The sequence below is a fragment of the Musca vetustissima genome, unplaced genomic scaffold (genome assembly GCF_032173495.1).
Source record: "Musca vetustissima isolate MV318-11 ecotype Yass unplaced genomic scaffold, APGP_CSIRO_Mvet_v1 utg26045, whole genome shotgun sequence".
In the NCBI taxonomy this organism is placed as follows: Eukaryota; Metazoa; Arthropoda; class Insecta; order Diptera; family Muscidae; genus Musca; species Musca vetustissima.
The window spans coordinates 1-125259 of record NW_026889319.1 but is presented as its reverse complement, the minus strand read 5'-3'; the positions used below and the strand labels follow the sequence as shown (position 1 = coordinate 125259).

Here is a 125259-nt window from a genome sequence, read left to right as displayed (position 1 = left end):
GCCCGGCTATGACTATGGTGCCGAATGTGCCCCATCAAATGCCGAAGCTACCCCGGGTTGGGGCACATTCGGCGAATTTGCCTTTTTTTACAAAACTGTAAAGTTTTTTAACTAATACTATTTATTTATATATTTTTGGTACTATTTTTTATAATTAAGTGTCAGAGGACAATAATCAGCCATAAAGTTGTTATATATGTTGAATAAGTACTGAGATATAGAGCTCTAAAAAAAGTGCCGAAGGTGCCCCAGTCTCCCCTATATCTCGTTTCCTTTTGCCTGTTGCAAACATATGGCCAAAGACATAATACCCTGTACCACAGTGTGGTGAAGGGTATAAAACATTGGCTATTTTGAAGATCTTGCACGTTTGGATTACAATTTCTTGGGGATTGCAAACTGTAACCCATTTACAAGATTAACTAGTTATTAAATACATATTTCCAACTATTGGGTACAACTGGCGTTCAACCTATACAATACTTGATAAAAACCACTAATATACATGTGTTCTCCAATTTAAAAGATTGCCTAACATGTATTTTATTTGCGAATTTAAGTTTCTGATATTTCGAAATGAATATCTTTTTAGAATAAGTAACAGCGAAGATTTGCAAATTGCTGGCGAACATTTGCCACAGATTTAACTACAAACTACTATACAAATGCGTACATTGGAAAATGAAAAGCTATCCTCCCACACACACACACAAACACATTTCTGGTTTACAACTGTGGTGGGGTTAGTGTAGTGGTTACGTGTTCTGGGACGGGAGGTGGTAAACCCAAAAAGTCGTCATGTTACTGGAAATGGTTAGGCATCATGTGGTTCACACTAACGGATATTGTTGTGGTAAAGTTCTCAGCCAAATGTCTTCCATCAAACTATGTACAGCTGTGTTTGTTTGTATGTGTGTGTTTTGCAAAAGTATTCTTATTGTTGTTGTATGATATATTTGAATAAACCCATTGATGAATATTTTTGGGGTTTTTGTGTATTCTCTAATAATTTATTGAAATATTGCATAAATTAAATGTACTCAAGTGGAATTAACATCGTGTTTCAATTAGCCAAATTACAAACACTTGAATGTCATTTTTGGTTACTATCATTCAATAATTGTTATTTGTAAATTGATATTGTGAAAATGTAACAGTTGAGGTTTTAGTGGGTCTAATGTGAAAACATATCAATATTCTGTTCAATCTGTACAATTTCAGGATTGGGTAAAAATGAGGCACCCCAAAAAGACGTATTTTTAATATAGTCTACTAGATTAAATTGAATTATTGTTATATTTTTGACCATCATAGTATATATTACTGTCGGATACTTAAAGGACATTTAGCATGGATTTTAATTTATAAGATTTTCCGATAAAACAAATTCCCCCTTTTAGTAAAAAATCGGATTAGACTTATTGAATTTATTGTCCAATGTTCCTCGAAATTTTAACGATTTTTTTTTTTCAAAAATCACCTTAACCTCTGTACGAAATAACCAAATCCATTTCAAGATGAATTCATCTGTGAATAACATCAGGAGCAGCAGGAAAAAAAAACTCAAAATCAATTTCATGTTGTGTTTATTGTTGTTGCAACAACAATAGAATTCCAGCTGTTCCCTTTTTGTTCGATGTTTCCTTTTCAATAACCAGCAAGTTTACTTTCACATTTCTGCTTGGTAAGGTTTCTTTTTCGTCTTCTACGAGCTCTTTGTACATTTAAATAAACAATGTCAATGTTGAATTTTTTGTGCTAGCAAATTGTTTCCGTTTTGTATTGCGTTTTGCCACGGTAAATTGTTTATGACATAAAAAATAAAAAAAAAAGGTATTGCTGCATATTTGTGGGATTCTATTTGTTAAAATTGTTATGACATTCTCATTGAGTGTTTGAGGTTTTTTACTTATTCAAAATACCTCTAAGCATGGACGTAATAAAATTTATAACCAACCATTAAAATCGATATTTCACATGATGCATATTTTGGTCCAATTAATATGTGTATATCATTCCTTAGGTGTTACTTAACAAACATCCGCACACAAATTGGTTAATTTACACACATTAGTTTACCACAGTTTGAATTTAACAAATATAGATGGAAGAGGTAATTAATGCAACAATAATTGGATGTGCGAATACAAAATAATGTTATTTTGCAGGGAGATTTGATGAGAACCCAAAATTAGTTATTATACCCTACACAACTATGTTGTCAGGGTATTATAGCTTTGTGTAGCCCCAAAATTTTGTAACGCCGCGAAATATTGGTCCTAGACCCACCTTTAAGTATACCGATCGTCATATCTCGACTAGCTGAGTCGATCTAGACATGTGTGTACGTCCGTCCGTCCGTCTATCCGTCTGTCCATTATAATTTGTAAACACGATACAGGCCACAGTTATGGACCAATCTTCACGAAATTTTGCATGTAGGATGGGTTCTGGCCAATGAAGACCCCTATTGTTTTTGGGAAAGATTGGTTAATATTTAGGGGATGAAATGGACCAAATACTAAATTTTTGTCGGTTTTTCTGGTCGCTCCAGAGGCCGCAATAATGGCCCGAACAACGTGAAATTTTGCATGGAGAAGGGGATCGGGCCAGAGAATAAGCATGCCTGTTTTGATAAAGATTGGTCAATATTTAGCGGGTCAAATGGACCCTGACTTTTGTGTGAAAAATGACAAAATTTGTATTCTATAGCATATATATTTACCGCTGAATGACATAGACCCGAGAAGTTTATATTATATCCAAGAGGAGTGGTTGACCTTTAAATTAATACCAATTATATTGTTGTATGTGCTCGGATGTGGGAGATACACCTAAATATTTACAGGTATCTCCATATCCGTATATTATTTAGTAACCCAGTATCATTCTAGAGCGCGGAACTATAGCGCTGATCGCTTTGAAATGTTCCATAAGGTTCCAGTTATGGTCAAGGACAACACCTATAATTTTCGGTGATGATCAGATAATAATTTTGGAATGAGGTGGACCGAAATCTTAATTTTTTGTGTTATTTTCTAGTCGATATATAGACCACAAATGAAAGCCGAACATCACAACACAACCCACGGTGAAGTGAATCTGGACAATAGCTGTACTGAATACTCGTAATATTCGGAAAATATGTCAGTGTGAGGAAGAGGTGCTGTTTACCTCTAATCGGGCAAGAGGATGCCAATATCACGAAATATTGCCCAGGCTCGGAATAAACATACGCAGAAAATTTGAGTTCCGTGGTAGTTGTGTAGGGTATCGTATGGTCGGGCCCGTCCGACTATACTGCTCCGCTCACTGGTTTATTATTTATATAGCTGTTTATTTGTAAGTTCTACTTGGAATACAATGATTGCTAATATTATTTATTAGTCTTGAAGGTTTTAGCATTATTTAATGTGATGAGCCGACTCCTGTGCTCATCACGAAGTGTGACGGAAGAAAACTATCGCCCATGTCCTGCATTTCGAGTTTGCTCGAATGTGAAACATTTTCCCAAATTTGGTGTGCTCCATTCCGAATTCCCAAAAATATTTATTTAGAAAATAAAGTATTTACATTAGTTTTTATAGTAAAATTAAAGAGAACAAAAAAGGGCTCATTTTATCAAAAACAGCGCGTTACATTTTTGAGATCAATCTGGCAACTTAACCACAATATGACCAAATAAAAATGGAATATATAAAAAATCTACATTTAAGATTTCCAATAATACTTTTAATAAAGTTTCTTGCAGATGTGTGCCCTTTATTATATCGATGTTGACAAGATCCATGCTCCACTTGTTTATAGGGCGTCATCAAAAATGTTTCTAAAGCGTAACCACTGTCTCTTAGAAGCTCTTTGCTGCTAACTGCAGGCTTTCGGGAATGGTACCCTTGTGTATGAAAGGACCAACTTCTCTCAAAATATCCATAAATGCTTATTTTAACACGTTCCAGTATCATTAGACTTTTTCTGGTAGAAACCAGGGCAATTAATAAGCCAGCAGGCATATTTTTTCTTAATTTTGTTGTTAAACAAATTGCAAATTCCAATGAAACATATGTTTTTTTTATTGAACACATTTCGTAACATATTGAACACAGCTATGCTTTCGAGCCGCACTTTCGCTCGAAATTGAGCACACCATTTTGCACAACATGGGAATTTAAAAAAGTATGGGAATTCAAAAACTCTCGGAACATGTCAATTATCAACTCGTCGTGTCATTGCTAATTCGTTTTTTATGTATGTAAGTAGTCCACAATTTCATAGAAATACCACTTAGACATTTTTACCGGATACCTCAGGAATTATTGTTAAGAAGTTTCTACATCCTCAATGGGTGACTCTGCAAGTTACGAATAATAGATTAGGATGATATTGATCGGGATAAAGTTAACTTTCAATTTTTTGCCTTATTTCGAAAAAAATACATCAAGGTGTTGATAAACCTCTGTCGCTTACACAATAAATCGATTATATCTTTGATAGTATTTGAAATTTCCAACACAACCAAAAAAAGGACCTTGTCGGAACGCAAGGTGCTTCACAACTTTACAATCATTCATTTCTCCAATAGTATATACATATATTCTTCATAAGTATACGCATACCTATTTTGAATTTTACTATAGATCTATCATAACTTCCTTTCCCCTAATCACCATAACATTAGAAAAATTAATCCTCAGACAGACTATAGCTCTTTTTTTACCGATTTTCCGTTAGGATGTGATACAGTCTAAATTTAGGTGTCTTTCAAAGGAAGAACTTATAAAATAACATATTTTCAATGATTAGATAGATTTGAAAGAGTCTCTCTTTATATTATATTTGATATTTGTTGATGGCCACTTGCATCTGAAAATAATGACTGATTTCTTGAATACTAAACATGTTTAAGTATTTCAAGACCATTTTTCCTAACATCAGACTTGTTATAAATATTAAATGAAAAAGCCCACACAAATCCACAAACATTTTCTTTTAAATGGGATATAATTGTAGCAACAACAAAACTACTATGCAATGCAAAAACAAGCTTGAATAAGACTTAAGTGTGCCATTTAAAGCCCACATTCCAATGACAAAGGCCTTCTTAGAAAAAACTGAGAAAAGTAGAACTTCAAATGCTCGTTATACTTTTCTCAGCTTTTCAAAGATGGATATAAAATAGCTACTCATGATGACTGAGTGAAGCAGCATTGACATCATCACCATCTAAAAAATAATTTCAAATGAAAAAGGTAAAAGTTTTTCAAATGCCAATGAAATTTTTTTAATTATTAAAAATAATTATTTTTCATAAAACTTTTCTCCATATTTTATTTTTTCTTTGATTAAGCAAATTGCTGAAAGAGTTATGAAGGTCCCAAACATTTTCAAAGCCAAAAGTAAAGGGAAAAATCTTCTCCCTTAATTTCATAATCTTACCATTGTAGCCTTGAAAAGAAATCATTTTGAAATATTACAAAGACACGAAGACGTTTTCACTTTTAAAGCGTTACTAATAAAAAATAATTTTCCCTTTTATTGCAGATTCCTGAAAATATCCTCCCTCGGGCGATGTTGATGTTTTTACTTGCAAATGTATAACCATTTGGAGATGAAACAAAGTTGCTCATGATGAAACAAACACGAAACAATATAGTCCAAGTTAACGCTAACCATTTACGGTTCTTAACAAAGCAAAACAATTTTGTAGATGCCTACAACCAAAAAAAAAAAGAACAGCGTTTTTATTTGCAGGAAATATGCATTAAACCACGCACAAATATCGAAGCTAACCAAACATGAAACTTAGAGGCCGGAAAAGTTAGAAACAAAACATACATACGCATTCGCACACAGTACAGCCATGGACTACAAGCACATCAATCTCCAACTGCGTCAACAACATCAGCCGCAGCATCAGCAACAACAACATCATACATTACCCCACAGGAACAAACATTATCCTCATCGATAGCCATCGCCCGTGCCGAACGGCTAAATGCCACCGAATGTAGCAATTTCGCATTTGCCATTTACAAAAGCCGCGACATAGCCACGGTTGCCGCTGTTGTATCCATGATTGTGTCTGTCTTCTTTGGTACTATTGGATTTGCCGGACTACTGGAAAATGCTTTGGTCATACTAGGTAAGTGCAAGCACTCTCCCCCACGTCTCCTATTGTGATTCTAAATGATTCACTCACTGTTGTGCCGTGAAAGTGTTCCATTTCGCAAATGGAACTGCAAATAACAATTTGATGAACAAAATTTTGTTAACACATTTTTTGATGGATAGAAGGCAAAATGTTGGTGGTTAATAGTCCATATGTTGTTGTAACAAGTAGGTGCATGTGTAAGTGAGACTTACACGTGTAGGTACGTTATGCACACATATTTCCAAATTGACGATTTACTCAAGTGAGTGGATCTTCAACGAACCAATTGAGTAAGGAAATTAAGGAAAGTAGTAAAGTTGGACTGGGACGACTATATGATACCCTTCACCACTTTGGGTACATCCTACATATGCATCCTAAGAGACGTCGCTTTTCGAAGGAACATTAGTATGAAATTGAACGAACTTAAATATGTGATCTTTATCTACATGTATATATCTTAATCTGAATCGATTTCCATGAAACTTGCCTGAGATTCATTTATATTACCATCAGTACGTCGTGCCAATCGGCCTAGCTATGAGTCAGATATATGTGAATATGAACTTGACACATGTAGCACTAATTTGTACAAAAGTGTGTGCCAAACCGCCGAACTTTGAATATTTAGTGCACAATTTACATTACTTTATGTAAATCTTAACCGATTTTCACGAAACTTAGCAAACATCATTCTAGACTTAATTCAGTACGCTATGCCACATTTCGTGCAAATCGAAAGATATATAGAGACTCTCGTGCACCATATGCATTAAATCGACGAAAATATTTATGGGAGCTATATCTAAATCTAAGTCGATTTTCACGAAACTTATCACACATCATTCTACCCATATATAGGGTGTTTGGTGCACCGTTTACCTTAAATCGGACGAAAATATATATGGGACCTATATCTAAATATTAATCCGTTTTCACGAAACTTACCTCATGTCATTCTATTCTTAATTTAGTACGATAGACTTTGGTGCATCATTTACATAAAATCGGATGAAAATATCTATGGGAGATATATCTAAATCGGAACCGATTTTCACGAAACGTGGCATACGTCATTTTAGACTCTATTCAAAGAAATATAAGTGCTTTAGTGCACCATTTACATAAAATCGGACGAAAATATATATGGGAGCTATATCTAAATCTGAACCGATCTTTCCCAATTTCAATAGTGTTCGTGCTTGGGCCAATAAATGAACTGTGTAAATGCGACCTGTACTTTGTTTACAATTTTACATCAGCAATCGACTCAGAAATTGATGCTATACATATTCTCAAAAGGAACCATGGGTCTTCCTTGGTTCCTTTTGCATGTTAAAAACATATGCGCAGAGACATAATACTCTGTACCACAGTGTGGCGAAGGGTATAATTATTTGCTCTTTTTTTGTTTGGTGCATACAGTGAACAAAGAGAAAATTCGGCATATTTTTCAAACAAAATTTCTCTAATATAATATTTTGCGATCTCTTTGGATAGAAAAATTCTCTCCACTTTTAGATATATCCCTCGTATACCGCCTTCTCATTGGGTAACAAATTTTCCGACCACAATTTATCTTGTTCCAATTCTTAAGATATTTTACCTCTCGTAGTCCACTTTCAACAGTGCTTTACTTCTCATAAACAAAACATTGGCCCATTTTCTAATTGTATCCCTAAAGAATATTCCACTTCCCCATAAATCGTATACAAATATCCTCACGCTTGACATTATCTCCTTCCCGGTATTCAAACATGACTTCATTTCTTCATACTGACAAACATTTTTCCACTATAACATCATAAGTGAGGGAATTCCTTTCAGAAAAGAATTCTATTTCAACACACTAAGCTGAAAAAAAATTTAAAATGAAATCTCATTTTCAAATGCTTTGGGTTATTATGACAAAATGGGAGGTTATTTGCCATTACTGTTTGACCCGATGTTCATGTTTGATGTACCTTAGCAGCATCATTGACATAATAGCAAACATGGACACACATTCATTCACACACACACACACACACACCTATCCACATTACTATGAATGACATAGTTGCACACATAAAAACGTAACCACTAACTGCAAATGTAATGCGACTTATTGTACGTCAGATTATGACTACTTGTTAAATCACTAGTAGGTCGGTTGGTAGGTAGTATGCAACAAATATTTACTTGGATACATGACAGCAAAAGAACAAGAACAATTTTACAACAAGGATCTGCACTCCTACACACTACATACGGATGCACCTTCAAACCTAGAAAATTACTTCAAGGACATGAATGGCATGAAATCTTTCATTGCTAACTAGGAAGGGAAAACCAGAACAGTGGTGTGTGTGTGTTGCAAGCTTAGGACGCGTGTTGTGCAGCTGTCCTTCCATGTAAGGATGTTGGTCGTTGTGTTCCTGTGTGTGTGCTCTCTGTTATGGTCACCCTATTTTCACAATGTAAATGAAAGTTATGAAAAATAAAAATCAATGCTATGACAAATGTTGGCATTCTCAAATGTTGTTGGTAATTTGTGGTCGGTCGGTTAGAAGCAAATGACTGGAAAATTTTCTTCGAACATTTAGGCTGCAGTATTGAAAGATTTCCAATTATGTTATTTATCAATGATTGTTACTGTGGTTGTGGTAGTTAAGAAGAAAATTTATTAGCTATCAACAATGTAAGTGTTGTTTCAAAATTAATACAGATACAATATTGAGTTTCGAGATAGGAATCATTTTTAATTCTCGGTTTCAAAAAATTTTAATTTATAATTTGATTTAATTCGAATCTACACTAATTGATAAATGTCCCTCAACAACTCTTGAAGATATAGCCGGTTTATTGTGCTAGCATAAAATGAGGACAAGAGAGCTTCTCAAACTTTAAACGCATTTTTCTCCAAACAGCGTTTTTGCGAATGACGGACACGAACACGAACACTCAAAAAGAAATAGTTCGATCGATTCCAAAATTTGGGACGTTTCTCTGTGAGTGTATAGCTATCAACATCTTCCTTATGTTTTCACATAGTTTGTTATAAAAAATAGGTGATTTTCCAAAAATATTTTTCAAAGGTCAGCCATTTTGTTGATTTAAGACCCATGCGCAAGCCTTTTTTGAATATATTTTAAAACAAGTGAAAAAGCGTTAAGTTCGGCCGGGCTGATCTTTGGATACCCTTCACCATAGATATATTGACAGGTACTTGAATTAAAAATATAGGGAACATACCAAAATGTAACCCCATGTTTCTTTGGACCTAATTTGTTTCAAAAAATATTTATTTCATCCAAACTTTGTCTATCTTATTATTTCTTCCAAAATTAGTTCAAGTTCGAATATGGGGAATATCGGTCCACTCCTTCTGGTACCTCCCTCACAGGGGCTAGGCCTAAATGCGAGTTATAGTTCATATATATTAATATATATAAGGTTAATTACCGAACCTTATGTTCTAGCTTTTTTGTATTTTCCGCAGATGAAATTATTTCATCAGAGTCTTAGAACCAAACCCAAACACGGAACAAATCTTATAACTATTTTACAAATTGTTGGTAGGGAGATTTGTTACCATATACGAGTACAAAAAACGTGAACCGATATATCCCAACTTGATCTGCCAGCAGACAAAAGAAAAACCTATGCAAAATGTCAGCCCCCTATCTCAATTCCTTCAGAAGATAGCGTGATTACAACAGACGGACGGACATGTCTGACAAAGAATATATATATATATATATGTTATAGGGTCGGAAATGAATATTTCGATGAGTTACAAACAGAATGACAAAATTAACAATAGATTGCAGAAGGCGGTCATTTTGACCGTTTTTCAATTTGAAGTACAAAAACATACTATGGTGGAGGGTATAAAAAAATAATACAAATATTGATCTCTGTTCAAAATAGAGACGACACCTTCAAGGTTAATGCCGTCGACTGGCATGACATGAAGAACAACCAGCTTGCCACCATTCCAGTGCAGGTGTGTAGGTAGTTTGGAGGACGACGAGTAGACATTCTATTCAGGTCACATATGTATGTCTGGAAAATTTGTTTGTGTTGCTCTACTGTTATTCATTCGTATTCATCTGCTGCTGTTTTACATTTAAATATGTCAGTTTATAAGCAGAACCTAAACACTTAACAAATTAAGAAATACATTTCTCAACATCGATGTGATATGATTACATTTTTTTCTAATATTACTTCAAGGCGTGGAGTTTTTTAATTTCTTTAATTTTTTTTATTAATATTTTATATATTAAGCAAAGTATTTTTGTATTAATTAAGGGCAACAAGTCAAGAACTGCAGTATATTGATTTTCCGATTGTCATTAATCCTCTTCATAACAGTTTTTCAGTGTTTATATCTTCCGATTGATTGCTCACATTCAATACATCATAAAAAACGATGTCACACCAAAAAGTGTCTGTACTTGTATGAAGAACACATTTTGAGCTAAGAGTTTGTTCTCCCGTTCCTTCTTTTTATCGGGCTATAAAATCCTCTGATTGAAATATCGTTAAAGGTTGTGGTGAAAAAAAAACAGCAAAAACCTACCATCAGAGGCAATCACTGTCATTGATGTCACTACCGTTACCACTTAGTTTCAAGATAACGACATTTTTGTTTGAATGTGTAGTTCATTCGATGGTTGGTTTTTTGGTATGGCATCAACTGTTGCACATCTCGCACATCTTTGAAAACACATCATTGTTTATTAACCTGGGCGGCACTTCGACATCGATGTGGAAAAAAGTTTGTAAACTTTTGCAAATTTGCACAGTTGAAAAAAAAGACATGGAAAGACTAACTTGGTGAAATGGAATTATCAATTTACTTCGGAATAAAAATATTGTTTGGTTATTTATTTGTATGTGTTAGTCATTCTACATACGTAGAAATATATTTGTTTTACAGAAAAGTGATCGACTGGAACATTTTCAATAATTTCCGTGCGAGTTCATTTGGAAAGGAAAATAAATTGAAATTGCCAGCAATAAATGACAACGTTTATCGAATGGATAATTGTGGCCAACTTTTGCAGTCGGACGAGGCCGACTATATGATACCATTCACCACTTTGGATACACACAAGAGATGCTAATATAAACAATATCCCTTAGATAGAACAGACATATAATCTTCAGAGGATCATTGAAATGGAATGGGGTGAAACTAAATGTGTGATCTACATAGATATTTGAATCAGTTTAAAAACCCATGCACATACCATTCGGAAATCTATGAAACATTGTATGTCAATCGGATTATTTTGTGTACCATTTGGTATGCTGCAGCACAAAGCACTGTTCACAATTTTATCTCGTGTGTATGGAACAGACGTAGGCTCCTCGGTGCACCATTTAAGAAAAATCGGACGAAACTATATAGGAGCTCTATCTAAATCTGAACCGATTTTCACAAAACGTCGTATATATTAATATGGACCTACCTCAATACGCTGTGCAACATTGTGTCTCAATTGGACAATTGGACAATTCTGGACAATTCTTGGGAGTTTAGTGCATCATTCACAAAAAAAAAAATCAGTATAGAGGAGCTATATCCAAATCTGAACCGATTTTCACAAAACTTTCTAAACATCAATGTGGACCTATTATCAACGCTCTACAAAATTTTGTCTCAATCGAAATAAATATGGAAAGTTTGGTGCACCATTTACCAAAAATGTGAACCGATTTCAACAAAACTTCATAAATATCAAACAGGTCCTAATTCAGTAGGCTGTGCAATCGGACAAATATTGGGAGTTTGGTGCACCACTAACATATAATTGTATAAACTATATATGGGAGAAATATATCTAAAACTGAAACGATTTCATCAAAACTTCACGTATATCAAACTGGGAAAAATATTGGAAGTTTGGTTCACCATTTACCTAAAATAGGACGAAACTATATATGGGAGCTATATCTAAATCTCAACCGATTTTCTTCAATTTCAATAGGGTTAAATAAGTGACCTGTTCCAAATTTTATCCAAATCGGATCATAAATGCGACTTGTACTTGGCTCACATAAATACATGGACTCACGGACAGACGGACATGCATAAATCGACTCAGAAAGTGATTCTATGCATATTCTCAAAAGGCACCACGGGTCTATCTCGATACCTTTAGCCTGTTACAAACACCTTCCCATCGAGTAACCTATTGAACTGAATGGACTTCCTTTGTATCCAACGTTGCCGTAGGGTTAATGCACCAAATCAAATGTGAAAAATACACCAAAAAAATTTTGTTGATGAACATTCAGTCATTCAGCTATCCCTATACCTTTCTTCGTATACAATTTTCTATCTGTCATTGAACATTTTTTTGGTAATAAATAAATGGTGCGAACATTTTTGAAGAATATTTTAAAAGCTCCGGCAATTTCTGTGAAACTCGTCTGTATCGCAAATGGCAAATAAAATATTTATGGTTTTTCGTTGCTTTTTTCGGACATTAAATGGTTTTTTGACACAACAACGACGACGAAATATAGGCGTTGATGTGCATTTGACAGAGGACATAACAAAAATGACAATAATGGGCTATTCATTATTTTATTACCCAAATAAATTCATCGCTTTAAATAAATTCATCACACAAATGTTGGAGAAGGTTATCTAACAAGGTTTGTTTTATTTTCGAGGGATTATCCTAATTTTGGATATTAAAGGCATCAGAGTTTATTAATATTTAAAATACACACTTGAAGACAAAATCGATAAAAACATAACATTTTTTGAAAATATTTTAAAATGTACAACTTTAAAATATATTTATACTCCACGAGTACTGTTAACTGATCTAAGCTCACAAAAACATAACGATGTGCAAAATTTTGACCAAATGGATAACTCTATCCTTGATGGATATCCAGCACACCAGTCAGAAAAAGACACAAGTGAATATTTTTTAATCATCTCATAATTGTACACAGATATGTTCCAGAGACTCACAAAAAATGGCGTTTTATTTCGATGACCGACTCGAGACACAAAAATATATACGTTAAACGGTATTAATATATGTTACTGATAGGACCTATCAAATATTAGATTAGAATCGTAATATATTTAATGTGGACCTATTATCTTCAAATTACCATTACTTTGGTTGGAATATGTGCATTCGTAATCAATTGTTTTTAAAATTAAAACCTAAAAAGGTATAACTTAAACAATACACTAAGAGATTATAGGAAAAAAAAACCATTTTCAACTCCTTGTCCTTGTACGAATAATCCTTCTTCTTATAAAGGTTTCTATCCTCAGAACTTCTTACCCACAATTTTAAAAATCTATTGTTTTGATTTGCACCGCCTTGTAAATTAGACATTAATGGAACCAAAAAATAGCCCAAGGATGCGGCAAAGTGCCAAAATAAAATCTTCAAGATAAACATCAAACATGGGAGGCAAACAAATTAAGATATTAAAGTACATGAAGATGAGCATGTTTCTATCTTAAGCAGCCATTGTATTTGGTTTTGCTGTTTTTATACACCGTATGTAGCAATTATTATCATGTTTTTCACTACTCACACCCACAAAACGACTATATCCTGGCTTATAAAATAATGCATTACCTTCCTTTATAGGCTGTCGTTTCACGCTGTCATTTGGTACGGTTGTCTTTACAAGCAATTACATTGCCTAAGGATGGTTTTGCTTTCATTGTTTCGAATATCCCACCCATTGTTATTCATGGAGGAGATGTTATTGTTGCAGGTCTATTGTTGTTGCTGTTGTCTAGTCCCAGTTTGTGTAAGCTTTTGTTGTGATTTCATTTGTTTTGCAGTTTTTTTTGGGTCTTTTCTGTTGTATTCAGTGATTTTTTCGTTTTTTTTGGTTTCTCTTTCCGACCCAAAGAACAAAAGCTCACCTACTAAAGTCAACGTCTTCGTCGGAAATACCTTGGCAGATGCATTTAATTGTTTGCACAGTGGGATGTATTGCAAACATATTTTTTATTCATATTTATTTTGGGAAAATGCCACTATATACAGGATAATGTAGCTAGAATGAAAAATATGTATATTAACCAAATTTTAAGGCTATAAAAACAACACTATACTAACCATTCATAACATAGCGTTTAACAATTAGCTCCTGTGTGTGTTTCCCCCCCCTCTATCCCACCATATATCTGTTCTTGGAACCTTTAGCCACTTATTTGTGAAAAGACAACACCTTTAGTCAAATAAGAGACAAACGTTTTTCATTATTTGTTTTCTGTTGAATACGGCATTGTGTGACATCAAAAGACATTGTCCTCAGTTGGCCAGTAGGACAAGTACATTCATCTCATCTCATGTTATACGCCCAAGAGCAAAATTTCTTTTTTAATATTCATTGCTAGTAACTGAAATTTTGAAACGGTACAGTAGATTTAAAGCCAAAGGTAAAATAATGTGAAATAAAAAAATCTTTAAGAAAAGTGTAATAAAAATTGTCCTTGGGTATTCTGTTGGCATTGTTTTTATATGAAGTCTGCCAAAAACATAATGTGTGCGGGTAAAAGTCATACAGCATCGGCAGATATACCAAATTAAATATGGTACTTTGGGACATAGTATACCTGACAAAATTAAATATTAATAAATATTAAAAGAAGAAAATAAAAAAAACAGTTAGAAAAGTAGTAAAGTCGGAGGGGCTGACTATATCCTTTACAACAGATGCATTCTAACAGACGTCGAATTTTCGAAGGATCATGAAATTGGATGAACTAAAATATGTGATCTATATCTAAATGTGAATGTGTAACCTATATTAAATTCTTCCTTTGGATAGATAAAGAATGAGACAAAATTATACAAATCAATTTCGACCATTTTTCGAGTGGTATGAATAAAGAAATATCCAATGGACGAAGATCTTGCCAATTTTATATCCTTAGCCTTATGGTTAATACAATTTGCTACAACAAAATTGTGGCTCATCGAAATATCGGAATTCTTTAGACAAGATACATTTCAGATAATCTCCTCACGAGAACCCTCGAAGAAAGTCACTGACCTCAATGAAAGTAATATTTTTATCAAGTCTGTGTAATATCTTAGGCTAATCGGTCCACCCTTGCTAGTTCCTCCCGGAATTCTGTTTTTTTGAATTTGCAAATCGAATATGAAAACTTAGATCAATTCTGAAAATGCGATCCATTATTCCACTCCTTTCGGTAGGTGTTTGAAAAATGTTAAATCCTATATCAATCGAATGGAGTAAATTATTGGACATCGTAATATTTTTACCAAATCTAAATCAATTCCGACGATGGGACGGGTCTACTCCTTCTGGAAACTCCTCCACGAAGGATCAATATTTAAAAAAGTGTAAATTTCATAGGAGAGAATGAACTGAACAGGCCTATAATCTTTGATACCTTCTCCACTGTCACAGTTTTGAAAACAATAAAAACATTCTCCATCACTTCAATCCATTCAAATTGATGTCCATATAGCCTTAGTGAATATTAAAAGGCATGGAAAAAACAAGGGTCCCGGCAAGAAAAATCTTTTGTGTTAAGTAATTTTAGAAATTTTAGTTGAAATTTTAATCTTTGGTGAACTACTTATACTAAACCGTGCATTCAAATCAGAGTTCGATTGAATATATTAATTAAAAGTGGGTACTCGTTTACTGTCATAATAAGATGAGTGTCTAATAATTTTGTCCAAAATTCTGAAAACATAACAATTATCATGGTTATTTAATAAAAAGTTAATAACAAGTAATATCTTTAAAAAATATCCACATTATCCTAATCATTTATAAATAGATAATAATTATTAAAAAATCGGCAATTATAAGGGAAGGGAATTGAATGAAAAAATACCTTATTTCTATGAAACAATGGAAAACGCCTGTTACTTTGTTAATAAGAATAAAAATGGTTATTAAGAATTTATTGCTAAAACACACAACAAGAAACATCTAAATTTAGAAATGAAATAAATATAATTATCTTTTTTACAGCATAGCTCAAAAAGTGAAGGTCCTTTCTCCACCCACAAACACAAGCATTTAATTATATTAATTCTCTATAATAATTACATTTCATGTTATATATATTTCTTCCATATTAAAGGATCTTCTTTTTATAACCTTCAAAAACTCTTTTACGGAAATAATATTGCACAATATGTATATGTAACAGGCAAAAGAAATGCCGAATGTACACCGAATGTACTTTTTATAGTTTTTTTCACTTTTTTCGAGTCAGATTTATGTAAAAAGATTATATTTTTAAATATTTGTATAATAATACACATCGTAGTTAACCACTATTTAATAAATATTGTCTTAAAAATTTTAAAAGTTTTATACACGAAATACTTACGAAATGGAATTGAAATATTACAGAAACATCTATATATATATATATATATATTTAACCTATGTATCTAAATAAGCTTATTATCTAAAAATTTCAAACTTTGTGTCAGTTATTTATTTAGGTCGATATTCTACCAAGTTTCGAAACTAGTGATGTACGGTGATAACTTCATATATAGAAAACGCGATTTCATGTAAGGTGCCCCAAAGTCCCTATATATCTTTTGGAATTTTTCTGCAAGGTGTGGTATTAACACTAACAGAAGTCAGCAACGAAAAATAGTACTGAGAAATGTCATTGAAAAAAATGCAAGAACATTTTGAATTTGTGGTTCAAAATGTATGTCTATATATTCGGTATATACATTATATATTTAGATTTCACTTGTCCAGTGGCTTATGCTAAAAATTGATGGAGAATATTGTTGTGCCTTATACCGTTCTTCTAAAACGACGTCTTGTGGGAAAAATGGGTAAGAACTAGTAATAAGTACGGTATTAACCTTAAAATAAGTTATTGTTTTTTTAAGATTTTTGATTTTTGTTCTATTCCGAGACTTATAGTAAATCTTCATGGCGAACATTTCTGTTGAGTATTCTGAGCCGCTTTAATCTCGTTTTGAATGAGTTTTCAAAAGGGGACTGAAAATCATGTAAATGGTGCACCACATATATCTATTTTATCAGTAATATTGCCGAAGACACTTTATACCTAAAATGCAAAGATTTAAAGAAATCATATTCTTGAAAAGGGGGAATATTGACTGCTCCCTTTTTAAGGTTACCTCCCGACGTAAACTTCCAAAACGCCGATACACGTATCTTCTTTTTTTAGCCCCTCTTTCATAATCTGTTGGAATATCCCGGTAATAGTCAAAAAACTTGAAATTTGTCGCACAGTGTAATAATCGTCGTCAAAATAAATAGCTCTTAGATTTTTTTTCTAAAACTCTGAAAACATATCAATTATCATGGGGCTTTAAAAAACTGTTAACAAAATTAATAATAAGTTATATTTAAACCAGTGAGCGGAGCAGTATAGTCGGACGGGGCCGACCATATGATACCCTACACAACTTCCACGAAAATCTGACTTTGTGTGGTTATATATTCTGAACTTGGGCAATATTTCGCGGTATTTTTAACCTCTTGACCGACTAGAGGTCAACAAATATTAGTACTATTCAGTACAGAACTTCTAATTACTTGTCCAGATTCCTTTGAGCGTGGGTTGTGTTGTGATGTTCGGCTTTCAATGTGGCCTAAAGATCGACTCGAAAAAACACAAAAAAATACGTTTTCGGTCCACTTCATCCCAAAATTATTGTCTGATCATCGCCGAAAATTATAGGCGTTGTACTTGACCATAACTGAAACATCATGGAACATTTCAAAGCGATCCGCCGTCTAGTGCAGTAATGGGTTAATAAGTAATATATTAATACGTAAGCACCTGTAAATATTTAAGTGTAACTCCCACATCCGAGTACATACGACAATATAATTAGTATCAATTTAAAGGCCAACCACTCCTCTTGGACATATTATTAACTTCTCGGCTCTATGTCCTTCAGGAGTAAATATATACGCTATAGAGTAAATTTTTTTAAAATTTTCACATAAAAGTCAAGGCCCATTTAAATTTAAAAATGAAATAAATATAATTATATTTTTTTACAGCATCCCTTAAAAAGTGAAGGTCCTTTCTCCACCCACAAACACAACCATTTAATTATATTAATTCTCTAGATAATAATTACATTTCATGTTTTTGTATTTCTTCCTTTCTCGTATCTTCTTTTTTCAATTTCATTTACAGCTGTCGTGGTCAATCAACAAATGCGATCCTAACCCACCAATATATTCATCACCAATTTAGCCGTGTCGGATATTCTATGTCCTGTCCCAATGACTTTTTGGGAACTTGTGGTTTAAATTCGTACAGTACATGATTTAGATGACGTGTCACTGCAGAGTGTACAAGAGTGAGCTGATATCATTCTTTTTTCGCTGGGGTACATGCGGTACTGCGTACGGAAAGAAATGCAATATTGTAAGTGTGTGTTTTTAAAACCTTATTGAGGGGAAGGGAGGGAGAGGAGATTGTAAACATTGTTCGGTTTGTGGAGAATGTCATTTTGTAGTTTTGTTTTGTTTCGAATTTTTCATTGGGAAAATGTATTAAAATCGTTGCAAAGGATATTGAGTTCTTTAAGGTAAAAAAATATCAATGTATTTTTGGTCAACGGTTTGTATAGGGAGTGAAAGCGAGCGAATTCTGTTGTATCTGAATTCATTCTGCTGCAGTCTCATATGAGTAATAATAAAAAAAATCATGAGAGTAAATAAGATGGCTAGGACCTAAAATACCTATATATGGGAGCTATATCTAAATCTGAACCGATTCCAACAAAACTTCGCATACATAAGTATGAACCTGATTCAGTGCGCTGAGCAAAATTTTGTCCCAATCGGACAAATATTGGGAGTTTCGTTTATCATTCACATAAAATCCGACGAAACTATATATGGGAGCTATATCTAAATCTGAACCGATTTTCTCCAATTTCAATAGGGATCGTCCTTGGTTCAAATAGGTGAACTGTGCCAAATTTCATCCAAATCGGATCATAAATGGAATGGAACCATGGGTTTATCTCGATTCCTTTTGCCTTTTACAAACATATGCACAAAGACACAACACCTTGTACCACAGTGTGGGGAAGGTAAGTTTCTGTAAAGCGATTTCAATAATACAACAAGCATAAATACAAATACATATCGGGTAAAAAACAACAAGAATAAATACCCTAGGATTTTCTATTAAATTCCACCTATGTACATACAAATATATTCTCAAATTCTCCAAATATATTCTCAATTTCAGAGCGATTATAATGGCTTGGATACTATTCCTAACAACAGCGATACCCGTGTTCTTGGCATATTCGGTACGAATTTATCAATTGAATCGCCACAATTATACGGCGTGTGTCTTTTCATCCAACAATGAAGTGTAGAGCTTACAGGGATTTCTGGTATGTTTAAAAATAAATCTTTAAAATTTAAAGCATTTTGGGTATGGATACATCGGAAAATGTATATAGTACATGTAATGATGTTTGTGTAAATTGTTCATTAAAACCATATATGAAAAGAATGCGAAATTAAACCTCGAACAAAAACCTCTGAGTCCTTTAGAATCAATGCTGTAAAAAAGTACCCATTAATGAGTGATGTAGTTGTTCATCACTCGATTACTAGCACACTATCCGTACACGTGTTAAGCATACAGAAAAGGATTGTACAGCAAAAAAACGAAGCAAACTGATTCAATGAATCAATGGTTTGTTGGTTGTGCAAAAAACCTCAAAATTGAAGAAACAAAACCCGAAAAAAAACTAATGATAAATAGTAATGTTGGCAATCAATCAGAGCAATACAAGGAATCATAACCAAAAGGATACTGGATAATAATTGGAAAATTGTTCATCATATTCATAGTTGGACAGAATACAGATTAAACAAGTAACAAAATGATTTGCGGAGGCCAGACGGACGGAAATTTTTAAAATCGACTCTAAATTGGAATTGAATTTTGTCAAAGGAAACAAGTATATAGCAAAGTTTATATACCCTAATTAGCTATAAAGTAGAGGGTATAAAATAACTAAAACATATATATTTTCAACTCATTTTGTATTTAAAAAATTTGATCTTAGAAAAAATATGTTTAAAAATCTCAACTTCTATCAGTAGTGTAATTCTGTATCTATTTTTTGTATTACCGACAAATATTGCTGGAGGTATTCGATATAGAAGAACTGCCAGAAGTATTTTTTCATAGAAGAATTGCTGGAGTCTTCTTCATAATCATAAAATAACTGCTGAAAGTCTTCTTCAAAAAAGAACTGCTGGAGGCCTACTTCATAGAAGAACTGCTCTAGGTCTCCTTCATAGAAGAGCAGGAAGTCTTCTGTATAGAAGAGCTGGAGTTCTTTTGTATAAATGAGCTGAAGATGTTCTTCATAGAAGAACTGCTCGAGGTCTCCCTCATAGAAGAGCTTGAAGTCTTCTTTATAGAAAAGCTAGATGTCTTCTTTATAGAATGGTTGAGAGCCTTCTAAAAGTAGTCGAGAGGGTCTTTTTACAGAACAGCAGAATATCTTCTTAACATGATAGCAAAAAGTTAGTCTTCAGAGAAGAGCAGAAGGTTATATTTTAGTAAGTTTATAAGATATTCTTTTAGAAAGGTCAAAATGCGTTCTTATTGTTTTCTGTGGAAAAAGTAAGTCTGCGTTTTTATTATATATGCTACTTATCTCTAGGGAACTATAAATTTCCGACGTCCTTCATTTGGCCTACTACAACCCACACTACATCGAAATATTATACCATTCACCACGCTGTGGTACAAGGTATTATGTCTTTGTGCATATGTTTGTAACAGGCAAAAGGGAACAAGATAGACCTATAGTTCCTTTTGAGAATATGCATAGAATTACTTCCTGAGTCGATTTATGCATGTCCGTCCGTCTGTTGGTGTTAAATTGTAAACAAAGTACAGGTCGCATTTATAATCCGATTTGGATGAAATTTGACACAGCTCATTTGTTTTGCCCAAGGACGAACCCTATTGAAATTGGGAAAAATCGGTTCAGATTTAAATGGGTAAATGGTGTATCAAAGACCCTATATATCTGTAGATTTGCTCGAAATTTAGTTAAACGTAACTGAGCCTAGAATGATGTCTGCCATTTTTCGTGAAAATCGGTCCAGATTTAGATATAGCTCCCATATATAGTTTCGTCCGATTTCATATAAATGGTGCATCAAAGTCCCTATATATCCTTCGATTTTCGGTAGAGATTTTGATGTAGCTCCCTTATATTATAGATTGATTTTATGTAGTTGACGCACCAAGGAACAAATAAGCTGATAGGAATGTACTGAAATTAGTATAACCTAACCTGTGACAAGTTTCGTTGAAATCGCTTCATATTTTTTCGCCCGATTTTAAGTAAATTGGGCATCAAACTCCTCATGTTAGTCAGATTGACATCAAATTTTGAACAACGTACGAAATTGAGCATAGCATTGCGTAGTTGCGTTTTCTAGAAGTACAGACATAGCCCAACGGATGACCTATTTATATTTGTTTGAAGTCGATTTACATACTTTTGTCCCATTGTAACAAACGAATGACATGTTTATGGATAGATTCACATTTAGATAAATATCACATATTTTATTTCATCCAAATTCATGTTAATAGTCCTGTTTAATATACCCATAGTGCTGAAGGGTATCATATAGTCGGCCCCGTCCGACTTTACTACTTTCCTTACTGGTTTTTTAATACTTTAATGAAAGCCTAAACAAATTTCCATTTTTATATTGCCACATGTTGCAACAATATGTTCTGCTTATAGGATGCATTGATAAATATTAACCCTAAATAAAATGCTACTTACTTAGCTATTTATTTTTCTTATCACAATGATTATTTCAACTCTCTCTCTCTCCATTCGTTATGCCGCCTGCCATCCCAATGAACATTATTATCATTATTGTTATTATTAGCAGGCCATTTCATTTTAACTCAGTGGCAAGTTGCAAACTTTACGAATGGCAACGATGACGACAAAGTCTAAAATGGAAACTAGACTTCTTCTCCGGTTCTTTAAGTTATAGGAAAAAAAAGCAAAAGTAAGTTGACACTGAATATATTTTTCTGTTTCCTGGTTGCCACCTTCATAAAAACTGACAATTTTTTCAAAAAAAAAAAAAAAAGGAAATATTTACTGTTGTTGCGTTCCATTCGTTTTAAATTTTTTCCCGTCTGTGTGTGTCTGTGTGCGGATACGTCATTATGACAATTTATGCAAGCTTTAACTTTGCCTGTAATGACCACGCCAACACTTTAGCCTTGTCTTCGTAACAGAGCAGAGCAGTAATGGTTGAAGACAACCAACATGTTTTGTTGTTGTCATGTTTCTCTTGTTTATTGGACGGCAAGAAATATATAGTGGAACTTCCGTCATCGTTTTCTGTGTCTGTAACATTTTCCTCTATATTCAGCTGCATTTGTATTCGTCGTTGGGGTAATATAAATATTCATATTTAAATGCTCTCTCCTACACCACTTTATCCATGACAGCTACACATACAAATATATAAATGTACATTTATTTAATTTATTTATTTAAAAATAAGGTTGAAGTAAAGACATGTATATGTCAGCATTGCGTGATGGTATTATTTTCTGACGATACAAGTTTCGAGAATTGTAGAGATAAAGAGGTTATAACTTGTTTTCTACATCAAGTTTTTTATTTTTTTTTTTGCTCCTTATTTCTGATTATATTTGCCCAGTATACGTTTCAACATCATATTTCGTTTCAATTGTTATAAAAGTTTGTACTTTTTGTTTGGCTTGTTGCTTTACATCTTCTTCTGGTTCCAGACGTCATATGTCAGTTCATACAGTGTGTTCTTATCTTTTTTACTGGATTTAGTATTTACAGGAATTTTCGACACATCTTGAGTGGCAAATCTGCACTGAATTACTTTCTTCATAAAGACGTAAAATTGTTTATTTATAGCAGGCCCGAAAGTCTTCTTCAAAGAAGTCATAAACGTCTTATTCACATATCTCCCAAAGGTATTCAAGATCTTCTTTATAGTAGGCCAGAAGATTTTCTTCACAGAACGCTAGAAAGTCTTCTTCATAAAAGGCCAGATGGTTTTCTTTATTGAAGGCCAGAAGATCTTCTACATAGAAGAGCTGCTGCGTTTTCTTTCATAGAATACCTAAAGTCATTTTTTTCATAGAATAACTGAAGGTCGTCTTCCATAGAAGAGCTGGGGATCATCTTTAATAGAATAACTATAGGTCTTCTTTCAAAGAAGAGCTGGGGATCTTCTTGAATAGAAGAGCTGGAGCCATCCGGCTCAAATGGCTTTGCACAACCTTTTTTGACTATGGCAAGGAAAAACCAGTAAGGAAAGTAGTAAAGTCGGACGGGGCCGACTATATGATACCCTTCACCACTATGGGTATATTAAACAGGACAATTAACATAAAATTGGATGAAATAAAATATGTGATATTTATCTAAATGTGAATCTACCTAGATCTATCCATTAACACGTCATTCGTATGGGACAAAAGTATGTAAATCGACTTCAAACAAATATAAATAGGTCATCCGTTGGGGAATGTCTGTACTTCTATAAAACGCAACTACGTAATTCTAGGCTCAATTTTGTACGTTGTGCAGAATTTGATGTCAATCTGACTAACATGAGGAGTTTGATGCCCAATTTACTTGAAATCGGGCGAAAATATATATGGAAGTTCTATCCAAATATTAAGCGATTTCACACAAACTTGTCACAGGTTAGGTTATACTAATTTCAGAACGTTTTGTTCCTATCACCCTATTGGTTCCTTGTCGCGTCAATTACTTAAACTCAATCTATAATAAAAGGGAGCTATATCTAAATCATTATCGTTATGCCAAATTTCGTGCAAATCGAAGGATATATGGGGACTTTGGTGCACCCTTTACATGAAATCGGACGAAACTATACATGGGAGCTATATCTAAATCTGGACCGATTTTCTCGAAACTTGGCAGACATCATTCTAGGCTCAATTCAGTACGTTATGTCAAATTTTGTGCAAATCGAAAGATATATAGGGACTTTGGGGCACCATTTACATGAAATCGGACGAAACTATATATGGGAGCTATATCTAAATCTGGACCGATTTTCTCGAAACTTGGCAGATATCATTCTAGGCTCAATTCAGTACGTTATACCTAATTTAGTGCGAAGGATATATAGAGGCTTTGGTGCACTATTTACATGAAATCGGACGAAACTATATATGGGAGCTATATCTAAATCTGGACCGATTTTCTCGAAACTTGGCAGACATCATTCTAGGCTCAATTCAGTACGTTATACCTAATTTAGTGCAAATCGACGGATATATAGAGACTTTGGTGCACCATTTACATGAAATCGGACGAAACTATAAATGGGAGCTATATCTACATCTGGACCGATTTTCATGAAACTTGGCAGACATCATTCTAGGCCCAATTCAGTACGTTATGCCAAATTTCGTGCAAATCGAAAGATATATAGGGACTCTGGGGCACCATTTACATGAAATCGGACGAAACTATATATGGGAGCTATATCTAAATCTGGACCGATTTCTTGAAACATGGCACACATCATTCTAGGATCAATTCAGTACGTTATGCCAAATTTCGTGCCAATCGAATGATATATAGGGACTTTGGGGCACCATTTACATGAAATCGGACGAAACTATATATGGGAGCTATATCTAAATCTGGACCGATTTTCTCGAAACTTGGCAGACATCATTCTAGGCTCAAATTAAGTACGTTATACCTAATTTAGTGCAAATCGAAGGATATATAGAGACTTTGGTGCACCATTTACATGAAATCGGACGAAACTATATATGGGAGCTATATCTAAATCTGGACCGATTTTCATGAAACTTGGCAGACATCATTCTAGACCTAAATGATTAGGCTGTACCAAATTTCGTGCAAATCGAAAGATATATAGGGACCGTTTACATTAAATCGGTTAAATATATATATGGGAGCTATATCTAAATCTGAACCGATTTTTCCCACTTTCAATAGGGTTCGTCCTTGGGCCGAATAAGTGACTTGTGCCAAATTTCATCCAAATCGGATCGTAAATGCGACCTGTACTTTGTTTACAATTTAACATCTACAGACGGACGGACGGACGGACGGACGGACAGACGGACGGACGGACGGACGGACATGCATAAATCGACTCAGAAAGTGATTCTATGCATATTCTCAAAAGGAACCATGGGTCTATCTCGATTCCTTTTGCCTGTTACAAACATATGCACAAAGACATAATACCCTGTACCACAGAGTGGTGAAGGGTATAATAAGGAAATGCGCGTGCTGAACTAAAGTGGACCGATTTCTGGTGGCGTAGTACACCAACAAGTGCACGCATAAGGTATTCAACACATATACACATGTATTTCGTTATTGTTTCCAGAGAAATTCACCCAACCTGTAGCCCTTTTGCAGTTGTTGCTCTTGCCGTGGCCTTTGTTGTGACCACAAACAATTTATTTTCATGCCCTCGGTATGTGGGAAGGACTCTGAGGGAAACGGTTTGCTTTTGATGGATGTTGCCAAAAAGTAAACCACTTGGATAATAGTTTTCAAGGTTAATGGGCAAAACAATAGGGAGGAGGGTGGGAAAAAACAAAATATATTTATCGATACACCATCTAAGCTAGACGTGACTTTTGAAATACTTAGTGGTTTATTGATCACGTGTGTCATAATAAAGGGGTTTTATATTTGCTATGAGAAAGTCATTAGTTTGGTAATTGGTAACGCTGTAAAGGAGGGAAATTATAAAGACATCAATAAACAAGTTTGGAATAAATATTTTGGAAATATGTTTTCGCATATGTTCTTCTTAGATTCATGCTGGGGAAAAGTTAACCAAAAGGGTAGTTGCAGATTATGTTTTTGTATGTTGTAGACTTGGTATATTACCGTTAATATTATACAGCAGCAAAGTATTTGGAACCAGTTTAAAGTCTTGAAAATACAAATACTAATAAATATCTTATAAACTGTAGATTATGAAGGGCTGAATTCATCTGAAATTATTTTTTATTATTTTTATTATTTATTTTTTTATAAGTGTAGACTTCTTAAAAGTTAATACTTTTAAAGTCTTGAAAATACAAATACTAATAAATATCTTATAAACTGTAGATTATGAAGGGCTGAATTCATCTGAAATTATTAACAAAACTAGATCAAATTATGTCAAACACGTTAATAACTCCTTCCCATCGCATATAAAGTGCTATCCAGTGTGCTGTGTGAACGATTGAAGCCAATGGTCAATGACATCATCAGACCATACCATGCGGCTTCAGACCTGGAAAATCCACCATTGACCAGATTTTCACTCTGCGCCAAATCCTGGAAAAGACATCGATACATACCACCTATTTGTCGACAATAAAGCCGCATTCGACAGCCCTATCCTTTCAGAGGTGTTTAAAGCCATGTCTACGTTCGGCATTCCTGCAAAATTAATACGGCTATGCAGGATAACTTTAAGTGGCACAAGGTCAGCAGTTAAAGTAGGAAAGGGCCTATCGGAGCCCTTCAATACCGAACGAGGATTCAGACAAGTTGACAATTTGTCGTGTGATCTTTTTAACGGCCTGCTGGAAAAGGTCATACGAGACGCAAAGGTGAACAGAAATGGCACTCTATACACCAAACAACACTCGCCTATGCCGATGACATCGATATAATGGGTCGAACATTGCGAGCGGTAACTGCCACCTTTGAACAAATTGAAAAGGAGTCTGCCGAAGTGGGTCTGGTAGTAAACGGCCAGAAGACCATGCTAATGGTATCAACGCTCAAGACGGCCAGTAGACTCGGACCAACTGTGGAACTTGAGAACTACAGCTTCGAGGTAGTTAAAGACTTTTTATACCTTGGTACCGCCATAAATAAAACGAATGACATCAGTTTTGAAATTTGGAGAAGGATTGTGATGGCCAACAGATGCTACTATGGTCTAAGTAAGCAGTTTAGAAACAAGGCCACCTCCCGCCAGACCAAAGTCACACTTTACAAGACGCTGATACTACCCGTGCTATTATATGGATCATAAGCATAGGTACTTACGCAAACAGATGAGGCAGCTCTTGGGGTGTTTGAAAGAAAAATTCTCCGAAAGATCTACGGGCCGATCTGCGTCGACGGTAATTATCGGCGTCGAATGAACCACGAGCTTTACCATTTATACGCGGACATCGTCATAGTCAGTCGTATTGAGCTGCAGCGACTACGGTGGCTAGGCCATGTTGTGCGGATGAATGAGAATGTCCCAGCTCAAAAGGCATATAAAAACGAGGCTACTTCCCGTAGAAGGGGAAGGCCACGAATTAGATGGAAAGACCAAGTGGAAAACAACACCTTGGAACGTGGTCTTCCAAATTGGTGGATTTGCGCACAGGACCTACGAGCTTAGAAATTTTTTTTAAGCTCGGCTTATGGAACAACCGTTCTGTAACAAGCCAGCTGAGTAAGTAAGCTGCTGCTGGACACCATTGATTTCCTCTCTCTCTCTCTTTCTCAATTACTCGTGTTGTCCGGATCTGTTAAAGTTGTAATTGTGGGTGTTGTTGTGAAATTTGATTTGTTTGTTGTGTTTTCTTCGAAATTCAAGATATCGTGTATTTTGATAACTATTTTTGGTTTATTATTTATTGTGTGTATGAGTGTGTTTTTTTATTTCTTTCTAAAGGATTATTTACATCCTGTACAACTTCCGGTCCTCCCACAAAAATTTTACTGTTGTTTCTTTTGAATCTACTTTTACCAAGAGAATGTTATTCTTCCAGACCATTGAATTTTTCTAGATATTGATGACTGTTTCTTTCAATGGCAGTGAGAAGTCATTTGGCTAACATAGGCCATTGCTAACTTTTGCTCAACTGTTTCCGAATCATTGTCATTCAAAAAAATATTTGACTTTTTCTTTGTAATTTTAAAGCTGGTTTAACGGCACTTCGTCCACGAGTTTTTGTTTTTTGTCAAAGTCTTTGCATATTTTTATTTATTTATTTTTTTTTAATTTCGGCTGTCTGATGTCTTTCAATAAAAACCAAGATTATTTTGCTCTTTTTCGTTTTATTATGGCCCGTTTACTTCTTCGCCATCAACAGCCAATAATTTTTTGTTTTCAATGTCAGCTCCAAAGTTCGGCCCCATTGCTGGTTCATGATTTCATTCATTTGTTTAAATTAAAGTCTTAAGGCAACAAGACAAACCGCTTTTCACAAACAAATTTATTTGTTCCATGTCTCGTGGTATTCATTAATTGTAGTTACCTTCCTTGCGTCCTCTGATTCTCATTGGTACTGCATCCGGCGTAATTTTATTACTTTTTATTGACTTTTATCGCCGTTTTATCGCAGAAAGCAAACAAAAATATGACCAACTATTCGTCAATGATATGCTGTGGTGGCTTCTGGCCGCCGCAGACTCCGCCATGTTATCTGCATGTGTCACCGACCTACGCCCTCACCAACTCATTTGCACGTTGACAACTGGATGTATGAAACAATGTATATTAATTTGAATATTTATTCCTGTCACAAGGTCTTGCAGGTCACACATAAGAAAAAACCACCGTCACTTTCCTCGCCCTTGTCATGGCAGTCTTCTTGTGAAGGAGTAACATTTTTCATTTTGAGGAAATACAGGAAATTTGTTTTAAAACAATGCCACCACAATGAGGAAGTTGCCGCAGCTGCCAGACACCATGTGGTCATAAGTTATAACTTTTTGTTGAATAATAAATAATTTTTACTTGGAATATTCAGATGTATCCGATGAGTTCTGAAAGAATGGAAAGTAAACGAAAATTAAATTAAAGCAGAATCTGGACTATTGGCTAAAATGTTTTCAATAGTTCTTAATGGACCTTTAATTTAAATGTGTGGATATTAAAAAAATATATATATTTTTTTGTAGTGTAGACTTCTTAAAAATTAATACTTTTTAATGGATTTTTATGGTCGCATAGGCGGATTTTTTACAAATTATTTTTTAATGTGTCTTTGAAGTCACGGATGTGATACTTTTAACGGATAAGTATTTAAGGCTCAAATCGTGGATATATTAAAAGTTATTTTTAAACCATATTTAAGGATCTAAGCGTGGATATATTAAACAAAAATTAAAAAAATAGATATATGAAATAAATATTTTTTATTAAACAAAAATTAAAAAATTGATATATTAAATAAATATTTTTTAAGCCACATTTATTCGTGGCTTCAAAATGTTGATTTGTTTTTTATTTAAACCGAACCCACACTTATTTAAGAATTCGTCTTTATACGCATCCTCAATACGAGGATGTTTTAAAAATTATTTTTATTACAAATATGATGTTCAAGGCGAGGATTTATTAAAAATTAATTTTAATTTTATTTCGTCAATTTTTTCATCCTTTAAATATTATGTTGACTTGAAATGCACGTAAAATGATTACAAAGTGATTATAATGGCATACATGACATGGATCTAAGAAGGTAAAGTGTAGAGCCGCACTCAGCCATACCATCAAACAGAGGTACAATTTTACAAAATCAATATAGCCTGCGCTGTGCTCAATTGATGGTCTACTTGTTTTACATAATCAACGTTGTCGGTCTTCTTGTTACCTCTTCTTCATCCTCTTCCACTTTTCCTTCCTTGGGGCAATGAGACGACAGTGACAAGTGTACAATTATAAGGCACTGTGCAACGTGAATAGTTGGCATTCAATTGAATGGCATTAAGGGATTTCAAATTAAATTACACTTGAAAACCAAATACTGACACTGAAGAAAGGAGAGAAGAGAGAAGGAGAACAAGTGTGACAGAAAAGGTAATTATGAAAGAATTAAAGGACATTTTTTCTAATACTCCTTCATGATATAGGTGTCGTGACGTGTAATTTCTGTACAACGTATTATATTATATGCTATCGAAACAATAATATAACTGACATTGCTAACTTTAGAAATTACCATCACCAGATTACACCAGATCATTAAATTCTTTTTTATGTAGCCATGTCACCTTAAGACTAAATTTACAGAAGAGCTACTTGAATAGTTGTATTTTTTGTATAAAGTGAAATGAACTACACATGCACCAGCACACAACAACCTACACATTGTACGACAAAGAGTATTCATTCTACTATTATTATTATATTATAATTATTATTGTTTGTCACCCACAAAACAATCAAACAATGTCTTGATAAGTTGCATTTTTTGCATTATTTTTTATACCCTTCACCACATTCTTATACAGGGTATTATGTCTTTGCGCATATGTTTGTAACAGGCAAAAGGAAACGAGATAGACACATGATTCCTTTTGAGAATATGCATGGAATCACTTTCTGAGTCGATTTATGCATGTCCGTTTGTGCATGATAAAAGTACCGATTTTCTGTAAATGATGCACCAAAACCCCACCTATCGATTTGGCACAGTGTACGGAACTGGGTATAGAATAATATGACCTAAATTTCGTGAAAATCGGTACAGATTTAGATATAGCTCACATATATATTTTTCTCCGATTTTATGTAAATTGTGCATTAAAGACCCAAAGTTTGTACGGTTGACACACAATTTTCTACAATATACTAAAGTTAAAATAAATTAATCTCTGGCAAGTTGCGTTCAAAACGATTCAGATTTAGATTTAGCTCCCATATATATTTTGGTTGGATTTTAAGTAAATGTTGCATCGAATGACACGACATTATGCACAATGTATCGAATTGCGACAGATGCAGACACAACTTTCATATATATTTCAAACGGGTGTTTGATTGAAATTAAATTTTGAAGAATTCAGTTTATCGAATAGCGTGTATCAAGTTTGCTCTAATCTAAAACGATTCACACAAATTTGTCCCATTGTACGAAAACGTCTCTAAATTTGCCCATATGAAACGAAATTTAGCATAGGTTCCAGAAAGGCATAAAGATCACATATTCAAGTTCGTTTAAATCCATGTCAATGTTCTTTCGAAATGGCGACGTCTGTTAGGACCATATGTAGAATATACCCTAAGCGGTGAAGGGTATCATATAGTCGGGCCAGTCCGACTTTACTACTTTCCATACTGGTTTACATTCTAGCATGAAAAACATGCTCTGTGGGTGCACAAATTCACAAGGTTTTCTGAGCAAGAACCCCATTTAAAATCGCTTGAAAGACATGTTTCTATAATAGTTGGAGGTCAAAAAAACTCATGTTGTGGTTTTTAGATTACGATATATTAAGAGGATTCGGTTTACTAAAATATTCCTCATTTGATTTGACTGATGACATGTGATCTCAACAATAAACTGCATTAACAGCAAACAGAGAAAACAACTATTTCTTCAAGAGTAAGCAGCACTAAACTCATCGCGATAAAACTCAAAAAGCTGACCTATGGCGAATTTCTTCTGTATTCTTAATATACCCGCCAAGGTCTTTCATACTCACAAAACTTTGAAAATAAGGGGTTATCATCACACCTCTTATATTACTGTAGGTCACAATAAGTGATTTAGGCACGCTAGGCTTTTATCCTCTCCTTACTGGTTATGTATTTCCTACTACCTTTGATCGGACCTCAAAAAATGATATTTCTTAGAACAATAGAGCGATCACCCAATTAAATACTTACACAAGTGTTTTTGCTACATAAGTATACATTTTCTATTGCGTATTCATTCCTCCCTCCTCCATTCCAATACCTTACGTACACGAAATTCTGTATAATGTAAAATCAGCAGCCAATCTGACTAATGAAAGGTGAAATTAGATTTTACAGGCGACTGTCAGTCAGAGCATCCCAAACCAATTCCATCAACGTCGGTTGTGCCGCAGAACTTCTCCACACAATGTGTACGGGCTAATAGAACACAAAGCTATGGTGGGTGACATGTCATTGTAGTTGTGAATGGAAATTTACTCATCTCGATACACTAATTCGTAGTACCCATTGCGCACAGCTTTAAACAGCCATTGTTTTAGATGCAACATTATGGTGTACAAAGGATGATTTCACGTTGTACAGAGAGATATGCACTTGGTGATGTTGCAAGTTGCTGTACGATAACTTAGCATTTGGCTTATGGGTGAATTTTCCATCCACCATAAATGTGTTGGTATGTGTTGGTTGGGTGAGAATGAGCTTGCCAGTATTGTTTTGTAGTTGCAAAAGCAAATAAATGGACTTCCACCCCTGTCAAGGAAATGTATCGAGGTTTTGATGCTTTTGTCGGAGTTGCAGTTTATGCTTTGAAAATTATGAATTTCCTGGAAATGAAACAAAAACTAACCAAACACTTAGACTCACACACGCAAACATTCTTGAATTTGTACATATGTACATTGTAATTGCATAAATGTATGTATATATGTGTGTGTGTCTTACACTTATGCAGAAGATTAGCTTAATTGGAAATTGATGTGAAATAGTGCAACTCTGACGTTAAAGATATATGAAAGAAATTTGTTATTTGTATAGTTGCAGGGCGTTGAGTGAAATGTCAAGGTGGAGGTCTGGCTAGTGAAGTGTAATTTATTAACTTCACGAGTGTAAAATTTTATTGAATATACAACACATTCATCTCCACAAACTTTGTAAATTGTCATATTTTGTGTAAATTTAAATTCCACCACACTTTATGTCATTTCCATCTTAAACAAAACTTAAAAAAAAAATCAATCACTCGATATTGAACGAAATGGTTTTTTCTTCATGTGTTGTTTTCACGGGATAGACCCATGGCTCCTTTTGAGAATATGCATAGAATAACTTTCTGAGTCGACTTGTGCTTGTCTATCCGTCCGTCTGTCCATGTAAAATTGTAAGCAAAGAACTTATCGCAAATATGATCCGAATAAGATGAAATTTAGTACAGTTCATTTTTATACCCTTCACCACACTGTGGTACAGGGTATAATGTCTTTGTGCATATGTTTGTAACAAGCAAAATGAAACGAGATAGACCCATAGTTCCTTTTGAGAATATGCATAGAATCACTTTCTGAGTCGATTTATGCATGTCCGTCCGTCCGTCTGTTGGTGTTAAATTGTAAACAAAGTACAGATCGCATTTATAATCCGATTTGGATGAAAATTGGCACAGTTCATTTGTTTGGCCCAAGGACGTACCCTATTGAAATTGGGAATATATTTTCGTCCGAGTTAATGTAAATGGTGTATCAAAGACCCTATATATCTGTCGATTTGCTCGAAATTTGGTATAACGTATCGAATTGAGCCTAGAGTGATGTCTGCCATGTTTCGTGAAAATCGATCCAGATTTAGATATAGCTTCCATATATAATTTCGTCCGATTTTATGCAAATAGTGCACCAAAGTCCCTATATTTCTTTCGATTTGCACCAAATTTTGTATAACGTACTGAATCGAGCCTAGAGTTATATATGCCAAGTTTCGAGAAAATCGGTCCAGATTTAGATATAGATCCCACATATAGTTTAGTCCGATTACATGTAAGTGGTGCACCAAAGTCCCTATATATCCCTCGATTTGCACGAAATTTGGCATAACATACTGAATTGAACCTACAATGATGTCTGACGAGTTTCGTGAAAATCGGTTCAGATTTAGATATAGCTCACATATAAAGTTTCGTCCGATTTCATGTAAATGGTGTATCAAAGACCCTATATATCTTTCGATGTGCACGAAATTTGGCATAGAGTACTGAATTAGGTCCAGAATGATGTGTGCCAAGTTTCGAGAAAATCGGTTGAAATTGATTTTAAGTAATTGATGCATCAAGGAACCAATATATGCCTGATAGGAACAAAACGTACTGAAATTAGTATAAGATAACCTGTGACAAGTTTCGTTGAAATCGGTTCATATTTGGATATAGTTTCCATATAAATTTTCGTCCGATATTAAGTAAATTGGGCATCAAACTCCTCTTGTTTGTCAGATTAACATGAAATTTTGCACAACGTACAATTGAGTATTGAATAACGTAGTTGCGTTTTCTAGAAGTACATACATAGCCCAACTGATGTTCTATTGATATTAGTTTGAAGTCGATTTACATACTTTTGTCCCATTGTAACAAACGAATGACATGTTTATGGATTGATCTAAGTCGATTCACATTTAGGTAATATCAAATATTTTAGTTCATCCAATTTCATGTTAATAGTCTAGTTTAATATACCCATATTGGTGAAGGGTATCATATAGTCGGCCCCGTCCGACTTTACTACTTTCCTTACTGGTTTTTGTCCATTTAAATTTACATTTCAGATTCAGGAGTAACTATGGCTCATTCTAGTTTCCTTTGCACGTTTGAAATATATTAAAAAATACATGCAGTATGTTGAAGGTTATAACAAGTCAATAACAAAACTTAACAATTTACCCTTTACTAAACAAAGCAATAATTATATATATATTATTTACAGATACCGTCGGGCAACAAAATTGTTCTGAACAACACATCAAGGAATTCGCATTTAAACTATGTAAGTTGAACAAAAATCTATTTTATAATTCATAACTAATGTCTACATTTTTTTTTTCAAATAGGAATGCTTAACGTCAGAAAATCTATGTGCACGAACAAAACCAACCCAGAACTTGCAATTGTTAGAAGGATATAAAGCAAGAATTGAGCTCATTAATACAGAATTAAAACAAATCCACATCACAGTTAAATCGGTATCGTTTAATTTTAATTTTTCTTTATTTAATTTCATTACCTTTGTAATTTAATATTAAATTTATATATCGCTCAATAATTTAACATTTTTAATAAGCAACAAGTTTTTAAAATAAATATTTTATTTTGTGAAAAAGTTATGTGACAGTATCTGTGCAACCAATAAAATTGTGCCTATGATTTATATTACTTAATAAGCATAATAATATTATTATAGTCACAATAATATTCTTATTTTACAATTATGCTACTATTCACATCTTAAGGTATTTCAATAAAATGGTTAAATAGATTTGTAAAAGGAATATCATAAGCAATGTTTTATTTTTATAGAAATAATACATCAGATATAAACAAGGTATGTACATATGAAAAAAAAAAAATAAATTGTTATCGGAACACGATGAATTGCTCGTAAGTCCCAATTTATATTAGGCTAGTTTAATTGCGGCAAGTCTTCGTTTGAAGGAGAGAGGGGCAAGGGGAATAGAAATTGGAAAAAATTGCTCGTACCAGCAATTTTTTTTTCAATTCGTTTTGTGTATTTTGTTTGTAGTGTCAGTAATTTGAAATACCAATCCAGAACAAAATGTAAAAAAAAATATTTTTGAAATCGACTTGCCTTGTATAAACGAATGAAGCAAGTTCAAAAGAGAACGATAAAAATTGCCGCAAGTAAACTCGCCTAATATAAATCAGGACTAAGATAATTATTAAAAATATATATATATATATAGTAAAGTACGGTTATAGTGAACTAGCAGGGAACAAGCAAATTAGTTCGTTATAGACGAAGTTCTTTATATCGAAGATAAGGCAAAACCAAGGATTAGCAGAAAAACATATTAAGTTCCAAAGTATCCGTTTCTCTTGTCCTTTGATGGTCTTGAGATTTTTTTGTGAAGATTGCCAGTCTTAGCTATAGATAAATTTTTCTGCATGTTTGCCATCGTTAAGTATTTTGTATATTTATAGCAAGTTCGTCTAACTTCTAGGAATTTATTTGGTTTTTTAGTTGTGAGTTTTAAGCAACATGAAAAAATTCTGTTCGTGTGATTGAGAGTGGCGATTGGTATTTAATTAGCAAGTGGCTAACTTTTTGCATAGGTTAAAGTTAGACCGTAGTTTCATAAAATTAAACAATAAAACCGCCACACTGTGGGTGAAATTCAAATCTAGCGAGAAAAAATTAATAACTTTAAGAGAAGGTATACTACATTTCAAAAAGTACTTTTTTTGATGATCTTTCTCTTAAAATTGCAATAAAATGAAAATTTAGGAAATGCTTGAAGATGCTAACGAAACTTAAAAAGTGTCAAATAATAGCGCCAAAAAAATGTATAGAAAAAAAAATTTGTTTATATTAAACAAGTGAAAAAAGCGGCCGGGACCAACGTTAGATAACCTCCCCCATATAGTAATACCAACAGTTACTTCAAATGAAAATGTGGAGAACATACCAACAAGTGGGCCTACACAATTCTATAAATCGATTGTTGTAAATCATAATGTACATACAAATGTTAGGAAAATTAATATCCTGCATGAAAAAATATAGCAGAATAACTATTTAAATGGAGGAGGAAGATGTGAGAAATATGAAAACTATTTTTCTTTCTGCTGTTCAGATTTCGATTAAGCTCAAAGACTCTACGTTGAATGTAAACATCCAACTACGACCATAACTATTACTCTCTAGAACAGAAACAAATCTCGGATTTTCCGAGAACCAGATGCGACAACTGTGTGTGTACATATGCAATATTTACGGTTATATTGTTCGAATTGCTTTAATGTGAATTATAATAACATTAATGCATTATTTATCTTAAATTTTAAACACAATTTTAAATGACAGTATATTTATACCCTTTGGCATGATGATGATTTTAATACCAGTCACACAACATTCATCGTGTCCACAACGAAGTGATTTCATTTCCCTGAAAACATACTCCACTTAAAAATGCTACAAAGACCAGCAAACACACAAAGTACAAACATATCAGGTTGACTATAGGTGGAAATTGGTGTTAGCAACAAGGATGGATATTTGAAAGAAAGTTGAGAATTGTGTGCTTAGATTTTTCTCAAAAATATTACTTTTAAATATCTAAAAAGTTTGGAATATTTTTAAATATTTTACCGTAAACCAAAATAAAGTCTCAAATTTCATGTAGCAGGCATCTGTTAGGCTTAATATAATACCACCCCCCATTTAACTACCTTCTTTAACTTTTTGTATTATAATAATATGGCTGTATTTGAAACTGTAATTAATATCCATTCAACAACATCATTTGCTTTTAATTTAGAATTTTAAATTGAGTTTCAGTAAAAGTTATCAGAATTTTTTTACAGTTAGATATTGGTGAAAATCACAAAAAAGGAGAACATCTTAGAATACCCTCATATATTTAACTTCGATTAATTGACTAATTGCTTTAGCATTATTATTGAACATTATATATTAATTCAAATCATTACATTTTATATAAATACATTTGTCAATTTTAAAATATTTTCAAAAAATTTAATTGTTCCTGCAAATGCTTATTTCAATTTCGCAATGGCCTCAAAAAAAAAAAAAAAAAAAAAAAAAACACACATACACGTTAAATTGGTCATTTGTAATGCCTTTGACAAATGGATATTGTATTGGTAATTTTCAGGTGATAATGCTTTGAGTCTTTGAGCCATGATTTCAAATGGGTGTGTGTATGTGTATGCCCTTTACAATTGCATAAAGGTAATAAATTCATGGAAATGTAGTGGAATTGAACACAGGTATTAAGTTGGCATATATTGTCTGTGCAAATTATCCAAGAGAAATAAAACGGTGGCATCGGAGTTAAAAGGTGTTTGATCAATTGGTTTGCCCGCCTGAAAGATTATATATTAATCAATACTCGGAAGAACTATATTCGCATTTTAATTTTTTTCATTTTTTCATTTCATTCTTGTATTGAGTGTTCGAATTAAATAAAATAAAAAAAAAAAAAAACAATTTATTAATCGAGGAAGCAGATCCCCTCAAGTTTCAGACCAATGGACAAGCCTTGAACCATTTTTTTTAAATTATCACATAAATCACGATGGTTGTTATCGTTAATTACACCTAACAAAAATCATTTTGGTGGTACGAACGTCCGGTTTGGAAATAACAATATTATTTTCTTTTGTAGTATTCTTTATACTTCAGAGCAGTGATGCTCATAAACTTGAATTTGTATGTTATTCTCCCGCCTATGCTTAACAAACGGCAAATCTCAATTGAGAGAGAATACGTGTGGGTTGTTGTCTTCAAAACATAAAGGGCTGAGCAAAACTTCGTCAAAACAATACAAAACATCTTATGTTCAATTGAATTGATTTCTTCTAAAAAGTTCTTTATTCATAATGATTATTATTATATCATTTAAATATTTGTTTATTTTGAAAGTACTTCATGCGATGATTTCTGTTTTTACCCACAAAATAAACAACTCACATTTTATGAACATAAAAATGACACTTAGATTCAATCAAGGAAAATAATATATTTAGATGTGTTTTTCATTTAAATTGTCTACAAAATGTTTTGTTTTTAGTTATAACGAAGGCCAATCGTAGGCACCACCGCTTCTTTGGTGATGTTTTTATTTCGAACTTCTGGTCAATTAAATAACAGAACCTCGACAGCAAATTTATGCAAATGGTTTTCCCCAGAACATTACTTTTGAAGTGGTGTTTTTTATTATTTTGTTTTTGTTGTGTTTTCAAGATTTCAAAATTAAAGCGATGTGTTTTCATTTTTTGGACGGTAATGTCATTGTTGTTTTCACTTGAAAAAATAATTTAATAACGTAAATCTTATAAAACAGAAAATCGACATGAAAAGAAAATTTTCGAGCCATATAGCATGGTGGGTTTTAAATACAACTGTTTAAGAAAACATTGTTTTTCTTTCTAAAAAATTATTTAACCATCTAATAAGAATATAACGTCAAATTACAATCGTTGAAAACATAGACTTAAAATGGCAATATATAATTGGTATCATAATTTTAGTATATCCTTTACTCAAACTTATTTCATACACTATTTTGTGAATAACAAGGCTTATCAAGCAATGAACAACAAGAAAGAAAAACATGCTGCACCATTGTTCATTTGGAATAAAACATCTGTTGAAAATTCTAGTTATGTAAATCCTTTGTACTTCATAGAAGTGCTCTCAAGGTATTCTTGGATGTTTTTGTTCCGTACCTCAACAATGGAAAATTGTGAAACACAACTATTATTTCTTTTCAACAAAAATTATGTTGAATAAATGACAAGGAGCATATATGTTATCTTCAATATCATTGTTTGGTAGAGGAAAGAAAAGCAAATGATCAAAACTAAAACTTTTAAATATCATACATGAAAGCCTCATACTTGTTGTTTGCGCTGATAGCTAATTTGTGGTGTATTTATTTAAATGTAAAAATATAATGATGGTTAAATTTGGCAATTGTATACCACAGCGAAAACCACACTTTTAGGCAAACAGTTCCTTGGAGCCCTAGGAAAACCAAAAACATAAATATGTAGCAGTCAATATTGGGCATTAATTCTATGAACACTGTTAAAATGAGTTCACTATCAACTGTCTTATCTGGAAATGCCAAATATGGATATGGTTTTGAAAGCATACTCGTTGTGGCGATTTGGCTACGGTTTTTTTTATTATATTTTAAAAATAATATTTTTTTCAGTATATTTGAATTTCTGTGTTAAATGTATCAAACAATCTACTTGGTTTTCTAAACAATTTGTTGACTACACTAAATTTTTGTGAATGGCGTGTGATAGCGTTTTCAAAACCACAACCAAATATTTGTTATATTTGTAGCATATAACTTATCCAACAAAGGATCTGAGTGTGGCAGCTGAAATTCTAGGTAATGATCGGTGGCAAAGCACGCACGGGATCCGGCCTTATAGCTCGTCGGTGGGGGGATTCCATCAACCACCATGTACCTAATGCCATCTTACTACAAGAAACATTTATTTGTAATTGCGTGCTTCTGTCTATGTGAGAGAGTAATCAATAGGAACAAAGTGATAGGGAAACGGAAAATGTTTGGAAAAAGAAAAGCTAGCAACATCATAGTATGAAAGTTGGAGAGAAAATAGAAGGAAACGGAAGCGAAGATCTACCGGAATGTTGCGAGCAACATGATGTTGTATTGCTCGACTGCCCTCCCAACCATGTTGCTACAAACAAAATGTCCATATGAATGTTCTTTGGTTGCAACACCCAAACATCACTATGACCAACTTTACTTACAACAAGGGAAAATCAAAACAGATAGATTTTAAATATCTATTCAAACATCATTATAATTTTATTTCTCAAAAATTCAAGTAAGAGTATCATTCGGGTTGACCGATGATAAAAGAGAAATTAATTGGAAAATAAACATAAAGAAAAATATATCTAATAACAGCTCTTAAATTAGGTTTAAAGAATAGGTTTGGAAATAATTAAATTATTCATAAATTAAAATTAAATCAAAAATTAAATTTAAAATAAAAAAATTAGAACTTGAGTGTTAACTTTTCTTCATCACCATATGCATAACCAAAATGAAAAAATTTTATGATATCAAAATATACCAATTTTTTAACATATCACCAAAAATTTAAATATAAATTCACACTAATAAAATTCATTTAATACCATTAGTGATCATAATAATAAACTATAATTTCAAAAAAATAAATTTTTTTTTTTTTGAAATTAATTAAAAAAAATATTTAAAAATATATAAAAATATTTAAATCTTTAAAGAGAAAACAATTTAAATCATAATTCAAAATCATAAAAACATACGTTTATCACTGAAAAAAAATTCAATAATTAAAAACATATGATCACTAATGTTATTGTTAGTCTTTTATATTTCTCTTTATCACCAAAAAAATCAAAACAAATGTAGAAAAAGTTCAACGACTTACATGTTTACATTCTCGATATTCCTCTTTGAAAGCGCTTTCTCGGAGATCATCTCAAGCCGCTATAATACTGGTTTTTATAAACTAAGAGAAAGATAAACAAATGTGAGCATTCATATTTAAATAATGTGGTGACGCACAGAGTGGAATGTTGTATGCATACACGTTGCGTTATGTTATACCTAACAAACAGGTTGAGTGGTTTGATGTGTAACATACATGTTGCATGGTTTGAAGTCAAATATACATGTTGCGTTTGATAAATGTTGGAGAATTTAACAAACAGACATACAAAGTGTGATCGTAATGATCATGTATGTAAGAATTAAATTATAAATATGTAACACTTGTGTGTATATTTTTGGTGACTTCCTTTACCACTCTCAACGGGAATATATTATGTTTCAATATTCTTTTCTTTTTAACACATTGGTTACAAAAGAATTTGTTATGTTTAGGCAATGCTGATGAAGTTATAATTAACACTCAAAATCAACAAGAATAATCTTAATAAAATAACTTATAATTTTTACTTTAACCACATCATAAATTCTCGGTTTCTTCTTCAAAAACAATAAATTTAAAGCCAGTATGCCAACAACTCATCCACTTTATAGATTTTTACCTCTTTGCCACTGATTTTTTCTCTTTTATAAAATCTTCACCTTTTTTATACATTTTAAGTTACTATTTAAAGTGTTTTGCACACACGGGAGGATTATTGAAATATAAATATACTGCAACTGGTGGCTTTCCTCCTTTAAAGATGTAGTTCGGTTTTTTTTTTCCTTGTGCTATTATTGCTCGCTTCTTCTCCCGTGTGCTGCTGGACGGACAGTTTACTTCTTCACACACTTTAAACAATAGATCGAACAACAGACTGATCGTTAAACAGGAGCAATAAGCAAACCAACAGCGGCAATTGAAAGCAAAGCATAAGAATGTGATATTTTGTCCCAATTTGTTTTACTCTGCATACCAAACGAATTCTGACAAGAAATCTAACAAACCAATTAAATGAGAGATTAGGAACGGAATGAAATTGAACGAAGCAAATAAATTATTACCTTTCGATTTATTGGATGAAGAATAATGAAATAAACATCACATCAAGATGAAATAAATTGAATATTCTTAACCACCAGGAAATGTACCAATTTCAAGATATTCCTATAGGTTAATAATATATTAAAAACTATTTGGATTTTGACCAAAAAAATATAAAAAAGTATCCTTATTGATATACTCACAGATAAATATTGATTATAATCTGCTCATAGCAATAAATAAAAATTGAAAAAAAAACTGAAAATTCACAGGCTCACAATTGAATGAGAAATATTCACTGAGTTTCAAAGGTGTTAATGGCAGGACCATCAGTTGACAAAATGGCAGAGTTTTCTTAATTTTGGTAGCATGAAGCTTCTTAAAATTTCGCAAAAATGTCTTCTTTCCAATACGCCGAAGAAGATGGCTAAATTGAACTGTAGAAAAACGTCAACTAGGTGATAGATATTTTCTACTTTTCAACAGAAAATCGCCTGCAGAGGTCGCACAACAAGGCCGTTAAATATTCACAAATATTTAAAAAAATAAAATATGTTTTGTTTCTCAATGCACAAACAACAATCTTTATATTCGTGAAAATAAGGAAAATTTGATCTGGGATGCAAGCGCCTCTACATACCCCCCAACCAAAATCAGACTTTGGGGGGGTAAACTTATAACCACCAAAGCTGATACCGCTTGCAACATTTTTATTGGCGTATATCCTTTGCGTGAAATACACCTATGAACTTACCCTGTAAATCTTCAAGTTCATAGTTACAATTTCCTACTTTTTTACGTATCCTGGCTTTAAGAAAAGTGGGAGCCAACTTGGCATTATAACCTTGAGCGAAGTTACTTTGTCTGAAGTTCCTACGAAATACTTCCTGGCCTTCCGCATATGATACCTCCCTGGATCTGAGATTATAGGTTCTTTGGTTTCTTTCAAATTGTTTCTGCATCAGTTCCTTGGCCTTACTACCTACAATAGCAAGGGAATCATCTTTATCAAAATTCACTGTCCTATCTTCCAACAGTTCTAACTGGCGTAAAAGTTTATACGTTTTGCCATTAGTAACCATATTTTGGCCAAAGGTAAGATAGTAAGGGGATGTCCCTATAGCACTATGAACCGTGGATCTCAAAGCGCAACCGATATTGCTTAGCATTCGATCCCAATCTTTTTGGTCAGGTGAGATATAAGATTTTATGGCAGCTAAAACAGAACGATTCACTCGCTCTGAGGCATTTGCCTGCGGAGAATGAACTGCTGTAGTAAGATGATTTATATTATATCGTTTTAGAAACTGTCCAAATTGTTTAGATTTAAATTGCGAACCGTTGTCTGACACAACAACTTCCGGGATGCCATACGTATGAAATAGTTCGCTCTCCAAGTAGTTAATTACGATATCAGTCGAAAACTTCTTCACTGCTTTTAGAAATGGGAACTTTGTAAAGTGGTCCAGTGCTACAAAAATTCCGATATTACCTAATTTTGATCGAGGATAAGGACCCAGAAAATCTATATAAATCTTCTGGAAAAATCTGCTGGTTTCAGAAGTCTTACCAAGTGGAGGCCTAAGGGTCTGGCTAGGGTGTTTAGTCGATTTACAAATGTCACAATTATTTATATAATTTCTGACATCAATCACCATATTTGGCCAAAAATAATATTTTCTCAACTTGAAAAGTGTTTTATTAATACCCCCATGTGAAGATAAAGAATCATCATGGGATCTTTTCAACAACTCTGGTACCATATCTTTCGGGACCCATAATTTCCAGGATAGATCATCCTTTACTTGGTCGCCTGAAGCATGTTCAGTCCGTCTGTAAATATAGCCATCAATGATTTTCAAATCAGGCATTGTATCCAATGACTTGTTAACCTTGCTTAAAAGCTCTTTATAGCTATCAGATTGAAAATGTGCAGAATCTAAATCAATAAACATTCCATTATCGGTTTCTACATCATCTGTGGATAAAGCTTCAACACCTAATGCAGACAAGTCATCACTGTTGGTCCTAGAAAGGGCATCGGGGACTACGTTTTGGCTACCTTTTCTATGCTGAATAGAGAATTTATACCCTTGAAGTTTCAAGGCCCATCGAGCTAACCGCGTGCTGAGGTCTGTTTGGGACATGAGCCACTTCAGTGATGCATGATCAGTGATCACTGTGAACTCATGTCCTTCCACATACGCTCTAAATTTTTTAATGCTTAACATTGCTGCTAAGCATTCTTGTTCGGTCACCGAATAGTTACGTTGGGCTTGATTGAGTTTCTTTGACATAAAGGCAATAGGAAACTCTTCACCCTCCGCATCCTTCTGGACCAGTACACCTCCTATACCAGTACTACTAGCGTCACAGTGTATAAAGAACGGCTGTGAGAAATCTGGGCTATGTAGAACTGGCGCGGTGCTCAAATGGGTCTTTAAAGCCTCAAAGGAATTCTGGGCTTCATCATTCCAGATAAACTTGCGTTTTGTTTTTGTTAAATCAGAAAGTGGAGTAGCAATAGTCGCGTAGTCCCGAATGAATTTCCGGTACCAACCCGTCATACCTAGAAACCGACGTACCTGTTTGACAGATTTAGGGACCGGGAAGTCCGTTATAGCAGATACTTTTTCAGGGTCCGTTCTTATGACCCCGCCACCAACCAAATGACCTAGATACCTGACCTCTGACACGCAAAAATTGCTCTTCTCCACATTGATGGTAAGGCCGGATTCTTTTATTTTCCCTGCAACCAACCTTAGAACCTCGAGATGCCTTTCGAAAGAGTCCGAAACGATCAGCAAATCATCGAGATAGACGAACACTTCTGTCCTGAGAGCTGGTGGGATAACCTTGTCCATTAATCGGGACATGGTCTGAGGCGCGTTGCAGAGCCCAAAGGGCATTACCGTATAATGGTACAACGGCCTCCCAGGAACAGTAAATGCTGTCTTTTCTCTTGATTGCGGATCCAATGGAATCTGCCAAAAGGCATCCTTCAGATCTAAGGCGGTAATAAACTCGGCTTTAGGCAACCTACTCAGTATACCATCAATGTGGGGGAGAGGATAGGCATCACCAACGGTAACAGAATTTAACTTGCGACTATCCAAGCAAAGTCTATTTTTGCCAGGTTTCCTGTGAAGGACCACTGGAGAGGACCAGGCACTGTTCGACTCCTCTATCACACCCAGTTCTAACATTCTGTCTAGTTCTGCGTATATAAGCTTTTCAATTGCCGGAGAAACAGGAAAGTGCCTCTGTTTAACCGGTTTAGCCGTACCAGTATCGATTGAATGCTGAAGAACATGGGTCCTTCCAAGTCCTTGCTTGGAAAAAGAAGGAAACATACTAATAACCTTGTTCAGATGTCGCCTTTGAAAATCGGTTAATTGTATTTGAGGAGCTATTTCAGAAACCCATGACATATTATCGGATATGTTATCTTTCGTAAGAAGTCCAGCAGGCAAGAGGTCAAACAAATTCCAAAAGTCCACACCTAGATACAAATCCCTATCAAGGCTAGGAATAATAAAAATGGATATATCTTTTTCAAGACCCTTAAACGAAATTTTGGTATCAACATATCCTACAACGTCTTGACTATTCCCATCAGCTGTTCTCACGACAGAATTCAACTTTTTATATGGCCTACCTGAATCTATATAGTCCCTCGCTACCTTCGAACCAACACAACTTAACGAAGCCCCTGTATCCATTAGACCTAGCATCTTTTCTCCAAAGAGGATCACCTCTGCGTATGGCCTGACGTCAGATGTATTATCGAGGACAGAACAGACAAACTTTTTCTTACAGTTCCTAACTTTTCTCCAATAGTTCCGAATCCTATCAGCTGACCTAGATGGTTTTGTTTTAGGTTCCTCATTGAATATTCTGTCTCTAGCTTCCTTGTACTCTTTTATGCGCACATGCAACGGTTTCAATATATATGAATTATTTTTGACACTATTTGTATTATCCACCTTTTGACTATTTAATAAATTATTGGAAATTTTCTTATCTCTGTCTCTGTTCAAAATTTTTATTCCGCATCCTTTTTTATCATCTTGACTGCACTCATTAGTGCAATCCGATCCTAGTTTTTTGGATTACACTTCTTGCAGTTTGGCTTGTACGTGTCCGGAGTGCCACAACCGTAGCAAAATACGGTTCTATTGGCCAAACATTCCTGGTAACGATGACCGGATTGGCGACAATTCCAACAAATGAATCCTATTGCCGCAATTTGATCATTTGGATCTGTCAACGACTCTACTTCATTATCCAAAACAACTTCATCTAACTCAGACACTCGCTTGGATATCATATTAGGCTTAGAGAAACCTATCCCATGTTTTCGTCGAACATCTTGCATAAAAAATTCTCTTCGTCTGCAAATATCCCTCAATTCTTGCAAGGATGAAATCTTCAGGTTGAGGATCTCATGCTGTATTTCCGGCAATAAATTACGTCTAAGTATTTCAACCAATAAACTACCGGAAAGAGGTTCCTTCAATCTATCTGTCAGCTCTACCACTGACTCGTAAAAATTATCAAAGCTTTCGCCCTGCTTCTGCTTCCTATCTCTTATTAGCTCTCTGATGTCTACATCTGACCTTGAGTCGCTATACTGTTGCCTCATAGCCTTACATAACCCATTCCAACAAACCGAATCCACTGACCGATGATACCGCCAGAACCAGTCCGCAGCTTTTCCTTCGAATAGGGAACTGGCATTTCGGCATAATAGATCGAAATCACCTTGAAGTGTTTGTGAAGTTAATGCTTCAATACGATATATAAAATTTTCCACTGATATACTATTTAAGCTACCAGAAAATTTGATTCTCCAATTGGAAATTATGTGCAACACCTTATCAGGTCTGGAGGTCAAATCGGAAGAAGAAGAGTTATTGGAAGTGTGAGGACCTGATCTACTTGCATTCAGTTGGGCAGGATTTTGGCTCTGGGAGTTATTAAGGGAAATTCCAAACATTTCTCTAAATGTTCGCTCTTCCACAGCAGGTAGGGTGTGCATTTGTCGTGGTGAAGTATTTGGTATAGATGGCTGAACTGGCGTTGGGGAAGTAGATTGACCATTTAAATTTAACCTTGAGAACCGTGACTCAATATTGGTCTGAACCAATCTCGATATCTGGTCACTCAAGTTGGCAAATAATTGTGTTTGTTGAGCCGTAACAATAGAGGATATAATGTCCTGTAACTCACTTGGTCTAACAGTTACAGGATTTTCAGGACGAATAGGGGTGGTAAGAGATGTTGAGGCAGAGGCTGTATTATCTTCCGATGCCCTGACCTGAGTTGTTGAAGTTTTAGCTTGCGCCCTGGTAGTTACTCCTGAGGTACTTGGAGTTGGTGGTTCGGTCAAGAGTCTACAGTTACATACAGGACAATATGGTCTGAGCTTTTCAGCCTTTGATAGACAGGACTTGTGAAAACTGTGACCACAGTTCGTCCTTATATATTGTGCCTTTGATGTGACCACTAAACCACAAGCTCCACATGTTGGCGGATCAGTGGATACCTCAATATCCTCACCTCCTTGTTCTAACGACATTATAAAATTTTAAATCAAAACAGGTGAAAACAATATCACTACAAAACCACCACTTATTCCTCAATGTCTAAGAATAGAAACACCGTGAAATTTTGAAATACAAAACTCCAGAAATGATGTTGTGTTGTTTATACTTGAAAAGAAAACCCTTATGGAGAAGTAGATGTAGAAATGTTTTTAAAATGTATGTAGTTCAGAAAAAATAAAGAATTTTAAATAATTGTAAAATATTACAACCTAATCGAAATTAGAAACCTCAATATTGGCAAACAGTAATTTAATAAAGATTTTTCTCAAAAACAAATTAATTCTTCGCAATTTTTCTTTTGATATTTTACGAAGAAAAATTTAAAACAAACACCTTAATTTTCTATATATTTTCTTTTTTCCGAAAAAAGGAAAAAAACTAAAAATTAATTCATATAAAAACTAATAAATATAACGAAATTCGGAGTACCAAAAATCAATGCTATTTCTATCTGTTTGATCCCTATAATAGTAAGCAAAGTCGTCATAGCAAAAACAACATTTGGTAGATATATATTAGAATAGAACGATAGTTTTCATACCTTGGCACAGATACCATTGTTCTGCAAATCTTACAAGGATGACAAAATTTACCTATTTATCAAACCCTTACGTATATGGACAAATATAGTCTTTGGAAAACCATGAATTTGTATTCCGACACAACACCAAGATTGATAAATAGGTAAAAAGATGTAAAGAGGAGTGAAACATCAAAAACTCATGGTCGCTTCAGGATAACCACTTGACCTTGAATGAATTCCAATGAATTAATCAACGTTTCTTTAAGAAAATATCACAATTGAAGTCGTGATGAAAAAATAGAAAAACAATTAAAGATATAAAATATTAGTTGGAACCGAATAAATATAGCTAACGCTAGGTGTTGCAAAATATCATTTTATATTCGGGCCCCACGTTGGGCGCCATTTTTCTGTAGCATATAACTTATCCAACAAAGGATCTGAATGTGGCAGCTGAAATTCTAGGTAATGATCGGTGGCAAAGCACGCACGGGATCCGGCCTTATAGCTCGTCGGTGGGGGGATTCCATCAACCACCATGTACCTAATGCCATCTTACTACAAGAAACATTTATTTGTAATTGCGTGCTTCTGTCTATGTGAGAGAATAATTAACAGGAACAAAGTGATAGGGAAACGGAAAATGTTTGGAAAAAGAAAAAGGCTAGCAACATCATAGTATGAAAATTGGAGAGAAATTAGAAGGAAACGGAAGCGAAGATCTACCAGAATGTTGCGAGCAACATGATGTTGTATTGCTCGACTGCCCTCCCAACCATGTTGCTACAAACAAAATGTCCATGAGAATGTTCTTTGATTGCAACACCCAAACATCACTATGACCAACTTTACCTACAACAAGGGGAAATCAAAACAGATAGATTTTAAATATCTATTCAAACATAATTATAATTTTATTACTCAAAAATTCAAATAAGAGAATCATTCGGGTTGACCGATAATAAAAGAGAAATTAATTGAAAAATAAACATAAAGAAAAATATTTCTAATAACAGCTCTTAAATTAGGTTTAAAGAATAGGTTTGGAAATAATTAAATCATTCATAAATTAAAATTAAATCAAAAATTAAATTTAAAATCAGATAATAAATTAGAACTTGAGTGTTAACTTTTGTTCATCACCATATGCATTGAAATTTTATAATATCAGAATATACCTTTTTTTTAACATATCACCAAAAATTTAAATATAAATTCACACTAATAAAATTCATTTAATACCATTAGTGATCATAGTAATAAACTATAAATTCAAAAACAAAATTAAATATTTTTTTTTTTTTTTTGAAATTAATTAAAAAAATATTTAAAAATATTTAAATGCCTTAAAGAGAAAACAATTTAAATCATAATTTAAATCTAAAAAACTCAATAATTGAAAACATATGATCACTAATGTTATTGTTAGTCTTTTATGTTTCTCTTTATCACAAAAAAAAAATCAAAACAAATGTAGAAAAAGTTCAACGACTTACATGTTTACATTCTCGATATTCCTCTTTGAAAGCGCTTTCTCGGAGATCATCTCAAGCCGCTATAATACTGGTTTTTATAAACTAAGAGAAAGATAAACAAATGTGAGCATTCATATTTAAATAATGTGGTGACGGCACAGAGTGGAATGTTGTATGCATACACGTTGCGTTGTGTTATACCTAACAAACAGGTTGTGTGGTTTGATGTGTAACATACATGTTGCGTGGTTTGAAGTCAAACATACATGTTGCGTTTGATAAATGTTGGAGAATTTAACAAACAGACATACAAACTGTGATCGTAATGATCATGTATTTAAAAATTAAATTATAAATATGTAACACTTGTGTGTATATTTTTGGTGACTTCCTTTACCACTTTCAACGGGAATATATTATGTTTCAATATTCTTTTCTTTTTAACACATTGGTTACAAAAAAACAAATTATTTTTAGGCAATGCTGATGAAATAGAAATAAATGATGAATAGAAATAACACTCAAATTTAACAAAATTAGTGTAAATAAATTAACTTATAATTTTACTTTAACCACATCATAAATTCTTGGTTTCTTTTTTTTTCTTCACTACAACAAATTTTATAACTAGTATGCCAACAACTCATCCACTTTATAGATTTTTACCTCTTTGCCACTGATTTTTTCTTTTCTTTTACAAAATCTTCACCTTTTTTCATAAATTTTAAGTTAATATTTAAAGTGTTTTGTACACACGGGAGGATTATTGAAATATAAATATACTGCAACTGGTGGCTTTCCTTCTTTCAAGATGTTGTTCGGTTTTTCTTTGTGCTATTATTGCTCGCTTCTTCTCCCGTGTGCTGCTGGACGGACAGTTTATTTCTTCACACACTTTGTACAATAGATCGAACAACAGACTGATCGTTAAACAGGAGCAATAGGCAAACCAACAGCGGCAATTGAAAGTAAAGCATAAGAATGTGATATTTTTTCCCAATTTGTTTTACTCTGCATACCAAACGAATTCTGACAAGAAATCTAACAAACCAATTAAATGAGAGATTAGGAACGGAATGAAATTGAACGAACCAAATAAATTATTACCTTTCGATTTATTGGATGAAGAATAATGAAATAAACATCACATCAAGATGAAATAAATTGAATATTCTTAACCACCAGGAAATGTACCAATCTCAACATATTCCTATAGGTTAATAATATATTAAAAACTATTTGGATTTTGACCAAAAAAATATAAAAAAAGTATCCTTATTGATATACTCACAGATAAATATTGATTATAATCTGCTCATAGCAATAAATAAAAATTGAAAAAAAAACTGAAAATTCACAGATTCACAATTGAATGAGAAATATTCACTGAGTTTCAAAGGTGTTAATGGTAGAACTATCAGTTGACAAAATGGCAGAGTCTTAATAATTTTGGTAGCATGAAGCTTCTTAAAATTTCGCAAAAATGTCTTCTTTCCAATACGCCGAAGAAGATGGCTAAATTGAACTGTAGAAAAACGTCAACTAGGTGATAGATATTTTCCATTTTTAACACAAAAATCGCCTGCAGAGGTCGCACAACAAAGCCGTTAAATATTCATAAATATTTAAAAAATAAAATAGGTTTTGTTTCTCAATGCACAAACAACAATCTTTATATTCGTGAAAATAAGGAAAATTTGATCTGGGATGCAAGCGCCTCTACAAAAATTGGTCTGGAAGTTTGGATGAAATCAGTTGGCAATTAGCTACAATATATTTTCGTCCGATTTTATCTAAGTTTTTCTGATTGACACAACATTTTGAACAACGTATCGAAATGGAACAAAAATAAATTCTCGTAAGTTTGGATGAAAACGGTTCAAATTTAGATAAGGCTCCCATGTACATTTTCGTCCGATTTTATGTAAATATATTTCTTCGATTGCGATGAAAATTTGCACAAATTATTAAATTGAGCCTAGAATATTGAGTTTTTAAAAAATTGGTGCAGATGCAAATATAGCTCCCTCATATGTATTTTCGACTGAATTAATGTTAATAATGCACCATTGCGATCAAATTTTTCCCAGTTTCATTTAAATCGATTTATATAATTTTGTTCCATTGTACAAAAACGACATATGTATGAACGAGTACATATGTATGAACTGATTTAAGTTGATTCACATATAAATACAGATCTCATATTTAATTTAGTTCAATTTCATGTCAAAAGTCCTTCAAAAATGCGACGTCTGTTAGGATGCATCTTATAAATATGCCCAAAATGATGAAGGGTATTATATAGTCGACCCTGTCCGGCTATACTACATTCCTTACTGGTTTAATATAAAAATAATATTATATGGGGACTACCCCCAAAAGGGGCCGAATATAAAACATTTTTAGGAAGGAGATTTGTTACCAAGGTTAGGTTAGGTAAGGTTTGGGGATGTGCAGTCACACATGTGACTGCAACACTCTGAGACCAGTTAGGTCCGTTGTGATCATCCACAAGAAGAGATACGGTGAAGATAAGAGACCAAAGACAGATCTATAGGGGATAGAAGATTAGTAAATTGAAGGAGAGTTGAGAATCTTTCATAAATGAATAAAAGAAGAATGAAGGTCGATGGCCCTTTGAGTCAGACAGAAGATGTGTTACGTGCCAAGGTTGTATGTTCCTAACCACTTTATGTTTCTAATTATGCTGTAGCACCTACCCACTAGTCTGTGCCGCCTGTAAGCCAGGGCTGGGCAATGACACAGGAGATGCTCAATTGTCTCCGTCTCCTCCTCGTCAACACATAGTCTACAGTAATCTATAGCATCAAGATCCCATTTACTAGTAAAAGCCCTGATGTTGCAGTGACCAGTGATGATTCCCATCATCACTCTAATTTCAGCTTTGCTCAGATTCAACAGTGAGTGCCGTTATTTGGTAGACAGAGTCGGCCAAATGGATCTTGACACGTTGCACCTAGGTTCGTTGTGCCAACGTTCACATGTTATTTCGTCAAAGAATGCCTCAAAATTCCTACAGAAAAGACATATGGGTGGTTTGATTGAGTCATCAGTTTCTAGATCGATGGATTGAGATCCTCGTCTAGCTAGTTCGTCCGCTTTTTCATTACCCAAGATGTCACAATGTCCTGGTACCCAACACAACCGATAGCTATTGTTAAGTTCTTCCAGAGCTGCTCTACACTTGAGGACGGCTTCGGATTTGATGGCTTTAAGATCCGCTTGACTATCCACAAAGATAGTCACCGGTTCAACGACCTCAGCATCCAGACTTTTTATCAATTCCGCTGCCTTCCAGATCGCGAAGATTTCAGCTTGGAAAACACTACAGTTACAATCCAGCTTGTATGTTAACTCAATGCCTAACCTTTCACAGTAGACGCCTGCCCCAGTACCTTCTTCCATCTTGGATCCGTCTGTATAGAAGGCCAGATCGTCCAGAGGAGGGTTACTTCGTTTACTAGGAATAAGGACATCTACATCGTCAAATCTAAGGATTGGTGATATATAGTCGCTTAGTTTAGAGCGTTGGTCCAATACTATAACTGGTTCATTAAGAACACTACCATGCCCAAAGGTACAGTTCAGCCAGAGTTTTTGTTCATGCAGCCTTAGGGCGCTACGCGCAGCCTGACATTTAATGGTGAGGCCCAGAGGCTTGAAGTACAGCATTGCGTTCAAAGCTGCTTGTGGCGTACTCCTTCTGGCTCCTGTAACTAAAATCGCGGCGGCTCTTTGTACCAAGTACGACTACAAAATAACAAATTACAGCGTATTCGGTTGAAAACCGCTCTGAAAATGCCGAAAATTTGGGGCTACCGGAAAAAGTGGACCTAAATGTACAATTTTAAATTTGGAGAATTGCAGAACGCGACCAAGAACACCAAAATATCTACAATTGGGGGTAACCTTATATCGGGGCTATGCATAAACGGTGACCGTTATAGCCCATCATCAAACCTGACATGCCTGCAGACAAAAGACAACTCTATGCACAATTTTGGCTATTCTATTCGTTTAAAGTCTAAAGTGATTACAACAGACAGACGAACAGAAGGACATGTTTAAATAGTCATAGAATTTTACGCTGATCAAGAATATATACTTTATAGTGTCGGAAATAATTATTTCGATGAGTTACAAAGGGAAAAAACAAATATAGCCTTCATACTATGATAGAGGGTATAAACATAATAGTGTCAGTGGTCCTTACAAAGAAATGCACTCGATTCAAAATGGGACTCCTACATTTAATTAACGTAAAATGAAAATTTGTGTGACCAAATACTTTTATATGATTTCGTATATTCAATTAGATTATAGGGTAAGTGCACCAATAGTCGGCACTTTAAGAATTTTCGCTTTTTAAATGTTTCACCATTCCAAGTGCATCATTTCCACGATATTGTATTTAGGTTCATCTGTTTCGAAATTTTGTTTACTCCCCGATGGAATACAAATTTGTTTAATTAACTTGTATTAATGTAGATTCAATTAATAATTATGTAAAATAGTGCCTTTGTGCCATTAGTCGGCACATTTTTCCAATTGCCGGCATGTTATGTTCCAATAGTCGGCATGTCACATTTTAGTTAAACAAAAATTATGTATTTAATTGATTTTTCTGCTATTTGCAATAATAAATTATTACTATGGGACGTTTCCATCAGTGTTGTATTGAACAAGTTATATAAAATAATATTATTTATAAAATATTACAGTTATAAAACATGGTGCCGACATTGAGAACCTGTTATCCAATTCTCGGCATGGCTAAATAAGGCTTTTCAAAGGTTAAAAGAATTTGAGATTAAAATCGTGTCTTCTATTATATAAAACACTCAAAACTAATTTTTGAAAAGATAATCGTTATTTAGAGGTCTTATTTAACATTTTTCCCATTTTGAGCTAAAATGATCGAAAAGGTGCTTATTTTTCACCCATATGCCGACTATAGGAAAACCTTAAAATTTTTTGTTCCTAAGGTCGGCATCGATAAAAATATCATTATTATAAATAATTTTTAATGATTTTAAATTCTAATATATTCTCCTCTATGTTCTTTACAATTATGAAGAAGATCCTTGTGAAAAAATATAATTTTAATATAGTTGTAAGTCTTTTGAAATCGTCATGCCCACTATTTTTTTCTTTAGAAACATGAATTATCGCTAGTGTTGACAAACCTCATTGACCAAATGCCAATTTTTGACTGAATAAATGAACTTAGCTCGGTTAAATTTTTTACAGAGATAGATAGCAGTGTCATTGAAGATTATTCAATGTATTTTTCATATTTAGTTATAGGATTTTTTAGTTATTTGAAGTTATATAAAACAGATGCCGACTATTGGTACATGCCGGAATTAAGTGCGTTTACCCATTGTTATTTCAAAAACAGTTATTTCTGTATTATATCGCATTGTTGTTAATAATAAAACCTTTGATTTAAAAATACAAACTTAAAAGCTACTTTCAATGAACATAACAAAACACAGAGTCTTAAAGTGTGTTAAAAATTCCTTATGTAAAATTATCTGTTCCTATTGGACGTTTTTCCTATAAACATTTTTTTAATTCAATATATTAGGCACGCAAATCTCTACAAAATCAGGTGAAATATACACTAGATGTCAGTCTAGTAATAAACTATAAATAAAACTACAAGGATAATGCGGATATACCGTATAAGAGCATGTTCGAAAGTTACAATTTGTACTAAATTGCACATTTGTCGAGTATTGTAAAAAAACTTCACCAATTGTGCTTGCACCGGTATTAATAGTGAAAAGCTTTAAAGTCAAAAGCTTTTTGTACCATCTAATGATATCCTGTGGAACACACATTATACATCAAAAGTTTCTTATATATCCTAAAGCATGTTAATATAAACGAACTTACCTTAGGTTCGTATAGTTTGTCAAAGTTGCATTCGTAATACCAAATTCTATACAATAATACCATAATCAATTATCTTTAAAACCAACCACATGCCCAATTCACACTAAAATATGACCTCACTCCTTTCAGTCATAATTCAATAACAACAACAAATGATCTTAAAATAACATTTCAATTTATTTTCAAAATAAATGTAAATATGGTTGTAAAAAACAATTTTTCTTTTATTTCTAATATGAAATCTCTAAGACATTTCTTTCGTTTGGAACATATTGGTGATCTTAAAATTTTCTACAAGAAAAAAATTAACATAAGGAAATGCACGTCTGGTTCAAACTATAATTTTTATATTTTTTCGAACACTTTATAAGCGGATTGACAACTTAATCATATGTGTGTATTTCTTCTACGAAGAATTTACTTAAGAGCAGCAACAGCTTTTTGGGCAGCATCATCCAAATCTGTGGCAGTTTGTATAGCCAAACCAGAATTTTTCAAAATTTTGCGGGCTTCATCAACATTGGTACCTTCCAGACGTACAACCAATGGAACATTCAAATTCAATTTCTTGGAAGCAGCCACAACACCATTGGCAATTGTTGCACAATTTACAATACCACCGAAAACATTCACCAAAATGCCCTTAACTTTAGGATCTGAGGTTAAGATTTCGAAGGCTTTCAAGACTTGATCTTCCTTGACACCGCCGCCAACATCGAGGAAATTAGCTGGGTCACCACCATTCAATTTGATGATATCCATGGTGGCCATAGCTAGACCGGCACCATTTACCAAACAACCAATGTTACCGTCCATGGCAACATAGTTTAGATTGTGTTTGGCTGCCTCAATTTCGCGAGGATCAGATTCCTCCTCACTTATGTCCATGGCAAAGATTTCCTTTTGTCTATACTGGGCATTATCGTCAAAATTAAGCTTGGCATCTACGGAGATAACCTCACCGTTATCAGTCTCAGCTAGGGGATTAATTTCAATTTGTACTGCATCAACAGCCTTAAATAGAGTGTAGAGTTTTTGTATTTCCTGAGCACATGTTTCAATGCATTTTCCTTTGAATTCTAAGAATTTTGCAACTTTTTCTAAAGTTTCCTGAGCGATGGGCTTATCAATGTCCAAAGGAATTGTAAGAATTTTCTCGGGGGTTTCTTCTGCGACAGCTTCAATATCAACGCCACCAGCTGGAGAAGCAATTAGCACAGGACCATTGTGTTCACGATCCAATAAAATGCAAAGATATGTTTCACGTACAATATTAACACTGCGAGCAACCATGACCTTCTTGACCATAATACCAGATTTGGGAGTTTGTTTGGTAATCAAACGATTACCAATCATTTTCTTTGTCAAATCGAGAACTTCATCTTTTCTGAAAGGAAGAAGAAAAATTAAATACATATGTTGGATTTGTTTTTAATAAAATGATTTAAAAAAAAATTTAGTTAATAAATTAATTTCTTTAACTGAAAAAATAAATATATGGAACGAACTAATTTTAAGAAAGGTTTACAATTCCGTACCATATTTTAAAAACGAAGTCTAATCGCCATAAAAACTTAAGAGAAATCTTCCAATTTGCGTGAAGTAAAACAACATGCCAATAAAATAGAAGTCGGATCATATCCCGCATGAAAGAAATATGAAGATATCCTTTGGCAAAACTGAACAAGGGATATGAGGCAGGCTCTGAATATGAGGGTTAATTTCGATATAATTCCGACCAATATTTGGGTAATGCTGAACGATTGCTTCGTTCTCTGATTATTTAAATCCAAATCGCTAAATACTCCATGACTATAGAAATTACAACCAATAGTAGACGGATAGGTAAGCCACATACAATTATTGATTTAACGGCCCTGCAAAGCCCAGCCATCGAGCCACAGTAGTTTATGGATACCTTCTGAAGAATCAAAATATAACGGGATTAACTGAAAGTTGATTGATGCGTTCTTAAGAATCAAATATACCCGGATTAACTGAAAGTTTTCCGGATTACTTTAACAAAACAAATACATAAACATTCTTTAAACAAAAGAAAATTCACCGAAATATTATCTTTGTTGTTTTTGTTCTTTCAGCGGAAGATGTCTAAAGTTCAGTAGACATAGATAACAAACCAAATTTAAAATATATTTTATTCTGATTCAGCAATACAATGACGATTAACACATCCATTATGGCAGCAACTTTATCAGAATGTTTACTTGCCAATTACTATGGGAAAATTTTCATTACAGATTTCATTAAAATATGTCAACATTCAACAGAGGTTTTTTTTCCTATTTGTTAAAAAGAAGATACCTGCACTGGGATTTTTTTAATTTTCGTACAAGAATAGATTTCCTTATGAAAGTGAAAGAGCAGATCATTGTTTTCTTATTCGGTGTGGGAAAATTTAATAGTATCCCCAACTTCCAAGTTCCACATTCAATTTATCCCTGAATAAGAGGTATAGATCCGAAACCCTTATATGACCGTTTCACAAGATACATCCACATCCTATACACCTGTTATCAGAATTCGAAAACCATTTTTTAACAATATTACACATGCAATATACTTACTTTGTGGTTATGTGTACACCACCTTTGAAACCATTATCGAAAGTACCCTTGCCACGACCACCAGCCAAAATTTGGGCCTTAACAACATATTCAGGGCATTCTAAGAAAAATATTTAAAATGTGATAATATTATTTTTATTCACTGTATCTATTATAAATTCACATCACATACCAAATTGCTTCAAGACATCAGCATCTTTGCCTGAGTTATCCAACACCTTAAATTGTTGTATGGCCACATTGTATTTCTGTAGCAAGTCTTTACTTTGGAACTCCAATAAATTCAAATGACGAACCTGTTGCAGGGCTGTGATCTACATAATTTTGTTAATAAACATGAATATTTTTATATTCCATATGTTAATAGTAAAACATATAATAATAAAAATAATAACTAACCTTTTTGTTGAGTGTATTACGCAGGGTATGGGCAGCAATGTTAATCATGTTTATTTTGTTATTGTTGTACTACAAATGTTGTCAATCAGATACTCCGTATTTTGTTTTTTGCAAGTTATTGATAATCTGTTTTATTAACAATAACTCTATGCAAAAAGAACTTTGAACTCTTTTAATGGAAAAGAAAAAAAAGTCGGCTCAACTTGTTATCATCAGCCGGTCTCAACAGATTATGCATACATATGTTTACTCGATTTTTATTGGTGTAATCGATTAATATATTTTAGGTTCGATAATAACGGACAATTGTAGACGAATAGCTTCAAACGGTCAATTTGAATAAAAAACTTGTAGAAAATACATTTACCATCAAAAAATTCAAAGAGATCCGATTGAGATGTCAGTGCTGATAGAAAAAATTTCAGCCACGGAGCTACTATCGATGGTTGTTTCCCGTACACAAAAATTGGGAAAATATCGAAAGTTCAATTATTAGAGGAAGTTTAATCTAACAGAGCAAAAGTTAATCAGTAAGGAAAGTAGTAAAGTTGGAGTAAGTACTTTATTTGGTGCACTATTTACCTAAAATCGGACGAAAATATATATGGTAGTTACATCTAAATCTGAACCAATTCAACGAAACTTACCAGAGATTTACTTTATATTAACTTCAGTACATTGTGTGTGTCAATTGGACTAACTTAAGTGCACTATTTACATAAAATCGGAAGAAACTATATATGGGAACTATAACTAAATCTGAACAGATTTTCACGAAACTTAGCACATATCGTTCTAGACTTAATTCAATCGAAAGATATATATAGGGACTTTTTTGCACCATTTACAGTAAATGTTTCATAGACCTCTCTCCAAACCTTCCATGAATAAATCGAAAAGTTGCTTTAGTTTTGGCCAAGCAGAAATTGGGTCAATATAGAATATTTTTTATTTCAAATCAAATTTTGCATTTATATAAATTTTTTTAATGAATAAATTACCTATTTATTTTTGAAAAAACTTTCCCTATAACTGTATTTTCAAAAAAAGTAGCAGGTCATTTATTCAGATTACAATTTCAGTTGCTTTAGTTTTGGCCACAAGTATATATCATCAATAATCATATATCATTCGCATGATCACATAATCATTCGCAAACACTATGACCTCTATGCCGCCAGGTGGATTTTGATCAGATCCGAAATTTCCTTGGGAAACTCCCTGATTAACTTCCCGCATCGCGTCTTCGATTTCCTATTACTTTCCTATTTCCTATTTTTGTTTCTCAAGAGAGAAAATTGCTAATGTCATGTTCTGACGGGCATTCGAACAACGTAGTTCGCTCTCAGAATTACGTACATGAATTAACCCGTTCATACAACACTATTCTTAATTCATGTCATCAGAGTTTTTTATTTCAAACTTTTTGTTTCTAGTTTTACACCAAAATTGTAACATATTTGCGTGAATCATATATGGATCTAAATAGAAAAAATAATTCTCTTTCTCCTGACTATAGTATGAACCCATATCTATTTACTTTTAATTCATGTTTTCTTTTTTTCTTTTCATTCATCATTTTTAATTTTACTGAAAAAGTTTGAAAATTTTACAAATATTTTCATGCTGTCAAAATTAATTTATTTTCGATAAATTCTCTCAATTGTTAGGGATGGAACACATTTCTTGGTTATTCGGAGAGTGATTCAAATTGAACAACGTACAAAAGTCGGTGTTCGCTCAGACAATTTTGTATGGGGAACTAAGTAATTACTTCATAATTAAGGGTCGAACAACGAATGAGAGAGCGAACGACGCCCGTCTGTACATGGCATAAAAGTAAACGAACAACATCCAGTAAAGAAATATGTGTGTTCCCGTACACAAAAATTAACAGACACTTTGAAATACTTTAGATTTTCTCTGGAAACTGAATATTTAACAGCTGCATATAATTTGTGTTCGATAGTGTATACACTACTTAAGGAGTAACTACATCTGCCGCCGTTGTTTTACTAGAGTCCCCGCCACTGTAAACATTTATCGATTTTCTTCCACCGATGTTTCATATTTGTCGATAAATCTTCTAGTTGACAGTCGGCAGAATCTCGTCGAATAGAAAATTATGTTTATTTTAGTATGTGTTTTAATTAATTAGACAATAACAAACAAATTTAGATAGGTCATAATCGCACACTTGCACCCACCATGAATGAAACAAACGAAACTAAAATGGAACCCAACTACATATTTGACGATGTACCTCGAATTTCTCCACTAATAACGGTCAGCTGCTGTCTGGCCATGTCCGTGCTATATGTGTCCAGTTTATATATATGGAACAATAAACATAATCGTGATCATCCAGCAACGGTCAAGCGGCGTTTCCTCAGTGTTACGGTGGTGATGTTAATCACTCCCATATTTGTGTATAAATTTTCGTCCAAGGAACTATTAGAGAAGATACCATTTTATGAGTTGTTGGGTTTGAGGTGGCATGGTCTACTCATGGCCATTGTTATACCTTATCTGCTGACAATGTTGTTGTTTTTGGGGCCATTGTGTGTGGAATTGCAAAACGATACAATGAAAGTGTTTATGGGTAAGTGTGATGGAGGATGTGGTACATAATGGAATGAGTATTTAAAATTTGTTCTTCCTTTTTTAGATATCAATTTCTGGAAAAGTTCCTTTAAAAATATCCTGTGGATACGTAATCACATAATGGCTCCATTAAGTGAAGAATTTGTATTTCGTGCCTGCATGATGCCACTAATCTTACAAAGTTTTTCGCCCGTCACAGCTGTGTTCATTACACCATTATTTTTTGGTGTTGCTCATGTTCATCACATAGTCGAGAGATTAAGTATGGGCATGGAATTTACAACAGCTTTAATTATCTCAAGTAAGTTGTAGGGGCAAACTATAACCTTAACCTATGATATACAATATTTTAATTGCCATAAGATCGTGACCTTTTGGGGTAAATTAGAAATTTGTAATACGAAACCAACGGATTTTCTATCTGTGAAATAGAAACTGAAATTTGTTTTGTTTTTTCTTTCTTTTCAGTATCCCAACTAACCTATACCACCCTCTTTGGTTTCTACTCTGCCTATCTTTTCCTGCGCACAGGACATTTTGTGGCCCCCTTTTTGGTACATGCCTTCTGTAATCATATGGGATTGCCAGATATACAAGAACTCTGGCAACAACACCTATGGAAACGTATTATTTTAATCGTATGCTATTTTGTTGGTTTCATTGCGTGGATATTTGTCTTACCCATTGCAACACAACCAACTCTGTATGCCAACAATATCTTCTGGCCTTACTAGCTGTCCTCGGTAGCACACAATTAATTAGCCATAAAGACTGTTTTATATTTGCCAAATGCAAGGACAATGGTGAAGCAAACAAAGTCTTCAGCTAACTACATAGAATATTAAGTTTAAAATTACAGTAATAATTTACTAATTTTAAATTATTAGTTTTATTACTAACAACATTTAGTTAATCTTAATCCATTTATTTTGTAAAAAATAATAGTCTCACATGTTTGTTTATTTTTTAACTGAATGTACCCTTGTGTGTTTGTGTTTTATTTTACATATTTATTCGCCTTTCAATGTGGATTCCAGTTCATTGTTGGCCTTCATTTCTTTAATGATGTCCAGACCTCCAACAAGTTCACCTTTGACATATACTTGAGGATAGGTGGGCCAATCGGAATATGTTTTAAGACCTTGGCGGACTTCTTCGTCGGTTAAAATGTCGAATGTTTCATAGGGAAGTCTGAAAGAAGTAAAATAAAAAGTGTCATTAAATAAATATCGATTAGGGGTAATTTTGTAAAAAAATATATTTTTATTGTTGAAGAATATGTCGTGGTGGTGGTAAGTAATGCCTCCCACAGAATATGAAAACAGTTGCTGTAAAGTTCAGTTTGGCCAGGCTCAATATTTTTATACTCTTCACCTCGATGTGAACATCAAAAATTGTAAATAGATCAGGGGGGTTACTCTGTATTGCGTTGCGAAAGCAAGTGCGATGCGAATGCTAAATGCGTTAAGAGTACAATTTGGTACTCTGTAACGTTCACGCAAACGCATTCGCAAACTAAATTGAAAATGGGGCAACACTGTCGCCACAAAGTAAACAATAACGAAGAATGACAAAAGGAAACGTCAAAAAATTGTAAATGAAAACATATTTTTGTGTGGTACGAGTGTTTTTTTTAAACAAAAATGATGAACGAATTAAAAAAAAAAAGAATTTTATGAGATCTATCAAATATACTCTCCCTAAGTGACCACGGGTATGAAAATATAAGTACGAATTATGTGACAAATGTTTTCAAATATTTAATTTTTATAGATTTATATATAATGTCTCAATAAAGATTCGTTTATGTATTTTTCAAACGCTCGTCGTTTCAAATAGATCCACAACAATTCCAACTCCAATAAAAGAGGCCGCTGCTTTGAAATTGCTTGGACAAGGTGGTTATCAACACCAACCTATAAATATGCACACATAGTTTCACATTTTATATAAAAAAATAATATTTTACTTTTTCCAACCACCGACATCTTTTACAGGAGGTCAATTTGAATTGAGGTCATCAGACAGTTTTGTCCACAAATAGTTGGCGCGTTGTTTCGCATTTGAACTCTGCAACTGTCCCTTTGCCAAATCACTGTGTTGCCCCATAAAATCTACTGAAGTTAGGAACTGACGTTGCTGAGTCTGTAACTGTGACTTTTTTGCCTTTTACTTAAAATAATTTACAATTTATATATAAATAAAACCTTTAATGGAGCTTACTTATATGTTTCGCTTCCTTTGCGTTTGCTATTTTGTTAACGCAAGATATTTGCGCTTAACGAACGAGTTTGACATGCGTTTTCGTATTACAGAGTGCGGTGATGCCACATTTGCGTAAAGTAGATGCGAAAGGAGATACGAAAACGAATTAGAGAGTACCAATTACGCGATGCGTTACAATTTTTCTCACGCATCGCAATACAGAGTAGCCCCCCAGAACATTCATATGTTGACTTATAATGAACCTATACATAATAAATTTCTTATCTGAATCACTTTTATTCTACTTACGTATAACAAGTAGTTAGATTGAAAATTATTCTGGATCTTCAAAATAAGGAAAAACCAAAAACGTGGGCTATTTATTGCAAAAGTTTTTTACCCACGGAACTTGAATGCCTAATAAAAGCCACTATGGCTACTGCATATGGAGGATATATCAAAATATGGTAATATATTTACCAATTATTTTATTGCGATCAAGAATATGCTCTGCTTTAGAACCTGCAAGAATCTCCTATTCTTCGAAAGTTATGTCATTTATGAATTCCAAAAGTGCTACCACTTTTTGAGTACGAGTAACGAAACGTCAAATTTAATATTGAATCCAGCTTTCATGGAAGGTATAAAATTGGAATGAATTTGCAATGTTCCAGTTTATAGAAATACTAATTTCCACAGTGGTAGATCCGACCTAAGGAACACGGAAATAATTTCTTTACAATGGCATCCTTGGTCGTGTGGAATTGAAGTTGTATTAGAAAAAATCAATTTTTTTTAAATTTAGACCAAAGGTCAATTAGACACTACTGATTATGTATACGAAACATATTGTTGCATTTCTTGCATGAGGGCAAAATTATTGTACCGATTCAGCCAATCATTATTTGTTAATGCTTTAACACGTTCTTGCGGTGAGAAAATTTAATTTTCCGCAACATTCATATTTTTTTTCATTTTTGGAACTGAAAATTAGTAGGTTTATGTTTGGCTTCTTATTTATGACAAAGTATATTTGATCAATATAATTATGGACCCTTTAGTAATCTAAAACATAGTTCAGTTAACTTTTTCCAGACTTACCCAGTTTCATTGATTATAGCTATCAGTTGCTTGGAGAAACCACAACGGGGAGCATTACGATCACCCTTCATGAAAATCATCAATGGGGCTTTATTAATCAGGGCCTTCAACCGTTCCTCCAGAGGCTGATCACTTGTAGCGGATGCACCCAATTGTTTACATTTTGCACTAAGCGATGGTATATCTACGCCATCAACACGATCTACTGCGGTACCTTTGGTGAAAAATATTACAGTGGGTACTGCCTCAATCTACATAATTACAAAAAAATCACACATATTAATATTTTATAGCTTCTTTACCATATTACACATTCACATACCTGATGTTTCATCGCTACTTCAGGATATTCTTCAGCGGTAATTGTTATAAATTGTAATTTATCTCCCAATAGTTTGCTCAAATCTTCCAGTACATCCAAAACCTGTTTGCATTGTTCGGCCCATTCTGCCGAAAATAATACCACTGATGTCTTGTCGGCACTGTGGAGTATTTTGTTTTTTTTTTTCAAACCATTCAAAAGATAAAATTGCCATTAATGATTATTTCATCATTTCCGATTGCCAAATAAACATACCCAATCAGTTGTTTGTACTCTTCTTCAGATTTAATTACAGTTACCGGCATATTGAGTTTTATAGTTTTTTTATATTTGCAGAGTTTTTAATTTTTATATATATAATTTATTGTTTTGCAAATGAGTGTGTGGATGGTTCGTGATATTTCTTTGGATGGGTCAAATGCAAATGTCAAAACATTTTAGGTTAGAATATTACAGGGTTGCCAATGCACATTATTATTGGGTTGATTTTGATATTAAAAATTATGGGGAAATGTCTATCTGGTCTGGTCCAGGACATGGTATAATAATAGAAGGTAACAGCAAGTGTTGTTGTACAAAAAACGATACAACAACCACATGTAAATTTGTTGTTGTAAGTTCTACTAGTGTCAACTCATTTGACAGAAAAATGGAAACAAACAAACAAATTATCATCAAATTATTTTTATTTTGAAAATGAAATATTTTCGAATCCTCAAAATAAAAATTGAAAAACATGAATGAAAATGTATCAAATTTATATTTCTATCGCTTCAACATCTTTCCTATAATTGAGCCATTGCCATATATATGTGTAACACATATGAAAATGCTGGGAATAGCGAGTTATTCCTTGAAGAAAGATTTGCTTCCTCAAACTTTCCCAGCAGGCAGATTGAGTAAATTGAATACAAGAGCACATTTAATAAAGAACAATTTCAAATTGTATGCGTTCATAATTTTCCTGTTGGGTGATTTTTAAAAACATAATTTGTCAAATTCATATTGACACTAGTATTACGTTGGAATCAAATCAGCTGGGATTTGCTGTTACCTTTTATAATTGTACCATGGGTCCAGGACTGAAAAAATGTACAAATAATTATAATTATTACAAGGTAGGGCACAGCTACCATATGATTAATTTTTTTCCCAAAATACACAGTTTATGTATGTGTGTTTGTTGCTTTGAATACCACATCAAATAAATTTATGTATTCAAATTTAATTGAAATAATAATTATTTTTGTGGATTTCGTGCAGAAATAATAACTTTGTTATGCATTTCATGGTATTCCCTAGTGGATTTTGGAAAATTCATAAATTCAATTTCATTAATTTTTGTTTTGTGTTGAAAATATGTCAAACACCACTTGTTGCGTATGTATTTTTATTCACCTCAAGCTGCTCTTCCTTGTATTATTGTAAGCTCTTATTTAATCCTAGATATCTTCCGTGTTGAACTGGACAGATAGACTGGGTCAACCATATACTAAGAAATATATATATGTGTAAGCTGCCACATATCAGGAGAAAAGTAGGGATATGAGACACCGTAAGAAGGAATTCTATCATCACTCCTGAAGGATGCTAAAACCCGACTATTGAGGAACTTAACCGAGGAGTGTTTGGAACTAGTCTGTTATGCAGACGACATTATAATACATCCTATGATGCGGCCTACAGGGAGCAGAGCTGAATGCTATCGGTCGCGTCCACAGATTGCGGATTATGGAATGTCCATTAACATTCATTGAGTAGTTGTGAATCATATAAGCAGTCACGAACAATCAGCTCATCGGTGGGCGCCTTAACAAAATGTTCAGCTTTACTTGTCAAGTAAAATCTTGCATAAACAACTTCTATGAAGCCATTTTTCTGTTCCATATCCATTATAGGCAATAAAACTTCGAAATTTCCAAGTCCAAACGCCGTAGAAGAGGATACTGGTACTGATGACCTCATCTGGAGAACGGTCTATTTTTGCGAGAAAGATAGGGGAAATTAAGGAGAACCTCAAAATTCATTCAGAAGTTCTAATGGCAATGCGATGTACTTCTTAATAATAGACGACCTCAGTTACCCCTTGAATGGAGGAAAAGTCTGTAAAGGGGAGACCCCATAAAGGGCTACTGAAGTCCTGCGAGTGGCAATCATTGATCGAACTGACCATGATGATCAATAGAGTAACTTCTGGTATTGTGGACCATGCGTCAAATGTGGACCACCCCCCATATCTAAGAAAATGCTTGAAATATGCCAATGCCGCCTTGATAAATGTTTTCCTAATTAGTGAAAACAAACATCAAACTTGGTTTTTAATAAATAATTGCAATGTTGAAAATTTAGTAGGTGAAAATGTAGCTCTGATCTTAAAATTGTGACTTGAAAATTTTTTAGCACAATAGTCGAACGATTTTGTAAAATAGTCGAACATTTTGTTTTTCTCGAATATAAAGAGGTTATGTGGTTTTCTTGTTTTCTTTAACAAAAATACACGTTTATCTGTAATTACTTTCGGTTATTTTTACATTTTTATTCATTTTTGAAGCCGATAATTATTTTTAAATAAAAATATTCAATGTCGGGTAATGTGGACCACTATAAAAAAGTGGGACATTTTCATGAGGACGAGTTCGAAACAAGGACGCATTTAATATGCGAGGAGGTATTCTATCCTCTGAAAACTCGATATCTGAAATTATAGGTGCCTCGGTTGGATAATGAAGCAAGGACCTTTAAAATACCGCAAATGGGGTGGTACCCTTAAATGGGGGCTATTCCAAAACATAAACCCATTTATTTTTGCATTTATTGTTACCCAGGAGTGCAATAAATTGAAATTTATCACAACCAATCCACAACCTACCTTTAACTTACTGATCCTCATTACCCACACATACTGGTCCACATTACCCGCCAAGTTATTTTTATTCGCAGTTTAGAGCTTTTTGAAATATAATGCAATAACATTTTTATGGACAAATATATATAATTTTTGACCTGGAATATAATAAGCCAACAAATCTACCATGCTGTGAAAACAATTTGTTTTTATTTTTTACCGTTGTTACGCCCACAATATCAAAAAAAGAAAATGGTGGTCCACATTACCCGAAGTTACTCTATTTGCCCACGCTTGGTACAGCCTCCATATAACGGTACCCCACTTGTCAGTATTTTCAATGTTGCAGACCTATTAGTCGGTATATAAGGTCATTTCCTAATTTTAATATCTGCAGGTTGGCATTTACATTTTCTACAAGCGATCCTAAAGATATGTTCCGAACATTCCAGGCCTATATCTCGGGAAGTATGCATTTCCCCACATAAAATATATAACACTGTAATCACTGTTAAAGCGATCCGAGTGGAGCCCATAAACTTGATTTAAGCCCAAAATTGAAAGCACGACTTGTTATTGTGCCATGGAACTGTATTTTTCTTTCGTTGCCAAACAATTTCCTTCCATTTTACAGCACTACTTTATTTGACCCATCATACAGAATTTCCCAATTCCCCGAATTTCCAAATTCCCCGAATTTCCCACTTTTCTTCTCTCAGTGAAGAAATTTTTCCTGACTTGTGTTTATTGCCATACGTATTCATTTAAGAAATAACCAACCACATCATATGTCCACTCATCTTGTCAAAGAACATGACAACAACATTAAGCCGTTCACCAACTCAATGTCAACTTTGTACTCTGCGTAAAGTGTTAATAAATTCATTCATTAATATATTTTTGTTAATTCCACAATAAAAAGTATGTCCAAGCCTTCTATTTTGATAATAGAACCATTTTATGGTGGTAGCCATAAACAGTTAATAGATACATTAATTGAATGTAAGTTATGTGTGGTCTACCCCGCAGTAAAAACAAACTGTGTATCCCATAAAAAAGCGAATTATCCACAAGATTTTTTCCGGTTAGAAAAAATTACAGATGTTATTTGTTTTGTTTACGATGTGGATATTAATTGGATTTATAAATATGATCAATGTTCACGTGGATTTTTATTGAAAAATGCTGCTGAGGTGGCCAAAATATTTTGATTGCCTCAAATGTGGGCTCACGCCGGTGAAATGTGGTCCATAAGGGAGTGTTGGAATGCAATATACAAATCTATCCCACTTGTCATGTGGTTACAGAATTAGAGAAATGATTTGACCCTACCTAGGTAGTTGTGCTGCGTCGCAAGAGCAAGCAGAGATTAGGGGGTCATTTCGGGGTTTTGATATGTTTGTATTGTCCCTCTGATAACTAAAATATATGACATTTTGTGGGAAAGTGCATGCATCCCGAAATATGGTCCGATGAAGGAAAATGTAAAGTGTGCCAATAAATTAATTTAAAAAAATCGGACTTTGGTCGACTATATAGGACGTCCTTCTTGGAAAATTCAAATACGCGATTAAAATATCCTGTTAAATTTATTTTTTTAATATCCGGCCTTTGGAAGGAGACTTTGGGAAACGAGATAAAAATTACAATGTTATAAACATATGGATTTCCGATCTTCAACGCACATATCCGAGACGAGAAAAATCCGAGATGAGTCCCTAAAATCAACATTAGATGGAAACTAGGCACTGAGAACGCAAAAAAAGATTTTAGGAAAGCACGAGGACGACTGATCTTATTGTTCTTATTAGTTAGAATTTCGACTGCTATATTTTTTAGTGTCTGGCATCAATTTTCATGAAATATTTATTATTTTTAATTTACATATATTTCTTTTCATTTAAGGTTTAAATGTAACGGACTATGAAATCTTTAGTCTTCCGGCAAAGAAATGGCATTGGCGTGCACGCACTGGGGCATTATATTTTTCACAAGTGATACCACAAAATCATGAGTACAAAATTTTGTTCTCTTCGTCGGTACTGAATTTAGCGGAGCTATTGGGATGTCGCCCCGATTTAAATGTTTGCAAGAAAATTGTCTACTTCCATGAAAATCAATTGGTATATCCTGTTCGAGAAGTGAAGGAAAGAGATTGTCAATATGGTCTCAATCAAATTATGACATGGTAGGTAGACCTAATAATTTTTGAAATTATTTATATTTTCTAATTTTCCCATCTTCTTTCTAGCCTTGCCGCCGATAATGTAATATTCAATTCCAATTTTAATCGCACATCATTTTTGGATAATATCCAGCCATTTCTTAATATCCAACCCGATTTGAAGTTGAAACATCTGCGTGAAAAAATCGAAAAGAAATGTGAAGTAATATATTTTCCCATAAAATTCCATGCATTTCCGAATAAACGCCTAATTGTGGGTGGAGATGTACAAATGAATACTCTGACGACAGAAAATGCCAATGATTGTTTGCATTTAATATGGCCACATCGTTGGGAACATGATAAAAATCCCAAACTGCTAGTTGAGGTTTTGCTGGAATTAAATAAACGGCAGGTGGATTTTAAAGTTACAATATGTGGTGAAACATATCACACTTCACCGGAGGCATTTGAAGGTTTGCAGGATAAGCTGGGATCGAAATTAATCAATTTTGGTTTCTTGTCACGTGATAAATATGTTAAGACACTGCTGGATGGTGATGTGGTTATATCGACGGCGGGTCATGAATTTTATGGGGTGGCCATGTGAGTTTGAAAAATAATGAATTTCTATTATTTTCAATATTTTAACAATTTATCTGATTGCAGGCTTGAGGCCACATACTGCGGTTGTATGCCCATTGCCCCCAATAAACTGGTCTATCCTGAACTATATCCCAAAGAAAATCTCTACAATACTTCCAATCAACTTATAAAAATGCTTTACAATTGGTGCCGTAATCCAGCTTTGTTTCGTAAACAACGTGAGAAATTTTTTGAATATTTTACATTTGATCGTTATTCGGCCCAACATTTGGTTCCCAAATATTTGGAGAAATTACGTTATTAGGTGTTTTTTCCCCCTTTTTGGGAAAGAAAAGCCATAACCTGAAAATATTCAACATTGCCCAGCACAATGCCATAGTGCAATAACTCGAATTTAGAGTATAAGTCTGATATGCATGAACCCCGTAGTGTAGAAGAAAAAACTCCATCAAAAACTCTCCCTACCCAAAGATACAAAAAATTAGAAGGTGGTAAGACATATATTTTTGTGGTAAAATAAAAGAAATATTGTTTTGATACGAAATGACAACAATGAACCAAGAAACATAAAAACAAAATTAGAAAAAAAACTGACCAATTTTTTTGTAAGTGACAAAAAGTGCTGAACTCGTTAGAATGTACTAATAATTATTAGCAAATTGTAATACAAGAAGAAACAAAACAACTGTTATCAAGTTGTAAACATGTTTGTTATACCCATAAGTCTAATGTAGAGAACATAGTTGAAACTATATAAATATGTGTGTTTTATCCACATAGAGGAAATATTTGTTTGATCCCCCTTAGCCATTATTTTTCGTTTCTTTTAAGCTTCTGTGTAGCTTAATGTGAACAACTTTTTCATTTTGTATTTGTAATTCAAATATTTTTTTATAGTTTCATTTTTTACTATATTATTGTATTGCCTTAGCTCCTTTATTTTTGGACTTTAAAATTAATGTTAATTGTTAAGTTTTTTTATAACAAAAAAGAGAAAAAAATCAATAAGCATATTGATTATAATAAAATATATAATATCAAAATATGTCTATTAGAATATAAATAAAACAAATAACAAACAAAGCTGGTCCTAGAAATGATCTTCTTTAAATTTGGGCGGTGCACTATAGGGTTCCTTGGCATGTGTACGATATTCTTCATCATCGTCGTGACATTCACGGAAACAGGTGGCACAAAACAGTTCACCTTCACAGCCTAGACAACGGATTACAGCATCTTCATTGCATATATTGCACCAGGGCAATTCTTCGGTTTCAGTACCTGCTGGCGGCGGTGGAACACTAGCTGCCAATTCCGATTCTATTGTTGTCGGAGCTTCGGGTAGACGGGCTTCAGCCAAATACTAAAATAGTAAAAATGTAATTATCAGAAGAACTAAGGTTTAGAAATTTCCAACATGGCATGACTGTAATTGGCGATTTAAAAACATGACAGTCCATGTTTTAGTATAACCTACTAAACACCCTAGAAATATTTTTGGACCACAATATGTTTATTAACCGGGAAATATGAATGAAATGGACTGTATGTTAGATTATTAATTTAGATAGTCTTTGATTATATACACGTCACAATGTGGTGTTCCATATAACGCGAGGGTCGAGGTCTAAATCTGAAGAGACTGGGCCCAGAAAAAGTCTGATATAAAACTCGTTAAAATCAAACCATTTTTATCAGCATTGGAAAAACGAGGTATATTACTCTTGTATTGTGCCGTCAATTCGGAATTGAGGAGTCTGCACCACCCCCATCTTAGTTGGATCAAAACCACTCTCGTTTACTTAAAAACCTGGTTTCTACCACCAGGTATGTTCGGACAACCGGAATAAGCTTTCGAAAGTTTTCCCTGAATTTGGCATTGTTAAATTCTAAACCTGTATAAGTTTTCAGTATCGGTGCGGGTATGTTTTTCCTCATTATGGATGTTATAGAATATGATCTAGGTTATACAAAAATAGAAACCTCATAGGTTAGGGATGTACGGTTGATAGTAACAACCGTCCACTCGGAGACTATTGCCCATTGAGATCATCCTCCTAGAAAAATCATAGTTTTATCTTTCTTACCTTCTGCATAATATCCTTTAATATTGCTTCATCGTCAAGTTCATTATCACTCGGTGTGTTCGTATCCGGCGATATATCACCTACAAGTCTTGTTGGCCCACTTGCCGCCGCAGCACCATCTACTGGCGTATCACGCAATGCTCGTAATCTTCTTTCAATATCCGATATTGCATCATTTCGCTCGGCATCAATACGTCTATCCAGTTGAGCTTCACCCATGAATTGTTTTAATAAATCATTCATTTTTTCTTGGTCCGAACGTTGATCCACGCTCAATAACAAATCCTTTTTCGAATAATCCTTATAGGGTATACCATTTAAATTTGCCAATCTTGAACGTATCTCATCATCCGATGGTAGCTGTTGATTATTGCCGTTACCATTAGTTTTTAAATTTTTCAATCGTTGCAATATTGCCGAATCGAGATTTTCCGTTATATCGGAGTTTTCACCACTGGAATGTGTAGACGATGTCATTTGCGGTGTAGGTGTTATGGGAGCCAAAACTTCACCCGTTAAAGCTGCTGATGGTTCCACTTCGAGTAATTTATTAATATCGATATTTAGATTGTTTTCTTTCGCATTTCCACGATTGGTTTTTGTCACAATTGTGCCGGGTAAAGATTCAACATCGATAACCTTTTCGGCAGCTTGTAGTTTGGACAGTTTATCATAACATATCAGACAGACATTCATTACTTTGTCATTGTGTTTGGGAACAGCCACTGGTCGTTTAAGACACTTGGCACAATAGGAGTAACCACAATTCGGACAACCATACTAAATCAAATAGAAAGAACAAGTCAATTGGAGAACAAATTAATTAATTCTGCTGCAGAACTGAGTCATTGTTTACATTGATTTTCTACTACTTACTTCTTTGGTGAAAAGGCCATAGGTTTTACTGCAACCAAAGCAGGACATGTTTGAAAACAATTTCAAAAAAATCGCAATGTAAATTTTATGACCATTAGACGTTGTTTTTTATATTTAATTATTTCTTTTGTTTATCGTCGGATAGATAAGAACGTTATAAAAAACCCAAAGAAAAGAAAAACGTTCCAACTGCTAACGAATGGGCTGAGAAGACAAAATGACCGATAAAGATGAGCTCAAAATGGAATAACCGAATATTTACGAATGAGATGGGATGGAGACTAAATGAGAAACAGCTGCAGTCAGAGAACCGAGCCATACTGGAATGTTAATGTGTGACGGCGTTGTTATATGCATGTTGACAACCATGGTATAATTATAAAAGGTAACAGCAAGTGTTGTTGTACAAAAAACGATACAACAACCACATGGAAATTTTTTGTTGTAAGTTCTACTAGTGTCAACTCATTTGACAGAAAAATGTAAACAAACAAATTATCATCAAATTATTTTTATTTTGAAAATGGAATATTTTCGAATCCTCAAAATAAAAATTGGAAAACATGAATGAAAATCTATCAAATTTATATTTCTATCGCTTCCACATCTTTCCTTTAATTGAGCCATTGCCATATATATGTGTAACACATATGACAATGTTGGGAATAGCGAGTAATTCCTTCAAGAAAGATTTGCTTCCTCAAACTTTCCCAGCAGGCAGATTGAGTAAATTGAATACGGGAGCACATTAATAAAGAACAATTTCAAATTGTATGCATTCCCAATTTTCCTGTTGGGTGATTTTTAAAAACATAATTTGTCAAATTCATATTGACACTAGTATTACGTTGGAATCAAATCAGCTGGGATTTGCTGTTACCTTTTATAATTGTACCATGGTTGACAACAAAGGAATTTTTCCTAATTGGAGTATGTCGTTCGTTTTGAGTTTTAACGCCGTTTAGTTTTCTGATTGGATATCAGCTGTTGTTAGGGCTGTCGATATTAGAATGCTGTATTTTCACATATTCAGAGAAAAGTTGATCCAAATAGGGAACAGAGACTTGATGACAATCCTTCAAGTAGCTTAAAACTCAATTCTAAACGGTATTATGTTGGTCTGAATGAAAGGACAATTTATAAAGGAATATTGGATGCCGTTCTTCTTTATTCTTTTACTACAAAAAAGCTATCTTAACATACCAAACCTGAAGTCCTTTTATGTGTATCCCCCTTAAACCGTTAGCACCAATATGGCCTGAATCCTCGTATGTGTTTCCCCTTTTTCAGTGTGGAACTAGCTAAGAGCAACACATTTGAATTTGACGAATATTGTAGCGCCTTTCAAACAGAAATCTCAGCAATCACAAAGTAGGCTGATTTAGCCAAAGGGTATACGATGAAACCACTATGTAGATTAGGATTAAGGATGTTAATCCACCATTTGTCTAGCAGCTGTTTTCAAACGGAAAATTGGGGAAAAATATAAAGAAAAAGTTAAAAATTTTTATGGGATCAAATAGTCGATGTCTTCTGCTACTTAGCTATGGACATCTACGGAGTATATATTCAAGAGTCCACTCCATTAATGTCCCATTTAAATGTGAGTGATCTAATCCTAGAGTGACCTGTTATGATCCCTACATTGAATTTGATCTCCCTTTTCACGTGTAACAACAGCGAAGTAATTATACGTCGTGAAAACTCAGGACACATAGACTTTGAAGTCCTGCACCCAGCTTCCTCAGACCATCTGTTGCCGGCTTTCTCGCTGTAGTTCTTACAGATTTGGCCAATACGATCCCTCAATCAGTAAATCGGACGATTGCGAACCTCCATTGAGCAAGCTCATCATTTCATTCTCATTATTAAAAGACAATTTCATGGTCGCAGTTTTCGTGCAAATACTATTCATTACTGTTCGATAGACCTGTTGATCTAGGAATGCATCGATAACATCCTATTGTGTCGATTTACTGATAAGACTTTCGCCTCCTCATGTAAATGGAGACGAATTCTTATAAATTTAAATATTGTTCAACTGCGTATATCTTAAGACGGATATTTTCATATTCTATATAGACATGTAACCTTTCACATAAATAATTGATAAAGGGTCCAGACGCCATTGCATATTGTTAAAATGCAATTTTAACACATTTTTTATATTTTTGTATGCTGTCGTCAAAAGAATCTTGAACGACAAATTTGGCGTATTGTAATGACTTTCATAATACCGATTTGTCGTATATGTGCGATAGGGCCCAATTATCGACACGACAACGCAAACCGTAATAAGGGTGCATATATGGAAAAAGCGCCACAAAATTCTAGAGATATATTATTATGAATTGCAGATTTCATTATATACCATTTGACAGTCATTAACAAAAAAATGAATAAATAAATAAATTAAATAAAAATAATAATAAAACAATAGATTAAGTTTACGTAATTTATTTCTTTATTAAACTTCGTTAACATTATTTTTGGGGTTGTTTCCCGTTACACGTTTTTATTTATTTATTTTTTTTTACAATACAAATATTGTTATCGTTACAAGTGATATTTTCAATTTGAAAACATTTATAGAATTAAGTGAAAGCAAAATGTTATAAACACAATAATTATGTTTTTTTCTGTTTCCTTAAATGATGTCGACGATCACACGACGAAGTATTTTTTTGCTATGCTGTAATCCCGCCGTTTAAGCGCGAAGTGCAACAAACTGATGGAACACATCCAATATATGTGAATCCAAATCGGATGTAAAGAGAAGGGTTTCCAAAGTGCTGCTGTATTTTTGCACTTGTTCATGATGCTGTGAAGAAGAATGTTTGTAAATTAAAACACGTTCCAATTCAAATTCAAATATAATACAAAAAAAGCTTACCATTAAGAAAACTTGTTGCAAACGTCCAATTGTCCAGCGATACCAGTCGGTGTCGGGATCCCGACCATCTGTATCCGATCTAACTAAATGTTCTGAGAGAATCATAATAAATCTCTGGAATACAATAAGAAATAGACGTTTCTGATCGACATTGGCAGCTTCCAATTTTTCTTCCATGCGTTCAACCATCTGGAAAAACATAGTTTGAATTTCGTTGCATTTTTTAATTGTGTATAGAAAGTTAGATTGTTGTTATGGTCAAAATTGTAATGTGTAGCAAGCAAATTGAAATGTGTACTTTTAATGTTTTTTAAACTAAAATAAAACCTTGATAAGATTAATGTACAATGGGTACTTCTTAGGTTTTGAAATAAATTTAGAAAATATGTAAAACACAAAACACATGGGCATAGTAGTTAGTTTCTCATCTAGATTTTGTTTTTAAACAAAAACTAAAGCAAAATCTAAGTGAAGATAAGAAAAATACAATGTTGATGGTGCTTTGGAATGTGCTGTTAAACGAAGCGTGGTGAATAAAAAGCATAACAACAACAAAAACTCAATTAACTGTTGTTAAATTACAAACAAATATTGTTTAATTCTTTAATTGCATAATTAAAGCAGTACTAAACACCACCAATATGCTGCTATCTATAGCACCACCAAAAATTGTGTTCTTTAGTCTCGTCTCTTAATGCGCATTACAACAGAGATGGCTAATGCTATGTGTGGTCTATACCACACATATCACCGACTTAGATTGATTCATTGTTTCGCGTGAACGCTACAATTCACTTACTTACCTCTTCTGTTGGTTTGTCGACGGTGGTTACGGGTTTCTTGCGTTTTGGTGCTGCCTCATCTTCTGAATCGCTTGATGATGAGTCGGCTTTTGATAGTTTTTCCTTGGCGTCATTCAATTCATGAGCTAAACACAAAAATAGAATATAATTGTTAGATTCTTATCGAACAGAAAGTGAAAACGAATATACATATATTTTAAAATCTTTACTAAACAAAAAGTGAAAACAATTAAGAGTAAAATGTAATTTTCTAAAACATATAAGAAGAGGGGAATGCTTCGGTTGCCATTTCATTTGTAGTAACTCGCAATAGTTGCGCGAAATCGCAATGGATATGGAAAATATATGATAATTAAAATTGGTATTAACAATCTAAATTTTCCTTTCCGTCCTGATTTATGGACCAATATTTTTAAACTCTCCACCATAAGGTGGAGTAAATATTAAAATTGTCATTCCGTTTGCAACAACCTGTGGCCACACAATATATACAGCTGCGAAAAATAAAATAGCACCCCCCTTACAAGCAATACTTAGAAAGGTGTATCAAGGTGTACCATTCTCGATTTTTTAATTTTAAGATTTTAAATGGTCTGGTAAATGAATACCAATGCATGTTAAGGTTTGTAACTTTGCACATATATATTTGAGGATTTAGAAAGGAAGAAAAATAATTTACAAAAAATTTTTGTTGTTGTTTGAGATCAAAGAAAAGTCCTTATTTTTAATGGCGGGCATGATAACTCCTCACTGGAACATCGGAATCCGAAAATTCCAACGGTGTTAGAAAGAGTACTGTCGTATGAACTAGGATTATTGACTTCGCACAATAATTAACAAAATGGCGGACCTTTGAATTTTTTTTTTTTGGAAAATCGCCTATTTTTTACCACAAACTAAGTTAAAAAATAAGGAAGTTCTTCACTGATTGGCTTTATCCTAGTTCATACGAGAGCTATACACTCCCAGAAAAACGTGTCAAAATTTGGAACCGATTGGATTATTAGTTTTTGAGTTATCGCGCTCGCCATTCGCAAAAGAGAAAAACGCGTTTAAAGTTTGAGAAGCCCTTTAGCCGTCACTTGATGCTGACACAATAAATCGGCTATATCTTCAAGGGTTCTTGAGATTTTCACTTGAAATGTTGTAGGGACATTCTTGAGTTAGTGTAGATTCGAATTAAATAAAAAAAAAATGTTGACACCGAGAATGGGGGGGGGGTCCCCTTAAGCTCTGCATTTGGTGATCGTCTGACATATTCTCGAGAACCTTTTTCCACATACAGCACAATCTTACTTTCATCTGTCCACAAAACGTTCCTCCATTTATTTCTTTTTTTAATTAATAGGTTTTATGCTGGTGCTATTTTATTTTGCGCAACTATATATATATATATATATTCTTGATCGGAATATGTCGATTTACGCATGTCCGTCTGTTGAAATTACGATAGAGATCGATATATTTAAGAAAGGGATCTGAAATTCTGCACAGACATTGATAGTACTCCTAGGATGTCTGGTAGTGCAAATGGGATATATCGGTTCACGTTTTGGTGTAGCCCGCAAATAACTGTACCCCCATATAATGGTACCTCCAATATTCGGTATTTGGGACACGTTTTTCAAAAGAATTGGCAGTAATTATGTATTTGTGAATATCGATTCGGACCACTACCAGGTAGCAGACAAGGTTCGTACTCGTTTTAATATAGCAGCAAAGGTGCGATCTAACACAACACGGAAACTCAACGTCGAAAAGCTAAAAGCACAACAGATAACAGAAGCCTACTTACCCACCTGCTTGACAAAAGCACTCCTTGCTCATTGCTCACTCCCTACAAACTGCTGAAAAAGCAACACTAGGGTACCAAAGTCCACCATGAAGAAACCCATGGTACGATCAGGAATTTCGTAATGCTACTGAGGTGAAAAAACCCAGTGTATAGGGCAACCCTGCACACAGTAGCAAAACGTAATGCGAGAGAGTGAATTATCGGGGAAAAAGGAGAGAGGAGAAACGTATTTCCAGAAAAATGAAGAAAGAACAAGAAAAACTTGAGCGGGAGCAACTCCAAATGTACAGGAGTCATAATGAAGTCCAGAAATTTTACCAACGAGTAAAATACCAAACCGAAGGCTTTGGTGCAGGCACATACTTCAGTATAAATGAAGATGGAAACCTGGTGACAGTTACAGATAGCGTGTTGAGGATCTGAAAGGAGCATTTTGCAAAGCTTCTGGTATCAAATAGTAGTGGTGAACAGGATACCCCAGAACCAATAAGGCACATACTTCAGTATAAATGAAGATGGAAACCTGGTGACAGTTACAGATAGCGTGTTGAGGATCTGAAAGGAGCATTTTGCAAAGCCTCTGGTATCAAATAGTAGTGGTGAAGAGGATACCCCAGAACCAATAAGAAATGACGGTATAGTCAAGATGAGGTCAGAATAATCAATCGGTTAAAACAAAAAAATAAAAACTACTCATGACCGCTGGTCAGATGGGGGTCAGGAGCATGTGCTAGCATATTAGTACAATTTGGCTAGGGGAATGCATGGCCAAAAATTGGAACCTCAGCATCCTATGTCCCGTGCACAAAAAAGGAGACAATACGATATGTGCCAACTTAGAGGAATTAAAATCCTGCACTGGCTGTGCAGGATAATTTTAACTAGCACAAAGTCAGCAGTTAAAGTAGGAAAGGACCACTCGGAGCCCTTCAATATCGAATGAGGGTTCAGATAAGGTGACAGACTCTCGTGTGACATTTTTAACATTCTGCTGGAGGCAAAGGTGAACAGAAATGACACTCTGTACACCAAACAACTTATGTTACTCGCCTACGCCGATGACATTGACGTAATAGGTCGAACATTGAGAGCGGTAACACCGACCTTTGAACAAATTGGTCTGGCAGTGGGTCTGGCATTAAATGGCGGGAAGACCAATTTGATGGTATTTACGCGCAAGACGTCCAGTCGATTCGGACCAACTGTGGAACTTGAAAGCTACAGCTTCGAGGTAATCAACGATTTTATATACCTCGGTACAGCCATAAATAAAACTAATGAAATCAGTATTAAAATTCGGAGAGGATATGCTACTATGGTCTAAGTAAGCAGTTTTGAAACAATGCCACCTCTCGCTACCCGTGCTGGTGTATGGATCAGGAGCATGGATATTGTCGCAAGCAGATGAGGCAGCTCTTGCGAGTGTTTGAGATAATAATTAAAGATCTAGGGGCCGATCTGCGTCGACGGTGAATATCGGCGTCGAATGAACCACGAGCTTTATCTCGACATATTTAGTCGTATCGAGTTGTAGCGACTGCGGTGGCAAGGGGCAAGCTATAAAAACGATCCTACTGATGGTTCACGCAGATGGGGAAGGCCACGAATTGGGTGGAAAGATCAAGTGGAGGATGACATATCAAAACATGGTATTTCAAATTGGAAAAACTGCGCACAAGATCAACGTGCTGAAAATCTTTTTAAAGTTCGGCTTATGGAACAAGCGTTCTTCAGCTAAGTGAATATGTAATTTGTATTCGTATTGGGTGTCAAATCACGCTACCAAAAATTATTATATTATTATATTATTATCAACAGGGTATTATGTCTTTATGCATATGTTTGTAACAGGCAAAAGGAAACGAGATAGACACATGGTTCCTTTTGAGAATATGCATAGAATCACTTTTCAAGTCGATTTATGCATGTCCGTCCGTCTGTCTATCTGTCCATGTTAAATTATAAACAAAGTACAGATCGCATTTATGATCCGAATTGGATGAAACTTGGCATATATCACTTATTTGGCCCAAGAACGAACCCTATTGAACTTGGGAAAAATCGGTTCAGATTTAGATATAGTTCCCATATATATTTTCGTCCAATTTAATGTAAATGGTGTACCAAAGTCCCTATATATCTTTCGATTTTCACGAAATTTGGTATAGTTTACTCAATTAGGTCTAGAATGATTTGTGTTAAGTTTCGCGAGAATTGATTCAGATTTAGATATAGCTTCTATATACTTTTTTCTTCCGATTTTACGTAAATTGTGCACTAAAAACCCAATATTTGTACGATTGCCACACAATTTTGTACAATGAACTGTAGTTAATATAAGTTAATCTCTGGCAAGTCTCGTTAAAATCGGTTCAGTTTTTGATATAGCTTCTACATATATATTTTCGTTCGATTCTACACAAAATTGACAAACGTTTTGCACAACGTACTGAAGTTAGTATAACCTAGAAGTTGGATGTAAATGCTTCACCAAGGTGGGTCCAATCGGCATAGAATTTAGCACTACGTACTGAAGTTACTATACAGTTCTATATAGTTTCGTCCGATTTTAAGTAAAAGGTGCACCAAAGACCCAAAGTTAGGCCGTTTGCTACAAAATTTTGCAAAATTTACTGAATTTAGTATAAATTAGCGTGTGGAAAGTTTTGAAGTCGGTTCAGATTTGGATAGGGCTCCTATATAGTATAGGTTGCAGAATGACATATTTATGGATTAATTTTTATGTTAATGGTCCTTCAAAAAGTCGACGTCTGTTAGGATTCATCTGTTGAATATACCCATAGTGGTGAAGGCCCCGTCCGACTTTACAACTTTCTGTTTTTTTTTTTTTTTTGGTATAGCCCCATATAGCGGGGGAATATAAGAAATGTTTTTCTCCCGTGTCAACCTCTTGGTGTAGGGTATAAAAAGTTCGGCCCGGGCGAACTTAACATAGTTATTACTTGCTTAACGTTAATTTTCTATAATACATTATAATATTTTCCCTTTTCTATTTTCTTCTATATCGTTCTTTGTCAATGTCTTGTATAGTAATAATTCTCAATATAATTTTTTGTTTTTACATCAAATTTGCTATACTCACTTAATTTTATAACATGTTTATTCATTTTTCGTATGGTCAAATGTAATATCTCCCAAAGATACATTTTTGTAAATTCACCGGTCATTTCTTTGGAGAAAATCCATGTGGCTACTGCCGAACAGTCAACAATTTGTGTCTTCAGCAGCTTATCAATGATTACAACCATCATTTGTTGATGATTCTGCCACAATTCGAATACATTGTGAAGTATGCATATTTGGGCTTCTTCCGATTCAGCCAAGGCCTGCAATAAAATCAGTAGTTATAAATAAAATTATATGTATTTATTGAAATAAATGTAATTCATATCCACATTAACGAATCTAGCTCAAGGCAACCCAACAAAAAACTTACCTTAAAAACTAAATGAAATTTCGATATTGCTGCAAAACTGTGTGAAAACGATTTCGAGCCCAAATTCAATAGGGTCTGGACAAAGACATCGATTTTCAATGGATTAAATGAGGTTTCCGACATTTCCTGATCAGCATTTTCACCCGAATTTGGCAGTTCTTTTAGGATGTTAATAACTTCCTCTGGGGTGCATTTTTGGCGTATAGCCACAACCAATTGATGGGCTACCTGGGTGCCGGCCAATGAAGCTGTAAATAAATAAAAAAAATTACAAAAATAAATTAATTTATAAACATTTATGGCGATTACATAAATGGCATAACGAAATAAAACAACGAAAAATAAGGAAATGCAGCGTAAAGAAACAAGACCGCCGTATGCGATAATATTTCTTCCATTTTTTTTTGTTGGTTGCAATTAATTGCCGAACGAAGAAGTGTCGCGTTAAGAAAAAATAAACAAAGTTATAAACAATGCTATACATACTTTCATTTATTTATTTAATGAAATTGTTATTACGTTGACATCGCAATTATTACATACATATTTAAGGTATGGTTTTGTATTCAGACGACAGTATAAATGCTAGCAGACGACAGTAGTTAAACATACATGGGCCTATATTTTTCATAGCTTTGCAGCTGGTTGTATTGCACTGTGGTGCATACATAATAGATAAGTTTTGAAATCAATAAATTTAAGGGAAACGTTCTTTGTTGTATTAAAAATTCTTAATTCAAATATTTGGAAGATTGTCTAAATGGATACATTTGCGTGCTCTTTGTGTGACAGTATTAAATACTTCTTCACCACTGTACCTCTTTTTTTGTTTATTACATGCAAGAGGACAATGTACGTTCACCACTATTAACCAAACAACAACACTACATGTCACCCACAACAACGATATTGATGCGTTGCGAATATTAGGGTAAAATGAAGTACTATCCACAAATAAATTGAATTAATTAATTGAACCCAACGGATAGATCATCTGGATATATTGATCCATCCGTTGTTTTTTTTAATGACTCTTTCGAGCATTTCGAAGGGTAATGTTTTGCTTGCTCCTAAATCGAATTGTGTTTGCCCGCATAACGTATAAACTTAAGGGACCCCCCCCATTCTCGATTTTAATTTTTCAAGATTTTAATGGGCTGGTAAATCAATACCAATGCTTGTTAAGGTTTGTAACTTTACACATATATAATTGAAGATTTAAAATAGAAGAAAAATAATTTAAAAAAAAAAAAAAAAAAAAAAAAAATGTTATTGTTTTGTTGTTGTTTTTTGTAATTAAAGAAAAGTCCTTATTTTTGATGGCGGGCATGATAACTCCTCACTGGAACATCGGAATCCGAAAATTCCAACGGTGTTAGAAAGAGTAAATGTCTGGCTCTCGTATGAACTAGGATTATTGATTTCGCTCTAAAATTAACAAAATGGTGGACCTTTGAAAAAATATTTTTGGAAAATCGCAGATTTTTGAGCACAAACTAAGTTAACAAATAAGGAAGATCTTCACCGATTGGCTTTATCCTAGTTCATACGATACCTATACACTCACAGAGAAACGTGTAAAAATTTGAAATCGATTGGGTTATTAGTTTTTGAGTTATCGTGCCCGCCATTCGCAAAAAAATGTTTAGAGAAAAACGCGTTTAAAGTTTGAGAAGTCCTTCAGCCGTCACTTGATGCTGACTCAATAAATCGGCTATATCTTCAAGAGTTCTTGAGATTTTCGCTTGAAATTTTGTAGGGACATTCTTTAATTAGTGTAGATTCGAATTATATCAACAACATTTTTGACCCCGTGAATGGGAGGGGTCCCCTTATAAAATATCCCCAATGAAAAATTCCAAAATATGAAATTATCTGCTTATCGGGGGAATCCCTGACATGAAAATTTTATTATAAATTTGATTATATTTACGAACCGAAAAAAATGAAAGCTCCTCTATTCTCTACATTGGGGCGCCCTTGACATTAAGTGGCGTATCTAAGGATCTATACAGTCAAGAACCTCGAAGCAGATTGTGAAATCGCTAAGGTCGTTGGTTCTAAAGGTTCGCCCAAATCCAAATTTTACCAAATTTGGTTCCATCTAGCACACATTATTCCCATAAGTACCCTCATTAACCATACAACAAAACTTCCTGCATACCTCGAACCTACACAATGATTCCGAATTCAAATTTCAGGACTTCAAATCTATTTGTTCACCCATAATTCAAATTGCACTATATATACTACACAGTAGTACCAATTTCCAAAACATTCAACATACCCCAATCCTACCCCCCCACACTGATCCTAAATCCAAGTTTCAGGATTCCAACCCTATCGGTTCACCCACAATTCAAATTGTACCAAATTTAGTACACAGTAGTACCAATTTCCAAAACATTCTACATACCCCAATCTTACCCCCACTGATCCAAAAACTTAGTTTCAGGATTCCAACTCTAACGGTTCACACACAATTCAAATTGTACCAAATTTAGTACACAGTAGTACCAATTTACAAAACTTCCTACATACCCCAATCCTACCCCCACTGATCCTAAAACTAAGTTTCAGGATTCCAACTCTAACGGTTCACCCACAATTCAAATTGTACCAAATTTAGTACACAGTAGTACCAATTTACAAAACTTCCTACATACCCCAACTCTACACCTTCACAGTGCCCCTTAATCAAATTTTGAGGATTTCAACTCTATCGGTTCACCCACAATTCAAATTGTACCAAATTTATTACATAGTAGTACCAATTTTTAAAACTTCTTACATACCCCAATCCTACACCTCCACAGTGTTCCTAAATCAAAATTTCAGGATTCCAGCTCTATCAGTTCACCTAAAAAACAAATTGAACTAAATTTAGTACATAGTAGTACCAACTTCCAAACCTTCCTACATACCCCAATCCTACACCTCCACAGTGATCCTAAATCAAAATTTCACGATTCCAACTCTATCGCTTCACCCACAATTTAAATTGTATAAAATTTAGTACACTTAGTAAAAATTTCTAAAACTTCCTACATACCCCAACCCTACACCCCCACATTGATCCCAAATCCAAGTTTCAGAATTCCAACTCTATCGGTTCACTCCCAATTCAAATTGTACCAAATTTAGTATACATTGGCACAAATTTCTAAAACTTTTACATATCTCAATCTTAAACCTCAACGGTGATCCTGACTCCAAATTTCATTATTCATTCTCTATTGGTTCACCTAAAATTCAATTTGTACCAAATTTAGTACCATTTAGTATTAATTTCTTAAACTGAATCCTGACCCCAATCCCACACCCCTACAGTAATCCTGACTCCAAATTTTATTGTTCCCGTTCTATCGGTTCACCCAAATCCAAATTGTACCAATTATCGTACGATTTAGTATTTTTCGTACTCATAAGTAAAAATTTTCCAAATATACGTACATATCCCAATCCTCCGATGGTAATGTTAATTTCAAATTCCAGGATTTCAGCTCGATTTGTATCCCCAAATTAAATTTGTACCAAATATAGGACCATATAGTACTTTTCGTATACATGAGTACACGTTTTCAAAACCATCTTCATAAATAGACCTACATCTCAACCCTTATTTGTATTCCAAATTTAAACTTTTTAGCTTTATCCATTAACATGCTACGAAATTGCACCAAATTTAGTACATTTTAGTACTTTTCGCATACTTACAGTTCGAATGTCCAAAAAACCCTTTGATGTATCTATTCTACACTCCTTCAGTGACCCTCATTTAAAATTTAAAGAGTTCTAGCTCTACCGGTTCGCCAAATACAAATGGTATAACATTTAGTACTTTTTAGTACTTTTCGTACCGTTCTAGTACGAATTTCTGAAAACCCAGTCTTATCTGTCACCTTTGGACCTAGAGTGACCCTCACCCAAAATTTCAAGTTTCTAGCTTCAGCCGTTTCGTCTGGGCGTTGATGAATCGTTAAATCAGTCAGTCAATCACTTTACTATTTTATTAATCGGCTATATCGGTCCACGTTTAGTCCCCTTATAGCGGTAGTCCCAAGTTTTCGATATTTTGACGATTTTGAACGGAATTAGGTCTTGAAATGCATAGAATCCGACCATAACATTTCATTATCAAATAATTACGTATAACGTTTATGTCTATTGTTTAATATTGGTTTTCAGCACACCCTTATATTTCGGTCTGTCGAATACAACACAAATGGGGCACATAGCAAATATTGTAAGACATAGCATTGTAGTAGTACCTATAGGCTGTTGTCACCATGCCATTTGTTGCGGTAAGAAAGTACTTTGATTTGAATAACTCAACACTATTATTAGTTGTCTGGAACTAAATAAATGAATTTAAGCTACATATACTATTAAAACCATTCATTGGAATAGGCCTCAACTGTTTTTTCGGATGACAGTATCTTTTGTGTACATTAGGTCATATCGCCAAAATTGAAAATATGCATAAAATATTCAACATTTGTATAGGAGACAGTAATACTTTATTGATTAAATGAAATTATTTAGACGTTGAATTCTCGAATTTCTAAAATAAATTTCCCTTGAAGCATCCTGAAATTCTGAAAACCAACCTCGGCACCAATACGCGATTTAACACACAGCAGGAGCGGCTGGAGATACCGCCATCCAGTGGAAAATGGCAACACTACATAAGCAAGGGTCCCAACCACTACAAAAATCAAGAAGACGTTATTTCTAGGCGTCGACAGATGGCAGCCACATCACCTAGGACATGCTACAACAGATGATGCTTTGTTGAAACCCTATGCACCCAAGAGAAGTAACACGAGAAAAAAAATAATTTCTAAGATATAGTAAAAAACTTTCCGGTTATTTTCTTTAAAATATATTCAATTAAAAAGTAATTAGAAGCAGTCTAGTAGTAACCTCTTATTTAAATATTTCAGACACCATTCCGATTAAGATGTCAAATTGGGTTTTCCAATATGTCCCATTGTAAATTCATGCAACCATGTAATCTTATACGACGACTACCTATCCATCCATCCACCTCAGCATATAGTGTCTCTACATATCGATTAAAACAATATTACGTCAGTATTTACGATTAAAATAACCGAAGCAAACGCTTAGACATGTTTACAACCATAAATGAGAGATTGGTAGCACAAATAGCAGCAGAGCGATAAATTATCCAATTGATGTTCGGATATACTGGAATATAGAGAGCGGCGATGCATCGATGGCTAAAGCAATGAATGCGAAAAAAGAGCGCTTCGAATTTCCACCAAAACAAAAAAAAAAAAAAAACAACAACCAACACATGTTCCAATACGTCAACAGAATGGCTATGATGGCGAATTACGCAAACTCACCAACATCGCTATGTAATGAGCCATGCCTGATGCCAAGCAAAAAAATTAAAACAATTCAATTTTTATTAATTCGCCTCTTTCAAAACTGAAGGCTTTAATGAGAAAAATTCACCAAGGTTTTTATTTTAAATAAGGTTAATATTTATATGAAACATTTATGGAAATTAGTATTAAAAAATTATAATTCATGAAGAAGAAGAAGAAGCAATGTTAACAAGGTTTTCCTTAGCTTATCCAAAAATATATATTTATATTATTATGTGTATTTAATGTAAAAATTATATGAAGAAGTCATTAATCATCCATCATTTGGAGAATCCAACAAGATCCAATGTCATTGAGAATTTATGTAAATTCAAATTTTTGTTTTAATGTTGTATTTAAGAAATAAGTTTTACAAGTATTTAATGTACACTGAACGAAATGTTACAGATCTTTAAATAATTTTATTTAAAAAAAAAGACTTTAATGCAGAACAAAATTCTATATAGATTTAGCGCTGTCGATAGAGCTTACAATATGAAAAATAGTACTTTGAAATTTTGCTCATATATTGGTGCCCAAAACTAAAGCAACTAAAATTGCAAACTGCAACTTTTTTAAGAATAAACTTGTAGTGAAGGTTTTTCAGAAATAAATAGATAATTTATTCACTTAAAAAAACATGAAATATAAACATAAAATTTATTGTGAAAAAAAATATTCTACGGAAAACTAAATTGGCCCAATTTTTGCTTGGTCAAAACTAATGCAACTTTTTGATTTTTTCTATAAATTTTTCTACCAATCGACAGCAAAACCATTTTTGATTACCATTATTTAATCAATGAAACGTTCAATTCGATCCTTGGATATTTAAAGATTTTTCCATAGGGCGAAGATCTGATTATTGTGTTGGCCATTATAAAAACCTGATTTTTTACTTCCGCAGCCAATCTTTGATATGTTTCGGTGTATGTTTGGAGGTTATTGTCAAGCTGAAGCACCCAAAAAAGCGATATATTTTCTTTAGGGGAGGGAACCAATGACTTTCCAACACATTTGTATAAACAATCCGATCCATTACTTCACAAATCTTGTAAAATGATCGAATTCCATAAAAAGAAAAATAGTCCAATACTATTATTGACCCACCCATAAATACTGTGCATTTGCCTTAATATTAAACATGAATTCATCCGAGAACATAGTATTTATCCCCTGAGTCGGTTTCCAATGAATATGAGCTTTTGCGAAAGCCAATCTGTCTTGCCGATTTTTTCTGAAATGAAAGGGCTTTCTTTAATGGTTATATCAAACTATAACCCACTCACCAATTCCGTTGAACTTTTAAATGGGATTTGTTGATCAGTACGCGGCATCACTCCGGGATGAGTGACAGTTCATCCTGAATGCCGCGTGATGAGGAGAAATCGATAAAACACGAATTTATTTATGAAATATTTATCCAAAATAATTTTCTGTGATAAATTATTTTTGCAATCACTGGCAATTAGCATTTTTATCGGTATTCTGTATTTGTTTCTAACCATTTTTATACCCTCCACCACAGTATGGAGGGTATGTTAATTTTGTCATTCGTTTTGTAACTCATCGAAATATTCATTTCCGACCCTATAAAGTATATATATTCTTGATCGGGGTAAAATTCTAAGACGATCTAGCTATGTTCGTCCATCCGTCTGTTGTAAGGAATTGAGATAGATCGCCAAAATTTTGCATAGAGTCGTCTTTTGTCTGCAGGCAGGTCAAGTTCGAAGATGGGCTATATCCCCGTTTAGGCATAGCCCCCATATAAGGGTACCTCCCAATTTTCGATATTTTGGGAATCTTGAGCGCGGTTTTCAACCGAATTCGCTTAAATTTGTCAAAATTATAAATATCGGTCCACTTTTTCTGGTAGCCCCCATATAACGGTACCACCCAATTCACGGTATTTTGTGAGGTTTTAGCGCGTTTTTAAACCGAATTCTCTGAAATTTGGTACAATGGGTTCTTATTGGGTACCAAATTTCTCCACTAAAATTTATAAATATAGGTCTATTTTTTTCGGGTAGCCCATATATAAGACACCCTCAATTTTCGGTATTTTGGGGTTCTTGAGAGCGTTTTCAACCGAATTCGCTGTTATTTGGTATTTTGTGGTCGCATATGGTAACACTTTAAGGGGTAGTTCTGATTAATTCCGTGTGTAAGGGTTATCGCCATATAGGCGTATTCTGCCATAGTATAGGGGACAGTCGTTAATCGAAATAGTCAGTTTTACCCTACAAATTATGGAATTTTAAGACGATTTAGCCATCGGCTGTAATCATTCCGCTTTCTAAGGACATCGTGATAAAAAACTCGAATCTGACGATAATGAAATATATCGGCCAGCATTTAGGCATCTCCCCAAATAATTATACCTCCTGAAGGAAAGATATGAGACACCAAACAAAAGTTGGCATATCTCGGTCAATTATTAGGCATAGCCCTCATATAATTATAGCCCCAAATATTCGCTAATTCCTACAGCTAAATGCAGTAGTTTGAGAATTGTATATTCTACCATGCGTTATTAGTATTAGTCCACGCTTTAGGGTTTTAATTAAAAATTCCTTAAATTTGTATTTGGTGTACACAATGGTTTACATAAACCGGTTCGTAGAATTATCGGTATAGTTTCAATTTTTAGTATGTTCCTTATATTTTCATTTCAAGTATCTGTCAGTATACCTATGGTGAAGGGTAGTAAAAGTTCGGCCCGGCCGAACTTAACGCTTCTTCACTTGTTGTATGCATTTTTTGAAAGTTAGTCAAAATTGAAAGCCAGAAGCATGTTATTTTAATAAAATCCATTTAAAAATGATATATAAGAATCGATATAGGTGTAGAAACCAAAACATAGTAATTATAATGGTAAAATTAACAAACATTTTAGAGCTCATCTGTTTGAACTGTAGAGTTGCTTTAGTTTTGTCCAAGCAAACATTGAGGCAATTCCCATATACATAAATTTTAATTTATTTTATAATGAATTTTGCATTAATGCTTTTGTTTTTAGTGAATATAGTACCTGTAAAAACAAACACGATATCTATATTTTTGAAAAAAGTTATGCGGCATTTAGTAACTTTGCAATTTTAGTTGCTTTAGTTTTGACCACCAATGTATATGTAATTACGACCTATAAATATTTTTTTTATTAAAAAAAGAACATCCCATCATCGAAAATATAAAAATAAATAAATTTTTTTTCAGTGTATGCAACATATGAAATTCTGCTACATAGTTTGGTATCTTCTTCGTCTCACAACTAGAAAATGTTAATTGAAAACAAACCAAACAAACAAAAACCCCTATAGAAGGCTAATGTTTGGAAAACAATATTTTTATGCCGGTATACAATGATGTCGATGTCAAAGATTAAGGTTTTGGGAATTATTTCTCTAGTTGACTCTAAAACACAATGTAAAATAAAATTCCATACCAAAGATATACCCAAGAAGAGAAGAAAAAGATTATCTACAACAACGAATAGTTAGTGCAAAATCATGTCGTCTTCGTACGTTTTTTTTTCATTGTAACAACGCTAATTAGTTGACATTGCCGGGAAAATAGTGGACAATAGAAGAAGCACGCTTTTTGGAGTTGAAGAATAATGTAATTTTGCTTTGTGAGGCTTTTCAATTTATGTGAATATTTTTCTGTTTTCTTGGATTTCAATAATTGTAACACTATTTGTTTGTTTCTCGCTAATTAAATAAAGCAAATTAGCAAGACCTTGAAAGACTTTGAGGATGGACAATTGAATCAACTAGGAGAGTTGTGTGTTTTGTCATAGGAAAAAGACAAGCTGAGTACCCAAACTGTGTGATTAGTATAGAAATTAGTAGTTGATTTTATGGTAATTACAACAATTTAAAATTAAATAATGTTTATTTTTTTACTAAACTTGAAAATGACTTAAGTGGGGTTATCTTTTGCAAAGAAACCCACACGCAAAGTTTTCTATTGAAGGATACCAAAGAATGCAGTTACATAAGTATATTTCCTATGTCTTATATATAAGAATGCCAGGAAGAACTTTTTTTTATAAATAAGGAGACCTTCTATGTTTATAACATAACATTTTTTATTGACTCAAACCAATTGTCGAAGAAAATTCCTACTCTCCGATTGGACACCTGCAAACCATGGTTTTAGCGTTTCAACGGAATCAAAAATCGTTGAACACCCATTTTTCTTGTTGATGTTTGGTAAGAAAAAGGACGGATCCTTAAAAAAAGAAAACTTCCCTTAAGTTTTCTATTTATAAAAAAACTTCCCTTGAGGTCTTCTTCATATTAGAATTGTTCCCTTCTCTTTTATAACTCTCTTGGAGTTTTCTACAAATAAGATTGCCCATGAAATATAAGAAAGAACTGTCATATAGGAGGACATAACGTGATGTCTTCAATATAAAAAAATCTGTCTTGAGGTCTTCTTCCTAAGATGACATCCATTAAGGGAACCCCACCCATTCTCGATTTTAATTTTTCAAGATTTTCAATGGGCTGGTAAATCAATACCAATGCTTGTTAAGGTTTGTAACTTTGCACATATATATTTGAAGATTTAAAAGAGAAGAAAAATAATTTACAAAAATTGTTTGTTATTGTTTTGTTGTTGTTTTTTGTAATTAAAGAAAAGTCCTTATTTTTGAAAAAATATTTTTGGAAAATCGCCGATTTTTTACCAAAAACCAAGTTAAAAAATAAGGAAGATCTTCACCAATTGGCTTTATCCTAGTTCATACGAGAGCTATACACTCCCAGAGAAACGTTGCAAAATTTGGACCCGATTGGATTATTAGTTTTTGAGTTATCGTGCCCGCCATTCGCAAAAAAATGTTTAGAGAAAAACTCGTTTAAAGTTTGGGAAGCCCTTCAGCCGTCACTTGATGCTGACACAATAAATCGGCTATATCTTCAAGGGTTCTTGAGATTTTCACTTGAAATTTTGTAGGGGCATTCTTTAATTAGTGTAGATTCGAATTATATCAACAAAAATTTTGACCCCGAGAATGGGGGGTCGCCTTAAGGTATTTTTTTTTTTTAAAGAGCTTCAATGAAGACATCTATAAAAGGAGACCTATGTTGAGGTCTTATAAGAACTCCGATGAGGTCCTGTATATATATGATTACTTCTCATGAGGTCTTCTATAGAAGAATACCTACCTTGAGTTTGGTATGTTGGAAGGCTTTCGTTGAGGTCTTCAACATGTACGAAGACGTCTCACGAGGTGTATTAAATATATGAAGACCTAGAGGTCTTATACCCTGGTGACCAAAAATAAAGAAACTAAAATTGCCGCATAACTTTTTCAAAAATAAAGATATCGTGTTGGTTTTTTTTTTTAATTTTAAATCGGGTTCTTTACTCACTTTTAAATTGAGCAAAGCCATAAATCATAGTGAAATAAATAATTTATGGAATTGGTATACGGAAATTGTCAGAATATTTATTTGGACAAAACTAAAGCAACTCTACAGTACAAACAGATGACCTCTAAAATTTTAGTTATTTTTACCGTAATAATTATAATGTTTTGGTTTCTATACCTATTTCGATTCTTATAGTTTCAATTTTGACTGCCAAAAAAAAAAAAAATATATATGGGCAATATTGCCAATTTTTTAACATAGCTGAAGCGGAGGTTCACCCCTTTATAACTCGGGAACTACTTAAATATATGAACAAAAGTGAATAGTTTTGGGTTAACTGATCTGTCGTTGCAAACTGTTCATGATATTGACCTCCAAACTTTATTTTGGTGGAAGCTGTGTCTACTTTAATGTAAAAAAATGTGTAAAAACAGGTTGAGGCGAACCAGTTTTTTTATGTTCTCTATCGATTTGTGACTAAGCCACTCATTGCACGGTCTTCGTGTCAAAATAAAACTGGAAGCCAACAAAATGGGGACTACGCCCCTTATGTATCATTTTTCAAAATTTTAACTGCATATACCTTTAAATGATGCTGACATTTTGAAGCTCGATTTTGAGTGTTTTTTTAATTTTACTTCTAGCTTTAATACGCCAACAGGAATTTATAAAAATCGATTATAAGATTATTGTAGTCGCGAATCTGCGTAATTTGATATGTATTTTGTGTATGTAGTATGCACAGCTTCAGAGTAATACTCATCCGAACGTGCGAATTTTGTGCGATCAAATTTCTAAAAAACCTATTTTTCGGGCCAAATTTTTAGATCTGTCAACTGAATGATATGGGTACCCGCGATCAATAAGGTTTTTTACGTTTCGGATGATATAAAATCTTCTTCGTGAAAATCCATCTACTAGAACGGCGGGAACTGGTCTTCCAAAAACACGAAATTTGGCAAAAAATGTTTTTGAAAATATCGCGGATTTATTTGCGTTTTCTGTGTATAATTTCCGCTTCAATAAATGACCCCATACGGATTTTGATCTTTTTCGAAACGAGAACTTTAAAAACTTCAGCCAAAAGAGAGATGTATGCAATTTATCTCAAAAATAGATTTTGCTGGCACATCCATGGTTCTTAATGGACCACATTGAAATGGTATAGATCGATGTATTTTTTTAGGGTGCACACTGAAATCGGATGCGCGTTAATGGCATATGGAGTTTTCGGAAATTATTCGCGTTTTACGATTTTTTGGGTACTTCAATGTAACGTGCGGCACATCTTAGCCGTCAAATGAAATTTCGTAAAATATATATGGATTGGAAGATAAACTTCAGTACTTCCTTGAAACCGCATGCGCATCAAATGATTTTGAAAATTACGCGATATACACGCAATTTAAAATGTATATTTTATAATATTATTTTATTTTAAGATTTATTCCTATTTATAGAATTCTAAGATTTATCGGAAGGGTCTTGATATAATCCGCAAGGCGTATACTTATACACAAAAAGTGATTATTATAATATATCTCAATTTTTCGGCGAAATTCGGGTAAAATAGCAGAATAACCCAACATTTTTTTCTGAAATTTCTTGTATACAATTAAAAAAATAAATATGATGACATTATTTTTTCGAACCAAAAACAAATATTTTTCCTCGATATCTTGTTTTGTTGTCGCTGTGATTTAGAAACCGCTACACGGACTTGTGTGATTTTGATATCATTTGATTCATCATGGTGTTTAGATTATGTAGATATTTTTAAATTAATTTTTAGGTGTGTGTATGTCATTAATATGATAAAAATATTGATGTAATCTGCTATATTTTTTTATTTTTCTCATATTTCGCGAATATGTGCAACTTTATCGTGATTATTATAATATATTCATATTCTTATTTTACGGAGGAAGATATATATCAACGTTTTTGGTCAATATAATAAACGGCGTAATTTTAAGATTTTTTTCTTATGCCCAAAATTAAAACCTCGAAAACTTTTGCGCGCATCAACCAAAAATTTGATCGCGAACGGTTTCGGAGTCAGAACATTTTTCTCTATATGTGTACCAAAAATCATTGATGTGCTACAAAAACAAAAAAGCTGATTTTTTGAAAATGGAATATTAAAAAATTGGCAATATTGCCCATATATATATATATATATATATATATAAATGACTAGAAACAAATACAGTACACCGATGAAACAGCTTATTAGCCGAGATTGTGAAAATAATTTATCACGAAAATTATTTGGGAGAAATATTCCATATTTGATTTCTAGAATTATAAGTTGCTTTTATTCAACTATATCAGTAGTGACATTTCAGAACGAAGGAAGACTGTAAAAGAACACCAGTTCATACTGATCAACAAATTGTTATAGCAGTAAAAAATATCCATTTAAGAGAGCGTGGACGAGCTATGGTAGCAGGTCTACAAGCCCGGTAACTATAAAGAAAGTTATTTTAATCCGTCTCAGTGGAGATGTTCTCGGATGAATTAAAGTTAAATATTAAAAGTTCAGACACGAAAAAACTGACAGTCAGAAGATCAAATAATTAAAGGCTCAAGCCTCTGTATTGCAAGGGAAGGACGATGGCATGGGGATGTTTTTCTTCTTATGATGTTCGATATATTTACAAGATTTGTGATATAATGGATCGGATTGTTTATACAAGTATGTTGGAAAACCCTACACTCTCCGTCGAGGAAGAAAATATACCTCTTGACTGGGTGTCTCAGCATGACAATAACTTTTATTATAGTTAGGTGGAGTGAGTGTATATTAAACTGAGACTCCATTTATTTTTAATCAAAATAAAATTGTAATAGTAAATCAAATCTCATGTTCGTCTGTCTGATACAGCCCACAATATTGAACACATTTTTGAAATTTTGCATTTTTTTTGAGGTTTTGTTCAATTGGAAATGGGATTTATCGGTCATTTTTAGGGTAGCTTCATACAAGTTTTTCAACATTATTTGCTGAAATTCTAATATTTTGTTCTTGTCAATATTGGCTACCTTTTTAGGATATTCCCGTTTAATTTTACAACTAAATTCGTTAAAATTTGATATGTTGGACTCTCATTGGGTAAAAAATCTCCCTACCAAATATTATCAATATGGGACTATTTTTCGGAGTAAACCCAATACAGCGGTACCTCCATAATTCAGGGTTTTGGTGACTTTATGCCAGTTTTTCAACTGAAGTGGATAATATTCCAATTAAGAAATAATTATATTTGTTTGTGTTTCGGGGTAGCTCACAGAGAGCGATACCCCACATTTTTCAGAATTTTGGGGACGTCTGAATTGACAATTGGTCCGCTTCCGCACTGAAAAGAATCTACTTATTTTTACTATTTCGATATCATAAAGGAAAATTTGTTATCGTAGTAAGAACTTTCACATTCTTGCAGGCTTAATCCCAGTTTGTTGTTTTTATAAAAAAACAACTATTTATTAGTGGGGAATGTATGGCATTGTCCGCCGAGGGGTAAGACAGGAAAGACTATAGTTTGGGATCTCGCCACTGATCCTCATCAGTTCCCTTAGTATTTTGTTGGGATATTCTCCCCAGAAGCTATTAATAGCTTCTTTACAAAAAACCTTTCAAACCCAAATGTCTCTTGTGACAATTCGAAGTTCTTACGTTACCAGCGATACGACCCCAATGAGAAGTTCGTTTCGTTGGCGCCTGACTTCGTGGTCAACAAGGCATTTACAGACAACTACAATACATTTCCCACTGCTAAATAGTTGTTTTTTATAAAAACAACAAACTGGGATTAAGCCTGACTATTTTACAAAAACAAAATACAAATGGTATCCCAAATAACCCGCCAAACACTACTGAAGTTTGCCTTTATATTGTTGTTTTTTTAAGTGATTAAATTACCTATATAACTTTCACTATAACAAAAAACTTTCACTATAACATGATTTTTAAAAATATTACAGGTCCTTTATTCGGTTTGCAATTTCAGTTGCTTTAGTTTTGGCCGCCACTTTCTTCATCAAAATATAAGAGAATTTACCAGGAGACCTTCCATATATGTTTTCTGTATATCAGTAGGTTTATCTTATCTATATCAGAGGATATATCTTAAAGACTATTTTTTAGTATACTATAAATAAGCAAACTTCCTATGATGATTTCATTATTTTTTATTTTTTAAATACGTCAGAGTTGTATATGTTTTGGCTCAGCTAAAATTGAGTTATTAATTTTATCAATAAATTTTACAGGAAAATACCAAACATTTCTGGGAAAAATTACATTTGCAGTTTCAATTGAACCTAAAGCTTTGAATGTATCAAGTTGACCTCTTTTTTACATCAAATAATAAAATTACTTCATATTTCCACATATTCAATTTCCGTTGTATATGTTTTGAGCAGCACTGTATCTCATTTTCGGATTTTTATAAATGAAGACATTCGTTGATGTCTTCTATTTACCTGTGTTGAGTCCTCTGTAAGGAGATCTCCATTGAGGTTTTCCACTGCTGACCCGAAAATTAAATTAACAATATAAATACTAAACAATAAATTGTCCAACACAATTTTTTATTTTGTATATTGTAAACAGTTTCTTTGCCAAATGATTAAAGCGATCCATTACTAAGTTAAAGGGGCATTTCATTTTTGGCAGAAAACTCTGATTGGTTTTCGAACTATAAAATACAATCGTTGTTGTTATTGTGTCCCTTTTGTCTGGGTTACATTAACCATAGATGAGTAGCTACTCATCAAAAAAGTTGCTGCGGTGTTGCAGTTATACGCAGTTGTACTCTACTCTCCCAAAATAACATTAGATTTTCCAAAAGAAGTGAACACCAAGTGAACCCCCGCAAATTTTATTTGCAGCAGCGCAATAGTTTTTGGCGTGTGTTTTGTTTTTGTTCCTCGTCTTCGAGAAAATCCAAAACCCAACCAACCAAACGCAACGGAACATTTTATTATGGCCTGTTGAGTGGCTTAATATTTCAGTTGTTGTTATATGCGCGTTGCGACAGGTCGTTTTCAAAACTGAAACCCCGAAACGAAAAATTTTAAGTGCGTTTTAATAAAAAAAAAAAACAAAAATAAGCAATCGTTTTATTAATTGCGTGTGTGTGCGATTATTTTATGACAAGGAATTATGAAATTTAATTAGAAATATTGTGTGTTTAAATAAATGTTTTATTAATAAATAAATAAATTTGATCCTATAATTAACTAATTAAAATAAAATTTGTTACAAACATAATCAATGCACAATTTTGGACAATGGATTACCAAATTGTGTTTAAAAAATCTTCAACACTAATTACAGTTTTGTTAATATTTTCAATTGTAAGTGGTCATTTTCTTTTAAAAGAATATAATTAATTTAACATATGTGAAATAAATAAGAAAAATAAATTTTTCGAGAATACATAAATAGTATTATTTGTAAATTGATCGTTTTCAAGGATATGAAGAAAAAAATATTACATCGGACATAACATAACACAATTTTACGTTTCTGAAGGATATACCACCAATGTATACACATTATGTGGCTTTAATTAATTTACAAATAGTTCTTGAAAATCCGCCAGTTCTGAAGTCTGAGTTTTTAGTAGATTGAAGTTTCCAGACTTTTCGATATTTGTCAATAACTAAATCCAAATTGTTTATTAAATGTACACGCTTGTGTCTTAAGTCTTTTGTTTTTCAAATATCGGAATTGATTAATGCATATCGGGCGGCATGTTTTTAGTATTATTACATGACATTGAAATGAAACAAATGTGTCAATGACAAATCCTTTTTACAGTAGAGGTTAAAACCTTTTCAACTAAAAACGCATTTAAGGTGTTATAGTCGTTTTCGTTTAAAAACTGTTTTTTTTTTTTTGGGGATTTCGATTTATTAACCACTTGCAAATTAAAAAAATCTCTTTATATTAATCTCGATTTCAACTTCGCTGATTTCAAATTGCTCTACAGTGTCATGAAGAAGAATACACATATTTGAGCCACGGCCAGTAAAAATCAGAACACTACATATTAGTGAAATGATCTAATATAAAAATTAATAAAAAATCGTTGGACTTTTTGAAGAGGAAGTCTGGTTTCTTTAAGTATTTTTTATCGTCTTATAGCAGACAAGAAGTACACAAATGTCATACAAAGAAAGACCAAGCTTTAAATAATTGCAAACCAAACTGGGACGTGTTGGAAGGCTACATTCAATATCAAAAGAAATTTTGGGATGTATCTAGATTGAGACTGTGACACACCCGTTACTAATAAATATATTTATATCAAACTAAATGATAATGGAAATGATATGAAACAAAGTTTATAATAATCCATGAAGAAAATATTTTGTTAATGGACCCTGCAAAAAGTATACAGTATGGAATACACAAAGATGATGTTCAAGATTTAAGGAACACTTAAGGTCTCACCCGTTGCGGTGATGTTCGAGGGCCATATTTTTTTACTTAAAATATTATTAAATTTTCTTTTATGTCAGTTTGTTACAATTAAATATATCTAATTAAATCACTATTTGTGTATTGATGTTATAAATTAAATATACCAAAATAAAAAGAAGCTAGTCAGTAACAATGTCATACCCGTTCCGTTGGAATCACCGATATATTAATATAGTTTAGGAATGACACATATACGTTTTGTATGCATTTATCTGCTTTTCCCACTGAATGACAAATGCTTCTCCATTTCGTAAATGTTTCCGATTTTGCATTATACAATCAACTACAAGTTTTCAAAAGAATTGAAATCCTGGATTGCGATGTGCATATGTTTTAATGCTCCTAGCCATTTGCTTGGGTTCATTATAGTGCTGGAATGTGCATGAGGGTGGCTATTCTCATTCAGGAAGCATAACTGACTGAAGCTACCTACCATCACGACCCACAGTGTCGCGACCGCAGCCAAAAATGGTCAAAAGCAACTTCCTCGAAGAACACACATTTATTGATGAGAATTGATAGAAAGCACTCCAAGTAGAATAAATATGAAATTTGGTATTGATATGCCAATTAGTTTCGTCTATACAAGGGTTCAAATCTGATTATTGTTGGCAAAGTACTTTTTTCACATTTTTTCGTAAAATGGGTAAATTTTTCTGATGCTAAAATCTTTGAATATTTAAATTAACGGTTATTATAAAAGTATTTATTTTTGTTGCTTGGGATGTTAAAAATTAGCATTCACTTGTGTTTTTGTGTAAATAGAGACAATATGGAGTTTACAGCTATCCACGCCTTTAGTACTTAGTTCATATAATTTGTAAAGCAAATTTTTAAATTAGTGGAGTAGAACACAAAGTTTAAAAAGGTTTCGTTCTAATTCTTTTTTATTTGAGTTGTGAAAAGGGTGTTCTTCAACGTGCAAAAAAATTAGCTGCTGAGACTTGCAGACCTAAAGGTTATTTACGTTTTTAAGTGACCACCTTATTAAAAAATATGACATATTCAAGAAATAGTTAGAAGTTAAGGATCGAATATGTTGAGCATAGCATTAAAAAATTATTGAGGGTCAAATGGGAAGGAGAATATTTTACATAAAATTGCAATGAATTGGAAAGTAATGTTATAAGAAGCGGAGACATAGTCGAATTAGTATTAAAATTTTGCTTTTTCGTGGTTGCTTTTGAATTAGATTTGGTCAGCTTGAACATTATACTAATTTAAGGGACCCCCCTCCTCCATTTTAATTAACAAAATGGTTTACCAATTTTAGGTAAACTATCAATTTTCATCGAATCTGGCAGAATTCTCAAGGCCCTCTATATGGGAGGAATACCAAATCTTGGTCCGATCTATCTAGTTTTTTGTCAGTTGCTTTCCAGACATAAGTAGATAAAAATTGCCAATTTTAATTGAATTTCGTTGAAAATTAAAGATTTTATAGGCCAAAAAGTGTAAATTCTCAAGACTCACAATATGGGAGGTATACCAAATCTTGGTCCGATCTATCCAATGTTTTGTATGTTGCTCTTTAGCCCAATAATAAGCACTTGTACTAAATTTCATCCACCTACGATAACTCCTATTTTTAGCCGCTGTTACTATGAATAGAATAGAGCGACCTTGCCTCATCCTTCTATCTCGAATCCTTGTGCATCTTTTTAGTTATTTTCTTTTTTGAGACGTAAACTAAATATTACAGGCCAAGATATTTGTAAACATTTAAATATTCTACAAAAATTTCGCTACTGTAAGCTCTTTTATTTCACCACATTTTCTCTGTTCTTTTCTTACATCGTAACATGGTTGCATTTTAAAATATCAATTAATATTCGGTAATCATATTTATATATGATTTTCAAATACGTGACTTTTCCACTATTATCCGATCTTTGGTGGTGGTATTGTTTAACCATTTTTACGATTTCAAACGATAAACGGTTCTAACACCGGATCCAGTTGGCGCAATGCAATGTTTTGAGTTTTCATAAATTAAAGTTTAATTTGTTGACAAAAATTTAGAGGTTCGGATGTGTTCCCCGCGAATACATTATGAGATCTATTTATTGTAAACTGCAGTCTATACTGAATTTATTAGTATGCATAGATATGAGGTTTACCAGGTTCTCATTGGGTGTCAAATCACGGTTTGAAATATGATAACGTATTTTGAGGATTTCAGACATTTTTTAATCGTCATTTATTATTTTTCGGTATGTTAAAGATGCCAGCCCTATTTTCCATCCTTTGGTAGTTTGGTATTTTGTTTTCCACTGCAGCAGCTTAGTATTTCAAAGGTCCATACAAATGTTCCGATCGAATTTAGGCCTATTAATGTCTACCTCATGTTTGTGCAGCCCGAACTTCCATAGTGTTGGAAACTTCCTTCATACCAATGAATGTCCCACAAAATATTTAAAAAGTATGTTAACTTTGACAAGTCTTCTAATGTACATGGCATAAAATATACCTAGATGCAAAAAAAAAAAATCGAGGTTAAAGTCCGCAGTTGTCCTTTTTAGTAGAAATTGTGACAAAAGGATGATGGAAATATAAAACAACCGTCCTGTTATTTTGAAGTCAATTTTTAAATAAGTTTGAATATCACCATGAAGTTCTTTGTTGAATCTATATTATAAATGGGTTAACGATGTTTTTACTTGTTTAAGAAATAGTAAATTCGCAATACCTTTTGAACAAATTTGGCAAAGTTGCACTTTAACCCAATATATTAATTGATTTCCATAAATGTTCAATATCCAATTATAACTTTATTATATATTTCCTAAATTGACAATAAAGTAAAGTAATTCGTTATTTTTTTCAGGTCAATTGTGTGCTGAGTATAGTCAATCGTGATTTAGTGCTGACACCCAAACAAGGCCTACAATTAAGTGGCAAGCGTATTTACTACGATGACGAAAATGCTAACAACGCTGATGCAACAGCATCGCCCATCGGCAACAGTGGCAAGAGTAACAGTAGCAGTGATGTGGCAGCTGCTACACGGCCATGGGAACGTACATTGAAACATGTTACGTATTTAACACTTTTTACAAATGCACCAAATGGCATTATTACCGGTAATTTCAGGTAAGATCTACGTATGATGATGTTTTTTTCTGTGGTTTGTGATTTAGATTGAATTTGTGTTTGTTAGAAAGGAGAAAGATTGTATGCTGGTACTTGGGTGAGTGACTGACTGACTGGCTGTTTAAAATCTACACGTGTTATGAAAGCCAAGAAATGAGACGGCAGCAAAATACGACGTCGTAATAAATTTGCATACATGCACATTTGAACGGTGTTGAATGTGTAATAATAAGTTGTAGAAGAAAGATGTGGAGGAAAGATGAAAATGTAACATCCTGCTGACCAATATTTTTCTTTGTTGGTTTTGTACTTTAGTTTGAGCCTATATTTGATAGAAATGAAAAACTTTGAGAGAAACAACCAACGAATGTTTCCTTTTGAGGAGTGTACAAATGTTCCCACAAGCCCCAACAAGTTTGTGTCTTAAGTCTTTTGTTTTCAAACATGACATATATTTTGCCATTTCTATTTTTTTTGTTTTTGTAATTTTAAATTTTCTACATACACGCAATGGCATAAACAAAACGCTGATTAATACTAACACAATAGAGAAATGATATAATTATTTTTCTCATAATTATAATTAGGAAATTTAGACTATTTCGAATGAAATGATATAATTTCATAATATAGTTTATAAAATTAATTAATCAAGTGATTTATCATATTAGCTACAATATATTTTTAGTGCTGTTTTACTACGTTTTCGTGATTTTTGAATTTGCACGGACTAATAGTAGTCGTTAGCCCTTTTGCTCTTTCCGATAAAAGTCGATTTTTTTATTTATTCACAACTAACTATTTTGTCCTACCGGGTTGCCAATTCCGATGAATACAGTGGTTGAGGCATGTTAACCTTCTTTTTGCCAAAATCTCATACACAAGCATTGATGTGTGAGCTGCACCGAACGTGACGTGCTTTTTCGGTCTTGGTTCTTCTGTACATTTCCATTGGGATAATTGGCCTTAGGTTTCAATGTGATAACTAGACACCCACGATCGGGTGTCTGATTTTTTTGGAAATTCGAACTATATGTATCCGAAAAATACTAAAATGTACTAAATTTGGTATAATTTCGTAGCATGTGAATGGAAAGAGCGAAAAGCATGTGAATGGAAAGAGCGAATGCGAATTAGGCTTGAGAAGTTGGGCCGATATAAGGAGATGATTTTGAAAGCGTGTACTCATGTGTATGGTACTATATTTCGTACAAATTTGATTTGGAGGTACAAATCGAGCTGGAATCCTGAAAATTTAAATTAACATTACCGTTGGAGTGTAAAATTGGGATATGCACGTAGTTTTGGGAATTTTTTACTTATGTGTACGAAAAGTACGAAATCGTACTATAATTGGTACAATTTGGATTTGGGTGAACCGATAGAGCTGGAACAATGAAATTTAGATTTAAGATCATTGTTGGGGTGTAGGATTGGTGTATGTTCGACATTTTGGAAATTCGTACTAATGTGTACAAAAATGGTACAAAATTTGGATTTGGGTGAACCAATAGAGCTGTTATCTTGACATTTGGAGTTAGGATCATTGTTGGGGGGTTGAAATTAGCTATTTAGGAAGTTTTGGATATTCCTACTAATGTGAACTAAATTTGGTACAATTTAAATTTTGAGTGAACCGATGTAGGAAGTACGAAATGCGAATGTGGGTAAACCGATTGAGCTGGAATCTTAAAATTTGACGATAGGATTACTGTTGGGGTGTAGGGTTAGGCTTTGTAGAAAGTTTTGGAAATTCGTACTAACGTGTACTAAATTTGGTACAATGTAAATTTTGGGTGAACCAATAGAGCTAGAATTGTGAAATTTGGGGTGTAGAATTGGGATATATATAAAGTTTTGAAAATGAGTACTAATGTGTACAAAATAGTACCACACATGGATTTGGTAGAGCTGGAATGCTGAAATTTCGAAATATGGTTACAGTAGGAGTGTATCATCGGGTACAAAATCTGGAAATATGTACTAAATGGTACCAAATTTCGAGTTAGGTGAACCGATAGAGCTGGAATATAGACATTTGGAGTTTGGATTACTGTAGGGGTGTTGGATTTGGGTAGGTAGGAAGTTTTGGAAATGTCTACTAAATGGCACTAAATATGGTACAATTCGGATTTAGAGTGAACCGATATAGCTGGAATGCTGACATTGGATAACAAATTTGGATTTGGCTAAACTAATGTTTGAAATGTGGATTTATTCGAAATATGTATTACAGGGGCAATAAATGATGCCAAAATTAGTATAGAGCTAGATTTCTATTGCGGTCAATATTGGTGTCTGGAGTTGAGATATATAGGTACTTTTGGAAATACGGTATTGGTCGGTATTGGTTTTTAAATAATTCCCACACTCGCTAACGAAGTTGCGGGCATATGCTAGTAAGCATATACGCCTTCGTGTGATACGTCGGTAGGGTAGAGGAGGACAACTTAGCTTTCAAGACATACAAAGGGACTTAACAAATAGGCTTGAAACTTTTTTGAAAATAGAGTTATAGTGATTGTTTTTTTTTTCTGAAATAAATAGGTAATTTAATCATTATTAAAAACGAAAAATATATTTTGAAATAAAAAATAATCGATGGAAAACTAAATTTACCTATTTTTTGCTTGTCAAAACTAATGCAACTTTTTGATTTTTTCTTATAAATAAGCTAGTTTTGCTAGTAATCGACAGCATAATTTTTCATTACGGCAGCACACCTACGAGGCATTGAATTAATAAAATGCTCAATTTGATCTATTCCATGCATCCTAAACCTTTTGGAAGACGTTACGTCTGTTTGTTTCTGGAACTCTTTTGATTTTGCTATCTATGATACTCCAAAGATTTTTCTATAGGGTAAAAATCTGATGATCGTATTGGCCATGATAAAAACCTGAATTTTGACTCCCGCAACCAATCTTTTAAATGTTTTGGTATATGTTTGGAGTTAATTGTCAAGCTGAAATACCCAAACAAGCGGTATATTTTCTTCAGCGTAGGGAACCATTGCGTTTTCAAACACATTTGTATAAACAATCCGAACCATTACTTCATAAATCTCGTAAATATATCGAACTCTATAAAAAGAAAAACAGCCCAATACCATTATTGACCCACCTCCATGCTTACCAGTACTTTCTCTGGTAATTTGTTCATGTCTGAGTCTTTAATATTAAATTTTAATTCATCCGAGAACATACTATGCCTCCTCTGTATCGGATTCCAATTAATATCAGCTTTTGACAAAGCTAATCTGCACTTGCCATTCTTTTCAGATGTTTTCCAAGAATGTAGACCTTCTATCATAGCTCGTCCACGCTCTGTTCTTGAGGTTATATCGAACGATAACCGTCTCACAAATTTCGTTGAACTCTTAAATGGGTATTTTTTACCTCTATGACAACTTGAACTGATGTGCTTTGCAGCCTTCCTTCGTGCGGAACGGTCACTACTATTATAGTTGCATAAAATCGAATAGTTGCATTCATGGAATACTTCTCCCAAGTCATTTTCATCCCTATCTTCGAACTTAATTTGAATTTTAAAGAAATGTTACGATGTGGACAGTTTGGATCAAATCCGACATTCGATTGTCGATCATTTGTGGGGGAGGTACCAGAAGGAATGGACCAATGGGTCCCAGGAGTGTACCGTTATCCTTAATTTTTAACGAGAGCAAAGAGGTGAGCGCAACACTGGTATATTTGGCCACGTATGCAACAAAACCGCATCGATTCAAAACCTTTTTCTTTAATAACACATCTTTTTTGAAATCCCGTTTATTTAGTTCTTCAAATTGCATTGGCTTATATTTATGTAGCAATCCTACTATTTCAGATTTTTTTTTTCTTTTTTTTAATTCATTAACTTTAAATCCTAACTTATAGATAATTCTGAATCTCTAATCACACCTTAAAATCCAATCACTTTCATTTCAGCAAAGTTCGTGAATATAATGAATTTTTAAAATCCCCCTATCTGCGCACCGCTAAACCTATTGACTCACGTTTTGGTGATATTGTTACACTGGCACAGGGACGCCTAGAATCGTTGGCGAATGGTACCTATCGATTTGTTGAGGGCAACTGTGATTATGTGTGTGCTCGAGAAAATAAAATGGTGGCAACATGGCATGTTCAAAAGATACGACATCGTGACGTAGATCGTAAATTTCATTATGAAATTAAATATAGTGTTAGTCCAATGACGGCGACAACACCAAGTGAAACAGTGGTGCGTGGTGGACCGAATAAGAGGACAGCTATCGATAATGGTGGACAGCAGGGACAGAAAACGTCGAATAATATACAAACATTTATACAAAAAGAAGATGATTATCCGCATAGTTTTAATAAATTGAAATCACTGGGTCAGGCGAATGTAGATGATGAGGATTTTGTGGAACGTCGTTATGATGGTTCGAGAAATATACGACAATTTAATCCTGGTCCAAGTCAACACCATCAACATCAGCAGCAACATTCGCAAATTACTCCCATGCCCCAATCAACATTTCTAAGGGGTATTTATAGGCCACCACCTCCGACTGGACATCATCAGCAACAGGTCCATCCTCATTTGAGTAATGTAGGGCCACCATTGCCAGATCAATTGAATATTGGTGAATATTACAAGGGAAGTTATGGGCCCAAGGCTTCACCCAAAATTGAGTTATTTCCCAATTTACTGACAATGATGTTTGGCAAGCCTAATCTCTATCCCAAATATCCAACAACATTCCGACCCCACATAAATGGTATTGTGGAACAACAAATACATTTTCCACGTCCGGAAGTCTATACAGCTCCCGGTGTTATAGCGGCACCACAAAATATACCCCAACAACATCATCATCCTCAGGAATTTATACCAGCAGGTGGTCACCACTTCATCCACGGCCAGGAATATACCAAGATCCCCGAATATTATCAATCCCATGAACATGTCACTTCATCTAAGGAAGTATTGAGTCCGGTAATAACCCATCATTATCATCATCATTTCTTTATGACAAATTCAAGTGATAGTGGGGAACATAATGCGGCGGGTAATCGTGTTGGTGGGGGCGGTAGTGGAAGAGATGTGGAACAGAATATCCATTCAGCCGATGTGTACAAGTCAAATGTTCAAGTGGTAACACCTGAGCCGCAACCGCAAGTTGAGGTGACCCCAGCATATGAAGAACACAAGCCTCATATTGTTTTGGCGCAACAAATTTTGCAGCAACAATATCAAGTACAACAGCAACAACATCAACAACAACAAAACCATCAGGAGCAACAGTTGCAACAACATCAACAACACTTTACAAATACCCCACCTGCACCACAAAAATTTGTATTTCCGATTGGCGAAATAGAACAACATCGTGTGGTTCATGTAACTCCCGTTCCGCCTCTGCGTAAACCACAATATCAACAACGACAACAACAACATTACTACCACCAGCAGCCGCAGCAGCAGCATCAACCATATGTCCAGCAACAGCAATATACAACCGTTCATGCCCCCATAGCAATTTATCCGGCTGCCGTGGAAGAAGATAAAATCGATATTCCCACACCCCACAGTAAACCTTTTATACAAAGTCAACCTATGGAGGAGGAGCCCATACGTTATTCCGAACCCGATCCCTTATACGCCAATGTAGATGACAATCAAGAAGACCAGGTAACTTATGTACCGGTGCCGGAAGAAGAATCTCAAGAACCACAATTGGAAGAACCGCAACATGTAAGTCTGAAAGAGAATTTAAATTAATATTTCTATTTAAATTCAAATAAAAATTCTTATTCCAGTATGAAGTACCTTCTCAACATTCTTTCCAAAATGCGGAAAGACCAGATGATACCTCCAAACAACATTCAGAATCGATAGAAGCTCAAGTTCCGGCACCACAACAAAATTATAATTTGCAAAACTCATATGAGACCAGTCGGCATGATGAGCAGGGCAACTTCGATGCTGACATTAACGAAGAACCGGAAACTACTACAGCTGCTGAGGTCCAAAAACGTTTGGAACAAAGTACCAGTCACCCGACAACAACAACAACAACCGTTAAAATTTCCACAACCGATAATCACATCGAAAGTGAATCTGAAACCAATAAAGCAACTTTGGCAGCAACACAAAAATCCAAACCCATATCGGTGCGGGGCAAAAGGGTAAGGGTAAAAGTAACCAAACTTACATCCAGTACAACTGCCAAACCGAAACTATTTTCCACACGAGTGACCACGGAAAAGGAATTACAAACCACTACTTCGGCCTCAACAACAACAACAATGAGCAGCAGCAGCAGCAGCACAACAAACGTATTGAAGGAACAAAAACAATTTGTTTCCACCTCCACCACAGAAACTCCTTTGAAATCCCTCAGTCGTTATCGTAATACCAATAAACGTTTAACTTTCAGTACCACCACAACTGAGAAACCAGTATTAAAATGGAAGCCAAGACGTAAAGAAGCCACCGGCAAGGCATTGAGTCTAAAAAATATTGGAAGACATAACCCCACCTCATCGTTTGCCCAACAACAGGCCACCATACGTGAAATTACCAAGGTGGACAACAACAACAATCCACAATTTGTGTCCACCACCACAACGGAAAAACAACCAGACAACACCTTGGATAATGTCGCAATGTTAGAGGAGTCCAGCACTAGTAGCACTACAATGTCTTCATTGTTGGTAGATGCCACAATGCCGCCGGCCACAACAAGTGTCTCCGAAACCTATGAGGTATTGACTCAGAAATCGATTAGCTATAAAGTTGGTGAAAACGGTGAAGAAATACCATTGGATATTAACGATGCTGATAATGAAGTAAAATCTTTGTAAGAAGGAAAATAGAAAAGAATTAAAATCCGAAATGGTTAGCTTTTTGGAAAATAAAAGAAGTATTGTGTAAATATTAAGTTTTTATAGACATCGAAAGTTCTCAAAATCGGCTTGTGAATTTTAAGAACAACGAACTTTGATATACATATATTGTTAATTATTTATTAAATAAATGTTTTATGAAATTTATGAACTAAATATTTTTTTATTTATTTATTTATTTTTTTTTTTGTTTTTTATATAATCTGAAAAATACGAAGAACAATAATAGAAGCATGGACCTGTAAAAAAATTAGTTAAATTCCAAATTAAAGCGGAAAGCTCCTTTCAAATGCCTTAAATTGAGCGAGAGCTTTATTCAAGCGGGTCTGTCAATATTTGAACAAATATTTATAAAAAAACTGTAGAGAAGAATTTACTTTCCAAAAACAACTAAGATATTCAAAATACATAAAATGAGACAATAACATTAGGGGAGTGTTATTCCAAAACGTGGAACGGTGTATCCTTGACCATATAATGAATATAGATAGGCCCCCGAAAGAGGGCCAATGAGGAGACAGTTCCGAATAGCAAACTACTACATCCTAAATAAATGGAAAATATAGACAGTACATAATATATCTGGCAGTAGTGTTGATGTCAGATTAATGAGCGTAGAAATCGCTATGAAAATAGTATGTCTTGCGAGGAGGATATTATATCAATACGCAATGCATTTTTAAAATCCCCTATCTGCGAACCGCAAACCTATTGATTCACGTTTTGGTGATATTGTTACATTGTCACAGGGCCAGTTTGAATCGCTGACAAATGGTGCCTTATAGATAAGTTCAGGGCAATTGCGATTATGTGTGTGCTCGATAAAATAAAATGGTGGCAACATGGCATGTTCAAAATATACGACATCGTGATATTTCAATTTCAATTTCTGTTTATTGCTTGTAATATATAAAATTCATTTACAATTTAGTATTTATAAGACAAGAGCTTAGGGATATACAATTCCTGTTCTACTATATCATTATGTTGATTAAATAATATACTTGATAATACATCATTCGATGAAGGTAGGGGAAAAAGCAAAATAAAAACCCATTGAATATTTTTTTTTTTTTTTTTTTTTAAGAATTAAGAGTTAAGAGTTAAAATTTCTATGACACTAGATCATTAATATGTGAGTACTGAGATATTTGACATCTGTCTTTAAATAAATCCGTCAAGATATTGATTCTTTCCAGAACAGATTGGAATCCCGTGAGAGTGTGTAATCTGCTAGTGGAATATAACCAAGGAAGGTTATAAATCATTTTTAGTAGCTTGTTTTGTGTAACTTGAAGTTTTTTGATATGACATTTTGCAGACGAAGACCATACTGGAGCACAGTAAAACATTACTGGTTGAAAAATTGATTTGTAGATAATCATCTTATTTTCAACATTAAGTTCGGAGTTCCTATTTATCAACGGGTACATAATTCTGGTGATCTTGTTTAGTTTGTCCATTATGTATGAAATGTGTGCTTTGAATGTTAATCTTTTATCGAGTATGATTCCTAAATATTTTACATTATTACTCCATTCGATGTTGTTGTTATTTAAGATAATTGGTCTGTGAGGTAAGAAACAATTTTTACGCTTCCTAGTAAAGAAAATGGCTTCAGTTTTTTCAGGATTTAGTAAAATCTTCCATTTATGAAAATAAGAGTGCAGCTTATTTAATGCCGATTCCAATGTGTTAATAATATTAATTGCATATATATCAGAGCACATAATTGATGTGTCGTCAGCAAAAATTGATGTTGTGCATCCTATAGGTATGTCGTATGTAAAAATGTTGTATAATATTGGCGAAAGACACGATCCTTGGGGACATCCAGCATTAATATTGATTTTTGATGAAGCTGAGGCGCCGATGTAAACTTTAAATGATCTATCCTTTAGGAAACTTTGTATAATTTTGATAAGATATAAAGGAAAGTTCAATTTCTTAAGTTTGAAAATTAATCCGTCATGCCAGACAGAATCAAAAGCTGCTTTTATATCCAATAGAACCATTCCGGTAGATTTACCTAAGTTAAAGTTTTCGAGGACCATGTTTTTAATTTTAAAAAGAGGGTGAGCGGTATTATGTTGCGTTCGGAATCCAAACTGTTGGGGTGGAAGAATTTTCTTTTGGTTGGTAAAATCAATAACTTTTTCTTTGATGACTGATTCCAATAATTTGCTTAACGATGACAACAAACTGATAGGTCTGTATGATGCAGGGCTATCGGGAGACTTATTTGGTTTAAGTAAAGGAATTGTTTTAGAACATTTCCATGCAGTTGGAAAGTATGACAATTTTAGGCATGAGTTTAAAATAGTAGTTAGGAATTGTTTCCCTTTTTTACTTAAATTTTTTAAACATGTGTTGTTTATTCCATCCATTCCTGGTGCTTTTCTGATCTTTAGTTTTTTTAATAATCCGTCGGTTTTGGCAACATTAATCAGACAATGTTCATCAGTATCCGAGTTTGTGTGTTGTATTTGGGTCGACGATGAATTAACTTCACAAATAGTGGTTGGGTCGCTAAGATTGTTTGTTAAGCCGTGATTTGTTTTAAAATGATTTGCTATTAAGTCACATTTATCCTTTTGAGTGTAGTAAGATGAGTTGTTGTGGTATAATGTTGGAATGTTTTTAGTTTTCCGACGTAAAACTTTTGATACTTTCCACAGTGGCTTAGAGGCGTAATCTAGTTCAGATAGCATTTGATTCCAAGATTTGCTTCTAAAAGACAATAATTCTTTGTTAATGATTTTATTCAAACGATTCATTTGATAACGGTCAGAGTCTTCTCTGAATCTTTTAAAATTCCGTTTGTACACATTTCTGTGCTGTATTAGGATAATTATATGATGTGGAATGGACTTATTCGGATAAGATTGTACGCGTTTAGGAACGCTAAAGTCTATACCACCTTTAATGACTCTCGTTAACTCTTGAATCATAAAATCGATTTGGTTTGAGTCAGTGCATAATGTGGCTTCATCTGTATAAGGAATGTTTTTATTTATAAACCTTTTATATCTACACCAATTTGCTTTATTGTAGTCAAAGTATAACGTTTCTGCCTTTACTGTATTTGTATTGACTTCACAGATGACTGGTAAATGATCAGAGCATAAATCATTTATGGTTTTAATGGAACAAACATTTTGAGATACATTGGATAGAAAAATATCTAGGTTAGATGGACGCCGTCTTGCATCAGCTGGAATATGTGAATTACTTCGCGAAAAAAGTACTTGTAAGTTGCGATGCTGTAGTTTATCGTATAATAAATTCCCCCATGAATTGTTTCTTGCACAACCCCAATATGAGTGTCTGCAATTAAAATCTCCTCCTAAGATAAATTTACAGGAGGGGTCAGCTAACTTACGTAAGTCTGACGAAAAATGTTTCCTCAATTCTGCATTTGAACTTCCTCCAGGGAAATAACAGGAGTAAATGTACAAATACTCATTCCCTGTAAATATTTTTATTCCAACATTTTCAATACTGAGTGTATTTAATTGAGGTATTTGTTGATGTTGGATATTTTTTTTGATGAGAATAGCTACTCCGCCTCCTCTGCTACCTTCTCGATCTTTTCTGTAGACGTAATATCTTGTATTTTTTAATGAATAATTAATATTTAACCATGTCTCATTTAAGAGACAGACATCAATATTATGTTTATGCATAAAAATTAATAATTCTTCTTTTTTATTTCGGATACCTCTGGCGTTCCAAGTCATTATTTTCAGATTTGTACTGTTCAATATAAGAATTTAATTGCTAATGTTGTGATGACTTCAAATTGGTCAGCTTTGGATTTGCAATTTGATAATCTTGAAATTAGTTCTATAGTGAGGTTCTTCATTTCATCTATTGAAAATAAATCTTTATTAGGACAATTATTATTTTGGGGAATAGTCCACCTAGAAACAGACGGAATTTCAGGAAGGTTGAGAGCATTTGGGAATTCTTTGTTGAAATTTGAATTGTTATTAAATTGTGGCATAGGTCTTTTGCTACTTCGAGTTTCATAACGTTTTCTAATTTCAATATATTTAGAACGACTTGGGCAATCCGGTGATGTCGATTTATGATTTCCATTGCAATTTGCACATTTTAAAATTGTTGATTTGCATTCACTACTACTATGATTTCCAGCACAGTTACTGCAAAACGTTTTAACTTTACAACGATTTGATCCGTGTCCTAGCATTTGACAATTATAGCATTGGGTAAGTCTTCCTTTATTAGGTTTCTGGTATTCCCATCGGATTTTAATACGATTTATTGAATCATGGTTTTGACGAAGTTCCTTAAGTGTTATTGTTTTCCGTTGGAAGTAAACAACATAAATTATGTGTTCTAGGGGTCCCTCCTTCGCCTTTCTAACCACCAGTTTAACATCGGTACATTTTAAACCCATTTCAATTAAATATTTTTTAACTATGTTTGGATCCATTTTATCATAGTTTAATAAAATCACCTTATAAGGTTTTTCATTTTTAGGAACATACGAAAAATATTCCAAATTAAAATTATTATCGAGTGCATGACACATCGAATTCATATCTTCTTTCCTATTTAGAAATAATTTAATTCCTATAGATATTTTTCGAATAGAATACGAAGATATGTTTAATATTCTGCACATTTCATGCACTTGTTCAGTTTTGCATTTCAGAATAGTTATCGGTGGTATTTTATCACTGCTCTGATTATCGATAACAGTATCTTCGATGTCTTCTTCTACATCATCAGGATCCACAACTTGAAGAGGGAGAAAATAATTTTGATTTCCAGCTCCCTGAGAGCCAATTGTTTTTGGTTTTTTATTCATAGTTAGATGCCTTGAAGAGGCAACAACATCTTCGTCGCACGGTCTCTTTATTTTGTTAAATTTATTTGTTGTTTTGAATAACAGTACTGCTTTTTTTTTTTTTTTTTTTATTTTTATTTTTCTTTTGCGTTTGTCTTTTCTATTATGCGGAGAATTCACGTCAGAACGATACGGTGTATATTATACGACTCAACATCGTGATATAGATCGTAAATTTCATTGTGAAATTAAATATAGTGTTGGTCCAATGACGGCGACAACACCAAGTGAAACTGGGGTAAGGTGTGAACCAAATAAGAGGGCATCTATCGATAATAGTAGACAACAAGCATACAAAAATAAAATAATTATCCGCATAGTTTTAATAAATTGAAATCACTGGATGTGGAACGTCGTTATGATGGTTTGAGAAATATGAGACAATTTAATCCATGTCAACACCATTAGCAGCATCATTCGCAAATCAACATTTTTATGGTGTATTTTTAGGAAGCACCTCCGGCTGGACATTTGCGTTAAGCAGGACCACCATTACCATAGGGGAGTTATTCGGCGAATGCTTCATCCAATATTCCCAATTTACTGACAATGATGTTGGACAATCCTCATCTTTATCCGAAATATCAATCAACTTTCGAACCCTACATCATTATTGTGGTATTGTGGAACAATAAATATATTTTCCACTTCCTAAGTCTATACAATATCCATTCAAATGTGAATTTAGTCGAAATTACCTTGAAAATCAAACTGAAAATACATAGTTTGCTATTGTAGCAGACATGAGGAGACAGTTCCGAATAGCAAACTACTACATCCTAAATAATGTGGGTGCATACTGTAGGAAATATCTTCATGGAAAAGATAGACAGTACATAATATGTCTGGCAGTAGTGTTGATGGGGAGGATACCTATGTAGGTGATGTTTATAAGTCAAATGTTCAAGCGGTAACTCCCCAGCCAGAATCTAATAAACAATACGATACCACGAGCACGCTTACATGATCATATCCTTTTCCTGAAATTTTACATAGCTAAATCGCAAAGTAGCAGACAATATCACTGATAGTATTTTCGTTTACGTGGCCCCAAAGAAACAATCGCAGAATGTTAAATCTTTTAGTCCGAGATTCAAGAGATTACACTGTTAGGGAACTTTTAACGTAAAATAGCAATGGTACCAACCAACATTCTTCGACAATAATACAAATTAATCATGTCCCTGTTCCCCAAAACGCTTCTTTACAATAACTCTTGGGTTTTCCAAGCACCGAGTCTTTATGTAATTTGTATGTAATCTGAAAAATGCGAATAACAATAATAGACGCATGGACCTGTAAAAAAATTACCTAAAATTCCAAATTAAAGCGGAAAGGTCCTTTCAAATGCCACAATTTTGTTTGTCGACTTGCCAATGTGTGGATAATTTTCATGCATTTCAAGAACCCATACATCATAGACACGACGTTTTTCATGATCGGCCTCTTGTGTTAGTTTAACCTCTTTGCAGGAACACGAATGGAATGTCCAATTTTACATAAACTTTTCACATCGTAATATTTTTACCAATCCCACATCAAGTCCGAAGATGAGACCCATCTGTCCACTCCTTCTAGTACTTGCACCACAATGTGTCAATATTTTGAAAATTTGTTAATTAAATATTTTTTCTTTTTAATTTCACCATTTCATACGAGTTTGGCTGAATTCTTAAAGATTTTCTACATAACTATATACTTTGCGTTCAGGTCTGTCTCTATATTATTTATATTAGTATACGGTGAAGTTTTCCATCCAATAGAAAATGTTCCCTTATTTTTTATTACGTATATTTTACGTTCTTGCACTTACTCTCAGGCAATTTGTTTGCCTGTTTGGACATTAAAACTCAATAATAATAATAATTCGCTTTGACTTACCAGCTTCTTCAGACGCATATTTGTAATTTGGTGCTGGTTGAACGGGTAATAATTTACCATATGTTTCAGGCATCATTTCGACAATACGTTGATGATACGACAATCTATATAAAACACACACAAAAAATAAATGTACATACATACTTTCTCAAAATAATAATTAAAACTGTAAATTTATATTTACCTCAAACACTTCTGCAAAACCTCTTGTATAAATTTGGGACGTGGATGTTCCATATCCAATAACAAACAACTATCCCATTCTTCCCATGACCATGTAAATTTGAAATTACTCAAATGATATGAGAACCAATTAACGAAACGATCAAAACATGATGTGTTCATCGAATCGATACGCATAAACAGAATTTCCGTAGCTTGAGCCAACACCTGGGGCAAGGTGGCCGGGTGTAATTTACACAATTCAATGAGAATTGAACCGTAGACAATATCCAAATAACGTGGTGTCGGCATATGGAATAATTCAGCGAATATAACTTCTACAATACAATATTCGAGGGGTACTTTATTTTTATAGGGGAATGCCAATAGCTGGGCAGCACAATCTTTTCGCTCCTTATGATGCATTTCAATGATGTGATGCAAATGTTCTTCGATTAGGAAACGTTCAATCGAATGGGCACCGGGTAAATTGGGACCATCGGGACAATCTGTGTAATCGAACATACGATAGACAACCCATGGCATGGGATATTCATATGATTCGTGATGTGGTGGTGGTACAATCTGCGGCAAGTTGTGTTGCAGAGCTTCACACAATATGGAATCGAATGACAAGTAGGGACGTTGAATGTGTTTCTCGGCCCAATTGTCTTGACGTAATTTGCGAATTTGGGCCCACAAACAATCCAAATATTCTTCCTGGGGATGTGGTGCATCCACAGACCAAACACGCAAGGCGTTATGATGTTTCTTCGACCGTTTGTTCAGATACACTTCAATACGTAGCAACAACGACTCCAATGAAGACTCCTTCTTTTCGTATAAATCACGACCAACCCATGGCAGTGTGGAGAGGACAGCAAACACATACCAATCACGTCGTACTTGTGGTACTGTATCCTCATTGGATACATCAATCATGGTATCCAACAATTGCAAAAGCGACGAAGCCGAAATGACATGACAATTCACCAAATCGGCCAAAAAGCGCAGCGAGTAACGTGCACTATTCCATTTGCACTGTTTCAGTGACTCCTTGAATATCTTGACCATGTGATCGACAAATTCACCGCCAAACTTGTAATTTTTGGCATTCAATAGACCCACCAGGGTCGTGTAGATGGTACACTTCTCAGGCATTTTTACGGCACAATCGGAGAGAATCCGTAAGATTTTCAAACGAAAGGTGCCCAAATCCGCTTCCAACACCGATACAAGACCCTCCAAATTTGATTCAACCGAGGAGGTGCTACGTTCGCCAACACGTAAAATCAGCGATTCCAAACGATCTTCGATTTCTTGATTCTCGGAAACACGACGACGTTTACGATTGCGATGCTCTAGAATTGGAAGAATTTAATAAAAATCAACGTTTTGGAAATTTGCATGTTTCTTCAAATAGTCTGCCGGGTGGCACACTTGCTGTGTGGTGTGATGCCACCACTCTCATATTTGAACTTCTAACTTACCATATCCATCTTCGTCTCCATCATGATGCCGTCTGCGATTCATGTTAATTCCTTCCTGTTGCTTTGAAGATCCTGTAAATTCCTGAAATCTTCAATTATTTTTATATCTGGAACTGGACTGTATTAAACGCTTGAAAGCTAATTCTTTTTCCCAACACGAACGAAAATGCTTTTTGTTTCGACCTTAGGGGTATCTAGGTCGATATTTGACTAATCGATTTTAAATAACAGATAATCGATTTATCGAAATTTATGACTGTCGTTGCCAACATAATATAATTTATTTTAAATTATTGATATTTAAAAAAAATATATATATTTTCAATATTTTTAGAGTTAGCGTGGGACTGTTGGAAGTAAATGGTAGTTGTAAGAAATATTAAAGTGTGGATTTTTTCATATGTCTTATAAAATGTCAAAGCTTTTAAAAAGTTATGTTTATAAAATATCAAAGTATTGACTTCATTTAATATATTTCATTAGAAAATCTTTTTTTTTCATAACAACTCAAAATTTATATTTAATTAATTAATTTTATTAACAACACATTCTTTACGAATTATTTATGTAATACCTTTTAAAACGGCAATGCGTGGATTAAAAAAACGTTATTTCCAAGAATAATCAAAGAGCTCCCTTTTAATATTAAAGAATGGATTTTTTTTAATAAATATCAAAACGTACTTTTTGAAGCGTGGATTTAGATCTTAAATATTTTTCAGGAAATATTAAAGAGTAGATTTCTACAAATATTTATTTATGACATACCAAAGCGTTATATAAAAATATCTTTAACAATTAAAAAAATCATGTGTCAACATTTTTCAAATAATTGGTCTGTTCCCGTACTGCAAGAATCTACTACTTTTTACTACGATAACAAATTTTCCTTTATGATATCGAAGAAAATAGTAAAATCTAGTAGATTCTTGCATACGGGAACAGACCAAATATTAAAATATGGATTGACAACAAATATTTCTTCAAGAAATATCAGGTCGTTGATGTATATATTTGTTTTTCAAGTGTGTATTTTTAACAAATAGTTTTATTTCCAAAATATTAATGTGTGATTTTCTAAAAATTTTTATTAAAAATATTGTTGTAGTCAATATATTTCTGCAATAAATTTAAAAAGTTTGTCAGGAGATTTTATGGATTTTATATTTAAATTTTGTTTTTGTTTTTCTTTTTTGGAATATTCTAGTATTAATGTCAAAATTACGTTTGTTCCAAATATTGTCATCTATTTTTTTTTTTTTTTTTTGAAACATGTTTTTATTATAAATATTTTTATACCCTACGCAACTATGTTGTCAGGGTATTATAGCTTTGTGCAGCCCCAAATGTTTCTAACGCCGCGAAATATTGGTCCTAGACCCACCTTTAAGTATACCGATCGTCATATCTCGACTAGCTGAGTCGATCTAGACATGTGTGTCCGTCCGTCCGTCCGTCTGTCCATTATAATTTGTAAACACGATACAGACCACAGTTATGGACCAATCTTCACGAAATTTTGCATGTAGGATGGGTTCTGGCCAATGAAGACCCCTATTGTTTTTGGAAAAGTTCGGTCAATATTTAGGGGATGAAATGGACCAAAAACTTTATTTTTGTCGGTTTTTCTGGTCGCTCCACAGGCCGCAATTATGGCCCGAACATCGTGAAATTTTGATATTTACAGGTATCTCCGTATTTGTATGTTATTTAGTAACCCATTATCACTCTAGAGAGCCGAACATAGCGCTGATGGCTTTGAAATGTTTCATGAGGTTCAAGTTATGGTCAAGGACAACGCCTATAATTTTCGGTGATGATCAGATAATAATTTTGGAATGAAGTGGACCGAAAACTTAATTTTTATACCCTACACAACGATGTTGTCAGGGTATTATAGCTTTGTGCAGCCCCAAAAGTTTGTAACGCCGCGAAATATTGGTTCTAGACCCACCTTTAAGTATACCGATCGTCATATCCCGACTAGCTGAGTCGAGGATGAGGATGTCAATGCCAATATCACGAAATATTGCCCAGGCTCGGAATAAACATCCGCAGAAAATTTGACTTCCGTGGTAGTTGTGTAGGGTATCGTATGGTCGGCCCCGTCCGACTATACTGCTCCGCTCACTGGTTTTCAAATAATTTCTAGTCTTGGATTTTTTAATCTTTTTTAAAAAATCAAATATTTTTTTTTAATAAATATGAAAATTTGGTTTTTATTCTAATTTTTTTGATATAAAATATTTTTGTTATTTATTTTTGTTATTTAATATTTTTGTTATGTTTTATGATTTGATTTTACATATATTTTATATATCATTTGTTACTAAACGTGTTTTACTCTTTATTTGACATTTATTTTCATATGAATATATTTGTAAATATTTTTTTAATTATCAAACCGTGTATTTTTAAATATATTTTATTTTTATAAAAGGTCAAGCCTGGATTTCTTAAAAGTATTTTTTTTTTCAAGAAATATCAAGTCGTGCATTTATTATTTTTTAACAAAATTACGGATTCGTTTTATTCAAAATATTTTTTCTAAGGGTACTTGGATTTTTTAATATTATTTTTAAACTATCGAAACTTTGATTTTTTAATAATATTTGTTGTATACTTTATTATTATTTACTAAAAATATATTTTTCAAGACACGTCAAGTCGTGAATTTATTATTTTTTTTAATAAAGGCTTGGGTTTAATAAAAATTTTTTATTTTAAACTACTAAAACTTTTTAAAACTTAAAATATATTTAAAACTACCGAAAGTAATATTATTTAAAAATAATATTATTGGAAAATAATATAATTTAAATATTTTGTTTCTTTAAAAGTGTTTTATTTTTTATTATTGATTTGTTTTCACACAAATATATTTTTATTATAAATATCAAAGCCCGTACTTTTTAACTATATTTTATTTTTTAAGGGAACCCCACCCATTCTCGATTTTAATTTTTCAAGATTTTCAATGGGCTGGTAAATCAATACCAATGCTTGTTAAGGTTTGTAACTTTGCACATATATATTTGAAGATTTAAAAAAGAAGAAAAATAATTTACAACAAATTTTTGTTATTGCTTTGTTGTTGTTTTTTGTGATCAAAGAAAAGTCCTTATTTTTGATGGCGGGCATGATAACTCCTCACTGGATCATCGAAATCCGAAAATTCCAACGGTGTTAGAAAGAGTACATGTCTGGCTCTCATATGAACTAGGATTATTGACTTCGCTCTAAAATTAACAAAATGGCGGACTTTTGAAAAAAATATTTTTGAAAAATCGCCGAATTTTGACCAAAAACCAAGTTAAAAAATAAGGAAGATCTTCACCGATTGGCTTTATCCTAGTTCATGCGATAGCTATACACTCACAAAGAAACGTGTAAAAATTTGAAATCGATTGGGTTATTAGTTTTTGAGTTATCGTGCCCGCCATTCGCAAAAGAGAAAAACGCGTTTAAAGTTTGAGAAGCCCTTTAGCCGTCACTTGATGCTGACACAATAAATCGGCTATATCTTCAAGAGTTATTGAGATTTTCACTTGAAATTTTGTAGAGACATTCTTGAATTAGTGTAGAATCGAATTAAATAGAGAAGGGGGTCGCCTTAAATGATCCCAGCATGGATCTATCAAAAAAAAATTTTTTTTCAAGAAAAATGAAGTCGTGCATTTTTATACCCTTCACCACACTGTGGTACAGGGTATTATTTACTTGTGCATATGTTTGTAACAGGCAAAAGGAATCGAGATTGACCCATGGTTCCTTTTGAGAATATACATATTAATTTCCGTCTGTCTGTCCATCCGTCCATAAGTCTGTCCGTCCAAGAACAGGTCGCATTTGTGATCCCATTTGGATGAAATTTGGCACATGACACTTATTTGGCCTAAGGATGAACCCTATTGAAATTAGAGAAAGTCGGTTCAGATTTTGATATATATTGTTTCGTCCGATTTTATGTAAATGAAGCATTAAACAGTCAATGTCCGATTGAGAAAAAAATTTGCACAGAGTTCTTAATTAGGTCTAGACTAATGTATACGAAGTTTTGATGGAATCGGTTCAGATTTTGTTATAGCTACCATATATTGTTTCGTCCGATTTTATGTAAATGGAGCACCAAAGAGTCAAATTTAGGCCGATTGGCATACATTTTGCACAGCGTACCTCCCATATACAATTTCCTCCGATTTTATGTAAATGGTGCACCATACTATCAATGTTTGTTCGATTGAGACAAAATTTTGCATAGCGTATTGAAGTTACTACAGCTTGACATCCGTATTGAAATTACTGCAGGTTGACGTCCGTGAAGTTTTGTTGAAATCGGTTCATATTTAGATATAGCTCCCATACATATTTTCGTTCGATTTTATGTAAATGGAGCACCATACTGCCAATATTTGTGCGATTGAGACAATTTTGCACAGTGTATTGAATTAGGTCTGAATTGATGTATGCGAAGTTTTGTTGGAATCGGTTCAGATTTAGATATAGCTCCCATATATTGACGTCCGATTTTATGTAAATGAAGCACCAAACAGTCAATGTTTTCCGATTCAGACAAAATTTTGCATACCGTATTGAAGTTACTACAAGTTGACATCCGGGAAGTTTTATTGAAATAGGTTCAGATTTAGATATAGGCCCCATATATATTCGGTTCGTCCGGTTGTATGTAAACGGCGCACCGAGGAGCCTCCGTTTGTTCTATATTAACCCAATTTATCAGAGGGTATGGAATTTAGTCTAGAGTATGGAATTTAGTCTTTTTGTTAAGTTTGAAATCGGTACAGATTTAAATATAGCTCACATACATAATTTAGTCTCATTTTATGTAAATGATGCACCAAGGTTCCTGTTCTATTTGCACAATATTTTGTTGTTGAAATCGGTTCAAATGTAGATATAGCTCCCTTTATATTTTTCTCTGATTTTATGCAAATGGTGGAGTCTATGTCTGTTCGCTTTACATAAAATATTGCAAAGCGTATTGTATTGAAGACGTTTCAAGAATAAATATAAATTAAAATTTTCAGATATTTAAATTAAATTTCTTTGGTCCTCCAAAGATGCTCTGTCTATTTTATATAAAGGATTTTGTATGATCATTTTTTTAAGCAATATGAAATTGTAATTTTTTTAATTTTTTAAGAAATTTGAAATATGAATTTATAAAAAAATATTTCTTCTTAAAGCTTTCTTCCAAAACTTGGATTTTTAAAAGATTTCTGTTCATAAAATATAATTTTAACATATTTTTAAACCAGTGAGCGGAGCAGTATATTCGGACGGGGCCGACCATACGATACCCTACACAACTACCACAGATATCTATCTTTCGGCAGATCTTTATTACGAGCCTGGGTAATATTTCGTGATAGTTGTATCTTCTTGCCCGATTAGAGGTCAACAGCACCTCTTCATTACACTGACATATTTTCCAAATATTACCAATATTCAGTACGGCCCTTCTAATTACTTGTCCATATCCCCTTCACCGTAGGTTGTGTTGTGATGTTCGCCTTATAATTGTAGCCTATAGGTCGAATCGAAAAAAACACAAGGAAATAAATTTTCGGTCCACTTCATCCTAAAATTATTATCTGATCATCACCGAAAATTATAGGCATTGTCCTTGACCATAACTAGAACCTCATGGAACATTTCAAAGCGATCAGCGCTATATTTCCGCCCTCTAGTGTGGTAATGGTTTATTAAATAATATGTGAATACGTAAACACCTGTAAATGTTTATGTGCAACACCCATATGCGAATATATACGACAATATAATTGTTATCAATTTAAAGGTCAACCACTCCTCTTGGATATACTATCAACTTCTCGGGTTTATATCCTTCAGGGGTAAATATATAGGCTATAGAATACAAATGTTGTAATTTTTCACACAAAAGTCAGGGTTCATTTGACCCGCTAAATATTGACCCATCTTTATCAAAACAGGCATGCTTATTCTTTGACCCGATCCCCTTCTCCATGTAAAAGTCGCAATGTTTGGGACATAATTGCGGCGTCTGGAGCGACCAGAAAACTAGACAAAAATAATGTTTTTGGTCCATTTCATCCCCTAAATATTAACCGATCTTTACCAAAAACAATAGGGGTCTTCATTGGCCAGAACCCATCCTACATGCAAAATTTCGTGACAATTGGTCCATAATTGTGGCCATTATCGTGTTTAAAAATTATAAAGGACAGACAGACGGACGGACACACATGTCTAGATCGACTCAGCTAGTCGAGATATGCTGATCGGTATACTTAAAGGTGGGTCTAGGACCAATATTTATATTTTAACTATTTTTCCATCCATATTTCATTTATTAGTACAGAACATTAATTTATTAATTAGTACTGAACAAGGTGTTCAGTAAATAATGGTTTATGAATTGAAGACCTTCAATGGAAAAAAAAACATACTACACATGATTTTATTTACAAAAATGTAAAAATTCCAGAAATGTCAAAAAGCCAGGAAGTTTTAAAAGAAATTTCTTAAGAAAAAAAAAAACACATTTTGGTATTTTTCGGATATTGGTATAAAAGTTGTTTTTATACATCAATGTGATGGATTTGTCAAAAAGGAACCCAAAATTTTTTATTAGAACTTCAACAAAATGCCACATATCCGGTATAAAAATAATACACACGAAGAAAAAAACACAGCTTATTTTCTTATAATCCCACATGTAACACGATCCATCCCAAAAACAACATTTTGAGTATTTTTTAATAATCCATTGATCGAAGACATAATATTCATTTAAGTGATGCTCTCCCCTCCCTCCCTTCCCTTACACACAATCGTCACGTAAAGATCTTGTAACAAATTCATTTGTTCTAAGTATGTTGTTGTCCCATATCATATGTTTGTCCGTCCGTCTGTCTGTCCAGAGTGTGTGCCTATATCATTCTAAATAAGTGACATTTCATAAATGAAATGTTTTTTCATTCATCCACAAGAAAGAAAAACAACAACGATGTATCCGAACATATTTGTCTTTTTTCCAATATTCTATAATCTCTAAAATTAGAGTTCGGTTTATTTATCCATCCCCCTCTCTATATTAAAATGTATATGTTCCTTAAGTGTCATCTTAGATGTTGTTGTCATTCCAGTAGTTGTTGTAATCCTATTCTATCTCTTCTTGTTTTAATTTAATTTTCAATTTATGACGAAAAAACTCCCCTACCCTACTCTAACCACTTATGAGAAAAAAATCTTGAAAGAATTTATTTTCCTAATGAGAAGGGAGTGCTGCAACGAAGAAGGTATTTATTTCTTGTGATTTGAAATGCATCGAAATTTTAGTATCCATTCCATGTGGATTGATTAATATCATAAAATATGTTAATTTATTTTAATT

The 125259-nt window shown here is 33.7% G+C and overlaps 6 protein-coding genes across 6 annotated transcripts; 2 read left to right on the top strand and 4 right to left on the bottom strand.

Moving 5' to 3' along the window:
* Positions 1-55855: 55855 nt before the first annotated feature.
* On the bottom strand, positions 55856-58551 carry LOC133337069 (succinate--CoA ligase [GDP-forming] subunit beta, mitochondrial-like). Its single transcript, XM_061545334.1, has 4 exons — positions 58432-58551; positions 58205-58346; positions 58033-58132; positions 55856-56834 (listed from the first exon to the last, which is right to left on the bottom strand). Exons 1-4 carry the CDS (start codon positions 58477-58479, stop codon positions 55865-55867), a joined length of 1260 nt encoding a protein of 419 aa, XP_061401318.1. The 5' UTR covers positions 58480-58551; the 3' UTR covers positions 55856-55864.
* Positions 58552-60639: 2088 nt separating this feature from the next.
* Positions 60640-61780, top strand: LOC133337067 (CAAX prenyl protease 2-like). The gene is made up of 3 exons (XM_061545331.1): positions 60640-61033; positions 61100-61336; positions 61504-61780. The coding sequence occupies exons 1-3, from the start codon at positions 60640-60642 to the stop codon at positions 61767-61769; spliced, it is 897 nt and encodes a 298-aa protein (XP_061401315.1). The 3' UTR covers positions 61770-61780.
* Positions 61781-62043: 263 nt separating this feature from the next.
* LOC133337066 (glutaredoxin 3-like) lies at positions 62044-65000 on the bottom strand. Its single transcript, XM_061545330.1, has 4 exons — positions 64919-65000; positions 64664-64823; positions 64342-64592; positions 62044-62226 (listed from the first exon to the last, which is right to left on the bottom strand). Exons 1-4 carry the CDS (start codon positions 64966-64968, stop codon positions 62046-62048), a joined length of 642 nt encoding a protein of 213 aa, XP_061401314.1. The 5' UTR covers positions 64969-65000; the 3' UTR covers positions 62044-62045.
* Positions 65001-68425: 3425 nt separating this feature from the next.
* Positions 68426-70582, top strand: LOC133337070 (glycosyltransferase-like domain-containing protein 1-like). The gene is made up of 4 exons (XM_061545335.1): positions 68426-68510; positions 69414-69696; positions 69760-70278; positions 70342-70582. The coding sequence occupies exons 1-4, from the start codon at positions 68432-68434 to the stop codon at positions 70580-70582; spliced, it is 1122 nt and encodes a 373-aa protein (XP_061401319.1). The 5' UTR covers positions 68426-68431.
* A 721-nt stretch (positions 70583-71303) lies between these two features.
* Positions 71304-73302, bottom strand: LOC133337068 (abscission/NoCut checkpoint regulator-like). The gene is made up of 3 exons (XM_061545332.1): positions 73242-73302; positions 72366-73145; positions 71304-71641 (listed from the first exon to the last, which is right to left on the bottom strand). The coding sequence occupies exons 1-3, from the start codon at positions 73287-73289 to the stop codon at positions 71369-71371; spliced, it is 1101 nt and encodes a 366-aa protein (XP_061401316.1). The 5' UTR covers positions 73290-73302; the 3' UTR covers positions 71304-71368.
* Positions 73303-75926: 2624 nt separating this feature from the next.
* Positions 75927-117904, bottom strand: LOC133337064 (nuclear cap-binding protein subunit 1). The gene is made up of 8 exons (XM_061545329.1): positions 117861-117904; positions 116393-117731; positions 116209-116312; positions 82190-82437; positions 81836-82079; positions 76938-77062; positions 76135-76323; positions 75927-76062 (listed from the first exon to the last, which is right to left on the bottom strand). Exons 1-8 carry the CDS (start codon positions 117901-117903, stop codon positions 75949-75951), a joined length of 2406 nt encoding a protein of 801 aa, XP_061401313.1. The 5' UTR covers position 117904; the 3' UTR covers positions 75927-75948.
* Between the last annotated feature and the right edge of the window lie 7355 nt (positions 117905-125259).

Coding starts and splice junctions, on each gene's coding strand:
- LOC133337069 (XM_061545334.1), bottom strand. CDS start 58,479: ATGATTAACATTGCTGCCCATACCCTGCGTAATACACTCAACAAAAAG. Junction 58,133..58,204: donor TGATGTCTTGAAGCAATTTG/GTATGTGATGTG, acceptor TATTTTTCTTAG/AATGCCCTGAATATGTTGTT. Junction 56,835..58,032: donor GGTGTACACATAACCACAAA/GTAAGTATATTG, acceptor TCTTCCTTTCAG/AAAAGATGAAGTTCTCGATT.
- LOC133337067 (XM_061545331.1), top strand. CDS start 60,640: ATGAATGAAACAAACGAAACTAAAATGGAACCCAACTACATATTTGAC. Junction 61,034..61,099: donor TACAATGAAAGTGTTTATGG/GTAAGTGTGATG, acceptor TTCCTTTTTTAG/ATATCAATTTCTGGAAAAGT. Junction 61,337..61,503: donor AACAGCTTTAATTATCTCAA/GTAAGTTGTAGG, acceptor CTTTCTTTTCAG/TATCCCAACTAACCTATACC.
- LOC133337066 (XM_061545330.1), bottom strand. CDS start 64,968: ATGCCGGTAACTGTAATTAAATCTGAAGAAGAGTACAAACAACTGATT. Junction 64,593..64,663: donor AAGTAGCGATGAAACATCAG/GTATGTGAATGT, acceptor GTAATTATGTAG/ATTGAGGCAGTACCCACTGT. Junction 62,227..64,341: donor GCTATAATCAATGAAACTGG/GTAAGTCTGGAA, acceptor TACTTCTTTCAG/ACTTCCCTATGAAACATTCG.
- LOC133337070 (XM_061545335.1), top strand. CDS start 68,432: ATGTCCAAGCCTTCTATTTTGATAATAGAACCATTTTATGGTGGTAGC. Junction 69,697..69,759: donor CTCAATCAAATTATGACATG/GTAGGTAGACCT, acceptor TCTTCTTTCTAG/CCTTGCCGCCGATAATGTAA. Junction 70,279..70,341: donor GAATTTTATGGGGTGGCCAT/GTGAGTTTGAAA, acceptor ATCTGATTGCAG/GCTTGAGGCCACATACTGCG.
- LOC133337068 (XM_061545332.1), bottom strand. CDS start 73,289: ATGTCCTGCTTTGGTTGCAGTAAAACCTATGGCCTTTTCACCAAAGAA. Junction 73,146..73,241: donor ATGGCCTTTTCACCAAAGAA/GTAAGTAGTAGA, acceptor TATTTGATTTAG/TATGGTTGTCCGAATTGTGG. Junction 71,642..72,365: donor TAAAGGATATTATGCAGAAG/GTAAGAAAGATA, acceptor TTACTATTTTAG/TATTTGGCTGAAGCCCGTCT.
- LOC133337064 (XM_061545329.1), bottom strand. CDS start 117,903: ATGAATCGCAGACGGCATCATGATGGAGACGAAGATGGATATG. Junction 116,313..116,392: donor GTTTTGCAGAAGTGTTTGAG/GTAAATATAAAT, acceptor TGTTTTATATAG/ATTGTCGTATCATCAACGTA. Junction 77,063..81,835: donor TAAACATGTTATAAAATTAA/GTGAGTATAGCA, acceptor TTTTGTGTTTAG/CTCATGAATTGAATGACGCC.